General features: G+C 40.6%; 2 protein-coding genes across 2 annotated transcripts in view; one reads left to right on the top strand and one right to left on the bottom strand.

The window, feature by feature from the left end:
- Window positions 1-14,728, top strand: part of SERPINA10 (serpin family A member 10) — a 19,377-nt gene extending 4,649 nt beyond the window's left edge. The window contains exons 2-5 of the mRNA XM_024197129.1: window positions 2,522-3,256; window positions 8,264-8,537; window positions 9,899-10,046; window positions 14,136-14,728. Coding sequence (XP_024052897.1) covers window positions 2,548-3,256; window positions 8,264-8,537; window positions 9,899-10,046; window positions 14,136-14,327 — 1,323 coding nt within the window. The 5' untranslated portion in view covers window positions 2,522-2,547 and the 3' untranslated portion in view covers window positions 14,328-14,728. The remainder of the gene's footprint in view (window positions 1-2,521; window positions 3,257-8,263; window positions 8,538-9,898; window positions 10,047-14,135) is intronic.
- A 3,158-nt stretch (window positions 14,729-17,886) lies between these two features.
- On the bottom strand, window positions 17,887-126,694 carry PPP4R4 (protein phosphatase 4 regulatory subunit 4). Its single transcript, XM_024197128.1, has 25 exons — window positions 126,397-126,694; window positions 125,824-125,897; window positions 90,721-90,823; window positions 78,375-78,522; window positions 77,578-77,651; window positions 75,513-75,619; window positions 71,649-71,756; window positions 66,008-66,129; window positions 50,628-50,750; window positions 49,330-49,499; window positions 47,413-47,532; window positions 45,133-45,210; window positions 43,040-43,123; window positions 42,011-42,193; window positions 39,275-39,380; window positions 38,268-38,415; window positions 35,340-35,484; window positions 32,387-32,428; window positions 32,207-32,281; window positions 28,690-28,765; window positions 28,186-28,266; window positions 27,738-27,831; window positions 25,938-26,008; window positions 23,425-23,575; window positions 17,887-18,567 (listed from the first exon to the last, which is right to left on the bottom strand). The coding sequence occupies exons 1-25, from the start codon at window positions 126,484-126,486 to the stop codon at window positions 18,543-18,545; spliced, it is 2,598 nt and encodes an 865-aa protein (XP_024052896.1). The 5' UTR covers window positions 126,487-126,694; the 3' UTR covers window positions 17,887-18,542.
- Window positions 126,695-131,741: the final 5,047 nt, after the last annotated feature.

Below are 131,741 nucleotides of genomic sequence, written 5' to 3'. Positions count from 1 at the left end.
AGGCCCTGGGTCAGGGCGGGGCAGCCAACAGAGTCAGGTAGCCCAGGGCTCAGGTCCTTGCAGCAGGCTGAGCAATAACAAAGTCAGTGAGCCCAGACCCTTTGGCAGGGAGGAGGAGAGACTGCCACCCGGCGGGAGGGTGGCAGGGGGGAACACAGGCCCACCCACTCCACTGTGTTCCAGCCCGGGGCCCTATCCGCAGCAGACCGTCTGCCACGGCGTCAGTGGGGATCCTGCCCGCAACACACTGACATCGGTTCGGAGTCTGCGATCCCCGGGCCACTTCCCATCTCCTCCTCCTCCATAGGTACCTGCTCCTCGCTGGGCTCGGCAGCGGGGTCCCACACCATGGGCTCCTCGGCTTGTTGAGGGCTGTCTAGGTCAGGCCGCTCCTCCGGTCTCGGGTCAGGGGGACGCTCGGGCCTCTCCTCGGGGTACCGCGCTCGGGGCAGGCTCGGCCAGTCCGCTTCGGGGTACCGCGCTCGGGGCAGGCTCGGCCAGCCTACCTCGGGGTACCGGGCTCTGGGGAGACTCGGGCCGTCCACCTCCGGATACCTGGCTCTGGGGAGGCTTGGTCCGTCCACCTCCGGATACCTGGCTCTGGGGAGGCTTGGTCTGCCCACCTCCGGATACCTGGCTCGGGGCAGGCGCGGTCTAGCAGGAGCCTGAGCAGGAGCGTCTGGTCTCTCCGGCCGCTGGGCTCCAACTGAGTGCTGGGGCTTGGCTTTTATACTTCCTGTCCCGCCCCTTGACTTCCGGGGGGCGGGAACAGGTGCCGGTGGCTCCGCCCACTTCCGGGGGGCGGGAACAGGTGCCGGCGGCTCTGCCCACTTGGGTGCCTGTTCTGGCTCCTCCCCCTCAGGGGCCGTCGGGAGCCAGGCCGAGTCACTACATCCCCCCTTCCCTATTTAATAGGATCTTCAACAAAAGGTACTATGTCTAAGTCATTCTTCTGAGCAGTCCTGTTACTCCAAGGTTCATAATTGTACACTCCTTCATGTTTGTAGGACTAGTTCATCTATTGCTTCTACACAAATCCATGAACATAAGAGCAATCTCGTTCTGCAAAGAGGGAGCTGCTGTTAAAGGTGAACCACATCTGAAGTTCACAAGCAGCCTATTCAAATATTAGACAACAAAGACATCAGGCTACCTCACTCTTGCCAAGAAAGCATTTGAATCCCTGCTGTCCACCAGCACAGGTGCTCAATATTCAGAGTGACTATTCAACAAGGGAGGAGGCATTATTACAGACATCATGAAAATCTGGAGTACCTGTCATTTCCCCTCCTCACTGGGGGGTTTTCTTAGGGCAGAGCCGTCCCACACCACAGTTAGTACTCACAGCTGGAAAGAGTACCCTTACTTATAAAAATAGCAGGCACTGGTTCCATGGTAACAATAAGTCTTCTATTATCCTCCAGATGGATGTAGGGGTGTGTGTCTGGAAGGGTCATTAATATTTAATTCCTTCTTGTGCTATTGCCATCCTGTCTCTAAAACAAAAGATTTCATTTTCACAAGCTTGCAAGGCTGAATTAAAAAGTAAAAGAGGCGATGGGGTGTGATCCTCCTCTGCCTTATACCAGTCGTGCACAATCATCATTCCTTTGGCTTCAGTAGAGTTACTCCTGGTTTACACGGGGGTAAACAATCAGAGGAAAATCAGGCCCAAGACCACTGGCCTTTTCAAAAATTATTATTAATGTTTTGCTTTTCTCCTAACTGAACGTTTCTATGTAATTGGAAAAAACACTGACATGTCATTCAGGCTAATTTTCCCTAGAAAAGAAGGTCTATGTTATTCAGCAAAACCTCTAGTAATTTTTCAAAGGATACTAAAGCAATTTGAAATGTAGAACTTTTGAATTCTCCCAATCACATTTCTTTTAAAGTATGGCCAACTCTCAGAGTTTCTCATTTATGGAACTCAGAACTAGTGGTTACAGTTTGACTCTTTTAGTATACATTGTGCAGAAATTCAACGCTGGTATTTTTATACGTACTGCATATTACACACACTAGCCCTTTAATTGTCAACAAGGTATTTCTCTCTCTACATTTGTATTCATCACATTAAAAATAGGTAGCTCTCATTGACTTCAGGTGGAGATGAATGTGCCTCATCTGAAAATTTGGACCTACTCTTTTAAGACAGGCTTCAATTTAACATAGGAAGATTAGTGAGGGACTTTCATGATGAACTGTTTAACATATGAAGTGAGCCCCTTGCTAAAGGTCATGACATCTCTTTTGCATCCATTTTGAAAGAACGGAGACTTTTTTTTCCATTACTTTCACTTTGACTTTTGATTTGGGCATTGGCCATTCAAACTTTACATTGTTGGTGTGTAACTTGGGAGGAGAGGGGGGATTGGTGAGACTTACATGGTGGAAGGAATTTGAAACCATTTGGCTATATCCATGACCTCTTTATCTGGAACCCAGAAGCATGGTATTTTCAATTAAAAAAAGAAAAATTGTCATTGACTTTATTGTTTCTTTTCATTTTCTTGACTAGAAAGAAGCTCAGTGCTGGACTCCAAAATGAAAGCAGGGATTTGCCTTCTTCTGTTATGTGAAATGTGCATTGAATTAAGCACATCTCTTGGCAAGCCTGGAAATCGAAAGAAAGATAAAGGGAAGAGTTGCTTGCCGAATCATGAGAACCAATGTAGCACTATGGACCAACTTTTGCATAGAAGCACCGCAGAGCCATTTGCAGAGCAAGTCCCTCTAGAGTTCACTCTTTACAACCTCACTGAAAAGAACATGGATTTTGGATTCAATCTCTACAGGAAAATAGCACTGAAGCATGACAATAACGTGCTCTTCTCCCCGCTCTCTGTGTCATTTGTGATGGCTGTCCTCATGCTCGCGGCTGAAGGGGAAACCTACAAGCAAATCGTTCAGGGTACAAACCTCCATCTTTTTCAGGGCAAAGAGAATTTTCATCAGTTGCCAGCTTTGTTTAAACAATTGAAAGATAACATCACAGAGAATGAAGAGCTTGTTCTGCAGAGAGGTAGTTTTTCTTTTATTCAAAACAATTTCAGACTCAAGGAGCCTTTCCTTAATCTATCTAAGCAGTACTTTGATATGGAATTCTTAAGTGTGGATTTTCACAACTCCACCCAAGCAAAAAATGTCATAAATCAGAATATTAACAAGAAGACCAAAGGAAAAATCCCAAAGCTTTTTGAAGAACTTGACCAGCATGCTAAACTGGTTCTCGTGGATTACATTCTCTTTAAAGGTAACTATTGATTTTATACTGTAAGATCATCATTTATAAAAAGACAACAGGCAAGACTCTGTTCTCAGTTACTTTAGTGTAGCTCCAGAAAAACTCCACTGGGATCAATGTTAAGTATCAGGGGGTAGCCGTGTTAGTCTGTATCTACAAAAACAACAAGGAGTCTGGTGGCACCTTAAAGACTAACAGATTTATTTGGGCATAAGCTTTCGTGGGTAAAAACCTCACTTCTTCAGATGCATAGAGTGAAAGTTACAGATGCAGGCATTATATATTGACACATGGAGAGCAGGGAGTTACTTCGCAAGTGGAGAACCAGTGTTGACAGGGCCAATTCAATCAGGGTGGATGTAGTCCACTCCCAATAATAGATGAGGAGGTGTCAATTCCAGGAGAGGAAAAGCTGCTTCTGTAATGAGCCAGCCACTCCCAGTCCCTATTCAAGCCCAGATTAATGGTGTTAAATTTGCAAATGAATTTTGGTTCTGCTGTTTCTCTTTGAAGTCTGTTTCTGAAGTTTTTTTGTTCAATGATAGTGACTTTTAAATCTGTAATAGAATGACCAGGGAGATTGAAGTGTTCACTTACTGGCTTATGTATGTTACCATTCCTGATGTCCGATTTGTGTCCATTTATTCTTTTGCGGAGCGACTGTTCGGTTTGGCCAATCTACATTGCAGAGGGGCATTGCTGGCACATGATGGCATATATAACGTTAGTGGATGTGCAGGTGAATGAGCCCTTGATGGTGTGGCTGATATGGTTGGGTCCTCTGATGGTGTCGCCAGAGTAGATATGGGGACAGAGTAGGCAACGAGGTTTGCTACAGGGATTGGTTCCTGGGTTGGTGTTTCTGTGGTGTGGTGTGTAGTTGCTGGTGAGTATTTGCTTCAGGTTGGGGGGATCAATGTTGCTACTCTAGATTTGCAACTGAGCTCAAAATATGGTGCAGAACGTTTGTGCATCAGGCAAGTCAAGTAAACCTGTCAATGCTACTGAGTTCACTGCAAACTGGATCTGTACATATGTCATATACTCATTATAACTGAGTTAGTAATTCAAATACAATGATTGTGGCTGGGGGCTTCTCCTTTGGGGAAAAGCATTTTCAAAGATACAGTATTTCCCCATTGTCCCCCATTAGATTTCCTTTTTTTAATTAATTTTTTTAAACCGTAAATGATTTTAGTGGTACTGAAAAGGGCCTTGAATGCTGCAGACCTCCATTCTCAGAACAGCTAGAACACAGAGGCAGTGAAAACTTCCCCTCAGTACCATATTAACTTGTCTTAACCCTTCTCTGAAGGGTCCATCTTGAGGGCCGAGAAGGTTGTTCAATCTCCCTGGGCTCCCTGCCAATCAGAGCCATTATTGCGGTGCCCATTGTAATGATAGCTGTAATATGGGCATATGTACTCTAGACACTGGGCTGAGGGCACCAATTCATTTCTCATAGAGTGCATTGGTCAAGGCAACACAGAGTTTCCCCATTTCATACAAGAGTCTCTTTGATCAGGGAAAAGAACCACACCTAACCCATGAGAGGACCGTCCACATATTGATCTGGTGCAACAGAAAGAAGTTATCAGAATCTGGAAGGCCCTTAGCTTGGCAAGAGAGGTGCAATCAAACTAGGAAAAATAAGCACAGCATGCCAAAGTTTATTGGCTAGGGCCATGTAGCAGCCCCAACTAGGCTGTGGAGAAGCAGACTCTGCAGAGACTTCCTATCCCCCCTAACGAGAAGGGAGCAAACTGCCTGTCACACAACAAGGCTCCCTGATTACACAGCAAATTAGCTCTCCCAGGACAGGAGTTCAGCTCTTTTCTTTCAGTTTCACTTAGCCAAAGGAGGCCAGCCTGGGCCCAGAGGCCCTGGCTGGAGTTTCCCCTGGAGCAACCAGTGATTTTTCAATCCACCTTCAGGTCCCTGAAGCCATCCAGTCCTCTTAGGGATGAAACTCCTATGGGAAGCATTATGACGGTGAGGACTCTGCAGGTCATGGGTATGCAGAGCTATCACACGATAAACTTTGGTCACTGTAAAGCTGGGTCAGATCTGGAGCAGTAACCTCAACCTCTCCAGAATTCCAAGGCACACCGAAATATCACCTCTCACGTTAAAATGCCTCAACCTCGCCCAGTAATCCCATTTATAAGGGTGCATTTTATTGTAGTGTTTTCCCCAATAATGCTCCCCCAGGTCCTTTGAATGAGCAGAGAAGGGCAGGGTATACATTAAAAGTTTCCAATTCAAGACATTGTACTACTTGCAAAAACTAAAATAATCCAAGATTGTCCCTGGTGCCCAGAATATGCATGAGAGAAGAGGAAGGACGAGTTTCCAGTTAAATAGCAGAACTAGAAGAAACAAGGGGTTAGATCCTTGGCTAGGTCAAGGAGCACACAGCAATTATCTAATGCATCTCCACCACACAGGGGAATTCTCTGCTGATGGACACCTGGTGTAGAAGTTCCTGTGTCCCTCCCCCTGCAGTCAGTAGTCTCTGAATTCTAGTTGAGAAGGACCAGATTTTTCAAAGGAGGCCCCACGCAGCAAAAATAGTGATAGTCCACTCCCCTCAATCAGAGGGGAAGGGTGGCACAAAAAGTTGGGTCAATTGATCAGGACAAAAGACAAGAGTGCAGGGACAGGAGTAGGGCAAAGGGGGAGCAGAGAACCCCAGACTATGCCCACTGCTCCAAGAAGAGATCAAGGGAAACCACTACCTAGGTGCATGCTCAAGTGAGGGAAGGAAAATGGCCCCACAGTGTGGTTTCCTTCCTCCTTGACATATAAATAGCCAGTTGGGACAATGTCAAGGGGAGGTTTCTGGATTTAGTTGGGCCTTGGATCGGGTGCTGTTTTCAGTGACATAGACAGAGAAAAGGAGGTGTGGCCAGGATAATGTCTCTATGCTGTCCCAATCCGCAGCAGTAGTTTCAGCCACTTTGAGTCCTGAAAAACTATTTAACTCTGACTTGTACCTGGGGATAAGTGCTGTACTTAGTGGTCCCAGGATCATGAGAGTGAATGAAAAGCCTCTGGCTCAGTGTACACTCTCTCTCTCGAGGACAGCATCATACAGAGAGTTCTCTCCTTCTGAAGAAAGAAAACAGATGCAAACTTAAAAGTAAAACAAAACAAAGAGGACCAAGCAGAATGCTCCATGGTGGAAGTTCAGAAATTTCTGCTGTCTGGTATGGGGGCTCATCTCACAATAGCTCAGAGCAAGGCATATTTTCCTTGAGATGGGGGAACAGCTGAGCAGCAGCAGTAAAATAGGCTAAAAGGAGATTCCCCAAGAGTTCAATGTTATTGTACTGACAGCTTAGTAACACTCACTGGGACGTAGTCTGAATCTGGTGTGTAATTCTGTTTCCTTTATTTGAAGAAGAATGTTAGTTAAGATGTAATGAAGCCCACCCAAGACACAGAGATAATAAATGGATTGGCTAGACTTACATGTGAGTAGAGGTACCCTGATAATTTACTAATGAGTGAGATATTAAAAAACCTAGACAAAGTAACCACACTGGAACACTGAGTTTTGGGAAAAGATGGTTAGAAGACAACCTGTTACTAAAAGAAATGCAGTGGCGAGAAAGCCTGAAAAAGTGCTATGATTTACAGCAGACTCCAAAAATGGCAAGGTCCGGCTTTGACTGCTTTCTAGCAGTAGCAAATTCAGGGATGAATGCCCATGAGGGAGAGTTTGTCAGAAGCTCCTGTGAGTTCGTATGGATTTGTTGGCAGAGACCATGTCTAAGAACAGCATGCTGGACAATTTAGGCTTCAGCAGATAGCAACCAGCACCATGAATTAAATTCTTTAAGTGAATTAACCAGTGCAGAGCATGGCACATAGGTATAATATATCTATAAGACAAGTACTGTTTACGGCAGCCTCCGCTTCCACATGGACAACAAGGCTAATCCCAGGTAGAGAATGGTGTAGTAGTCTAGCCTTGAGGTGACAAAAGTATGAACATAAGAATAAAAGAATAAAAGAATGGCCATACCATAAGGTCCAGTTAGCCCGGTATCCTGTCTTCCAAAGTGGCCAATGCCAGGTGCCCCAGGAATGAACAGAACAGGTAATCATCAAGTGATCCATCCCCTGTTGCCCATAATCATGACAAGCTCTGCATTTTGAAAAGAAAAGATTTTGTCAAGTATAAAGGTGAAAGAAGGTGTTTTTGGCCACCACTTCTCATTCGGAAGCTGTGAGTAGAGATGAATCCAAATAAGACTTAGATTGACAGCCTCTAAAAAATAAGCCTGCAGATGCCTTCATCGCTTCTGCCAATTCCCCATCAACAACCAACCATCTTTTATCAACAAGCACCACTTGTGTCTTATTTTGACTGAATCCAACCCAGCTGGATTTCATCCAGATCCCTTTCTCTGCCAGAAATTGAGATAGGAAAGAAATGGAAAGGAAATGGTAGAAAGGAAATGCAGGCCTTAGTATCATCAATATATATGGTGTCCGGCCATAGCACTCACAAGGGAGGCAGCCCACTGTTGATGCTCCATGAATGAGAATGTATGGAGGTATCACTTTAAAAAGAGAGTATTGAATAGGCGTAACGGACTTCTAGTGGAGGTGGCAGAGTCAAGTAGCATTTCTGCAAAAAATGGATGATTATATGGTATTCAGTAAAATAAAGGAATATTCATTAGTTTGGAGCCTGGGGGTAATTGACCACCTGGACAAAGGGACAATGGAGAAAATATATGTTGATCATGTTCCTTCCCCTCCATCCCTCCTGAGCCTAGGTCTGTTTATTTTGTGTGGTTTTGCCCTCCTTTGCTGTAAAAAGTTTTGAAGTATGTAGGCTAAAGATAGCATAGTTGTCATCCAGCCATCCTATGCACAAAGGGCCCAAAATCCTACATGACCGTATAGCAATGGATACAATTGGATAATATTTTAAGAACTTCAGAACTGTTACCATGAAAAAGTATGAGTATGAATAATTATTTTCTTTCTTTCTTTTCTAAGGCAAATGGCTGCACCCATTTAATACAAGGTTCACAGAACTGGAGACTTTCCATATAGACAAGTATAGGAACGTACAGGTGCCCATGATGTTTAAATCAGACAAGGTTGCCTCAACTTCGGATAAGAACTTAAGATGCATTGTGCTAAAACTTCCCTACAGAGGGAGTGCACACATGCTTATTGCCATGCCGGAAAAGGAGGGAGATTACGCTTCACTTGAAGACCACATAACAGCAGAGCTTGTGGAATCGTGGCTTAGAAACATGAAGACCAGGTATAGCTTCACACTGACATCCTGACGATACTAACATATTTCATATTTACTGAGGTAAAAGAAACCCACTTATGTGCTGGTTTCTCTGTGGAGTGGCATCCTCACAGAGGCGAGGTCCTTCCAAATCCCACAAAACAGAACCTTTGTACATAAAAGTGGTGTAGGGCTCTCACTTGAAGCCTTCATTTAAGACTGATACATCTCCTCTATCCCACTAAGAAATGTACGTCTCACAGAGCACAGTCCAGCCTTTCCAAGCCCAAACATCAGGCCCTAACTGTGGTCTTCAGTTTGGCACTTCCAGCCAAAATAGCATGGCTAACCAGTGTGTGCAGCTTACTCATGAAGGGATTTCATATTTGGGCAATGAAGCATAAATACAGATATATTAAATAGGTTGAGCTATAAGAATGTAAAATAAATTAATCTCTTCACATGAAATATGATTCAGTAGGTGACACTCTTTCTCCTGGTTCAGGATTGAGTTAATCAAATGCCTCATCATAGAAGTGGGGATACTGTGCTGCAGGAAACTAGAGGTTCTGACCCCTTGTGGCCCTGACATTTTTCATAAGAGAGAAAGCATTAGCCCTGCTGTCTTTTCCAAGTTGTTATGCAGCAATTTACATTCTGCCTACCTAGATTCCCCTACATTTCAACTATTCTTCACTTCCTGCCCTAAACTGTTGTGTAGCATGTTGTGCACTGCTGAATTCGATCCCAGAGCTGGTTGCATTTCAGTATTGGTTGAAGTGACCATTACATATCGCTTGTCTGCCTCATACAAGTGAGAGACAAGGTGGGTGAGGTAATATCTTTTACTGGACCAACTCCTGTTGGTGAGAGAGACAAGCTTTTGAGAGCTTCACAGAGCTCTTCTTCGGGTATCAAGCACTTGGAGGCAAACATGGGACTCAAACTGAACTTCTCTCCCCCTGAAAAGGTCAGTTTGAGTCCCATGTTTACCTCCAAGAGCTTGAGGCCAAAAGAAGAGCTCCGTGTATCTCGAAAGCTTGTCTCTCCCACCGACAGAAGTCGGTCCGATAAAAGATATTACCTTAACCACCCTGTGTCTCTCGTATCCTGGGAGCAATATGGCTACACCAGCTCTGCATCATACAAGTGAGGAAGTTTCACTACTTTTTATAGGGCACTTTTAGATCCTCTGATGAAAGGTTAATGAAGTGCAAAATATTACTGAATGACCCTTCTAATAATAATTACTAAGTATATTCTAGGATAATGAGACAAGCAAAATTCATGGAGAAAAATCAAGCCTGTGATAAGGACATTTTTCTTGTTCCAAAATTAGGACTTTGTCAGTTTTTTCACTATATTACCAGTATTTATGTTTGTTACAGAAAAATGGACATTTTCTTTCCAAAGTTCAAATTAGACCAGAAATACCAGATGCATGAACTGCTTCCTGCTCTGGGAATTCAAAAGCTGTTCACAATGAACGCAGACCTGAGTCAACTTACAGATCAAAGATTTGTAAAAGTATCAAAGGTAAGACTTATAAGCTGCTTCTTGTTATTTATTTTTTGTATTATATTAGTGCCTAGAGGGCCCAGTCAAGATCAGGACCTGGTTGTGTTCGGTATTGTACAAATACATTGTGAGAAACAGTTCCTGCCTCAAAGAGCTTAAAAAAGATCAGGTGACTTGCTGAAGGTCTCAGAACAGAGCCAGGAATAGAACCCAGGACTCCTTACTCTCAGTCCATTAAGAGCCACATTTTGGCTTCTCTTGCACAAATCTGCAGGGGGAAGCAGTGGGAGAGGGAAGTTTGGAGTACAGCTGGGCATCATCTTTTACATGAAACATTTTTTCAGCAAAATGTACAGATTTGGTGACACTAAAACTTTTCACAAATTTGTGTCAATTCCACCAAATTGTTCTAGTTAAAAAAAATCAGAAAAATATCAGAACAGTTTGCTACATCATTTTCAAAAGGACGTGTTTATGTTTTTCAGTTCAAAACAATTTTTAGTTTCAAAATTTCCTGTAATGGTACTTAAGAATCAGAAACTTTAAAAAATGGTGAAAATTGAAAAAAGGGCTGTTGAGACCCAAAACAAAATTATTTTTGGCTTTGTGCTTCACCAAATTTTCATTCTCAAGTTGATCCAAAATAGGTTTTTTCATTTTTATTTTTTGGAATTGCTAGCAAACTGACAAGTCCATTATTTGCCCAGCTCTAGTTCAGAGACTTTCCCCACCTCTTCTGTACGCCTGTGCAGAGAACCACCACAATCCAGCACCATCCAGCAGTAAGAGACATGCCAAAGAGGACAAAACATGAACATGGCCCTACCCTATTCCATACCAAATGGACCACTGTGGTTTTCATAGATTGCACCCTTTTAAAGAGCTTAGTAGTTGCCTCACCAAATATATAAATGTAAAAGTATTTAAACTATGATAGCTTTGTAAGCTGACCTTAATCAGAAAGGTTATTTCATATCCCAAGAGTAAAAATACAGAAGGTAAAATAGCAGATGGTTAGTTTATGGGCTATTACACCATTTAATGTGTGTAAATCAGGTTGAGAATCTGCAGCATACTCTTCCCCTTGCGCAGATACCAGGAAAAATTGTATAATCCAGAATTAATTAGCTATTAATTTTATTATAAAACTAATTTTAATAGCATCTGTTAACTGATTTTAAAAGCAATTAATACACCAGCTGGCATAGGGCCATTGAAGCATTACTAAATGTTACCATGTGAGAGTTACATTAGTTCAGAAACAGATTTAGGACTTGAACAGAGTCATCAGAGTTTGGCATTGGTGATGTTAACACCTTCAATTGTCTTTATGTCCTAAACCATAAACTAACCATGAAGCTTTCAGACATAGGCTTAAGAACTGAGGAAATAGCTAGATGCATAAATCACTAAATCACTTAGAAAAGTTAGATGCCTGCAAGTCACCAGGGCCTGATGAAATGCATCCTAGAATACTCAAGGAGCTAATAGAGGAGGTATCTGAGCCTCTAGCTATTATCTTTGGAAAATCATGGGAGACGGGAGAGATTCCAGAAGACTGGAAAAGGGCAAATATAGTGCCCATCTATAAAAAGGGAAATAAAAACAACCCAGGAAACTACAGACCAGTTAGTTTAACTTCTGTGCCAGGGAAGATAATGGAGCAAGTAATTAAGGAAATCATCTGCAAACACTTGGAAGGTGGTAAGGTGATAGGGAACAGCCAGCATGGATTTGTAAAGAACAAATCATGTCAAACCAATCTGATAGCTTTCTTCGATAGGATAACGAGTCTTGTGGATAAGGGAGAAGCTGTGGATGTGGTATACCTAGACTTTAGTAAGGCATTTGATACGGTCTCGCATGATATTCTTATCGACAAACTAGGCAAATACAATTTAGATGGGGCTACTATAAGGTGGGTGCATAACTGGCTGGATAACCGTACTCAGAGAGTTGTTATTAATGGTTCCCAATCCTGCTGGAAAGGCATAACGAGTGGGGTTCCGCAGGGGTCTGTTTTGGGACCGGCTCTGTTCAATATCTTCATTAACGACTTAGATATTGGTATAGAAAGTACGATTATTAAGTTTGCGGATGATACCAAACTGGGAGGGATTGCAACTGCTTTGGAGGACAGGGTCATAATTCAAAATGATCTAGACAAATTGGAGAAATGGTCTGAGTTAAACAGGATGAAGTTTAACAAAGACAAATGCAAAGTGCTCCACTTAGGAAGAAAAAATCAGTTTCACACATACAGAATGGGAAGAGACTGTCTAGGAAGGAGTACGGCAGAAAGGGATCTAGGGGTTATAGTGGACCACAAGCTAAATATGAGTCAACAGTGTGATGCTGTTGCAAAAAAAGCAAACGTGATTCTGGGATGTATTAACAGGTGTGTTGTGAGCAAGACACGACAAGTCATTCTTCCGCTCTACTCTGCTCTGGTTAGGCCTCAGCTGGAGTATTGTGTCCAGTTCTGGGCACCGCATTTCAAGAAAGATGTGGAGAAATTGGAAAGGGTCCAGAGAAGAGCAACAAGAATGATTAAAGGTCTTGAGAACATGACCTATGAAGGAAGGCTGAAAGAATTGGGTTTGTTTAGTTTGGAAAAGAGAAGACTGAGAGGGGACATGATAGCAGTTTTCAGGTATCTAAAAGGGTGTCATAAGGAGGAGGGAGAAAACTTGTTCACCTTAGCCTCTGAGGATAGAACAAGAAGCAATGGGCTTAAACTGCAGCAAGGGAGGTCTAGGTTGGACATTAGGAAAAAGTTCCTAACTGTCAGGGTGGTTAAACACTGGAATAAATTGCCTAGGGAGGTTGTGGAATCTCCGTCTCTGGAGATATTTAAGAGTAGGTTAGATAAATGTCTATCAGGGATGGTCTAGACAGTATTTGGTCCTGCCATGCGGGCAGGGGACTGGACTCGATGACCTCTCGAGGTCCCTTCCAGTCCTAGAATCTATGAATCTATGAATCTATGAATCTATACACTACAGAAATAAAGGGGAAAGGGTCAGATCCTGCAACGTATTGAGTGACCTTAATTCCCAGTGAGTTTGGTGGGAGTTGAGGGCTTGCAAACACCTCACAGGATTGTTTTGTATGTCTGTACTCATTAGTTCTGTGCTACTGCTTGCTTCAAGGAAATCTTCTCAAGATTATAAACATATAGCAATAAAACAAGACAGGTGCAATTACACAAAGGGAGATTTAGATTCAATATTAGGAAAAACTTGCTAACTAGAAGGATAGTTAAGGACTGAAACAGCTTAAAAAGGGAAGTTGTGGAATCTCTGTCATTGGCGGTTTTTGAGAACAGGTTAGGCAAATACCTGTCAGGGATGGTCTAGGTATACTTAATTGTGCTTCAGCATGGAGGAATGCATTAAATGACTTCTTGATGACTTTTGATCTCCCTTCGGGTCCTATGTTTATATGATTTTATAAACACTTTCAGAATGCACAATATTTAACCAAGTAAAGCCTTTCAATGTTTGTGACTAACTAAACTTAATCAGAAACAAGCTAATTAAAGAAACAAACAACCGGAACCACTAATAGACATTTGCCTCGGTATTTAATCATGAAACGTAGAATGTAGGGTCAGCAGGAGTAGGAACTGAAGGCTCATTCTATACATTCTGTTAGTTAAATCTGAAGATTGTAAAACAGATTCTGTGGTCTGGCCAACCTGGGCTATGCATGGATTTGGGTTATGGGAAAGAGTGACTAGGAAAAGTGGCTTGAAGATCAAATGTTCAGCCTTCATTTTTTTTTATAAGAAAGTTACCCTGCCAAATTATGCATACAGAAATTGTATAATTGTTTCTAGAAATGGATCCAGGAAGCTTCTTAGGCTCTGATCCTGCAACTGGTAGCGTTCAGATGGACTACGGCAGCTGTGCAGTCACAGTGGAGCCAATGGGGCTCTGTGTGAGTGCAGCCATCAACTGCAAGATCAGAACCTCACTGTGACCCTCAATCCCTGGGCCTGTATGGCAGAGGCCTGCCACATATTAGGTGTTTGGAACTTCGATGTTCTACACATAAGGAGTCTCATTTTTGGTGTTTATAATATTGTTCTCTTTGCGTTATTAGATTATCCAAAGAGCAGTAATTGAAGTGGATGAGAAAGGAACTGAAGCAGCAGCTGTTAGTGGGTCAGAAATTACTGCATACTCAATGCCTCCTATCATTAAAGTGAATCAGCCATTCCTCTTTATGATTTACGAAGAAACTTTCAAAACATTGCTGTTCATGGGCAGAGTGGTTAATCCTACAGAACTGTAAATGAAGACAATAGTTTCTAGTCTATCTCCAGTATATTCCAAGTTTTATTTTTATTTTCTTGAAACTATTACATTGCATTAGTTAGAACTGAAAACTTGCTAGGTATGAAAACAGATTCATTTCACATCTCAAATCATCAGCATGTCCTACTAAATTATTTTTGTTAATGCCCAAGCGGCAAGATTATCTAGTTGAGGCAATAATTGTGACAAAATAGAGACTTGTTCAAAAGCTTCATGTTATTTTATATATTTCCTAAACTACTCCTTCCGACAGCCATCTAACAGTAGGCTTAAGATTACCGATTGTATACTATAAGAATCAGTTCAAATATTTCACTCTGTGAGCTAAACTAGATATTTCTGTATATGTGCAAATTCAATAAAATGTTTGAGTTAAAAGATGCTAATTTCTGTTTAATTTTGTGTTTAATTCCCCATTGTATAACAGAGCCACCATTTTGCACTTTTCACATTCACAGAAAAAATAGTTTCTTACAGAAAAATCATCAAAATGTAAACAAAAAATGTAAAGTGTATTTTAAAAATGCTGACAATATTTACTTATGGTCCAATAGGCTATACTATCAACTCCAAAATAACGTCTTGTAGAGCTACCATCATTAAAAGTCTCAAAAGCACAAACCTGAAAGTCCCAAATTCAACATTTTAATGATAGAATTCAGATATATTTTATTTAGAGATAAGCCTGAACGGAAACCTTGGATCCAAACATCCCAAAACATTTAGAAAGTTCACATCCAAACACTGCAGTTTGGCCTACTTTCTAACAATATTCTCTACTGCAATGAGAAGAATTAAGGGCCTGCTCCCACTGTCATCAGTGGAAATTTTGCCATTTACATCACTGGGAGCAGAGTCAAATTTTAAGCATGGGCTCTATAGGCAACTGTTCTTGAGAATTTTATTTACTTCTGATTGTGGAGAAATAGCAAGCCTATAATTAAGGTCACATCAGGGTTTTCAGTTCAGTGAGCTTATTCAGTTTTATCAAATGCATCTTAGCTTCTCAGGGCACACGTACGTAGTCTAATAAAAGCACATTTAAACTGGCCTTTTTACAAATGATAAAATATTTCCAAAAGATAACTTCAACAACAGCTGGGAAAGCTGACTCTGAGTTTTATTTTGCACCACCAAAACTGAGTCCCTGCTGAAGTACATTGCCATATTGTATCACCTAGATACCATGGTAATGTGCACATTATAAATTGATTAACTAAAAGTTTTCTACATAACTACTAAACAAGGTAGATTGCTGCCTTTAGTAAGAGACAGCAAGCTTCAGTAAGGGAAAATAACTCCATTCACAGACTAGAGGCACTGAAATAGTGAAAGGAAAAAACATTTTAAAATGTGTATTTCTGAGGGCTCAATGCAAAACAAGAAGCCCAGTGATTTCAATGGGACTAGTCAAGGAAGAAAGGACAGCAGTATCTCGCCTTCAACTAGTACATTTTAATTATATTATTACACTCTACTTGTGTGTGTGTAGAGCCACATGTGGCTCTTTAGATTGCTTCATAGAGCTCTCATGAAGTTAACAGATCCAAGTGGAACTCTTCTTCTTCTTCTTCATGTGGTCTTCCGGAGAGCTGCCCGAAATACAGCTGAGGCGTTTCCAAGATTACTCAGCTACTGTGATGATGGGAGCCATAAAAGTACCTACACAGATGTAAACAGACAGATTCATCCACAGACAGGCAGGCAGACACAGACAGGTCGATACACAAGGCCAGGAAGAGGGGATGGTGAAGGGGAGAGACATAGAGGGAAAACACTATCTTCCTGCCAAAGAGCCAGCAATGTCGACGAAAGGAGAGAGGGAAGAACATAGCCAGTAGTCATGGAAAGCCACATAATAATCATGGCTCAACCATCTCCTGCAGGGCCTGCTTTAGGAAGTGCGGGGCCTGATTCGAATACCCGGCGGCGGTCTGGGTCTTCCTGCTGCCGAAATGCCGCCGAAGACCCGGAGTGAGTGAAGGACCCGCCGTCAAAGACCCAGACCGCCGCCAGGTGAGTAAAAATTAAAAAGGCGCCTAAGTTAGGCACTCTTCTTTAGGGCACGGGGCCCTCTTAGGCGCAGGCACAGGGCCCAATTCGGGGGAATCGGCCTAAAGCCGGCCTGATCTCCTGATATTGCTTTGTGAAGTTTGTGTTGTTGTTACCACTACTACAATGTTGATCAGAGTGGAAAACTCAGAACAGACTTTTCAAAAAGAATATGCAATTTACAAGAGTCTAACTCAGGCATCAGAACAAATACTGCAGACTTGAACCAATCAAAGTCAAAGAAATGTAGGGCTGGAATGGACCTCAACAAGTCATCAAGTCCAGCCCTGTGCACTGGGACAGAACCAAGTAAATCTGGACCATCCCTAACATGTGTTTGTCCAACATGTTCTTAAAATCTCCAGTGATGGGGATTCCACAACCTCACTTGGAAACCGATTCCGGTGCCTAACTACCCTTATAGTTAGAAAGTTTTCCTAATCTCTAACTAAATCTCCCTTGCTGCAGATTAAACCCATTGCTTCCTGTCCTACTTCAATGGACATGGAGAACAATTATCACAGTCCTCTTTATAACAGCCCTTAACATATTTGAGTTCACATCAGGTGCCCCCTCAGTCTTCTTTTCTCAAGACTAAATATGTCCACTTTTTTTAACCTTTCCTCACAGGTCAGGTTTTCTAAACCTTTTATTGTTTTTGTTGCTCTCCTCTGGACTCTCTCCAGTTTGTCCACATCTTTCCTAAAGTTTGGTGCCCACAACTGGACACAGGACTCCAGCTGACGCCTCACCATACTTTATGTCCACAGAGTCCAAACAATGCCAGTGAATTTAAAAAAAAAAAAAAAAACGTGACTAGGCTCACCAAAATTCAAATATACTATGAGGAGCTAATAAATCTAGACATTACACGACAACACATTGCAAGCTGCTAATGCACATCTTCACAGTAGAGCAATAAAACTGGCTTCAGTGTCATTTAAAATAAATAACTTCTATCGTTAAATGCTTTTATTTCTCTTCAATTATAAAATAAACATTGCAAAAAATAACTCTTTTTTCCAGAAACATGCAAGTACTGCATTATCCTAAGTTTTATTTTGAGTAAATTAATCATTCATTATTTCACATGGTAAAAACTAACCACACACACATGCATTCACAAATTAGATCATCTTTATCATACACCAATAGATTTAAAAAACAGATATTTTCTGATATCAATATAGTTATGCTGATTGCATTTTGAAATAGAGAAGCTGACAATAGCTTCATACAATATCTCTCAAGTATTGGCATAAATAGAACTTTTTAGATAGAACTGCATGTTTTTCACAGGCAAATTTTGATAGAAACATTAATACAAACAAATGTTGACAAAGCTAAAGCATGATAGCTTGGAATAACAGTTAATTAAAAACTAGATTCATCATTTTAAAATTATTAGGTAAAGAGAAAATACAATCTGAAATACTAAAAATTAAACAATGTATTTATACAACAAAATTGTCCTATGAAACAAAAGAAATAATTCTGATATTGTTTGGAGGTATTTGCTCTTAACATTTTTGGAAAACTTGTAAAGGATTTGTATAAACTTGAGTTAGTACTTGTAGTGATACCACATCCCAATTCACAGCACAATCTTATTTCAGTTTATGCTTCAAAACAGCTTCTTAGTGGTACTTCTGGATTTTCGTTTAAATTGAGTTTGAAGAGTCTTTAAAAGGTGAAATTAATTTCTCAGTTAATCCCATATACAGAACAATTTCAGCTATTTTTTTCTTCCATAACAAATGGATGTTAGGAACTGCTAAAACCCTAAATAAGTACATTTAAATAGGACACTTGCATCCTAAATCCAAGAATCTGAACTACAAAGGCATAATTGAAGAACAAAAACCTTATCTCTTTAGCTGCAGCAGTTAAAGCACATAGCTAAAGTTACATTTCATTAACACTTCACTACAACATTGGAATTCTGCAACCATTACATTATTTATATGGAGTTATTTTACAACTTAGGAATTTGCTTAAAAGATAGGTTTTAACATTGCAAGATGCACTAAGTCTCTCCTGTCCAGTCATCAGATTCCCCAGCTGTAGCTCCAACCTTTGTTATCACAAAATCACTTTGCCTCCAGCAGTCTTTGGTGTGCTTCCTTTTCTGTCAGATGATCTAAGAGTTTGATTTTCTGTTTTTTCTTTATACAAAAGAAGAAACATATGTAAAAATTATTGTTGATATATTCAAGCATTCCGTAATATCTTCATACTAAAGTGCCATTATATGACGCATATCTGATAAGCAGGAGCTACTTGGAAACACACGTTACAAAAAAAAAAGTCAATTCACTCATAATTTAGGATATATTTCATAGTGAGGGGGTACTTTTTAAGTAAGTCTGCTCCAGAACGCTTAAGTTAGGTTGGTAAAATTTGTAACACACCTAGGGAATGATATAGCTAGTGGTTAAAGGTCTCCTGGGTTTTATTTCTGGTTCTGCCACTGATTTCAACATGTGAATTGGGCAAGTCACAACTTATCATTTCCTTTGCTTACCCATCTATAAAATACTACTTGCCAACTTCATAAAAGTGTTGTGAGGCTCAATTCATCAATACATGTAAATCATAGAGACCTTTGGAAGAGCAACACTTAATTTCAGAGCTCTGTGCAAACACTGGTTCTTGGTACCCCATCATATCAAAAGGCATTTCTCTCTATCAAAGATATATTTAGGATATTCTAATATATAGACATCAAAATATTCATTTACCCCATTTTATAAGAGGGGAAACAGGGCCCAAACCAACTCCGATTGCCATTGATTTTAATACTGCCATTAACTATAAATGGGAGTAGGATAACATTGATTAGAAAGTTATGTTACCTGCTCAAGGCCATACAGAAAGTCAGGGTATGTCTACACCCAGCCGCTAGTTCGGCGGCTGGGAATCGAAGTTCTGGGTTCGACTTATCGCGTCTTGTCTGGACGCGATAAGTCGAACCAGGAAGTGCTCGCCGTCAACTGCAGTACTCCAGCTAGACGAAAGGAGTACCGCGGAGTCGACGGGGGAGCCTGCCTGCCGCGTGTGGACCGAGGTAAGTTCGAACTAAGGTACTTCGAACTTCAGCTACGTTATTCACGTAGCTGAAGTTGCGTACCTTAGTTCGATTTGGGGGTTTAGTGTAGACCAAGCCCTAGTGGCAGAAAGAGGGCAGAAGTCAGGAGCTCCTGACTCCCAGCCTTGTGCTCAACCCACTAAACAGGATGATAGATGCTATATCAAGTTATGTATGCAAACCAATATTATTGTGGGTTCATACACCAATATCTATGGCCTGAAAACTGGTTACTGAGATTTTGGTGAAATCCAGGCCCCCTTGACATCAATGAGAGCTTTGCTATTGATTTCAATGGGCAAGGATTTCACCCCTGCTCTTTAGGAGCCTGATTCTAAACCACTGAGTGAAAAATTCTCATTATCTGTATGCACATGTACTACAGTAAAACAGATTTCTTAAATTGTCTCTCTGTCAGGCCAACATTTTTATTGAATCATCTATAGAGCACAGACAGATATTTACTTTCTTTCCTGTATTTGAAGCAGTTACCATGTTATAATAAAGTAAGGAAAATGCTTATGCTAAAAGAAAATTTATAAAATCTTCAAAAATGAGGGAATACACATATGAAAACAATAAAACTAATCATCATAATAGTATACGATTGGATTCTTATACCATTCCTAACATTTATGATTCAAGTCAATATCTATTCTAGGATGACTCATAATCTAATATTGTCTATTCGCTAGTAACAATCAGATCTACACATGCTTTTCTCTGAAAATTGACTTAAGAGAGGTCTCTTGTGGGCTGAAGCATTTAATTGATGTTCTTTGGGATTCTTCCACACTCCAAAATATACTTAAATTCAGAGCCTCATATCTTCAGTGATTAAGACATCATAGATACAAAAGGAGGCATCTTTAGCACAATTCTCAACTCATGTAATTTCTACTGCCTGAAAACTACATAAGGGCCCAATCAAATCACACTATAGTCAATGGGTGTCTTTCTACTAACTACTGTGAGAACTGGATAAGGATTTAATTAGATTAATTTAAGATGTATAAATTATTCCAAGAATGAGATGGATCATTTTTCTCTATGTTCATCTCTGATGTGGGCCCAAGAGGGAACTGAGCTCCAACATAAGTTTATAAACTTTGCTAATGTAAAGATTCCAATGCAAAATTCTGCACCCAAGTACCTCTTGTGGATATTAGAAAGTCCCTTGAAGATTGTGGCTCCATTTACAAATCATAAAAATGATTCACTCATATTTTTGGTCATGCTACCAGTGAACTTCTATTCATTTGCCTCAGAGAGGTTTGTGAAACAATTAAATATAGGTAATTATATAATAATTGATCGAAACAACATGTTAATTTAAAATGAAAAATAAATTAAACAGAAGCATACCCAGTTGTGATTTTTATCTTTAATCTATAGAGACCTTGATCCTTCAGTTACATATATACACAAACATAAAAACAGAGACGTAATTACACACAAAAACTATGCGACCAGAACATTATTAATGTTGCAAAGTCAACCACTCAAAAGTTGGGCATGCTTGTGTATATATATTGAGAGAAAATCTGATTACTTGATCATATACTATTTTTTCCAATGTGTGACCTCATGCCTTCATTACTGCACACTATTCAAACCCTGCTCTGAAGACTGAACTATTAATTTCCTCATGAGATTTGCTATGGCACTCTTCACTATAATATCTGAATGCTTCACAAACATTAACTGATTTATCTTCACAACCCCTCTTTGAGAGGAGAGAGTATTGTTTTCCTCATTTTACAGATGGGGCGCAGAGAGATTAAGGTAAAAAGTATCCACTAATTTTGGATGCCCAAGTTGAGACATCTAGGACCTGATTTTTTCAGAGCACTTACCATTACATAGCACTTTCTATGTTCAAAACATTGATTTCAGTTGCAGCAGTGAGTACACAGCACTTCGTCAAATCAGACCCCAAAGGGTATGTCTACACTGCAATAAGACACCCACAGCTGGCTGTGCTAGCTGACTCGGGCTTGTGGGAGGGGCTGTTTAATTGCAGCATAAACATTCTGGCTCAGGCCTGAGCTCTAGGACCTTCCCATCTCGCAGGGTCCTAGACCCCAGGCATCAGCCTGAGCCCAGATGTCTACACTGCAATTAAACAGCCCCGCAGCTAGAGCCTCGTGAGCCTAAGTCAGCTGGCACAGGCGAGCCGTGGGTTATTAATTACAGTGTAGACATACCAATAGTCTCAAGTCAGGCACCCAGAAAATGAGGAACACGTAATTAGTGTCTATCTGTGAAAAGTGTGGTTGAAGAGACTTGCCTGGCATCACACAGGAACTCTGTGGCAGAGGCGGGGATAGAATACAGTTTTCCAGTGCCTTAACTGTGAGACCCACTCCCTTCTCTTCCTGCAGTCCCCCTGCCTTATTTATAAAACCTTCCAGCTTGTGCAACAAATGACGTTAGGGTCCTATAAACAGCCTCCTTCACTGCACAAACCTGATTTACTCCCAGGGACAAGCAACCTTGATTCTGTCACTTCCTAATCTTTTCAGTCCTTCACCTGCAACCTGAATAATGTTTTGAACATAGTTTTGTTTTTGTAATTTCCTAGGTTTAAAAAAAAAACCCTGAAAAAACAGAAATTTCATCATGTGGCATCATGCTGATACCCATATGGGTCATCAGCAGACTTGCTCTTAGCTCAGGTGACCATACCCAGACCTATCATGGCCCATAGCACCCCAGAACTGCAACTGCAAGGAAATGTTCTGCTCAGTCTTGGGCTAGAGCATGCCAAATGTGGATGGAATCTTTGAGACATTTAGTTGCTTGTGCAAATTATAATTTTTCAAAGGCTTGTAACTTGGCCAAATTTGAGCAGATTTTCACAGGCAAGGAAAAAGGCACATCTCTGACACAAAGACCATGCCCCTTGTCCAATGTCAAGCCCCTGCTCCAACGCATAGGAGCATTAGGGTGTCAAAGAAAAAGGTGGCCAGAATTTTTTAACATGGACAAAACAATATATCTTCCTCTAATCTCTTTCTCTGAAACAGCTGAACTATTCTGGCTGAAATTAAAATCAGCCTGAGGCACACAGCTAGCATGGAAAATTTTAAGCCAAACAATTAGTCTAGCAAAGTTGTAAGAAACTGAAATCAGGGTTTTATAATGCGAAGTGTCAGAAAACCTTAATAATAGGTGTTTCTGCTAGCTCCACCTATAATAAACAAAACACTTCACTGTGAAGCTGATAGGGTGAGTTGCTACACACACAGATCATATTTAAGAAGCTTAACTTAACAGCTAGTATTGTAAACGTTTGGTGTAGCAGTTGGTTGTGTTGGAAGAGGAGGCAGAATAAATGTCAGTTTTTGTTGCGTGCTAATTGTGGTAATGATAGTGTGTGTTCTTGTGGATGGAGGAGTAGAGGGTATATACTATTAGCTGGCCTTCCTTTTCTTTCATTTCTGTGAATTTGTAGAAATATGTCAAATATAGCAATCCAAAAACTGCTTCACAATGAAGGGTTTTTTTGTATGCATACACAAAAGTATGAACCATATAATACCACTTCCAATTAAGAAGATCATTATAATTTCAGGTAACGAAATGACTAGATAAGTCATTTTGTATTTGTAAACTCGAATGAAGACCTCTGAACTAGCAACACATATTTACACATAGCCAATATACAAGGGAATACTGATCAACACACTACTCCCAAAAACAGATAGACACATTGGAAAGACACATTTAAGGAACAGTATGAAAAGACTTGTTCAAAGGGGCAAAATATAGTCTTAAAAATGCTTTTGAGAACCCCAAATCTGGGAATGGAAAATTGCATGCAACAGATATGGACACACACAAAAATAAACCCTGCAATTTTACAGGCTGTTCTGAGTTCCATTTGTAAATAGCTCCCTTAAGGTGCTCATAACTATAATCAATCACTTACAAGCTCATCTTTCGTGAATGACTGTCTTTAGTCCCATTGTTCTTTTGGTCAACTGAGTTAGCTGTATTACGGGAGGAAGTTGCTAGGGGGGCAGTGGAAGAAAAGACAGCATTCCCACTAATATTGGTGGAACGAGTCCGGAATGAATCATCTGAAAGAAAGCAGTAGACAATTATACAGGGAATCAAGTCTGAATGAAACACAGTGACAACACATCTATCAGTAGGCTGAACAGGTGAACAGCATAAAATTGTCCTGTTTACAAAAAAACTTCGCTAATTTAAAGATTTTTACTAAAAAGTTAATTGTGTGACGAAGTACTGAAAAATAGCTGATAATTTATAGACTTTTTGAGAAGGTCTACAGAAAATGAATCAATTTTAATATATGAAATGTCTCAGATATTATATATGTCTTATAGGCAGCTTTTTAAAACTGGGTCTCCCTTTCTACATACAAAATTTGTGAATGCAAATAATTGCAAGCACAATTTATGCCATCTAGAGGTCTAATTTCTATTTTTAAAAACACCAGTCAGGGATGTCCAAATGCATGTCTAAGTGTCTACTACTTAAAAAAAATTGTTTTTGGAAAAATGTGCAACACGGAAAAGCAACTAAAAATGAAAAAAGTATATTAAGAATTGGTCAATGCATAAATATAAACATATTTCTCTATTTACTGAGTACTAGGCTGTCTTTTCCATAGGATCCCATCTCTAAATGCTTGCAAATCACTAATCAACAAACGTATATAAAAAAAATTAAAAATTCTAAAAGTACAGCATTAACGGTTTTGGAGAATGAAATCCTCTTGTTTAGACCATGTTCAGGATATAGAGTAGCAGTGCAAGATCACTGTCTTTGTTTAGTCCAGCCTCGAAAAAGCAACACATCCTCTTATTGTCTTTGCATGCAAAAATCCTAAAGTGGAATCAGAACCTAGGAACACCGCAGAAGAGCATATTTGAAAATGGTTATTAAATGAATTGGTGCTTAACAAAATGATTTTATTAGCATTTTGGACAGGATGGAGTCAAGCTCCTCTAGGGGCATGGAGGAAAAGTCAGAACTTATTACTTCTAATTAAATTTCAAAGGATCTCAGTGAAAATGGGCAACACAGGTGCCTTCTGAGGAACAAGGTGATCAAATCAAGGAAGAGCATTTGGGTCAATATGAACCATCTTTATTTGGTATTTTTAAACTGTCCAATTAAAATGACTATCAGAGGGAAATCAGTCAGATTTATGCCTGTTTGACTAGTAAGGGGTATTGGAGCAGGCTTAGCTATATCTGACATAACATTTGCAACAGGCAATTCTACCTAGACAGAATTCCAGTGCTGCCAACTCTGAGGATTTTATCTCAAGTGTCACCATTTGGATTTTTTAAAAAGCAGCCAACAGCTGGAATCATGTTATTACTTGATAATCTCATATTTGAATTAAAAATTGAAGTTTAGAGCCAATGTGGCTGCAGAGAAAAGCTTGACAACATTAACCTAAAGTTTCCAACACCAGAAGACAAATAAAAAGAACTCTACATTTATCATTTTTAATTCTTATGATTTTTTTTTTATGGTCTGACTCATGATTTTTGAATGCTTGGGGTTGGCAATTCTGGAATTCCTTCTGCAAGAGTTCTGCAAACCTATATTCAGAGAGTAAAATGAAGCAGGTTTAGTATATAGATGTCTCAAATCTTATGTGCCATCGACATTTTTAAACAGTCTAATGTTAACTACACTTAGGTGAACCATTTTTTATTGTATAGCTTTTGTACTGTATAAGCATTTGCCATTGGAAATATCTGTAACTACTATTTTAAAAGATCTTTGGTTTGACCACAATATGACTCAAATTAATGCTTGTCCACTTGTCCATAGCCAGAGTGAAATTTAGACTTAATGTAGTAATGATCTTTAAAGATCATTCCATAGCTGGAAACTAAACAAATGAAACTATGCAATCTAAAATAAAAAAGAGATATTTCAAATAATAGAAAACTAATCTTTCCTGGGATTAACCTTGTTAACCATCATTTCTTGTTTTCCCTAGTCCACCAACTATGCAGCTCTCCATCACTGGCTTGTCTACTTCTCTAACCAGTCACTTTGCGCTTTATCTTATGCTGCCCTTTATGCCTGGAACACACTTCCAGAATTAATTTGTAAAGACCCTATAAAATTTTACTTCAAATTCTTCCGAAGTCTCATTTGGGACTACAACAGAACACCAAACTGATAATGGCTAGGGAGGTGGCCAGTAGGGATTATCAATTTTTTTTTTGACTTGCAACCTGATAGTTATCAGATGGCTAGTTTACGTAACCAGGTGTTGCTATCAATGTTCCACTCCTGCTCTTTTCCTTTTGTCAATTACAGTCCTATTGTTTTAAAGCAGAAAGTCTCTCTTTTAGTAGGTGTTGATACAGTACCTAGTACAATGGAGCCCTGATCTTCTCCAGGGCCTTTAGGAGCTACTTTGATACATATAACAACAACAACACTTACCACTAAATGGTAGCATAGAACCCTTTCCCACTCCTGGTATAGAAGAAGTATATCCTGTTGCAGAACTTTTACTAGAAAAATAATTAGGTGATAAATTACCTATTGCACATTAAACTAAGTAAGTCACAAGCAGTGTTTCTGGGTCTTCAAATGTTTGCCATTTATAAGTCCAGATTTGTATTAAAATGGTATTTTTTCACCCAAATACAAAAAATTCACACCCTTCCCAATTATAAGAAACTGCTGATTTAGGCCATTATTTAACAAGGTACTTAGGCATCAGTGGTGCAAGTAGAAATCATTTCTTGCCAGTATGCTGCACTCATGGGAGGGACACCAAGGGGGGGGGGGCATGTGACCACCTCATGTGCCCCCCCATGTGACTCCTCCCCACCCCCATCCCAGGGCCCCCTTGCTCTCACCGTCCCCTCCTCATGATCCACGTTCATCCCACATTATCTGGGGGGGGGACTCCGTCCTCCTCCCGCTGCACTGGAGACTTTTTCTGTACAGACCCCAGGCAGGAGGACTCAGGAGACGCAGCTGCATGGAAGGGCTGGGGGCAGTACAGCTGCGCTGGAGGAGCTGCCAGCATGGGGCTGCTCGGCAGCCCCACATTCTGCTCCTTTCGCTGCTGTGGTTCTCGGGAAATCAGGGCTCTCCGGAGCCGCAGTGGTGAAAGGCAGAAGAAAATGGGGCCGCCTGGGGCCCCATGCTGACAGCTCCTCCAGCGCGGCTGCTGTACCACCCTGAACACTGCCCTCAGCGGTTTTACGCAGCCATGTCTCCGGAGTCCTCCTGCCTGGGGTCTGTGCAGCAGCCCCGCCAGAGGACAGGGCTGGGGGGCACGGGCAAGGCTGGAGATGGTAAGGCTGTGCCAGAGGAGCTGTCAGTGTGGGGCCGCGCAGTGGCCCCATGTTCTGCTCCTTTCACCACTGCGGTTCCCGGGATAGCCCTGAAGCTCAGTGCTCTCCCGGGAACCGCACCAGCGGCCCCACACCAGCAGCTTCTCTGATGTGGCTACTGTACTGCCCCAGCCCCGCCCCCTCCCCCAGTCCTGTCCTCCGGTGGGGCTGCTGTATAGATCCCAGGCAGGAGGACTCAGGAGACGCAGCTGCATAGAAGGGCTGGGGGTGGGCTACTCCTGTGTGTTTCCGGTATGCCACACCAGCTATAAATATCTTACTGGTATGGTGTACCGGACTGTACTACTGTACTTGCACCACTGTTAGGCACGCACCTAACATTAAGCACATGAGCAGTCCTACTGACTCGTGCTTAAAGTTAGGCATGCACTAAAGAATACTGCTGACCTAGTGCCTTAAGCATTTACTACATCTGTACAGAAGTCTGGCATGTTGTCCATGTAGGGGTATGGCACAATAAAAGGAATAAGGGTGTCTGCATAAGGTGGATAACAATTGCTGCAAAAAGAGTATTCATTGTGCCATTGTCCTGGATGGAAATAGCCAGATGGAAAATATATCCTGAAGTGTTTTGCAAATGAGAGCACAACATAGGAAAAGTGGTGTGATTTGGCCAAAAGCAGGTATGCTATAGGTACAAACCAGTATTAGGTGATAATGGATAATATACCCCATAGGTTATTCAGAGTTCTGAGATGGGACAGGTTATGTCCTGCTTTGCATAACTACAAGATGGTTTAGGGTGTTACACCTTAGAATTCAGGAGTACATTTTGGGGTGTATATTCTCCATGTTTTGGAGAATACATATATATTTCTATAAGGGGTAGCCAGAATTTGACCTTAAGAGTGGAATCCATTCCAAGAAAACATACTTAGAACACTTGTCTATGTTGCCATATTTTGGATGCAGTGCTTGAGTACTGAAAGACTGGCTTCGAACCAACTTAGATTTCTTCCCTTCTTTGCCTGAAACAAATAAGCAGCAAATACATTTAAAGTGCAGAAATTATTGCAATTTGTCTTTTATCAGTAGTAAGAATTTACATTACATTACTTTTTCTCAGTCTAAGCTAATTAAAGGAGCTGGAAGATAATATAGCAATAAATCTCATTTATATCACCCATCATAAACTACTAAACAACAATCAAGAAAATATTTAAGTGTAAAAAGACCACGTGTTCTCTAACTGCAATGCTTTCTTATGTGCACAACAGGTGAAAGGCTGGCCCCAGGGGAATCAATGGTATCTTTGTCTGTTTTCAAACTTACACAGGAGAGATACAAGTATCCTAGAAAATTTTTAAAGAGTTGTTTCTTACTTGTTGATGCACTTGAAGAGCTTCCAGAAACAGAAAGAGATATACTTTTTGACAAAGTTGATGATGTTTTACTGTCTCTACCTAAAACAAAGTTTATCGTAAATACTGCACTCTGATAAATAGCCTTACTTTACATAAAGATGTAAAATATTATATATAACTCTGGTATGATGCTGGGTGAAATAGTAATAATACTATAATAGTATGATAGTGGCACCTTAGAAATAAAAGGCAGACAGACAATTATACTACTACCTTCTTAGCAGAAAACATGGTATTGGACATGTATTTTATTAATGAAAATCAATACTATGCTATGTAACACACCAAAACCATTTTTTATAAATCACCCTTTTTTAAGAAAAGCATGACAAAACAACAAGAGTTCGTTACTAAGTTAAACACCCACCATCATGTTTCCTAAAACAATACTATATTAACTTCATTTACCAAGAATCACCCCTCTAAAATAAAAACAAGAACCCACAAAAACAAAAAACTTACGCTTCTTTTCGAATATTTTATCACTGATACTGGTAGACCTTCCCTCATTCTGCTGCTTCTCTTTTTCTAATTGTTCCTATTATGGAAACAATTTCATAAGAATGAGAATTTACACTCCACACAGGTTGAAGACCTCCTGTAAATGAGCATGCTCCCAACCCACCAACCTACAAATTAATTTCTTCTCTCAATTATTTGAACATAGTCCCCCTCTATCAATAACACTGTCATGTGTTCACTAATGAATATCGGCTGGAACCCAGTAAAAACTCTGAATGATCTAGTGTGCTTTTACTGTAGTAGAGATCATAACAAAAGAGTAGGGTAACACAACGTAAAGTTGACTCAGGAAATTTGATCTTAATGTTTCCCTCCATGAAAAATGGTAATTAATTTATGCTCAGTATGTTGGTTTTGACAATGTATTGTCTTCTTTTAAAAACACATTTCTTGAAACAAAACAAAAACAAACAAAACAAAATAATTCCTCATACATGACTTTGCACAAGCTAAGTGCGACGCTTTAAAGTATACCTGCTTTTGAATTAACCAAGCAGAGGAAGGGCTCTGAAAAATTTCTTAACAGATGAAAATTACTATTTATTCAGATTCTTACAACTCAAAAGCTTCTTGATTTTTATTAAACTATCTCAAAAAGATGCTTGTAGGCCGAGATCAAGCAAGAGAAATGTTAGCCAGAAAGATGAGAAGCTGTAACACAGAAATTGGGTGTTTAAAATGGAAATGCTGTATCTATTGTGCAATGTGGCTACTATGATTCTAGACTACATATGGAATTTAAAGGTCTGGCTAATGAACAGCATGAAGATACAAAATCAACATAGATGGACAATATTTAAATCCAAACTGATATAACCAATGTATTTTTTCAAGCTTTATGCTTTCTCTAAAATTAGCATCTACAGTATTTACTGGAGTTAATAAGCCTCTATTGAAAACAAGGTATTTGAACCAAATATAATAATTTCTCATATTTTACTAAACTCATTTTCACATCTGTACTATTAGCTAGTTTTATAACAGATAGTACACATAATTATAGATCTATGCATGAAATATCATTTCAGTCAAATTATTTCTAGTAACTTCTTCAGTGTGCTTGGTGCTTTCCAAACAGAGTAAGCATGATCCCTCCCCCTCCAAGCTACGTAACATTATCTTTGCTTTCCTGTACCACATCTCATAATACACACACCAACTGAACCTAGAAAGGACTATTTTTTTCTTTGATTTAGAGTTCTAGTTACTATCCACACAAAAAAACTTCATTAAATCATGGTCAAGATTGTTCAAGTGTAGTTCCAATTAACTAAATAATTGAAATCAAGAAAATCACCAATTTATGCACCATTAACAACCAGATTAGTTCATACTGACCAGATGTATTCACACTCCTCATGCAACCACACACCGAACACATCAAGTTCCTCAAAACCATGCTCGAACACACAACTTAATTCCAGCCTCAGTGAGACTGAGACATTTCACCATCATCTCATATTTTTACTATACTAATGTAGAATGTGTTACTTCTAACTAAAATGTTCTGAGGCTGGAGTTAAGCTTGAGCAATTGGATACATGCAATGCCTTTGAGGGGAGTGTGAGGCTCTGGCTTGGGGCCAGTTGGAGGTGCCGGGATATGCCTGCGGTGGGAATATGGGACTGCCGAGGTGTGTTTCAGGTAAGACACTACAGTACTCTGGCAGGGGACAACCAGGAGGTGTGGGAGTCTCAGTGGGGAGAGGTGCATTAGGGACGCGGGTGAGGACATACAAGTGTGGGGTTGTGGCAGTAGAGGGTATGGGGCTCCGACAGAGGTAGGTGTGGTCAGGAGCATGCAGCATAGCTCCACCAGGCCCAGGCCAAGCTAACATGAGCATGCTATAAAGGGGAAGCATGATAGGGAAGCTCGGGGAGTCTGAATTAGTCCCAATCCACAAGCACCTGTGCCCAAGCCAGCTCCTACTTCCCTGTTCCAAATGCAAGAAATCTGGGTAGAGGTGGGCACTGGGACTGAACTGAGTATAGAACTGCAAAGCAGGGGTGGGAAGTCAGCTCAGAAATTAGTCGGATAAGCCCCTTAGGCATTCCTGCCCAGGCACTCATCCAATCTCACCCCTTGACTGAGCTCACAAGACAGCCTTGCTACCTAGATCTGGCTGGAGCTTGAGATCAGCAGAGGAAGTTGAGCAGGGCAGAGAGGCTGCCTAAGGTGTTGGTGAATGGAGCTTGAGCTGGGGATGCCAGTGCCCAGCACAAGAGGCTCAGTGGTGTCTGCAGAGAACAAAGAAGGTCAGGTATGAGGGCTCTGTAGCAGTGTTGGAAGGACAAGGTAGTATTTCCAGGTCAGTGTTGAACCTGTGATGGCTCGTTTGAGAGGAGTCCTGCCACTGTGAACAAGAGGTGGTGTGCTAAAGCAGGCAATCCTCCTCCAAAACCTATCAGGCCCTCAGCTCTCACACACCAGACAGGTCAGGGAGCAACTGGCACCTGCCTACATTGCAATTAAAAACCCATGGCTTACCCAGGCCAGCTAACTCAGGCTTGCAGGGCTCAGGTTAAGGGCCTGTTGAAATTGCAGTGTAGGCTTCCGTGCTTGGGCTGGAGCCAGGGCACTATGACCCTGTGAGGTGGAAGGATCCAAAAGCTTGGGCTGCAGCTTGAGTCCAAACATCTACACTGAAGTGACACAGGCCTGCAGCCTGAGCCCCACGGGTCAGCTGTGGGTTTTTATTTGCAGTATAGGCATACGGAGAGCTGACTGGCTGGAGTGTGAGCATCCAGGGATATGGTAGACTACCCGGGGGAGTGCCAGCTGCAGAGTTCTGCCAGGTTTACAGCTCCAGTGAACCACAGTAGATTCAGAAGCCAGAGCGGCAGGGAAGCAATAGCATTTATCTGCCTTCTTTTCCAACACTGAGTGGCTCCTGAGTGCCTCCTAGCCCCTTGTGCTCCATGCAACCCACACTGAGCCTCCCCCCTGCCGGGCTGCAGCTGTCACTGGCTCCAACCCCTTCTTTCTTATTAAGAAAGCCTACAGCAGATACACAGCCTCCTTTGGCTTTCTTGGCACACAAGAAAAGTTATGACATTAGCTTTTTTGCATACTGAAGCTGAGTGCGAATTTTGAAGTATTTAGATCATTACATTACAAAAGTCTGCCAAAACATGAGGCTCCCTTGGAAAATTTCATAAAGGAGTGTTGTTAAAGTGCTTAACATTTTTTAAGCTACAGGGCTTTCAAGTGTGAAATTTCTCCAAAAATTCAGTCTCCTAACTGACATTGTGTAATATAGGTAATAGAGGGAGGTTTATGTTGTTTTTAGGGATTTAACCCTACTTTACAATTGAAAAGGAAACTATGTAGACCCCAGTGCACCTCCATAATACAGACTTCACTACACCCATACCCTGGAGTCACCTTCCCACAGCATACATTAATATTTAGCTTTAAGTATGAAACTATGGCTGGCATATTATATTAAAAAACATACCATTTCCAACAGGAGCTGTTCTTCTCTTTCTTTCTCTTGATCCAACAAATCATTTTCATAAAACCTTTTCTGAAACTGATTAAAGTTTAAAATAAAACAAAACAGTAATAGAAATAACAATATATCATGCCATACATTTTTAACTCTCACTTGCAAGTGTAAAAGTTGGAAGGCACTTACAGCATCCACAGAGATTTCCATTCTGTCCAATTCTAACACCGTCTATAAAAAAAGAAGTTAAAATAATATTTTTACCCTAAGCTGTCCAATAACTCCAAGAACATGCTAAATTTTAGCTTAAAGGGAAACTTGTCATGGTAGAAAAGTTTAAAATACTGACATTCAATACCTTCATAGAATCATAGAAGATTAGGGTTGGAAGAGACCTCAGGAAGTCATCTAGTCCAACCCTCTGCTCAAAGCAGGACCAACCCCAGTTCAATCATCCCAGCCAGGGCTTTGTCATGCCTGGCCTTAAAAACCTCTAAGGATGGAAATTCCACCACCTCCCTAGGTAACCCATTCCAGTGCTTCACCACCCTCCTAGTGAAATAATTTTTCCTAATATCCAACCTAGACCTCCCCCACTGCAACCTGAAACCATTTCTCCTTGTTCTGTCATCTGCCACCACTGAGAACAACCTAGCTCCATCCTCTTTGGAACCCCCCTTCAGGTAGTTGAAGGCTGCTAACAAATCCCCCCTCACTCTTCTCTTCTGCAGATTAAATAAGACCAGTTCCCTCAGCCTCTCTTCACAAGTCATGTGCACCAGCCCCCTAATAATTTTCGTTGCCCTCCGCTGGACTCTCTCCAATTTGTCTACATCCTTTCTGTAGTGGGGGGACCAAAACTGAATGCAATACTCCAGATGTGGCCTCACCAGTGCCAAATAGAGGGGAATAATCACTTCCCTCGGTCTGCTGGCAATGCTCCTACTAATGCAGCCAATATGTTGTTAGCCTTCTTGGCAACCCTATCCCTACCCTCCAGCATATCTACCTCTCCCCACAGCTTAGTGTCATCTGCGAACTTGCTGAAGGTGCAATCCATCCCACCATCCAGATCATTAATGAAGATGTTGAACAAAACTGGCCCCAGGACAGACCCCTGGGGCACGCCGCTTTATACTTGCTGCCAACTATACATCGAGCCGTTGATCACTACCCAACAATCTAGCCAGCTGTCTATCCACCTTATAGTCATTTCATTCAATGAATACTTTTTTAACTTGCTGGCAAGAATACTATGGGAGACTGTATCAAAAGCTTTGCTAAAGTCAAAGTATATCATGTCCACCACTTTCCCCATATCCACAGAGCCAGTTATCTCATCATAAAAGGCAATCAGGTTGGTCAGGCATGACTTGCCCTTGGTGAATCGATGCTGACTGTTCCTGATCACCTTCCTCTCCTCCAAGTGCTTCAAAATGGATTCCTTGAGGACCTGCTCCATGATTTTTCCAGGGACTGAGGTGAGGCTGACTGGTCTGTAGTTCCCCGGATTCTCCTTCTTCCCTTTTTTAAAGATGGGCACTATATTTGCCTTTTTCCAAACATCCAGGGCCTCCCCAAATCGCCACAAGTTTTCAAAGATAATGGCCAATGGCTCTGCGATCACATCAGCCAACTCCCTCAGCACCCTCAGATGCATTAGACCTGGGCCCACGGACTTGTGCATGTCTAGCTTTTCTAAATAGTCCTTAACCTGTTCTTTCACCACTGAGGGCTGCTCACCTCCTCCCCATACTGTGCTGCCCAGTGCAGCAGTCTGGGAGCTGACCTTGTCTGTGAAGACCGAGGCAAAAAAAGCATTGACTACTTCAGCTTTTTCCACATCATCTGTCACTAGGTTGCCTCGCCCATTCAGTAAGGGTCCCACATTTTCCCTGACCTCCTTCTTGTTGCTAACATACCTTAATAGGGGTCCCATTTGTAAGGATTTTTTTAAAACTGAAGAAACATTATTGTATTGTTGAGAACATAAGAATGACCATACTGGGTCAGACCAATGGTCTGTATCCTATATCCTGTCTTTTGACAGTGTCCTGTGCCAGACACTTCAGAGGAAATGAACAGAACGAGGCAAATATTGAGTGATCCATCCCCTGTCATTCAGTCCCAGCTTCTGGGAGTTACATGTTTAGGGAAACCCAGAGCATGGATTTGTGTGCCTAACCATCTTGACTAATAGCCAAGTTGATGGACCCATAGTTGATGTAAGCATCCTCCATGAGCTTATATAACAACCCATCTGCTGAGAAGTTAATGCTGCAATCAGAAAATACTCATAGAGGTCTGTTTTCTCACCAAATCCCACTCTGATTCACAAAGGAAGGGCTAAATTGTGCCATTTATATATGATCTAAAGTTAGCTACACTGTGCTAAAGTGAGGGCATGAGAGTAATGCAGACACTGTCAATATCTCTTGGGGCTCCCCTGTTAAACTAGGAGTGGGGGAGAGGTAGAGTAATTTGTGATGACCCCCAGCCTTTTATGGGATGTAGCATACTCATTCTGCTGGCTGACGTATATGAGGAGGCAAAGCTATATTTAATCTATACCCCGCCCACACACTCTTAGGGGGAAACAGCTGGCATGCATCCATAAAGACTGCAATCCAGGTAGTCCTAAACTGGCTGCACTGGGAGAAGAGGCCATTTTTACTTCCCACCTCTTTCCTGAGTGGCTGTGTTGGGAATAAGTACAATCTAGCACTAAGAAAATGCATCTTGTCACTAAAGAATAGAAACAATTGCAAAACATTTATACTTCAAGGATTCTTGGTTATTTTTACCAATGTGAACCTTTCTTCCCATACCTGTATTCATACTGCTACCCTTGGAGCAGGCTGAGACAATCACTAAACAAGAAAGCCTGACTCACAGTGTCAAGCAGTTAACTGTATTTTAAGAAACCAAGAAAATATCTCCTTGTCTTAAATTCAGCAGAATATAATATCTTTCAATCTGACATTTTCTCTGATTCCAATTGTTCAAACTGACAAAAAGGATAACAGAGTCCTTGACCTCCTATCCCAACCTCAAGAGCAAAGACTGAAGCCAGGATATCAATAGTCTTAATTTACAGTGACAGCTGCAACATAAAATGTTCCTTGATTAGAAAAATACTTACTCGTTTTACAATAGTCAAGACATCTTTATCTTTTTCCTGACACAGAAGTTTTCTTATACACAACTCTAACTGCTGAAGTAAATGTTTGTCCGTGGGAACCTTCAGGGTAGATTTCACTTTTGGCAACAAATAGCAAAGCTTCATTCTGTAAGAAAAGGAATTCATATTTAACTTCTAATGCAGATAGTGAGCAAATACTTGGTTCCATTGTTTAATAAAAGCAGTAGCCAATTTGACTCCACTTCATATCTGCTTTTATTTTCGAGCCTAACTCTAAACTTGATTTTTATGAAGTCCTTTGACTAGGTAAGAATGAAAAGCAAAGCTGAAGAATGTGAAAAGCAACACTTAAAATGTAAGTTATTTCCAGTCCCAGGGTAAAATTTTCAAAGGCACCTAAGTGACTTCAGAGCCGGAGTCCTATTTTCAAAAAAGGGACTTAGGGACAGATTTTTAAAAGTATTTAGGCACCTAAAGGTCTAGATAGGTGCCTGGTGGGATTCTCAAAAGCATGCAGGTGCTGCACTCCCTTAAGTGTCTGGTTCTTTGGCATCTTGGAGCCTGAGTCTCATTGAAATTCCATGAGATTTAGACTCTTAAGTGCCTAAGTCCCTTTTGAAAATAGGACTTTAGACACTTTTCTAAATGTTACTCTTGGACTCTGGTCTTCCAGGCTACTGCAGGAGAGGAAGTGCTCTATATTGTGACACTGCTAGATGATTTAGTCTAAACAAACTCTCCCTGACCTGAAGATGAATGATCACATGAAAGGGCTACCGGGTGGAGGTAAGGCTGAAGGGGAGGAGACCCTCTAAAGAATTCAGGGTAAATCTGGATGGGATAATGAAATGTGGCTGCACTTCTGACTCCTAGCAGTTTTGCAGGTGCTCACATTGAAATGATAAAGTTGTCACTGCCTGATACAATATCACTGAACATTCAAAATTCTATAAAGTATTTAATAGGCTTTCCAGTACTGTTCTCCATAATGGCTGACTATACTGCATGAAACTGTTAATATCTTTCTAAAATAACTCAATTTTACACAGTAGAAAATGCCTGCAGAGACTCTTTAAAAAAAGAGTTTTATTGTAATGGAATCATATACACAAAGCTGTACCTTGTCAGCTATGAAACTAAATTTTTGAGGCCATTTTCTCAAAACAGCAAATTTAACATTTTTCAGTTTTCTTCAATGATTCTCTGATTTCATAATATAAATTCAGTTTGATTAAAGAAATAAATATAAATACAGGAAGCAAAATGTCCTTATTTTCAAACAGATCTTCAGATATAGAAAACGAATATATTTACAACCCTGAAATCATTTTCTATAATGCCATCAGTACAAAAATAGTATACTATATTATTACAAAATGTGGAATCTGAAACACTGTGTACGTACTGAAATATAAGAGTAGAAATATAAAAAATGCTGTATCGGATCTGGTCAATGGGCAATTGGAATGGCCAGTGCCAGATGTTTGAGAGAAAGTTAAAATAACCCCCAAAAAGAAAATTATGGAATAAGATGTCCACAGAGGAAGTTTTTACTTAACCCCACCAGTTAGTAGCTGATTTATGCCAGGATATATGAGGTTTTAAATCACTGTTTATTTTTAGCATACTGATACAACTGTGGATGCTCTCAATATCCATATTCACTTTTATGAATCCTGCTAAGCTTTTGGCCATGCTGATAACTTGTGACAATGGCTACTGATGCATTCTGTAAAATGCATTTCCTTTTTATCAGTGGTAAATTTGTTGCATTTTAATTCCACTGAATATCCCTTTGTTCTTGTATTAGTGGTAAGAGTAAACAGAAGATCCACTACCTTCACTATACCATTCTCGTGCAAAAACTATATTGAAAGAATATTAAGGTTGCAAAGTGAAATACTCTAAAGTTTGGACATGACAAAGATAAGGCTGTTTGTGCAACCTTAACTGTGCCCTCTTTTGCACATACATTCGGAGTTAGTATTTTTTCAAATGAGTTAGTGTTGTTACATGATCACCATTTCTCAAATATACAATATAATATCAGAATAATACAATTTTTACACAACCCTAGGTACACATGTGTAGAACTTTATACATAATGTAAAAAAAATAATATTCCCAACATTCAAAGAGAAATTATTTCACATTTAATATTTAGGTTTTATTTTTATATTCCAATGGATTACAGAATGTGTCTCTTTTTTTAAAAAAAAAGTTGTATTTGTCATCAATAAATTTTATCTGCCATTCTGCTGACTTAACTTTGTTAAGTCCTTCTGAGGTTCCTCACAGTCTTCTCGTCTTGATTAACGTACATAACTTTGTGACTGACACAAATTTCACTACTGCACTGTTCAGTTCGCTTCCAGATCATTAACAAATGTATTAAACAATAAAGATCCATGCACAGAACCTGCAGGCACCCCACAGTGAATCTTTTATGTTGAAAACTGATAATTTATTCCTATTTTTTTCTGTCCTAGACATTTTCTATTTAAGTCAGTACTTTAGCCTTCATATTGTGCCAACTGAGGGCTGATCAAAAGTTCAATTAATTCAATGGGAGAGACTCCCATTCGTTTTAATGGGTCTTGAATCAGGCATCTAATTTTTTTAATAGACCTATAAAGGTCTTTGTAAAAGTACAAATAAGTGATATCATATGGTCCTCCTCTAACCACTATTATGTTGACATGCTGTAGTAGATTAATAGGCAAGATTTAACTTTATAAAAACCATGCTTTTGTGTCCTATCATACCATGTTCTTCTGGATGTTTTATAATCTTCTAAACTATCATAGAAAATCTTAGCCCTGTTACTCAACTTATTTAAAGAAGCCATTTAATATTATATTAACATACACCATGAAACTAATAGGGTTGTTTTTTTCCATATAAGATTTCATACAATTGGTACAATACCTCACATTTGCTACTGGATCATGGGTAAGCTCAAGCACAGGTAGAAAGAAGTATTTACAGAAGAATGATTTGGAAAACAGTTCCATAATGAATTCACAGGTGTCTAAAAAACGAAGTCTGTTCCAGTAACTTTTTCCTTGGCCCAGCTCTGGAAAATAAAATCCCAAAAAGGTTATCTGTAAAGTTTTCAGAATGAAATAGCTCATGTCTCAAAGATTAGCCTGAGATTGAAAGTGATTTTAAGGATTGTGATGGGGCCAATAAACTTGTCACAAACCCCAGCATGTCAGCCTATCTCAAATTCACTCTCTGGTTGAAATCCTGTCCCCACTGAAGACAGTGCAGTTTTGCCACTGATTTCAATGGGGGCCAGAATTTCATCCTCTGTGTTTGATTAGCCCACTGAAACATCAGAACTACCAAGTGACACAGCTGGTTCATGGAACAGAAACTCGTGCATTTCATACCATATATCAGGTGCATGAATCTAGAGCTGTGTAAACACTAAGGATCATTAATGAGGGCTTTTCACCCTTCTATGCAATTTTTGAGGAACTACAGTACAGATCAGTAGGTCAAACTTGTCAGCTGCTTTTAAATTATTTAAATCCTCTATATATTATTCATTTTTCAGAAAACTTATCATTCAGCACTTTTTAAAATGCAGCCTCTAGTGTTCTATTTTCTAAGAACAACTGTGCTTTGTATAATACAGCACCTTGAGCTAAAAATATTGAATTCCAGCAGTGTGGTTTACAGGATCTTTCAGCAAATTGTAGATTTCCTGCATAGACTCTTCCTGCTGAGTACTTTGCATAGCTGTGGTACATATTCACACGTGTTATCTGATGACACTGTGGGCCAAACTGGTGGTCCCGTATGTCTTCTGAATATTGTTTCTTCATTGATTATATGGTTACAGAGTACAACCCTAAGCACCATCTCCTTTTCGTTTACCAGAATTAATTTGCTTCTCATAAAGTAATCAAGAAAAAATTACTGCTTACGTTCAATCAATTTCTGAATGACTTCATGCCTCTGTTCTTGTTTGCGATTATAGCGTAAATAAACACAGAGAGTTCGAGCAGCTGCTTTTTGGACAGGGAGAACATTCTTAAAAGAAACAGGAAATACAGTTAAAACATCTAAAGGCATGTATAGGTACTTCTGGACACTATCAACTACAACAGAAAAATAGACAACAACTCATCAGGTTCCTTCTGAAAGTGTGATATTTTGGCATGTGGCTTTATTTTCCTTTTTTTCCCCTTGCAATATATTCTACATTATTTTTTCATTCTAAGGTTAACAGATATTACACTTCAAGTTAAAATGCTTTTTAATATCTACTCAGATAAAGTATTTTTACAAATACACTCCATTAATATCTAATTAGACCTCTTCTTTAATTCAAACAATTGTCACTTTCCAGGCTGATAACAGCCAAACAATAATTTATAGGCACAACTGGTTGAAAAAATTTGGTTCCATAAAATTTAGGAACAAATTCAGATGTTTAAAAAGGTCTGAATGTTTAACATTGAACCTGTATTGTGCTCTAGGCGCATGTAGAACATAACTTACTGTATACTGCATTTTAATTTCAGTTTTTGTGGGTCTGCATGGCTCCTGATGTGCGTAGTATTTACAGACCTATAATTTTGACCCATGATTAAGGCTAAGATTTTGTCATGGTTATTTTTAATAAAAGTCACGGACTGGTCACGGGCAATAAACCAAAATTCACGGAAGCCGTGACCTGTCTGTGACTTTTGCTGCTGCAGCTCCATTGTTTCCCCTGCCACAGTGATAGCTGGGAGCTGTGGGGATCCCCTCCACTTGCAGCAGCTGGAAGCTTCAGGGTGGGGGGTCCTCTGCCTAGGGCGGCTAGGAGCTGCAGGGTGACCATATTTCCCAAAGAGAAAATGGGATACCTTCAGCCACTTGCCCGAGGCATCCCCCACCCCCCACACGAGGCTGTCACCCGTTACTGGAACCCTGAGGAGGGCCCCCTCAGGAGTCTGTCACCTGTACTGGAACCTTGCAGGCCACCCCCCCAGTCACCTGTTGCCACTGTCAGCCCGTCACTGGAACCCTGTCAAAACCCCACTGGTTGCCAGCTCCAGAGTGCAGCAGCCCCTGGGACTGAAGCTGAGAATGTCATGGAGATCTCTGGAAGTCAGGGATTCCGTGACTTCCATGACCTCTGTGACATAAACGTAGCCTTATCCATGATCCAACAAAGCACTTAAGCATGTGTTTAATTCTATCCTTATTCAAGTAAAGCACTTAGGCACATGCTTAACTTTAAGACACACAAAAAAGAGTCCTGAAAAGCGATAGCTTTCTGCAGAAAAATTTGATTTTTTTTTTTGTTAAAAAAAATTCTTAAAACCAAAACATTTTCAACCAAAACCCAAAATATCTGGATTCGGATTTGCTACTGCAATACCTCATGGGAGATGTAGTTCAGTTGCCTCATGTCCTCATTCTCCTTTTGGGGCTGAGTTCCCCAGCCGGACTTCATATCCCATGATACAACATGGCTGTGGGACTCCCATAATGTACTGCCTCCTCTCACCCAGAGGGAAGACAATGGTGCATAATAGGATATGTAGTCCGACCAAGGAGCCTGGACAGGAGAGGAGACTGGGAGCATGAAGCAACTGAACTACAGCTCTCATGAAGCAGCACAGTAGCATACCAAATTGAAATATTTTGGTTGTTGGGTGAAAACTAAAAATGTTTTGCTTTTCTGGCATTCATTTTCCGACAACCAATGTTTATGGGTCAGCTTTTTATATAGTTACCAAATATTCACAATGAAGTAGGTCATGGCACTGCAAAAAGTTTACCATTCATATTTTATTCATATGTCCCAGTGTGCGAAAATAATAAAGAGCTCCCACATCCATTTCTTTTTAAAATATATTAGTTTTAACTAAAATCATTTAACTGTCATGCACATTTTGTCTCCTATTATTGCTAGTAAGCAATATGAGGCCTGATTTACCATTGCATTACTCCACAGAAATCACTGGCATATCACTGATCTAAAACTGGAGTAATGCAATGGTGAATTGGGCCCATCAACTTTGACCTTTTTTTATATAGTTTACCCACTTTCTCTACTCTCTTCATCCTTTTTTTGTGTGTGTTTAAGCTCCTTGGTATAGGGACTGCACTTTCTACTGTTTTTGGAAATCACTTAGCACACTACTAGTGCTACCAAAAATAAACAACAACTGCTGCTCTTTTATAGTACTCTTCCTCCTTGAATTTAATTTAACAAAGCCCCAGTCCAGTCTTTCTAAAGCACAATTTACTCCATGGAATTAAATGTCACATAAGAAAGAGTGTAATATAAAGTAAGCTAAGGGATCAAGCAAAAGATTCATTTTTCAGACGAAAAAATTTTGATTTACACAAAAACTTATTGAGAATCAGCAATGGCATTGGAAGGGAAATCCAGAAAAGAATACATGGCAATTTCATGAAATGTTAATTAAGTCCAACTTTTCCTATGAAAGGTGTGTTTTTGTTCTTTGAGCATCTTCTTAGTCTTATGTGATAAAACCAGTGAACAACCTAACTTTGTTCTATAGAAGATAATATAATAAATACTAAGTTTAAATAAAATAAATAGTACATAAAGGTATTATTTATATTGCATTAGTCAGTCTAAAGCATCAGAAACAAATATGAAAACAATAGAAGAGAGATAGAGAGAGCTTGGGGCTCACATTTGTCATAATGATTGTCAACATTCTGTGCAAAAAACGATAATAAATCTGATCACTTGATATGATATGAGGCAGGCATGCATATTTTTGTAGTAACTTCTCATGAGTTCTCCATTTTAAAGAAGTTGCTGCTCTCTGTTCCGCAGTCGTTAGTGCTGGAATCAAGTCAGGGACAGTCAATAACTAAAAATATAAAATAAAAACATTAAAAATTTAAAATCTCAATTTGTTATGACACAGTATTAATTGAAGCCTAAAAATTATGTTAATTTAGAAATCTACAAGACTGATTTGTTTCTATTTTAAGATGATAGCCTGTGTTTTTGCATATGCAAAATCCATTTATCCAGTCATGTTTTTATATGGCCCCCCAGCAATGGACAAACTACATTAATAAATTTGTACTCACAGCATGCCCGTGAGGTAAGGTAGTATCATCCCCATTTTACAGATGGGAAAACTGAGGCATTTGCCCATGATCACAGAGAAAGTATGTAGCAGAGCTGGGAGTAGAACCCAGGTCTCCCAAGTACTTGTTCAGTACCCTAATCACAAGGCCATCATTCCTCCTAAAAGGATTAACTGTCTGAAAGGGCAATTCTACATAAAGTTACCCAGATGTGCATACAAATCACTATTAGACATATGCAACTACAGTACTTTGACTATGAAACCACAAAGATGCAATTGCACAACTTAGATGCAACTTAGCAACTATGTTTGAAAATTTGATCCCTTTTGGAAACTTTGTGGTTATTTATTCAGAAAGAAAGTATGTGTAAACTGAAAATTTTTGCATTGTACAGAAGGGCCTTATATCTATATAATTATCTCTCCCTCTTGATATGTATATAAATAAACAAACAAATACAAATGTCAGTTTGCAGTTTTATCAGCATCAGGATCTGGTCCCATAGTCCTTCTGAAAACAGACTCTCAGTGATTTCAATGAGCATTACATATGTGAAACAACTTCAGTACTAACCTCCTTCATGTTTAGAACTAAACTACAAAACACAGGTTGCTTACCTTGCTTTCTGATCCACTGTTTTCTCCTCCAGTAGTCATAAGTTCAAGAATTTCAGGAAGGTGACTTATCAGTGCATCTAATACCTATTTAAAGAAATGTTGGATTAATCATGTTTGTAAATTTACTTGGCCTGATTCTTCTCTTACACAAGTTTGACACTGGTAAGTCCCTCCTGACTTCAGTGGTATTACTACTCTTTTACACCAACATAAATGAAAGGAGAATCAGGTCCCATTCTTTGTTCTGATGATGTTACTAAGATCATACCCATAATACAGTCAGATCTTTTAAACCAAAGTATTCACAATATAAAATATTAAAATGTAACTATCTTTCTATGTACCTCAGCAGTTTCGTAAGACAGTTTAGTAAGAACTTTATCAGATATGAAAGCAAATAAATATATTTTGGACAATTTTTGCCAGACAAAACTTAAAACTCTTTTTTTATCCAGCTTTAGCAAAACTGCACTTGATAGAGTAAAATATAATACACTGGAAATGCAGAATAACATGCCATTGAAAGCTTGGGGCATTTAAAACTAGACTAGAAATAACACTATTAAACACACTGTAGGGACAACTCCTAAATTGATGACTGATGGTTTTAGATCCTCAATTTTTGAGTGCCCAACTTAAGACATCTTAAAGGGGCCTAATTTTCAGAAGTGCTGAGAACCTGCTTTATGAAAATCAGGCCCTTTTAAGGTGTCTCAAGCTGGGCACCCAAAATCCATATTCATTTTTCAATATCTTGGCCAATGGCCCTATACAAAATAAAGTGGTCCAGATATTGGAATAATTCCACTGAATTCAAAAGGAGTAGTCACATGCTAAAGATGAGAGTTGAAATTCCTTCAATATTTTACTGCATTGGGACTGAATTGCTTTTTTCTTATTTAATCATTTGGCCATTTCAATGGAGAACCAAAAATCTCACAACATCTTTGCAAGATGATTAAGTATTTTACACATGGCAAAACTGAGGCACATGAAATTTAGGTAAGTAGCCCAAGGTTACACAGAGTCTGTGCCAGACCCTGGACAAAAATCTAGGTCTCCTTTCTATAAGTCCTGTCCCTTAATCACAACACTATCATACCTTCCGTTCAGTCAGAGAAAGAAAAATAACCCAAAAACTTGAAACCTCGCCATAATCTATGTATCCTGAAAATTAATCGATTTACATGTAATTTTATAAATTAATCAATCTAGATAAATTACAGGGGCAGTGGAATCTGGGTTGGGGGGGCTAGCGCCCCTGCAACAGAAATATTATTGTGATCTATGTTTCTGACCCTGCATATCCTTCTTAAGCAAGTTGTTTTGTGAGCTCAAGCCAGGCAGGGCTCCAGGAGTGCAGAGGGCAGAGGCAAGAGCGAGACCCAGAGGGGCTCAAGCGGCTGCTGCAGTGCCAAGGATTGGTCTGGGGCGCAGGTAGGAAACCAGGTGATTAGACTGGGATCAGCCACCTCTGGTGCAAGCCATTGGGCCCCCACTTCCCAGCCCGGAGCAGGCTGTTCCACTCCAGCAAAGTCCCCATAGCTCTTCTCACTCCCCAGGGAGCACACTCACCCCACTCCCACTCCTTCCTTGACGGTCTAACTATTCCCCACTCTCCATGCAGAGCATCTATCCTGATACCCCAACTTCGCCCCCCTCCCTATACAGAGTACCCACCTGGACTTCCTCTGACACTCCAACTTCCTCCTGCTCCTTGATTCTCCCCATTCTCCATGCTTAGTATGCTTAGATTTCTGTATGTACCTGTATGTATGTATCCATTCAAAGAGAGCTTCTGCCACCTCTGATAAATTATACCATGTTCAACCAAATTTTGAATATGATAAAAACAGGGGAGGGTTATTGACTTGAAATATCCCCCTATTTTTTCCCCTTTTATTTTCCAACAGTCATCACCTTCAAAGGCACCAAGATAAATCTGAGTCTAAAATGACTCCTTGAATCTTTATAGAATATGTGAACCAAAAGTAAAGCTTTTCACTTCAAACATTCATTATATTGGTTTATTGTATTGTTGGTAAGCATTATTAATGTAACCAACAAATAAAAAAGAGCAAATAATATATTACCTCCAATGAATCATCCTGTAGTAGTGTTACCAGTTCTTTATGTATTACATACACACCCGAATCTAAAAGCTTAGCAACCTAAAAAATGACAGTAAGACAAACAAACAACAACACACTTTAGTTTCATGGAAATACAACAGTTCAAATAGCTGCATTTACTTTTCAGTACGGTTTGACTAGAAATATGAAAGTGGGGATGCTGAACAAATCTCTAACATCCACAAATTGCACTTTAAAATTGCTGAGGTTATGTACTTTCCTGCCATTAGCATATAACATTGCTTTTATAACAGCATGCAAAATGAACACCAGGGCTGTTGCATAACTATTAAACATGCCATTGAGACTGGGTTAACAAGAGCTTCCTTTTCTAATGTTTATATTCCAAAGGTGGTTTTGTTGTTGTTGTTGTTGTTTTTGTTTTTTTTAAAGGTGGCCTGCAAATACTTAGAGAAACATTCCGGGCTTTTAAAACAGCCTGCTGCATGCTCCAGTAACAGAGGTAACAGAGTCAGACAGCGGAATTGAAGAAATAAAGGTTGGTTTGGCATCAGCTATGGGCCTTAAGCCTCCCTAATCTTTGCTATTTGAGGTTCTCACTTCATAAACTCCAAGGCTGCTGGCACTTTTGATTAGCATTCACAAGTCACATTTAAAGTTCTGCAATAAGCCTGATGTCAATGTTAAAACAATCAATAACAACATATGGCAACAAATAAGAGAAAAGTGTCAAGAAATTGGACTTCTCAGCCATGTGGGGTAAATCATAGCTTCCTTTGGAGGTAATACTTGATACTCTTTAATCATTTTCTTTGTTTCACTTAGCTCATGCTAACAATCTTTTTACCCCCAGCTAAGAGGAAGGATATAATTTATTTTAGGAAATGGCTACAGAGCATATTAAATCAAAAATATATCCAACTAGAGGTAAGCATCATAAATTACTGATATCTGTGTGACATTTGGCTGACTAATTACACTGATGACATGATAATAACACATTAACATACCCTAACTGTGCACAGCATTTCAAGTGTAATCTCACGAGTCCTTTTTACAGGGCTAAAATAATCTTTTTATTTATTCAAATATCATTTTAAAGGTGTCTGGGGGTAGACACAAGAAGTACAGGATTTTGCAGAATTATATGCTAGTTATACAATTTCGACTACTAGCTTCAATTATCTCCTTCTACGGCAATGTTGTGTAGAGGTTAAAGCAGGGAGTCAAGACACACTGGTCTTATTTCTAACTCTACTAGAAATTCACCGTAACACCTTCAACAAACTGTTTAATCTCTCAGCCTCATTCTCCGCAGTTTATAAATTGGGGATAATAAGAGTGAGCCCTGAGTTGTTCTGAGGCTTACAGTAAAGCTCTGCAATCCTTGGATGAAAGTCACCATCTGAAGAGTATGGATTATTATTAAATTGAGGAAGGGGATTTTACATTCATTTGTGCAATTCATTCCATTTAAAAATCATTAATACCTACAAAACCACGCCATCTAATATATTTAATAAAACAATACAGTGCAGCTTATACAAAACCAAGCAGTTAATTATAATATACATACTTGTTACATTTCTATAACTTTCTAACTGTTAATATTAAAATTCAGTCAATGTTTTGCTTAGACCTGGTGCTTACAATGTCTTCCACACACTGTCAACTAAGCCCCAAATCCTACAGTCCTAGAGGATTGCAGAATCAGATCAAATGCAGCATATTCCTTTCTCGCTTTCTCTCACTCATGTCTCCCTCACATACCATCCTTCTCACTTTTTTTAAAATCTACTCTCTCCCCACTGGTTTGGGATGTGTGTGTGGGGGGGAGAGGGGAAGGAGAAGAATTCTTTCCCTTAATTCCACTTATTTCTCCCAATTCCTGTCCTCTGGCCCTTTGTCTCCAAAATTTTGGATCATACTGTTTATTTACACTACTTAAATTTCCTGTCCTGGAGTCTTTCCTATCTGCTGTCCTCCTAATCCACCACACCAAAACTTCCCTCACCAAAATCAATGACAACCTCCTTCTAGTTAAATTTCCAGTCCCTTAAAACATATTTAAAAGGTGTGTAGTGGATAATTATATATCAGAAGACTTTCAATAAATTGAAGAATTTTAGCAAATTTTCCAAAGCTTTCTCACTGAGGCACTCCGTAGTTAAAATATAACAAATGTCAATTTAAGCAGACAAGTATCAAAACCACATACAATATTAAAAAGCCCACAAAAAAAAAATCTGAAGTACTAACAAAAAAACTTTCTGGACTTACTTCATATAAGCCAATAGCCATAGTGTATCTGACTGGCACTTCAGGGTCATGACAAAGACAGAAAAATGTAGAGTATAGTTCCAAATGGAAGTTTTTCGGATCCACAAAAACAATCATGGCCTGTGGACAAATAAGATGGCGTCTTTAATCCAAATGTACACATATAGGGCCAAAATGTTTGGGATTCCAGCTACTGGACGGATCACCTCTTCCTCTGTGTGATACCACTGCTGCTGTAATCAGCAGGACATTTGAGCTAATACACACTGATTTAAAAATGGGGGGGCTGCTGATAGGACATTTTCTGTGACTGGTCCTCAACTCTGGAACTCTCTCCTACCCCCATGGTCTGATACAATTTGGATCAGCTAACTTCTGGACATGCTGCAAGGCTTCTTCCGAAGAGATAGATTGAGAAATACAGGATAGTTTGCACAGGAACCTATTATTTCATGATGAGTTAACTAACGGGCAATCTATATTCTGAGCGATTGGGTCAGTTCCAGGAGGACAGGAAAAAGTCTTGGTATTGTGAATATGGATCCTTTAGTTTTACATATTTTAAATTATTCTCTAAACAACTAAAACCTTCAATTGGAGCTTTTAAAAACAAATAAATAAATTACATGTTTAGCCAGCAACAAAGCCAATCTCTGAAATTTTGGCTACCATTGTGTATGCACAAAACATGTATTTGCTCAAGTAAACCAGTAGATATCTAATTATGTACTTTGTGCACATTTTAAGCCAACTTAAAAAAATGTGGCTGATAAGGTTGACTACAAAGAAATGTAGAAATCCTTTAAATATAAAGGATACCTGTAAACATTCAAAATAGAAGGCAGATTAATAGAAACAATAGTTTTAGGCATAAAAGCCTCATTTCTATATATGTGAAAAGACCTTTTATTTAGCAAATACATGAGGGTACATGAGTTAGACGCATATTTAGCTCATTCAGAGCTAAATCCTGTGCCCCTTGGAAAGCCAGTTGTGCAGAATGGGTGGGGAGGTCCCAGCTATGGAGAGCTTACAAAACAGCTGTTCTTTCAATGCCATTGTACAAGAGGCTTTGAGGGAACAGTGTATGTGAGAGATCTTTGATGACAGGAATGTCTTGGTCAAAACTCACCACTGGTTTTCTGTGATTTGGGGATGAAAATAAGTCACAGAATCTATGACTTCCATTGACCCCTGTGATATTTTCAGCCCCAGGGCTGGAGCTCCCAGCCAGCCTCCTGCTCCCCCCTCCCCCTGTAGCTCCCAGTCGTCGTCGTCCCCCACCCCCGGTGACAGGACCCTGCAGCTCCTGGCTGCAGTGGGTGGACCCTGCAGCTCCCAGCCACAGTGGGCAGTGGGGACCCCTCAGAACTCCCAGCCGCAGCAGGGGGTGAGGAGACCCCACAGCAGCTCAGCTCCCATGGGCGACAGGAGACCCCAGAGCTCCCACTCACCGCAGGTGGCAGGGATCCCCCCAGAGCTTCCTGCCACTGCAGGCAGCAGGGGCCCCCCAGAGCTGCTCAGCTGCTGTGTGGGGGGACCCCAGAGCTCCCATTCACTGCAGTGGCAGGGGACCCCAACGCCTAGAAGCGATGGGTGCTGAACTCACCTCTCTCTCTCTTTTGTCAGGGATATTTTTAATGAAAGTCCGCCACAGGTCATGGGCTTCCATGAATTTTTGCTTATTGCCCATGACCTGTCCATGGCTTTTACTAAAAATATCTGTGACAAGAACTTAGCTTTACTCAAAGCCTTCTTGGAGAATCCCTGCACTAAGTCAATTTAATTTTGCTTTGCACAGGAGTTCGGATTTGGTTCACAATATACTATATGGTAACAGATTTTACATCTTACATCTATTCCTGTTTTGTGGCTAATATGCACAATGTAAGTTTTATAAAATAGTAGTTAACTTACTGGAAAGTTGTAAGCACAGTTCTTCCTTACTGATATATACTTCTTTTCTTGCTCTAGGGTTTGAAGTTGTATCTGATTATCATTGTGTCCATTTTCCTGCTGTAAGCCCAGTGTGCAAAGTTTCTTGTAAAATTCCAAAAATCTCAAGTGTTGCTCTGGAGTAAAAATTCCTTTAAAAATACAACACTAATGCTTAAGTTTTTTGTTACAGAATATCAGGGAAAAAGCTAACAATATCCAACAACTTGAGTTTATTTCCAGAGCAATCAAATAAACCATTTCCCCTATTCATTCTCATATAATGACTCCAATAGGAACCATTTCCTTATTGCAAGTGGTAGGGAGAAATAGTGATTACAGAAAAATTAAACCTACCCCTAGAAGAAGGAATCTTCACTTCTGTATTTTAGAAATATATAATTTTTAGAATATTAAGGGTTTCATTTAGGAGGATTGCGAATATATTTTAAAAGTGGTAGGGTCACGTTTATTCCCCTTCTTGCCTCCAAATCCTTGAACACCACCACCATTCTCAGTGAGCTCAGACAAAGCCCTCTGCACAAATTAAGCCTTTGGGACCTTAAGGGTTTAAGTAGCATGGAGGGGTTTATCTGGGCCACCTGTAGTACAGTGAATTTCACCTTACACTTAAAGGATCAATGGGCTGGATTTTGATCTCTATCCAGCCCCTATCCAGTTTATAGGTGTATAGGGACCATAAAGTTAGAGGAGAAATCCCATGATACAGGACCAGTTTAGAGCTAACCTAAGTGGCCCTACACTGCCGTAGCCTCATAGGTCTCAGTGCAGGACACATGCTGGTGGTGCAAGGGGAGCATCTGTACAGCTCACTGCTTTGAGGATTCTGAGCTGCAGATTCAGCCCCGAGAGTAGCCAGGAATCCAAGTGGTGCAAAAGTGGCATAAAGCCTCCTTTGCTCCCATTTCTTCCTGGGCTAACCCTTTGTACTGTGTCTGAGGAGACATAGCACAGCATCTAGCACCTTATTACTAATATCATGCCCTATTTTCAAAGGTTTATAGTTTAACCACAACTAACACACTCACTTCAAGATGAAATCTGCAACAAAACTAGGCATCAAAACAAAACAACGAAAGTAGAGAAAATATTAAAAAGAAAAAAGACAATCCAATCTTTATGTTACAGATGGTTTCAGAGGGTTTTTGTACTCTGAATTATCATTCCACTTGATAAATGTTGGCTATCTGGACATTTTCTAATCTGTATACTTCACAATACATTGAGTCACTCAATTTAAAAGAATCATTAAATCATACCATATAGTCCATTACATAGTTTCCCTAAATGGAAAGACAAAGAAACAAGAATTGATTCATCCACTTTGAAGGATTTTTCACAGAATGATTTCACTAAAGGGAGAACAGTTTGACTTCTGTCATCTGAAAAACAAAACAAATGTGTAAAGTTAGTTGTTCATGTTCAATCACTTGAAGAAGAGCATATGTCCCTTTTATGATAAAAATGTCAAGGTCCTTTAAAGTGCAGCTGGGATTCTTGTTTAGCTGACACCCACATTTTAATTAAGTAAGAGTATGAGTAAAATCTATTTATTTTAATGTAGAAGCTTTTGAGGCCTCTATGGGTCACTCCCCCTTTTCTAGGGAAGGTCCCTCATTTGTACAGGATGGGACAACAAAAGCTCTCCAAGCACAGGCTCTGACCTGCAGTGTGTGGGTAAGTGAAGAAGCACACCCATCTTCGCCTCCACCAACACACCTAGTAGCCAAGAGATAGAGGGAGAAGATATATGGTGAGCAAGAGGATAAAGGGAGAGCTTGTCAAGGTGGGACAGGGCGAGTTCTGCTACCTTGGATCTCAAGGTCAGCTAGAAATGAAGCTTTTCAACCTACTGAGCTCCCTCCTATTCATCTGCAGGGCTGTGCATAACCTCTGACCACTCTTTAACCCCTTTCCAACAGCCAAAGCAGCTGTTGCAGCAATAGTAAGTAAAAAACTTCATCAGAAGTGTGAAATTGATAGTCTCAACAGTTTGAAAATAAATCTACTACTGTATCCAATGGTACAAATCATAGACTCATAGAAGATTAGGGTTGGAAGAGACCTCAGGAGGTCATCTAGTCCAATCCCCTGCTCAAAGCAGGACCAACACCAACTAAATCATCCCAGCCAGAGCTTTGTCAAGCTGGGCCTTGAAAACCTCTAAGGATGGAGATTCCACCACCTCCTTAGGTAACCCGTTCCAACAAATGCTATCTGTTAAACAATCCAATTGCATTCATTGGTATTCTCCCCAAACTATCTGCTTTTCATTATGTAGCTTTCCACATGGTTTATATGTTGATTATTTTGATAATTCGTGATCAACTCCTTGTTAAGTAAATATTTGCTCCTCTCTTATGTACCAGGAAGGTGCAGTAAAGTCAGAAAAACAGGAGTGGGAGTGGGAGCTGTTGTGCAAAATACGGGGCTGCTAATGAAGATAAACAATTGAACAGCTCTGAAGAAAAAAAGAATATTACTATATACAGTACTAACTGGTAAATAATGAACAGTGACTATAACAACTGCTGCATCACACAGACATATTAGGATACTTTTGCATACTCTCTGTGGGCCAGGTTTCTGGCCCACTTTGATCTTTTGTACCTCTCTGATGGTGAAAAAGCAGTGGAGATTATCTGCAAATGTAGAGCCAGTATAGCTGGCTCCTATTGCTTTCCTTAACCCCAGCAATCTTCAGTATAGGGAACATGGCTGAAAACAGTGCACTTCAATTAACCAAGATGCTCCCATGGAGACAATTGTTGCTGGCTAGAATACGTGCAATTCAAGCCTCTCCAGCTTCTGCTGAGGCAAAGCTGGGAAGAGAATGATGGATGCATAACTGGGCCCCCACACTGAGCCAAATGAACTTAACAAAGAATCTGGCTCTACTTTCCTAAAGATACAAGATCACATACCCATACATTGTGAGAAAGAATATTGCATTTAAAATATCATTTCAATATTCTTTTCAACAAGTCTTTTCCTGAAAAGCTGAAACATGAACACTGTGACACTCTGTGCCTCAAAGAGACACTCTGCACCCCATATTCTTCATTGGTGATATAATCATCATATGTTCTGTACAAAGTATGCCTTGTGAGGTATCATTTTAAAAGTCTTAATTTGTTGAACATTAATATCCTGTTAAGTTGTACGTGCTATCATTGTATATGAAGTTTCGCTACGTATGTGCCACTGAAACATGTGAGGTTGGGAACACCCACAAGCAGCCTTTCAGGTACAACCATAAAATGCCAATCAATGTTGATGGCCCATGGAGAAGAATACAAACACTCACAAGGATTACCCCAGGAACTGTGAACAATGGAAATCTCTCAGAGATAGCACTACACAATGGGAACTGTTTGACTCAGATCACAGCAAAAGATCTTTCCAGCAAGATGGAAGAAGCTATAAAAAGGAGAACTGACATGACCGCTGGGCCTCACTGCCCATACAACACAACACCTGGAAATACCTAAGGAACAGAGACTGAACTGGGGGAGAAGGGTCCCAGGCAGGAAAGAAGGAAGCCTGCCTGTGTACGGAAGCTTGGTGGACTATTTGTACTGTCTAACAGGGTGAGACACTGCTTGATTCAAATCCTGTCCAGTTTAGAGAACTCAGATTGTGTTTTTGATTTATTTCTTACGGTAATCTACTTTGATCTGTTTGCTATTGCTTATAAATCACTTAAAATCTATCTTTCTGTAGTTAATAAATCTGTTTTATATTTTACCTAAAACAGTGTGGTTTGCTTGAAGTGCGTAGGGAATCTGCTCAGGAACAGGGGCTGGAGCATTGTCCTCTTCACATCGAGGAAGGGGCAAACTGGGTAATATATTTATACTGGTCAGGCTTTTGACCAGAGCAAGACAGTACAGCTCTGGGGTCCTAGGCTGGGGAGTTGTGAAGAATTGGCTGCAGCCTCTCTATTGTTGTTTCATGCAGCGAATGGCCAAAGCCTTCATGTAGCTGCAGCTGGGTGTTTCCCTGCCTGTGTGAGTGTCTGTGTGAGTAGAAGTCCTGGAGGGGATTGTAGCTTGTCACAGCATCACGGAGTTAGAGGAAGCCAGGCTGGTGAGACAGAGGGCTCAGTACCCCAGTTACAGGTTGCACCACAGGGGGAAACCCATCACAAACACATGCTAAAGAGCCATACAAAACACCTGCATTAATTCTGTAATCAGAAGAAAAAGATTTTCACGGTGCCAAGCACCTACAGATCTAAGTGATGTCAACAGGCGCTGCTGATCCTCAACACTTAAAATCAATGCCAGTGTATACAGTGCTGTGTATCTATATCGTGCTTTATAAAACACAGAACAAGACTGGGTATTGCTTCAATAATTTACTTAGTGTATCTGCCATACATGAGAATAAGATCATATGTCAAAAATTGCTATGCTCATTTTATTACTACAGATATAAATGGTGCATCCCTGGACCAACCTGGCTCCTTCATCCCAGACAGAATTCCACTAGCATAGGTGCTGGAACTAACAGTGCGGGGGGTGCTGCAGCACCCTCTATCTTGAAGTGATTTCCATTAAATACAGGGTTTACAGTTGGTTCAATGGCTCTCAGCACTCCCACTATAAAAATTGTTCCAGCACCCCTGTCCACCAGTCAAGGTCAGATTTCATTTTCATCAGACACTCTGTAGGAGTGCCATTAGCAGAGGCTGCCAAGACAATGGTGCTGACTCAGCATGTCCATCAGCCACTCTGGACACATCCTGCCTGCCAGGCAAGCACTGCCTACTTTTAGAGTGTACTGATTTGTTGCATGGTCCCTGACAGACAGAAGATTGCAAGTATTTGTGCCACTGCAATCCCCCCAGTCTTAATCAGACTTTCTGTCAGCACAGACCCTGGACTGAATCTAATCAATGGTCTCATTTTTTCTCACTGTTACATCAGTGCAAGCTTTAGAATGTACTTTGAGTAATGGAGAGGAAGCAGGGGAGAGAGAAAAAAATAAAATTCTAGAAACAAAATAGAGACTTTGATCCTCTTATTGCAATGGAAGTGTGGTAGTTAATTATCATTGCGGTTTTATTTTATGGGAATCACTTTTCTACAGGCAAGTACAGGCTGTAAGCATTTGAAAAAAAAAAGTGTCTGGTACTCCTGAGGGAGATGAAAGGCAAGATATTCCTAATGCCCCTCTACTCCCACACATACCTCACCCCATACCGACCTCCATTCTACCCCATCCACACACAGACCCCCGAATGTAATAACTCTCCACCGGCCCCCACTTATCCTGACAGCACACACACATCCCAGCAGACCTGACATACATCACTGCAGCCCCGAATACCTCAGCCTCATCAGCCACAACCCCCAACATTCCCCACTCACCCCAACTACATCAGCCCCCCAACATCTCTCACTCACCCCAACTCTTACCCCACCATCCCTCAACATCTCTCACTTGCCCCCAACCTCTCATCCCACAGCCCACCAACAATTCTCATCCCCAATCCTTCACCCACCACCCCAGGGACCTTCTTGGCCACTCACTGACACCCCACCATCCCATTCCTGTCCTGGACTAAGCTGGCTCCTCCTGATCCTGACTGCTCAACTCCACTTCCCACACTCACACAGCCACATGTAACCCACACACGCTGCTCAGGTTTGGTGCAACTGGGCCAAACTTCAGTGAAGGGCATTGTGACACAGACTGGAAAGGGTCACAGAGCTGCTCAAGTTTGGCTGGCTACTCCTCTGTCATGACAGAGGGGAAGCTATGCCATATTTAAGTGAGTGGCATTGCACTACTGCACTGTTAATTTTTTTTGCCCTGTTTGTCGGGATCCCTCCTCAAATGGAGGGTGCACATTGGTTAATCTGGGCCTGGCCACGAATCATCTTGCACAAATTGGGCTTGATAATCTTAAATTTTATACTTCCAGTTAGCCTTTGGCTGAAATTTGTAAGATCTGGAAAGGACCCTGGTCATGGCCAGAATAGAGCCAGAGTGTGGGAGAGCCAGCAAAGTCACTTAGCCAGCATAGCAGTGTTTTTAATTAAATAACAAGCATTCTAGAAAGTAAGTTCCCATAAGTATTATTCACCTAGCTGCTTTAATTACTGTAACTGAACGGGCATTATTGTGCCTTACATTTTACGTTAGGGAGTGCAATAGTTCATGTGGTTTCCAAATAGAGACTAGGATCTGTGGTTTGGCATAATAAAAGTTGTGGTTTTGTGTGAGAGGCAAAGATGGATCATAACTCATCTCTTTGTCCAACTGAAAGGCAACAACAACCCCAAAGGTTTTTGAATCCTATAAAGGAATGGTTACCACTCACCACACAAAAGGCCAGCTTCCTCCAAGACAATACCAACTCACTCCAGAAACTCCACAACATCAACTTCCCCCAGAACACTATTCTTGCCCCCACAGATGTCACGTCCCTATATACCAACATCCCTCACCAAGACAGCATCATTGCTTGCCTCAAATTCCTCCTAGATAATGTGCAATGCTCAGAAATCCAACCTAAACACATTGCCAAACACATCCATTTCATCCTCACACACAACAACCTCACTTTTAACTACAAACACTTGGTCCAAATCATGGGAACAGCCATGGTACTAGGATGGCTCCCCAATATGCCAACCTCTTCATGGGCCATCTCAAGGAAGAATTTCTGGGGAAAAAATGCATCACAAACTTGATGATATACCTGAGATACATCCATGATATTTTAGTCCTCTGGACAGAGGACCTGAACTCCCTCATAGATTTCCACCACAACTTCAATAACCACCACCCATCCATCAAACTCTATCTAGAACACTCCCACACCAGCATCAACTTCCTGGACACCACAATGAGCTTCAACAATAGAATCCCACAGACAACCATAAACAAGAAACTCACAGATCACCACACTTAACATCCGAGATCCAGAAACCACCCCAGACACACCAAGAAATCTGTAATCTACATGCCAAACCTCAGATACCACAGAATTTGCTTCAAAGAGAAAGTCTGGGATACACACCTAAACACACTTAAAATTGCCTTCACTAAACAAGGACACTCCACCAGAGATGTCAGTCAGTGAATGGGCCACCCAAATACCCCAGGAGAACCTGCCTCAATACAGGGGGGGAAAACACTCACCACACACTCCTTGTTGTCTCCCACCACCCCACACTGGAACCCATACATCATCAAACAATAACAGCCCATAATTGATGGGGACCACATCCTGAAAGAAATCTTACCCAAACCCCCTCTTCTGGCCTTCAAACAACCCTTCAACCACACTAAGCTCATCATCAGAAGCAAGCTCTGCACAGACTGGGACAAACCAACTCTAAGCAGCACCAGGCCCTGCCAGAATAGCAGATGTAAAACCTGCAGACATACCTCCTCTACTACAATGATCAATACCCCCCATAACACACCTTTCGAGAACAATGGATCCTATACGTGCTGACCACCATACATGGTGTATCTCTTCCAGTGCATCAAATGTCCTAACAACAACTATGTGGGTGAAATTAGAAAATCACTATGCTCTCGAATGAGCTCACACAGAAAAATGATGAAAGACAAAAAACACCGTATCACTTGTGTGTGATCACTTCACAAAGCGATCACTCTATATCGGACCTCTCAGTTTCCTCAAAGGAAACTTGCACAACCTCAAAAGATGAGCTTAGGAACAAATTCATAACTCTGCTAGACACAAAAAAACATGGATTGAACAGAGACATGGGTTTTATGGCTTATTACAACAATTTGTAACACACCCTACTGCCTGCTACCCCTTAATTGCACACTTCATTTTAAGTCATCTCCTACAGCATATGTGAATCCCTTATGGTTTACAATCTGTTCCAGCTTCTATTTGGCTCAGACATTCTGGTCACCTTCCCAAGACCTGAGGAAGACTCTGCGAAGCTTGAAAGTTTGTCCCTTCCACCAACTGAAGTTAGTCCAATAAAAGTTATTACTTACCTACTTTGTCTCTCTTATGACAGGTCTAGGAAGTCTGGAAGCTTGGGGGCTAGCCATGAATTCAGCAGTGAGATGATGAGGTGGGACTACATCCTTCCTGCTCATCTGGTGTCTCGTCAGGGAGTAGACAGACCTGAGCTAAAGTTGAAGATGCCACATGCGAAGTCTGGCAAGTGACATCATGCAAGTGAACTCTGACATGTGGCCTAACAGTCCACGGCAAGCTTGTACCACTGTGACAGGAATCTGTCTTCTGGAAGATAAGCTCTTGCCAACCAGCAGTCAATTGTGGTTCTAATGAACTCTGTCATCAGCGATGGGATAAGAGAGGATTCTTCATTGTTCACCATGAGACCTACCCAGATGAATAGATAGCATATTCCATGCTTTCCATTATCTCTTTCTGGGATTTGCTTCTGATAAGTCAATTGTGCAAATAATGGAAGACGTGAATGGCCTCCTCAAATGTGCTGCTACCATTGCTAGACATCATGTGAAGACCCTCAGTGCCCTGAAGAGTGTGAATGGCAATACTTTATATTGATAATGGTTGGGCATTACTGTCAATCTCAGGTACTTCCTGTGTGCTGGGTGGATGGCTATGTGGAAGTAGGCATCCTGTAAGTTTATGAAAGCCATGAACCAGTCTTGAACCTGATCAGGTGGAATGACGGAGACAAGCGTTACCATCCTGAATCTGAAACAGCATATATATTTGTTCAGTCTCCTTAGGTTCTGGATAGGACGAAGACCCTCTTTCTTCTCTGGAATAAAGAAATACCAGGAATAGGAGCTTCTCCCTTGAACTCCTATGGTACCTCTTTTATAACTCCGAGATGAAGCAACAAAGGCCACTTTTGTTTGTAGGTCCTCATGAGAAGAGTCCCTGAAGATGGATGGGAAAGGGGGAAGAACGTGACAAACTTGGAAATATCTGTAATTTTTTATGAATATGGTGCATGCCCCTGTATGTTTGTTATGAGTTACTTGCTATGGAGTTAAATAGAAGGGGGCAGTTAAAGGGAGAAATGAAATGAAACGAACAAGAAATGAAACAATAGTAAAGACAGGACACCTGGGGTAAACAACTTCAAAGGAGATAAGATAGCAACGGCTGGGCCATCAATTGGGAAGCAAGTATCTAGCTGGCTCCATCCAGGCTAGAATGGTTTACTTTTCCCAGACCAAAACCTAGTATAAAAGGGGATCCTAAACCTTAAAGGTGCTGGCCTCAAGAGGGAGGCAGAGGGGTGAGTGGGTTATCGGCAGACTGAGATAGACACCCGAACTGAATGAGAGACACAGTGACTGCAGCAAGTGGATTGGCTCTCCTAACCCAGAGATGGGAATATGCTGGACATACCTGAACTACAGGTAGAGAGAAGCAACAGAGAGTCCTGTGGCATCTTTAAGACTAACAGATGTACTGGAGCATAAGCTTTTGTGGGTGAATACCCACTTCGTCAGATGCATGTAATGGAAATTTCCAGAGGCAGGTATAAATATGCAGGCAAGAATCCGTCTGGAGATAACGAGGTTAGTTCAATCAGGGAGGGTGAGGTCCTCTGCTAGCAGTTGAGGTGTGAACACCAAGGGAGGAGAAACTGCTTTTGTAGTTGGCAAGCCATTCACAGTCTTTGTTTAATCCTGATCTGATGGTGTCAAATTTGCAAATGAACTGAAGCTCAGCAGTTTCTCTTTGGAGTCTGGTCCTGAAGTTTTTTTGCTGCAAGATGGCTACCTTTACACCTGCTATTGTGTGGCCAGGGAGGTTGAAGTGTTCTCCTACAGGTTTTTGTATATTGCTATTCCTGATATCTGACTTGTGTCCATTTATCCTTTTATGTAGTGACTGTCCAGTTTGGCCAATGTACATAGCAGAGGGGCATTGCTGGCACATGATGGCATATATAACATTGGTGGACGTGCAGGTGAATGAACCGGTGATGTTGTAGCTGATCTGGTTAGGTCCTGTGATGGTGTTGCTGGTGTAGATATATGTGGGCAGAGTTGGCATCAAGGTTTGTTGCATGGATTGGTTCCTGAGTTAGAGTTGTTATGGTGTGGTGTGTGGTTGCTGGTGAGAATATGCTTAAGGTTGGCGGGTTGTCTGTGGGCGAGGACTGGCCTGCCTCCCAAGGTCTGTGAAAGCGAGGGATCATTGTCCAGGATGGGTTGTAGATCACTGATGATGCGTTGGAGAGGTTTAAGCTGAGGACTGTAGGTGATGGCCAGTGGAGTTCTGTTGGTTTCTTTCTTGGGCTTGTCTTGTAGCAGGAGGCTTCTGGGCACATGTCTGGCTCTGTTGATTTGTTTCCTTATTTCCTTGTGTGGATATCGTAGTTTTGAGAATGCTTGGTGAAGATCTTGTAGGTGTTGGTCTCTATCTGAGGGGTTGGAGCAGATGCGGTTGTACTTCAGCGCTTGGCTGTAGACAATGGATTGTGTGGTGTGTCCGGGGTGGAAGCTGGAGGCATGAAGGTAGGCATAGCGGTCAGTGGGTTTTCGGTATAGGGTGGTGTTAACATGAATGTGGTGTCTAGGAAGTGGACCTCCCGTGTAGATTGGTCCAGGCTGAGGTTGATGATGGGGTGGAAGCTGTTGAAATCGTGGTGGAATTCTTCTAGAGTCTCCTTCCCATGGGTCCAGATGATGAAGATGTCATCAATGTAGCGTAGGTAGAGAAGGGGCATGAGTAGACGAGAGCTGAGGAAGCGTTGTTCCAGGTCAGCCATAAAGATGTTGGCATATTGTGCGGCCATGCGGGTGCCCATGGCGGTGCCACTGGTCTGGAGGTATATATTGTCACCAAATTTGAAATAATTGTGCATGAGGATAAAGTCACAGAGCTCAGCAACAAGTTGTGCTGTATCATCATCACGGATGCTGTTCCTGACAGCTTGTATTCCATCTGTGTGTGGGATGTTTGTGTAGAGAGCCTCCACATCCATGGTGGCTAGGATGGTGTTTTCTGGGAGATCACCAATGCATTGTAGTTTTCTCAGGAAATCAGTGCTGTCATGGAGATAGAGAGGTTAAGCCTAGGTAAGGAAATGTGTGTACAGGACTTTTAAGTTAAACCATTTTCCTAACCTTAGGGATGCCGGATGCTTGTACCCAGGAGGCCTGTCTCCTGGTGACAGCAGTGGTTATTGACCTGGTGGCCATCTCCGTGCATCCGTGAGGAACTTGCAGAATTGTTTTTGCTTCCATCTGGCCTTCCTTTTTAACATTTTTCAATTCTTCCCTACTGTCCTGTCACAGTTTGGTTAAGAAGGTGGTCACTCCCTCCTAGGAAAGAAAATTATATATCATGAACAGAGCCTGACAGTTCATGATATTGAACTGTACTGAGGCAGAGGAATATGCCTAATGCCCAAAGAGATCCAGCTTCTAAGGATCTCTTTCTTTTGGTGCGCCCTTAGTGGTTTTCGATTTTTCTTGTACTTCTGATATCATCAGTGACCTGGACTAGGATGAGCTTATAAATATTTGTAGCCCTTCTGTAATACCTGGTACCTATTTTCTACCCTCTTTGATGAAGGAGGGAAAGGGGCCAGGGTCTGCCAAAGTCTCTTCTCTAGTTTGAGTATACCCTCATTAATGGAGAGAGCAATCCTCGCTGGGATTGGTGAGCTCAGGATATCAAAGAGTGTTGTTTTTTTCTGGATAACCAATGTATCTATGTCTAGGGTCTCTGCAATGAGGGTCAAAAGTTTCTAAACGTCTGAGATTGTCTGGTGCCAATTTGATTCCTTTGGTGTGGAAGGATATTGTTGGGGTCTCTCCCTTGCCATGTCCACCTGCTTACAGAGAGGGACATCTGGCTCCAGCATGGGAGCTATAGCTAATGATGTTTCTCATTCTTTGGCATGATAGGTCAAAGGATGATCTGGTGCAAGAAACATGCAAATGTGGTCCTCAGAATAGCCAAGGCAGCATGTTGTATGGCCAGGTTGAGGTTTGCCAGCCCACTGGTATTCGTGTTTTATTTGCCCTGACTAGGCAGCTGATAGTACTTCTTGTAGGTTCCTCTTCTGATCACAAGGGAGACAGGTCTCTGCTCGAAGGTGGTAAGAACAAATGGGCTTGGAGAAGATGACAAGCAGAATATTTCCTCAACTGGTGGTGTAGTGAAACCTTGGTGCCAGGGTGAAACTGCACTGAAAATGATCTTGCAACTGAGAATATGTCAGGTGGAAATACCACCAGTATGTATCTCAGGATTGCAACAGGTTCAATCTTCAATACCAGTCCTGATGCTTGTAAGGTGGATGATTTGATGTCAACACTGAGGTTGGCACCAAGCCACTACTTCTTTGAGTTGTGCCAGTGGTTGAGCTTGTGTGTCCAGCTCTTGAAGCCATAGAGAGCTTAGACGTTTTGTCTCTGGAAGACTGGTATTTCTGAGCTTCCTTGTGAGATGACCCCAAGGAATGTTCAGAGCTCCATTTCTGCCTGTGCTACATCTGGCCGTGCCTCTTGATGTGTCTTTGGCATTGGTGGTTTGGACACCGGGTCTGTTGGTAACGGGGTTAATGCCAAGAATGCCAGTCCTGAATTCTCACCTCCTTCTTCATTGCCTTTTTCCTGCTGCCAGACTCTGATGTGCGGTGCCTGCTTGAGGAGGCACTAACCAAAATGACTTTTTCAGCTCCAGTTTGGTAGCTGCCACTTCCTACAAGTTGAAAGCAATCCACATAGACTGCACTAATAGATGCAGTTTGAGAGTAGTGTGTCTGAATTTACAGGTTCTGAAGAAAAAGGAGTGGCAAACCAAACATCTGTCCAGGATGTGACTTCCCACCAGGCAGCACAGGCAGTGATTGTGGCCCCGTGTAAGCAGAACCAGAATGTCACATCATGGGAAGCCGGGTGCCTCGAAGTCCACCATGATGATGGTGGTTGGAGCAAAGCGCTTGACCCCAGTGTATGGGGGGCGGGGAGTAGTTCATAGAATCATAGACTTTAAAGTCAGAAGGAACCATTATGATCGTCTAGTCTGACCTCCTGCACAATGCAGGCCACAGAATCTCACCCACCCACTCCTGTATCAAACCCCTAACCTATGTCTGAGCCACTGAAGTCCTCAAATTGTGGTTTAAAGACTTCAAGGTGCAGTGAATCCTCCAGCAAGTGACCCATGTCCCACGCTGCAGAGGAAGGCGAAAACCCCCCAGGGCCTCTGCCAATCTGCCCTGGAGGACCCCAAATATGGCGATCAGCTAAACCCTGAGCATGTGGCCAAGACTCACCAGCCAGACACCCAGGAAAGAATTCACTGTAGTAACTCAGATCCCACCCCATCTAACATCCCATCACAGGCCATTGGGCATATTTACCACTAATAGTCAAAGATCAATTAATTGCCAAAATTAGGCTATCCCATCATACCATCCCTCCATAAACTTATCAAGCTTAGTCTTGAAGCCAGATATGTCTTTTGCCCCCACTGTTCCCCTTGGAAGGCTGTTCCAGAACTTCACTCCTCTGATGGTTAGAAACCTTCATCTAATTTCAAGTCTAAACTTCCTGATGGCCAGTTTATATCCATTATACTGGCACTAGAAAAGGTTCAGAAAAGGGCAACTAAAATGATTAAGGGTTTGGAACGGGTCCCATATGAGGAGAGATTAAAGAGGCTAGGACTCTTCAGCTTGGAAAAGAGGAGACTAAGGGGGGATATGATAGAGGTATATAAAATCATGAGTGATGTGGAGAAAGTGGATAAGGAAAAGTTATTTACTTATTCCCATAATACAAGAACTAGGGGTCATCAAAAGAAATTAATAGGCAGCAGGTTTAAAACAAATAAAAGGAAGTTCTTCTTCACGCAGCGCATAGTCAACTTGTGGAACTCCTTACCTGAGGAGGTTGTGAAGGCTAGGACTATAACAGAGTTTAAAAGAGAACTGGATAAATTCATTGTGGTTAAGTCCATTAATGGCTATTAGCCAAGACGGGTAAGGAATGGTGTCCCTAGCCTCTGTCTGTCAGAGGGTGGAGATGGATGGCAGGAGAGAGATCACTTGATCATTGCCTGTTAGGTTCACTCCCTCTGGGGCACCTGGCATTGGCCACTGTCGGTAGACAGGATACTGGGCTAGATGGACCTTTGGTCTGACCCAGCACGGCCTTTCTTATGTTCTTATGTTCTTGTGTCCACATTGGTACTGAGCTTAAATAATTCCTCTCCCTTCCTGGTATTTATCCCTCTGATATATTTATAGAAAGCAATCATATCTCCCCTCAGCCTTCTGTTGGTTAGGCTAAACAAGCAAAGCTCCTTGAGTCTCCTTTCATAAGACAGGTTTTCCATTCTTCAGATCATCCTAGTAGCCCTTCTCTGTACCTCTTCCGGTTTGAATTCATCCTTCTTAAACATGGGAGACCAGAACTGCACACAGTATTCCAGATGAAGTTTCACCAGTGCCTTGTATAATGGTACTAACACCTCCTTATCTCTACTGGAAATATCTCGCCTGATGCATCCTAAGACCGCATTAGCTTTTTTCATGGCCATATCACATTGGCGGCTCATAGTCATCCTGTGATCAACCAATACTCCGAGGTCCTTCTCCTCCTCTGTTACTTCCAACTGATGCGTCCCCAGCTTATAACAAAAATTCTTGTTATTAATCCCTAAATGCATGACCTTGCACTTTTCACTATTAAATTTCATCCTATTACTATTATTCCAGTTTACAAGGTCATCCAGATCTTCCTGTATGACATCCTGGTCCTTCTCTGTATTGGCAATACCTCCCAGCTTTGTGTCATTCACAAACTTTATTAGCACATTCCCACTTTTTGTGCCAAGGTCAGTAATAAAAAGATTAAATAAGCTTGGTCCCAAAACCGATCCCTGAGGAACTCCACTAGTAACCTCCTTCCAGCCTGACAGTTCACCTTTCAGTATGACCCTTTGTAGTCTCCCCTATAACCAGTTCCTTATCCATCTTTCAATTTTCATATTGATCCCCATATTTTCCAATTTAGCTAATAATTCCCCATGTGGAATCGTATCAAATGCCTTACTGAAATCGAGGTAAATTAGATCCACTTTGTTTCCTTTGTCTAAGAAATCTGTTACCTTCTCAAAGAAGGAAATCAGGTTGGTTTGGCACAATCTACCTTTTGTAAAACCATGTGGTATTTTGTCCCAATTACCATTGACCTCAATGTCCTTAACTACTTTCTCCTTCAAAAATTTTTCCAAGACCTTGCATACTACAGATGTCAAACTAACAGGCCTGTAGTTACCCGGATCACTTTTTTTTCCCTTTCTTAAAAATAAGAACTATGTTAGCAATTCTCCAGTCATACGGTGTTGAACCTTCCTTTTTCTTTTGAAAAGTATAATTTGATTGTATATTTTTGAAAACAGAAAAAAGAATTCTTCAATTAACTGTTTTCTTTTAAACACTAAGGTTAGCAAACACTAAAAGAGTAGCAGATTGTCACTGTTGGGTTCCATCTCGCTGCCACAGGGGATGAAAGGGAACTAAGGAAAGGCTGCACCTGCTCCATTTTTTATGCCCTCCTTCAGAAGCACAAGATGGCACAGGCACAGCCCCAACAGACACTGCTAGTCAAAAGGCTGATCTCATTGCACATGAGGTGCATTCACATCTACAGTAGGATCCACACTGACACATTTGAAGAGGAACACTTGACTGTGATTTGGTACAAAAATCCATCTGTATCAACATTTGATGTGCCACTTTCCCCATGCAGCAAAACCAAATGTCTTGTCTTCACATTCCAGTTCTGCACAACTCTGCCACTGTCTACACATCTCACCTCCTCCCTTTTTTACTCCTTCTGCCTGATTTTCTCTCTAGTTAATATCCCGTTTAAATCTCCCTATTTTCATCTTTTTGCCTTTCCTTACTAGCCTTTATTCCTTGAATTCACTCCTTTACATTGTGTGCCAAATGACTTCCCTGACCTCATTGAAGTTCCTCCTAAAACATACTGTTTCTGGTGAATGAGAGGTCATCAACAACAGAAGTGAGTTTAAGGAAAAAATTAAATAATATGCCTACACCATTTTGAACCCATTATCTGTATTACATACCCAACCTGTATTATCTGATTTAGGGCCAGATACTCATGGTGAGTAGTATCTCATTCCTCAAATGCTTCCAATGGAATTAGTGGGAGCACTCAAAGAGTAAGGTATTAGCCAACATGAGTAAGGATATCAGAATCTGACCCTGGCAACGTAAGCTCCTGGGGCAAAGACTATGTATTTCTCCAGGTTTTGCACAGTGTTGAGTGCACTTATGGAATTAAATTAATAACGATAATTATCCAACATTCCTATCAGCTGAAGATTTTATTTAGCCATTTTATACCCCCCCAACACAGCATTAGATAATAAGGTGCGACAGCAGGCTCATTCCTACTTGAAAGTTAAGGTGCCCAAAATCAACCAGGGCAAGGACCATACAAAAATAAAGGAACAAACTTTTAAATAAAACAAAGTCAGATCCTAATGACATGGACAGAACATGGAAATTTAAGCATAATTTTATCATCATCTACACAATGATAACAATGAAATACAAACAGACAGATTCTATAATCCAGAAAAACTGCTGCAGAATTGGGCTCAGTAGTTCTAAACTGACCTTACCTGCATCAAACATTTCAAGCAGATTAACTAAAGTCTCAAATGCTGCAAGACGCACACTGCTGCCTTCATCTCTCGCTAGTTCTACTAATTCAGGAAGCACTACATTTTTTGTTAGTTCTGTCCTGCAAAGCAAGCAAAATGGTTAGGGAAGACAAATAATGAAACAATGTTTACATAGCATCAAACCCAATCTCACCCAACATAACTTTCTCCTGAAGGCTGTATAGTTACTCTTCAATTTCCTAATTAGGAAAAACTGAAAAAAGGTGCAGGAAAACAAAAATTAAAGTAAAAACAAAACAAAACAACCTCCGGAGATTTTGTAGCCAGCTAAAAAACAGACTAAAGTTTAAAATACAAATCATCCCCTCTCATGACTAAAGAAAATTACTTAGCTTATCTCAAATAACAGATTTTTCCAGATTGCACTTTATGTACAAACAGCAAAGAGTTATGATGATTTAATGTGGGTCACACAGAAGAGTTCTCTGCAAGAGTATTCAGAAACTCTCACTGTTACAAAAGAGCAAGGTCTTAAATGTAAATGACAAAATATTAGCCATGACTACTGAAGATGCATGGGAATAACTTGTCCTCACTACATAAGATGGCACTGGCCAAAGGTAAGCCCTTCTACATGGAAGGCCTGCTGCCATTATCTGGAGGAGTTGTGAGGCTGCCTGACTGGCTGACCCAATATCAGTGTTGGGTTCTTCAAAGCCAGTTCTAGGGAAGTGAGGGAAGGGGATTCTTCTTTCCCAGTTGCTAACAATATCTGTTGAAGGTAGTCTCGGCAACTTGAGTCTCAACATCTGCTACGGATTGGTATATGAAGGGCTGGAATGAGATTTCAATCTTTCATCAATTTGAAGATTGAAGGGGGAGAGACATTTTCATGGCATGGAATTTCATGGAATGAGATCATCTGTACAGAAAGATGAGGTGGTGTGAGCAAAATGGGAGAGAGATCCATTTCCTTGCGCAATGACACTAAAGTGGGGGTAGTCAACATCATTTGGCATGACTGGGAAATTGTTTATGATTATGAAATAATGAGCATCAATAAATGGTAAAGAAAAGGAATGATGTCATGCATGGCTGCAATATTTACATAAATGCAATGATATATCTTGTTAGCAGTGCCTTGATTCCACTACTTCTTAAGCCATCCTCAATACAGATCACTGCTACAACTTACTCTCCGTAAATACACACACTCTTAACTAGATCCTGTGAGATTAAAGATGACAACTGAGGGCATGTCTACACTACATCTTATGTCAGCATCATTTATGTTGCTCAGGGGTGTGAATAAACAACCACCCAGAGTGACATAAGTTACATTGACATAATCAGTGTGGTCAGCGCTGTGTCGGAAGAAGAGCTTCTCCTGCCAACATAGCTATCCTCCAGACATGCCAAACCCGCAAAAAAACAAAAAAAAACAAAAAAAAAACAAAAAAAACAACGCAGAAATTGGGCTTCTTTTTGGCTTAATTGGCTTGAGAGTTGCGTGTTGGCTAGTTTTTTGGCTTGTAGCTTGTTGCAGCTTGTTGCTTCTTTTTTTTTGATCGGCTCCCGGCAAGCAGGGGCAAGGGTAAGCAAGCAGGGGCAAGAAGGGGAGAGTGTGTCAGGGTGCACAGTGGGCCCACCAAGTCCCAGACTGCACGCCGGGGGGATCTAGTCACATAAAGTGTTGGGGTTCTTAGGGATTGGCTTGGTCTGGCCTTGTTTTGAAATGGGATTAGCTTGATTTTTGGCTTATTGTGAAAGTCGGGGTGCTTATTTACTGCGTGAAAGTTGGCAACTGTGCTATCCTTGTTCGCAGGGGCTGGAGCAGTTAAGCGAACAGAAGAGCTCTCTCCCATCGGCTTACAGCCGCTACATTAGAGAGCTTACAGTGTAGTCTTAGTCATGGAGAAAGCAGGAGAGGGGACCAGGCAGAGATACTCTTAGATATAGAGCACAGCTTACGGATACAGATACACAAGCAATAAAGGAGGTGGGGGAAGAGAGAAAGAAACAGCTGTTCACCAGTTGATAATTATTTATGAAATGTTTTTTCTTCTTTATTAAACCGCCTTTGTGGAGATGGTTAGCCACTAGCGACGCTGTTATCTCTCACCAATTGGCTTTGGTGTAGAATCTATCACTTTATGCAAACTTCAGTTTTTCCATTTATAGTGTATTTGTTCCTGCTTGGGCTAAAAATGAGACCACAAGATGATGAAATTTTCTTCATTTCCTTTCTCAGAGTATGATTTTGTAATACAAGAGCAAGCCATTTTTGATACCAAAGAGAACAGCATTTTTCCTTCTTCAGCTTCACTTAACGTACTGGCCTTGAACTTTTTTTGTGGGGGAAGAGAAGGTAAAGGTCCATATTTTCCTTCTCTCCTTTTCATCAGGACCTATTATAGCTAACTTGGATTTAAAAGAAAAGAATGAAAATAAATCTTCTACACTTTTCCATATATCCTCGTACTTCTTTTATGTCACTTTATAGGAGCCACTTTTTGCCTCCACAAAAAAGGCATTAGCAACTTTATTTTTTGCCTCCTCTCTATAGGTTGTCACAGCAAGTGAGAGATTCTGAAAGTGTGATATAGCCACTGTAGTGTCATACATTTTAATAAATAAAACAGATTATTTGATGGACTTTGTTACATGTTGCCGTGTAACCTCCTTTCCACACATACCATAAATCAGAATTAGTTTTACTGATATTAGATTAGATTATTTTATAATCCACCCTCCCACAAAGGAAATAACATTTTACAATAGTGTGTGTCACTTATACATTATTGTCAACACCAAATGCATCATAATGGCATCCTACCTGCTGATGGAGCCAAAGAAATTCAGTGAGAAAATTACTGGAAACAATAGATTGAATCCCAAAGGAAAGAAATATCAACGAACAGGTGGAAGGGTGCATTAAGAAGGAAATAAGTGAACATATGGTCAGGAGTGGGGGGTAAAAATGCAATCCAAATGAGACCCAGGAAGGCAGGGAGAAAGAGAGAAAATGAAATCACAAGCTGATGGGGAACAGGAAGAAAGCTGAAACAGACATTTCCAAAATGTGTTTCTGTGGATTTCCATTTTGGAACCATTAAAGATATACTTAATTTTTGACAAAGATTTAAAACAAATATGACAACTAGAAAAAAGAATCAGTTGTTTATAAATTTGTGATAAAAGCATGTCATTTCCAAAAGATGATGCAGCTACCAATGTGCGGTACCAATCCGTACATTTTCCTTGCAATTTTTACTCTTAATACATATACATATATTGATATATAACATAATCAGAGTGGACTATAATAAAATGATCTTAAAATTTACATTCTGTATTGAGATAAACAAAGTGGGTAAGGTAATAGTTTTTACTGGCCCAACTTCTATTGGTGGAAGAGACAAGGTTCAAGCTTCATAGAGCTCTTCTTCAGGTCTGGAAAAGGTAAGTAGAGTGTCATAGCAAAATACAAGTTGGGATAGATTGTTAAGCATAAAGCATTAATGCTTGTAGCAAGAAACCACTTAAAAATTAAGTGACCAATTAATGCTTAAAAGCTTATCTTTTCCACCAGCAGAAGCTGGTCCAATAAAATATATTAAAACAAAATGTATTTTAATATAAAACATCGTAACTATTTACTTATGCTAAACTGTCTTTTGGGGTGGAGGGAGGTAAGGGGATAATACAGGACCTGATCACTTAAGCAAGTGAGTAATTTGAATAAGTTCAATGTCTTCTAAAGTTACTCATGTGCTTAAATGTTTGCAGGACAAAGCCCTTACACAGCAACTATTCAAAGCACTTCTAGTTAATTTTATTTCCTATCTCAAATAAAAGGTAACAGGCAAATTAATCTGGCAGTCCCTGCACTGCATGGTTTTATTGAAATAGTGTTAATTTAACCATGCTACTAATACTTATCTTTTACTCTAACCGCTTAGTAGTTACACAGCCCAGTTCATCACACCCAACTTCAAAAGGGTTAAAGACACAAAGAAGAATCATTTCCACACATGTTGGTACTCCAAAAAAAAAAAAAAAAAAACCAAACTGCATTTGTACAGTACCTTTCAAAGATAGGCTTTAATTTCATCCCCTCCCTTAGTGCTCTTCATAGATTTTAATGCCAAAAGGGACCATTTATGATCATCTAGTCCTGGGGTGAGCAAACTTTTTGGCCCGAGGGCCACATCTGGGTGAGGAAATTGCATTTAGGTCCATCAATGTATTGCTGGGACAGGGGGTTATGGTGTGGGAGGGGGTGCGGTGTGCAGGAAGGGGCTCAGGGCAAGGGGTTGGGATGCAGGAGGGGATGCAGAGTGCGGGACGGGGCTCAAGGCAGGAGGTTAGGGGGCTCAGGGCAGGGAGTTGGTGTGAGAGGTGCAGGAGGGGTTCAGGGTGTGGGCTCCGGCCTGGCACCACTTATCTCAAGCACCTCCGGGGCGGCAGCAGCGCACAGCGGGGCTAAAAGGGAGGCTCCATACCTGCCCTGGCCTCGCACCGCTCCCGGAAGTGGCCAGCATGTCCAGCAATGGCTCCTGGGGGTGGGATAGGGCAGGCGGCTCCACTGCGCACTGCCCTTCCCTGTGGGTACCATCCCCGAAGCTCCCATTGGCCACAGTACCCCGTTCCTGGCCAATGGGAGCTGTTGGGGGCGGTGCCTGCAGGCAAGGGCAGTGCACAGAGCCCTCTGCCCTCCCCGAGAGGCCGCAGGGATTTGGTGCCAGCTGTGGCCGGGAGCAGCACGGGGCCAGGACAGGCAGGAAGCCTGCCTTAGCCCTGCTGCACCATGGGGCTGGCAATCCTGTGGGGCGGATTGAAAGCGCTGACGGGCCGGATTCGGCCCGTGGGTGTAGTTTGCCCTCCCCTGATCTCATATGATCCCTCTCTGCATAACACAAGCCAGCGAAACTCACCCAGTAACTTGTGCATCAAGCCCATAATGTTATGTACTGTTCATATCTCCTAGACAAGAACAGAGAGGTAGACAGCTACATCTGCGTTTCTGATAGGAATTTCAGAGGGTAAAAAAATTAATCTTTGTGGCCCTGATTCTGTGGCACCTTATATGTTGTATGATCAAGACAAGACACTATAAGTTTTAACTTGTCTATAAGTTCAACAGAGCCTTCTCTAGTGCTATATTTATAACTTTAAAAAAATGAAGAGGCTTTCAAGCTTATATAAACAGCTGCCACAGAATTTACATTTACTATAAGTAATCAAAACATGTTTATCATCTTTTTGCAAAGAGTGGCAGTTAGTTTTAAGAACTAGGACTCCTTCCAGATTGTCTTCCATCTTTGTGTACCTACACATTAAACAACTGATATCAGCTGAATCTTCCCATTGATTTCAAGGGGCTTTGAATCAGACCCTTTTCAGAAAAATGGTTTTTGTTCACATGGTAGTTACAAAAATACATTCCTGAATTACATAAAGCGTAAGTGGGTGAAAGCTGTGGACAATTAATTGAGAGACTGCAATACGCCTTGAATATCAAATAATTTAACATGCAGGGATACACGTTTTAAATTTTGAAGAGTTTTTAGATTACTACTAAATACTTTAGAGTTATATTTTACATTTTGTAGTAAATTTTGCAAGTTATACTCACCCTATTCCTTGAGCTATATGTTCCAGTTGCCGACACATGCAGGATCGAACTTCATATTCTACATCTTGGCAGAGCGATTTTACCAGTGGAAGAATTTCCCTTTTAATGCTAAAAATTTCAACATTTTAAATTAATATGAAGAACTAAGTATTTGTAAACTCTATTTAATGAGCACATCTGATTCTAGATAGTTCACAGTACTCTTAACTTGACCCTTCATACAGCAACATTTATAACCTTTATGAGCAGGTGTTGTAGGGCAGGGTGATAAAGTACAACTGACAATTTTGAAGCTTATAATTATAAATGGTATAGAACTTTACAGCATATTTTTATAACTAAACTAAAATACAAAATGGAATTTTCACAGAAGAGTATTATCCATATTCACCGCAGTTTGTTAGTATTTCATTTGAAGGATTTTCAAACCTTTGAAAATACTGTTTAAGTATAGTGTTACTTTTAATAAAGATACTTAATAATCAACTTCAGTACAATATTTAGACAGCTGCTGTATGAATACATATACATTGTATAAATTGAAATGAAAGTCCTAGTTATTTTTGTCATCATCAGCTGCTTGCAAACATAACAAAATATGAATTTTAATGTAAATGGCTGTTTTTTAAAATTAAAAACTAGGGTGCAATAACTTAAGTCCACTAATCCGGACATTAGACTGATCTGTTCTAGTATCCAGTAAATCAAACAGGACCCTCCAAATCAGTATTTATACACTTTGTTGTTGGCCAGTTCTCTATTACATTCTAACAGATTCTGCTACAGCATTCAGACAGCTCTGTCCTAAAAAAATACAATCCACACAATGTGAATGGACTCAACAGGATAGCATTATCCCAACCGTGGGCACGAAACACAGAAGCTTAGTTTGTAAGATAAACAACTTCTTTTTTTTTTAATTTGTTTTTGCAGATCCATCAATCTAATCTGAAGGGACTATTGAGCAGTTCACCCCACTGTAGAGTGGGAAACCATTTGCCAACCACTTGTCCATAATAAACATGGCCTTTAAGATATTCTAAGACCCTACCAAATGCAAAGTCGAAGGAATGGATTTCCAAAACATCAGAACAACTGGTTTGTGCTGCTATGTCTTCCATCTCTTTCATCCTTAAGGTGAAAGAAGCCCCAGTGAAGTAGGAATAAGTGCACACTGGACCTCTGTTGCAAGACCTGACCTACATAGTCCTGGATGCTCTTTGGCCCTTCTTTGGAGGAGGTTTCAAACAGCAGAACTTATATATTAAAAAATCCTTATTTCAGTCCACATAGAATTTAAGGAATCTTGAAAAACTTCTTAGAATACAGAAGGAAAGGAAATCTCCAGGCTGATATGGAAACCTTGTGCCCACTTTGGGAAGAAAATATTGAAGATGAACTTGTCTTTATGCAAGGTGAGGTCCAAGTCATCCTGTGGTTGCACAGCATCTAACATAACAGGGCATCAATCTTGAGTGGGACCTTGGACACTATCACAATACAGATAATAAAATAAAATAAAATAAAATAAAAAAAGGAGGCCTGCTCAAGGGGTTTCTAGTATCCAAGCTCTTCTAGCCAAGAAAGTATTTCCAAGAAGGGATGTTTGAAATGGAAGAAAATGAAATAGTACAATTCCGTTTAGTCTTCGGAAAGGTTACAATCAAAGTCAGATTCCAGGAGACAATAATAAGTCTAACTCTAGATAGACTCTATTCATGAATATTGTAATCATTATTTAAAACAGCAACATAGATATTCATAGCACTATACAAACACATACATTACAAAAGGCTCCAATCTTGCAAATTGATTATTTGCAGATTGACCCAGCATCCATACCAAGTCAACTGTTATTAATGGTAATAAAAAATTGTGGTCAATCTGGAACCATAGGAGCTTCCCTCCCCTTCACGTAAGGATTCTGATGTCCAATTCTTTCCTTGCAGCTGGAGTTATGAGCTGCTTTACTTGATCTTTCTAAGATTTCAGATTTCCAGGAATCAGATTTAGAAACTCTGTAAGCCATGGTCTGTGCATGCTTACAGTACAACAGAAAGCCCCATTCTGTTCTATGTACAAATGAAGGTTCTTTTGAGGTTGGAAGTCTTCTTTATGGTTGCATCTAGTCTTCCAAATAACTTCATTTAACAGAACGAAATTAGGAACAATTTACAGCAGTTCAGTACACCGCCACATGGCCCACTTGTTTACCTTTCATGGTATGCTAAGTTGTAGCATCTTGGATAGATTAAAAGCAGCCTCACAAAAAAAGGCCAAGGCCAATGCACACACTATTTAGACTTCCTTTTTCATGTTAAAAACAACAGCTTGGTAAAGGTAATCATTCCCATTTCTTTTACCCAGTCCTAACTGGCTCTGGTAAAATAAAAATTTTGACCAGAAATCAGCCAATCATCAAAGTATAAGTAGCCCTCCCAACAACTGCACAATCATCAGGTCATCATAAACTATGCTTAGTGTAGAACCTAAGCAGGAGCTGTACTCTGCAACTATCCGCAAGAAAAGATTCCACCCACATCCCAATGACAGGTACTGCAATGAGGGGTTGCATAGAGTCAGCTATACCACCCTTATGTCATCTAAAGATTCCCCTACAACAGGGAACACTCAGCTGCCCACTTAAGCAAGTTTTACGTGGGAAGAGGTGGAGCAGGGGCAGGGCCTCATGGAAGGGGTGGAGTGGGGGTGGGGCTGCGGGCAGAGGGTGGGGGCTTTTGTACCTTTATATGAAAAGGTGTTAGTGATGCGGCCCTCGGGCCAATGTACTAGTCCTCATGTGGCCCTCGTGGTGATTTGAGTTTGAGATCCCTGCTGTAGAGGGACCTGGGGTCTGAAACTTTGCCCAGAAAGGTAATCTCAAGGGAACCCTTTTTTTAAACTTTGAGACTCTGGGAGTCTGATAAGACCCTGAAAAGGCTCTGAGGACACTAATGTCTCATCTAGACAGTCCTGAGGCACGGTTATTAATGTTGCCTGCACAGAAAAGGTTAGCTGAAAAGGGCTTATTTAATACAGGGCTGATTAAACTGATGGTAGAAGGTAAATAAGGTAGTATGGATGTTGTGGGGCAGATAGTTTCTAGGGCTTTTAGTTCTGTTAGGTATTTCTAGGTTCTGCACTGCTGTCCAAATCACTGACTTTCGGTCTTGGAGGTGGAGGAGATCAGGTCAACAGCAGTTGGCTACTGCTGTGTCCCCCATGCAGTTATGACAAGAAGAAAATCCCAAGCAAAGAATTCAGAAATCTGGCCACACAACTCAAAATTTAGAAACAAGATTTTGCCTTTAAGACAAGAGAGTTTTAAGTTTACCAATTCCTTTACTGGAGATTTTAAAATAGATTTTAATGAAATGCATCAGGAAGGCTCGGAAGAGTCTGACTGCACGTGAGGAGACAGAATTAAACCGGCAGGCTCATCAGGAGTGTGGATGCTCTCCTGTTGTTTTTGATAAGCAGGCATGGTTATGCCTCCAAAAGCTGCAAGCAGGCTGAAAAACCATTGTTTAGATCTGTGGACCTTCCTACACAGAACAATAATCTAGAGAAATGACATGAAAAATGGTGCTCCCAAGGTAACCTCTTGACTGGTCGAAGAATGTACACAGGGAAGTTGAAATCTGATGACAACAGCAATGTTTGAACATGCTGAGTACTGTGACCTACCTAATGAACATCGCTTATAGCTAATTAGTATTATGATGGATGGATCTGTAAGAACAAAAGCATTCAATTTTTGTACAATAGAGAAAATTATGTAAATCTACTTCTTGTAATATTATCCACTGGCAAAGACATTGTGATAAACATTAAATCTGAAACACATACACACAAACTACTCACATATGAGTTTCAAACTTGTTAGCTAATTTTCCCAATATTTTACAGCTAACTAAGCGAGACTGAAGTGTTTGGGAAAGCTGTGCCTTGGAAACAAGTGGGTTCAGGATCTATATGGAAAAAATGGGAGGAAACATTTAACAGTAAAAAATGTATTCCTGTTGTTAAAAAGTCTAGAAGTACATAATACAAATGTCAATTACTTTTCCCACAAAATTAGGTTGTGATCATAATAATGCACACATTAAGACTACTAAGAACCTTGCATTTTAGTGCCAACTATAGTATATAACAAATGTATCTTGGCCCAAGTTCTAGTTTATGATTCACATCACAGTTTATAGCCATTACACCTTTGCAACATTACATCTATCTTCTTGTGTTTTTATTTAGAGAATAAATTCTATAAGCATATTTATAGATATTATTTGGGGAATTTTCACACAAAGGGCCCCCTTCTTGGAAAAACCCAGAAGAGGAGGAGGGAAAGGAAATAGTATGAATCTCTTCTTGCCAATGTTTCTCCAGGGACACCTCCTTTGATGTGAACTCTGGTGGCCATATACCCTCCCAACCTTGAATATCTCTAGGATCCATAGGGAAGGGATTCCATGTGCAGCCATGACCCACTGCTGCTTCTGCTGGAGCTGTGCGACCATTTGCTGGATCTCCTCCACGATCCCAGAGGATCAGCTGTCAAAGGGAGCCAGAGGAAGATAATATGCCTAGTTGTATTATCGCCTGATGAGAAATCGCCATGGAAACCCATGTGCAGAGTAGGGCAGGGTGCTGCAAAGAAGGGTACCTCCCCTGCTCTGCCTCAGCTCTTCATCCAACCTTTCATGCACAACCCCAGCGGAATTGAACACAGGCCAGAAAGGGTAGCAGTGCTGCAGAAGCAGCCCTTCCCATCATCTTACTGTGAAAATGTGAACAGATGAACAAGCTAGAATTAGTACACAGAATGTGTTACCCATCATAACACTTAGTGAGGAAATAAGTCATACAGGTTTTGTAGGTACCATATATTATTATTATTTAATATCTGAACAAGGAGAGCACCCAGAACATGTCAGACACTTTCCAAATATTTAGCAAGACACAGTCTTTTCCCTAAAGTGCTCTGAATTTAAGACAGTCCTCCCAATTTCCATTACAATAAATAAAATGAGACGAATCTAAGTGTCACAATACAAAAATGAAATAATTAAGAAAAGCCTTATATCATGTGGTCTTATCCAACTGCTGTCCTAAAAGTGCCTCAGCAATTGTATTATACACAAGGTACATTGTTATGAGGACATCCTATCATTTTATTGTGTTTTAAGGAAAATGTAGGAAGCAAGTTGACATTTTCCCTAAGTGATCATTTTTTAAATTACATTACAGAAACACATTGGTTCTAGCAAAATTAATTTATTTTGTATTGTTAGCCTTTTACCCTTTAAAAGTTATTTTAAAAGCAACGATGGATTTCATTTACAAGCACATTTTAAAAATGTTTTTATAAAGTACAAATGATCATTAAGGGGCAGGTGACAGAATTTTTCCCTACCCCCAGAGCCATAATGTAGACACAAAATACACAGTGTTTGCAGGCTGACCTCCAAATAAAGACCCCAGGCTTTGACCCACTGAGTGGAACTTAAACCCTCAAGTCTACTAAACCTATAGCATAAAATTAAGTTCACTGCCAATCCAGAAGTTTAAGTTACTAAAACAAAAACTTTTTTGTTAGAACATTCTTCCACTTTTACTATCATCTTCGAAAATGAAAACACAGACCCTCCAAAGCACTTTATTGATGATATCTCATTTAAAAATACTGTAGTCATTGTTTGTTGATGTATACAAAAGCCTTTTAAGATGACCTCCCATCCACCCCCAACACATTCCTTTACTACACTATGTTCTACAATAGCCTGATTTTCACAGGTGTTGACCGCTCATTACTCCTGTTGAAGCAAATAGGAATTGCAATTACTCCAAGCTTTTGAAAATCAGATCATTATTCATAAAAATCTTTAATCTATTCTCCATTAATGTTTCCAGGAAAAAATAACATTACCTCATGTCTGATGGTTTCTTTTGGCAAGACTTCTATTACAGCAAGAAGAGTTTCTAGCCACGCATTACTGACACCTGTTAGACATAAATGGACTATATGTTATATTATAGGTCAGTTGTATGAAACAACTTCTGTTTTGGTGCAGTCAGCTCTTCAATGAACTATACTTCTAAATGACATACAGTAACATTCAAAAATAGTTACACACTTCTATCTGTTTGCATATATTTCATTAGAAAAACAAGTTTTGCCTGCATTTTGGGGAGGGGAGAATTATTCTATTACTTGTTTTGGAACAACTGTTTGAAGATGAGTTTCCGCCGCTTAGAAATAACATGCTATTTTCTTTAATTTACTTATGTAAAACTTTCTATTTTTGCTGCAAGAGTCATTTTTTTATTTTTCCTGTATTAAGAAAATAATTTTCAAGAAGTTAAAAGAAAATCTCAACATTATGAAGAAAATACTGTATCCGTACTTGTGCTTACTCAGGCACAGATTCCAATTAATCCATTGGAAATTTGGACTAAGGACCGCAGGATTTAGTGCACCAAGCAGAAATGTATGTATTTGTTTTATTCAAATTGAAGGAAACTTTCAGCTAAATAAGTCTGCAGGAAGGTCAATATATAGAAAACCTTACATACAGCAAGCCATTCCAAAAAACCACCATCAATTAATAAACTCACAAATTGGTATAGATTGCATGTATTGTTTTAAATAGTACTGTACAGCCACTAAGGAAACATAAATCACAAAGAACCAATCGGTTATCAGCATAGCATCATGATCCTGACCTGCATCCCTGTGTTCCAGATTCTGTAGAATGATGTGTAGGAAGGAGTGGGAATAAGTATGAATGGACACGGACTCCTCTTGCTGAATAGTCAAAAATGCAACAGCAGCTGTTAACTGCATTTCCACCCCTGCAACATGCAGGACTTCCTGTATAATCAGAAAGGGTATTTATTTAAAAGGATGAGCCAGAAATACATTAAAAGAAAATTCCCATGTTTATTCAGATCCTAGGAATCAGTATATAAGAAGTTAGATACAAAACTATCCTTACACAACCACTTCCTCTTAACAGATTAGATACTCTAATCTCTTTTAAACTACATCTTCACAAATTCAGGTGTTTTACAAATCATAATAATATAAAGCTTTCAAGACAAATAAATTAAAGTGGATCATAATGTTTGACATTGATTAGCAAGGAAAAAATGTAGCACACATTACAATTTTACTAAGCTTTTTAGTTGTATGTCTTGTTCAATTATTTCTGTGTTTAGGTGCAGATGCTTTCTTTATGTATAGTAAGAAAATGTCATAACAAACCAGCCAGCATTCATTTCAGTTATTCATGGCTTAGAGAGATAAATATTTTGTACCCCCTGGGAAGTGATACCAAATTGCACAAAGTTATTTAAATTTCCATCACCAACTGATACCGAACATAAATAAAATTTTATAGTTTAGCCTCTAAATAAAAACAGCCAAAGATTAATTATGTTATTTATTTAAACACTTTTCTATTTATGGATACTCAACTTTATCATGAACCAATCTCATTTATTAGAAACTCTTTCAGAGTGCCTATTCCAAAGTCAAATATTAATAATAATGATGATGATTAGGGCCCTACCAAATTCAGAGTCCATTTTGGTCAATTACACGGTCATAGGATTTTAAAAAAATCACACATTTCATGATTTCAGCTATTTAAATCTGAAATTTCATGGTGTTGTAATTGTAGGAGTCCTGACCCAAAAAGGAGTTGTGGGGGGAGTCGCAAGGTTATTGTAAGGGGGATTGCAGTACTGCTACCCTTACTTCTGCACTGCTGCTGGAGGAGGCACTACCTTCAGAGCTGGGCAGCTGGAGAGTGGTGGCTGCTGACTGGGAGCCCAGCTCTGAAAGCAGCGCCACTGCCAGCAGCAGCGCAGAAGTAAGGATGGCACGGTATGGTATTGCCATCTTTACTTCTGCACTCTTGCTGGGGGGGGGAGGAAAGCTGCTTTCAGAGCTGGGAGCCCAGCCAACTGCCACCAGTCTCCGGCTGCCCAGCTCTGAAGGCAGCGCAGAAGTGAGGGTGGCAAGATCATTACACCCCCCAGAATAACATTGTGATCCCCCCCTGCAACTCCCTTTTGGGTCAGGACCCCCAATTTGAGAAACGCTGGTCTCCCCCGTGAAATCTGTATAGTAGAGGGTAAAAGCACACAAAAGACCAGATTTCACGGTCTGTGACGCGTTTTTCATGGCCGTGAATTTGGTAGGGCCCTAATGATGATGATATGGTAGCAAAAATGTGAACAGGTGTTCATTTGTAGACAGCTGTCAGAATGAAAATTAAAGGCCATATCTACCTAGATCTTTCAAAGTTATTTAGACATATCATAACATCTGCTATGTGTAACCTGTATGAGTCACACTACTCACTACCAATATGTACATTTTGCTGGGTATTACTAGAATGACATTTTTAAGTGGTTTTACTGCCTAATTTGCTATTAAAATATTATGCATGTTTTACTTGTGAATCCAACCTTGGTAACACTTAGCTTTCTCTCTAGACTGATCAAGCTCAACCTGCCAGTTGATATTTTTCACAGATGCTTCTTTGGTTCTTTTTTTAACATACATATTGGGAGACAAATTATATTTAACGAAAGATCAAAGAATATTATCTAACTCTTTAGTAAAAACCAAAAACAAGCCTCCAACAGACTTTCTTAAAAAAAAAAAATTATAGGCATAAATGTGACAGACAAAAGATGATCCTGGTTTATGATTTGCTTACAACTGTCATGCGATGATTAGTACATTTATCATTTACGTAATAAGAGGTGAACAAGAAAGAAGTCTCAGTACAGAAATGTCAACCAGTCAGATTGTATGTGCAAGTACCCTTTTTCAGAGTAGCTAAGCTAAAGGAAAACTGTTATTCATCTCAAGAGCTGGCTGTGGGCGTTTATGGCTGTGGATGTTTCTACCAGGATGCCCATTATCCAAGTAAAATTAAGCTGTGCTGGGCAGCTTACCAACTACCAGTATAATAAAATGTTCATATTCCTTAATAAGGATAGGTTGCATTTTTTTTGTCATTAAGGGTCATATACTGCCCTTGTACAACTTCCATCAACACTACTGGGAGTATTGCCAAGGAACAAGGTCAGCATATGGCCTTATAACAGAATGGTATTGGGGGATCAGAATAAGCAAGCACATAAACATCTGGTTCTTGAACTACACCTCTTACAGTCATTCAAAAAAAGAAAAAAAAAAAGAGAGAGGACTTTACCAAACAATTAAGAAAGAGGGCAGAAGAAACAGGACCTAAAGAGCATGAATCAAAACATGAGTTCCAGGATACAGATAGGCTTTAAAGACAGCACAGATAATTCTGGCCCCTTTTAGAGTTATTTATGAAGAAGCTCCCATCTCACCTCCCACCCCTTGTGCTAAGATTTAGGTGAAAGACAAGATTGTTAGTACATTCTAACTACAAAAGGGCTATCTGCAAACAGTGCAATACAGAATGTGGGATTGTTGATTTTATCTATCTGACACACTTTCCAAACTTAATAGGTTTTTAAATTGTGGGCTGAAGTGGCACTTTGGAGACGTACATTTCTGCAATGTTAAGCTGAAGTTAAAAAATCAACATAGATATTGTTGGAATAGAAAGCATCTGATTTCAATTTTAAATATGTTCACTGGATACACAACATAAATAGGGTTACTTACCAACAACTCAAGATTCCAAATGGGTAGCTCCTCCACAGATCCACACTCTCTGGATAATCATGTGTGAGAGCCACATTCTCTGGATGTGCCTCCTCATGGACCTCGGGAGACATTGAAATGTAAATTTCTAGATTGCTTAAACATGTGCCTGAATTGATGTCTGCACTGAGAACTGTAGAGTTTCACCTATTAAAATGTGTCTGGCTCCCATCCCCACTGCAGTTCCATAGACCTTAAGTTGGACATAAAAATGTATGACAAAAGACATCAGGTTTGTGAGTGTAGATCTGTTGAGGAGGATACCCATTTGGAGAATTATGATTATGGGTAAGTAACTTCTTTTTTAGTCATGGGATCTCCTTCACAGATTCCCACTCTCCAGTGGCAAAAAAGCACTAACCAGCAAACTCAGAGGGATTCAGTGCGACGTCAAAAAAACTAGCTGGTTTTGGTGAACTGCCTAATGAAAAAGACTACGGTCTAGCAGTTAAGTTCGGGCAGCTATAGCTCCAAAATGTAGAAAGCACTGCAGATTTCTTCAATTGGAACAGATGAAATTTCATCTCTAGTGAAATGTGATTTATGTCCCTTTGGAATAGATTTTCCTTGAAAGAATGCTGCAGTTTATCAACTTTGTATTTGTGTTAATATGGCATAACCTTTTAATTAGGAAAAGAAAAAGAAAAAGAGAAAGAAAGAAAGAAAGAAAGAAAGAAAGAAAGAAAGAAAGAAAGAAAGAAAGAAAGAAAGAAATTCACAGAAGAATGGTAGAACAAAAGGACTGATTAGATTTGAACCCAAAGTCACTTTACAGTGTAAGCAAGGGTTAAGAGCACCATCACTATCATTTCCTAACCTTGTGGAAACAATAAGAGAAGAATTTGTCAGTAGCAACTGCAGCTTACAAAGTTGACAAGTTGGTGGACAGCAAATTAAAAAAATAGTTTCATAGATCACAAAATAATTTGTTTTGAAAATGGCTTTAGAATGTATTAGATAGCACAGGGAAAGGGCCTGGTGTGTAGGAGCCAGATAATATATAACTGAAGTAAGAAACAAAGACGTTCACAATTTTGAGAAGCCAGAGTATTGTAAGCTTGACAAGATTTGGGCTCTCTTTCCTTAGAAGGATGTAGACACTTATGTTAGGTGACTGACTGCAGCTCTAGATCAAAATTAATTGAATTTTATTCTGACACCGCAACATTTGGAAAAATAGCTCTTAATAAAGAAAATTCAGCTAAATAAAGGCCTTCAAAAAACCTCATTCTGGTGGCACCGAGATCCACCAAACCATGGAGATCAAAAAGGAAAGGAGCTGTCAATGCCAAATACAAAGGAGTCATTAGGTGCACAGAACATACACTGAGGAATATATCTAAGCTGTCTATGAATCTGCATTTCAGTGATTACCAAGGTTCATGAGGAGGTGCATGCAGATATCCAGAGGGTGGGGGATCTACATAGGAGAACCATAACAAGACATCAGTGTTTTTCAACTGTAGAGAATGTACAAAAATTTCATATACATGATTTTATTTTAATTTCTGAACTATGTATATCATAGCTGATTTAACCAATAGAACACAATACTGATGCTCACACTTGACCATACTTTCTCTGAGTTATATTAAAAGGGTCTGATAAATTTAATCTTGTTTATCCCAATATTAAAATCTGTATGGTAAAAGGTGAACGATTTTTGTTTGATGGTTTATTTAGTTGTTGTTTTGTTCTGAATATTTAAAATGACAAATATAGAATTTCAATGGAAAATTTTTCCTACCTGTATAATTTCTGCAATTGCAGAGGCAAGATTACCAGGTTTGATTTACCAATTTCTGCCAACAAGTAGAGATAAAATTCTTAATCCAGACAGTCATAATGTCTTTCAATTACCTTTTCCTCAGTCTATTTTATCCACAGCTTTGACAAAAGGAGCATTTGTTCTTACCTGTGAGTTCTGCGAATACATTCAAACACCAAATGAGGAAGCTGAGTTTACTACCCAATTAGCTCAGGGTGATAAAAAGCTGCAGAAACACATAGCAATTACTATGTCTTTCACTTTACAGTTGTAGATACAAATTTACAAAAGTGGGTGAACATCATTATTCCATCTCACATATGGGAAATAGAGGTGCAGAGAGATTAACAGACAATTCAATTCCCTTTGAAGTGAGACAACTCCCACTATTTTCAATGGGAATTAGATCAAGTGACAGCTATACAAAATTTCCAGTTACTGGTCAGTTCATCAGCAGTAATATTTCTTCAACAGACATAAACAAAAATCAAACATAACAAAAGCCTGTCAATGCTAAAAAATATTTGCAATCAAAACCAATAAGAGCATTTATCAACCCACCCAGCAAAAGTAAGAAAATACAACTATCCCTGTGTTAGGGCTTGTCTAGATGGAGAGTTAGTGCATGGCAAGTTGGGGTGTAAATCTACAGCGCACTAGTGTGCGGCCCACTAACTGGCTGTGTGGACCTTGCTACTGTGCGATAAAAATTTCCTAGTGTGCTTTGACCATCTCTTGTTTCAAACAGCAGTAGGTCAAAGCGCACTAGGGAACTTCCAGCATGCAGCCCATGGTCCACACAGTCACTTAGTGTGTGGCATGCTAATGCACTGTAGATTTACACCCCAGCTTGCCATGCACTAACTCTGACCTCCCACTTGGTAAGGCTACTCCCATCTTTTCATGTACTGTGTATTTATACCTGCTACTGTATTTTCAGCTCCATGCATCCGATGAAGTGGGTTCTAGCCCAAGAAAGCTTATGCCCAAATAAATTTGTTAGTCTCTAAAGTGCCACAAGGACGCCTCGTTGTTTTTTCTCCATCTAGACAAGCTCTTAATGAAAGTAAACAGATAGTAAAGCAACTGTTGGAGGAACTGCTTATACTAATGTCTATAGACATTAACAAAACTCACATGTATTTCACAGAGTTTAATAGGGTTTAAGGCCAGAAGGGACCATGAGATCATCTAGTGTTACCTCCTGTTTATCAAAGGCCATAACATTTCACCCAGTTACCTCTGCATTGAGCCCAATAACTTGTGTTTGACTAAAGCATATGATCCAGAAAGGCATCCAGTCTTGATCTGAAGATGTCAAGGGATTGAGAATTCACCACTTTCTTTAACAGTTTGTTCTAATGGTTAATTACCCTCACTATTAATAATCTGAGCCTAATTTCAAATTTGAATATGTCTGGTTTTGGCTTCCAGTCATTGGTTCTTGTTATGCCTTTCTCTGCTAGATTAAAGAGCCCAGTATTTTCTCCCTGTGAAGGTATTTATACACTGTAACCAAGTCACTTCTTAAATCTCTTTTTGATAAATTGAACAGACTGAGTCCTTTAAGTCTCTCACTGTAAAGGCATTTTCTCCAGCCCTTGAATCATTGTTGCGGCTCTTTTCTGACCCCTCTCCAAATTTTTAAACATACTTCTAAAAAAGCGGACACCAGAACTGTATGCAGTGTTCTATTATCAATCTTACCAAATGCCATATACAGAGGTACAATCACTGCTCCCCTTTATACATCCAAAGATCACATTAGCCATTTTCACCACAGCACTGCATTGGGAGCTCACAATAATTGCTTATCCACTATGACCCCTACATTTATAAGAACAAAATCTCCTTTTTGCTATATATTGCCAGAAAGTAAGTATATAAAAGCAATAGAAGAAGTACCAGCAACCAACAGGCCAGCAACATTTAATGAACTTTGGTAGAAAATGGCCTTTATGGAAGTGAGAATCTCAACTTTCAAGTGTCACACAATTTAAGAAAAAAAATAAATCTAAGTTGCTGATTTTTAGTGCACCTTCATTTCGAGAAGTCTCTCTCTACCAAAGCATATCATAGGATCAAGAACATCTCAGATGTAATTGGATTCAGTATTTTAAGCAGCAAATTCCAGAAATTCTTCAAGTCAGCAAGTTAGTTTAGAAAGGGGCCTGGAATGAGAGACTGGAAGTTTATGTGGCAGTTAAGTGGAAAAACTAGAGTTAAAGTTAACGAATTTTTAATAATTTTGCATCCTCAGGTAACTTTGTTTCTTTTCCCAAAGCTATTTGCATATTTTTATAAAAAGGGTCTATTGAACTGGCCTTAACACCACCGAATCTGATAATGGAATTGACTCAGCTGTTTTTTAAACAATGTGTCAGTTCATTTTATTCCTCAGTTCTGAACACCTCTTGTTCTCTGGCCATTTGTTCAGATCAGAGAATAAGAGAAAAAACAGCTCTTTTATAAAAGCCCAGGAAGACAAGACCAAGTTGACCTATGATGCTCAATATTATAAATGCATCTCTGCAATATGGAACCAAAGGCACTTCTCATGACAAGGGTGTACTGGAGCATGCATTTAAGTATCCTAGAGGATAATACCTGCCAAGTAATCACGTTGCTGGATTGCATATACTACAGAGCAGGAGGCTTGCTGATATATTTGTTCTTGCACTTTTAATCTAACAGCTCGTAATGAACTAGATGGAATATGTGCATCACAGATTCAAAATGAAATAGCTTTAATTTCTAACAAATATTGTATTATCTCTCAAACAGCCTCTTATTTTAGTAGACTGGAAAAAAGAGGGCACACTATGAAGCTATTTCTTCAGGCAATTTGATAAAATATGAGAGAAGTAATTTGTTATGAGTACTGTCTTGCTCCCTGGTCTATGTTTTCCTGGAATACTTTTGTTAACACAGTAAGTATAAAATGGGTGGACTGAAAACCAGATAAAGCTGAAGGGAAGGCCATAAAGATAGTATGTTGGTATAAATAGCTAGTCTCTGCAAAAATAAAATAATGAGAGGAGTGAAATACAAAAAAAAAAATTAGTGTTGAAAAAAAGAAATGAAGGACCATTTTGCTAATATCCAGTTTTCTCTAGAGGGAAAAAATCCTATTTTGAACTGGTCAGATGTTTTAGAATAGAAACCAATTGTAAGAAGGCAGCCCTATTTGGAGCACCCTTCTACAGTAGTCCATGGTATGACACGTGCACCTGCCTCAGTTTCTCCTAGGTCCGGCCATAAAAAGAACACAGTCTTTCCCAGTCTCCACTCAAAATCCCATCTTTGGGCATAATTTACTCAGATACACATACAATAATACATAGAACCCTCACAGTAAAAACCATTCTCCCAATTCCCATAGTAAAACATAGAAATGTACAGTGATTTTCCAAGCTCCTTGCTAGTGAGTTCACAGTACTGTTTCCAGTTTCTTTCTGCCCTTGTTCCAGGGTCCCACACCTCTAGGCCATCATCCTGAGAGTGACCAACCCCATGATTCTTCTGCCTAAATCACAGTCTATCAAATCAGCCTTTTTCCACCTCCCAGTACTGACTATTCAGCTTAGGAAGATACTAAAACTAACCCTCTGCTGGTCTACTAGCCCTCAGCCCTTTTCAGCCTCCCATCACTGTCTCTCTGACTAAGGAAGGTCAGCAGGCTAGCCCCTTTTGCTGACTCCTAGCTCTCAGCCTCCTAGCATTAGCTCTTCTAGCCCAGAACAGTCACCAAACTATCCTCCCTGCTCTCGACCTAGCCAATTCCTCCATCCTCCCAAGAAGGGCCTACAGAGATTTCCACTCTCTACAAACTGTCTCTCCCAAGAAGCTCTCACTTACCCCTTTCCTAGCTTCTCCAGTTTCTGCTCTCAGGCAGTCCTGACTCACCAAGTCTCTCTCTCACTGGGTCTCCCCCCACTGGGTCCAGGTGCCCTCTTTTAAACCCAGTTGGAGTGAGCTGTTGAAGCACAGGTGCACTGGCCCTGCTCCCTCTTAAAGGGTCAGTGTCAACTTGTGACATCAACCCTTTTTAATACATCCTTGTTGTACAGAAAAAATTATCATAAAAATATAAGAAAACCTGTGAGCCTCAGCCATGCAACTCTTCCTATATTACCCACTACCTTACCCCTGTCACTGAGAATATAAGGAAAAATTCAAGAAAGAAAATAGTTTGCAACTGTTACAATCATTTTTTTCACCTCATTTGTAAAGGTTTCTGGGATTGGATTGCTCAGAATGTTCTTAATGGAACATGAAACTTTTCATATTTATTGGAGGTCAGTGATTCAAATACAGCTCAGGTCAGTAATGAGCCAAATTTGTTTCCAACAGTCTGAAATAAGCGATATCAATCCATTTCTTAGAAGACAGTTGACCATATCATGAAGATCACCATCAAAATGACGCATATGTTGGCAGATTCAGCTAAAAACAAAGATTTCAAGGATATGAAGAAACTTCATTTCTACACATGGTCCCCTTCAAACTATGGATGGATGAGTCATATTGTCAAAGAAACTGACAGAAACTTAATTTCTAATCCTCAGGCACTAAAGCACTCCATGGATATAGCACTTCAGTTTCCACGACTTTCAGTCTGGCACCTTACTCAAGCATTAAATTACACACATTGAAAAAGAGCTGTTGCAATGATGTTGAAAATGAAGCTGTCCTCAAAATCACTAGATATGCCACAAATTAGCTCTTCAGAACTAAATTTTCCAGCAGCAGTCTTTAAGTTAGCGTTGCATTTCTTTATGTCCAATACAGACATACCCACCCTACTAATTATAGACCAATTCAGATTGCTTTTTAGTGAGAGGCTGTACAATGGACCTAGACAAAGGTGACCTGTAGTCTAGTTTCTCTCACATTCTGTCAATGTTCTTCACTGCCTTAACCATTAGGTAAACACCGGAAACAGGTAAGGGAAGAATAGATCAACCTCTAGGTTCGTAACTGATCTTAAACATTTTCAAACCATCATGAACTGAAACAACACATTTTGTGATGTGAAAATTCTGGCTGAATCATCAGCTTTTTCCTCTTCTGATACATTCACTTTTCTTAGAGTGGGATCCTTATCTTAACAGACATAGGAGTACAACTTATACTGGGATTTAGTCATAATAGACTCTTAGAAGGAGCTCTGAAATTCCCCTGTTAAAGAACAGATACTAAATACTGTGCATACTAACAGATTATTTAAGTTAAAAAAAATGTACCTGAGGAGAGACTGTTTAGGCCATGTTAAAACAGGTTCAAAACGTACGCAGTTTCAGACTGAGCAAGTTGACACTCCTCCTACCTTTATTTCGATGTAAGCAGAGTCAGAATGAGCTCTACCCTCACATCTGGTGGTGAATTGTGGTGAGTTGTGGAAAAGAACTTCAGGGGCTGATCTTGTTTGCATAGGCACACCCACCCCCCCTAGCATGAGCCCACAGCAGCCCAAATGGTCACTTTGGCTGCTGTGGGATCCCCAGTTTCTCTGTTATTGGGGCAGGAAGAATAAAGTGTTGTTACTCTGATTATCTGAATCAAGGACAGTGGAACTGTTTTATAACAGAGGGACTCACCATTAATTAAGTAGCACTCGCTAGACAAGGGATATGGGTTCCAAAACCCAGTGAATTGAGAGAGGCTGGGGACAGGCATTTGTACCTGATGGTATGGGCCCCTTTTGAGGGCCCGAAACACCAATTGCACCTCCTCCTCCTCTCTCCACTGTGGAATATCAGAGCTAATTTCGATTCCATTAGGAGTCTAGTTACAAGCTGCAAAACCCCACAGAGAGGCAGGGCAGTTGGCCTCGGACTAGGTGCCCCTTAACACCCCCGTGCCCCTTAACACCCCCGTGCCCCCCCAGGCTGGGAGGTAAAACTCTGCAGATAAACTTTTGAACTCTGGCGCTGCCCTGACCAGGGACAGAGGCTTTTGGGCTGTTGGACTTTTGGGTGATTTTTGGGTTGCTGGACTTAAGACCCTGAGGGGAAGAGGACACTGCCAAACTTACTTGGGGGTGGGTCTTTTGCTCATGGTTTGTGTTATGAATCCTGTTTGTGGTGTTTCCCCAACATAATGCCGCATTGTTTCCTTCCTTTATTAAAAGGATTTTGCTACACTCAGACTCCTTGCTTGCAAGAGGGGAAGTATTGCCTCTTAGAGGCATCCGGGGGGTGGTATGTAATTGTCCCAGGTCACTGGGTGGGGGCTCGAGCTGGTTTTGAATTGTGTTATTGAAACGGAACCCCTAGATTCTGAACCCGGCCCTTATTGCTACCAACTCCGTCGGACAGAAGGGTTACATCAGCGAGAGCCTGAGATCTTTGAAAGAGCTGAGTCAGTAATATTGTTATCTATTGCATTCTTTACAGGACTAAAACTATCAGCATTGCTGGTCTTAGGTTGTTGCAAGAACTTATTTATTGCTAGCAATCAGTTCCCTTTGATCTGAGTATTTCCTTTGAGTCTTAGGCAGCAGTAGTCCAATTTAAGTATTACTTATCACAAAGTCTAAATAGCGATGAGCAGCCACTAATTATTGTTGGACTTTAAAAATAAATAAATAAAGCAAATAATGCAAAAAAATGCAGCAACAAAAATAGATGGAAATATGTTTGAAGGAACAGCATTTAAGAGACCAGAGGCTAATCTGAAAGCTCTGACTATTAAAACAGATTTGTTCTTTGCTTTTTGTGAAATTGAATTAAAGTTCTGGCTTACTCTACAACTTCAGCTGAATGACAACACACTGAACCAATGAAACACCAGAAATATCCCATCATTCAAAATAAATTCTTAGGCCCTCTCTTGATGGACAAAAATTATGTGTTGTTTAATAGTGTTAGTTCAACTGAGTTAGTTTAACTCGATTGAAAAGAGCGGCAAAATGCAGGCCAATGCATTTGAAGCTATGGAACCTGGCTGTGTTGTAGCCGTACATGGCTACAAATGTGTTAACCCACATCTTAATGGGGCTTCTCAATCATGTTAAGTTAACTCAATTGAACTAACAAACAACTTTTTTGCCCATTAAGATATACCCATATTGGTTGACTACCATGCACATAGGGAATTCACCAAACAACTAATAATAGCTGATTAAACTTTTGTGGGCATTACATACACCATGGAAAACTAAACACAAAATATATAATTTTGGATGGTAGCATAAAAACCTCAATGCTTTTCTCACAGAAGATGGAATGAGGCTGAGGAAATGATGCCTGCCAATTTGTACCATTAAGATTGATTGGCTAAAAATTTCTCCATAGGCTGGCAGAGAATGGTAAACTTTATAGTACTGAGATTTTTACAGAAGAATGCAGAACATTTTTCTGGAAAAAATATACTAATTGTGATAATTAACAATTAAAATACATGTTCCATGTATACAGTGAATTGGTGTGGAAGATCAATAAGGAACATCCCCTTCTAATTAATATTGATACAACATGATCTTCAAATCATACTTACAAAAGCAGTTGTTTCTCTTGTTGCCTTTATTGCAATATTTTATTAGGAAAAAGGGTATATTCATAACTTCACATTTAGTAACTTACTCTGATTTTTGGCAAAACCCTCCGAAGTGTCTCTGCAGGATTCTGTTGCATCAGGACTGGAAGATTTGCAACCACACTTGTTCCTTGGATGTCTTGACCAGAACTTACAAAAAACACACACATTTTAAGTATTATAGTACAAGCTGTCCTCAGGTCACAGATTTCATAGTGAGGACAATGACTATTCATACAACAACTATTATATATATATGTAACTATAACTATATATATCTCCTGAAGAAGGTTTTTTTTAGTTTTAAGAAGATAGCTGAAGATAAGTCACACAAAAAATGAGCTGGATTAAATAAGCAACCATTTAGCAAATATAATGATCTCAATAAACTTTTTGTTTTGGCTTGAATTTACAGTTTTGTTTCTAAGTGGTACCAAAAGTTCCACAGAGTACTGAAGTTAAGAGTCAAACTATTATTACAGCAGTTAGAGCTGAGAAGATCTTCAAGAGTTCCACTAGAATTTCTAATTTCACCTATCAACATTTAACATTTTTTGAGGAACAAACATAAATTAGTTGCTATATTCAGCTACAGACAACTAACCCAATTTAACTCTATTCTGTTAAATAAATACCACAATGCTTTTAAAAAACAGATATCTACCTGGTAAAAGTTTCTACAATAAACTGGAAACAAATGTAATTATTGTGGTTACATTCAATGGAGTCTAGAATGTCTGCATTGGAACACTGATGTTACAGGAAAGATTTTCTTTTTTCTGTGCATAGAAAACAGTATGGTGCATCAGTAGAAACATTCAAGAAGGTCATCAGAATTACTTTGTTAGTGCCCAGCAACTCGAATACATTTGTGATACTGGCAGACAAATCAACCAGTGTCGGATCTATAACAGCTTAACAAGAGGCATTGCAATTGTAATCAAGACAATCCACTTATGTATGGTTATCAAAGAAATCTTAATTAGGCTAGCAATCCCCAACTCATTCACTTTGTATTGATAAGGATCAAAAAATACTTGCTAAGTGTATTTGTCTGTGGTTTACCTATGTCCTGTTAGAAGAAACCAAATTAGCTTGTAGATGCTAATTCTTTTTCAAGTCTTGTAATACTATTATTACTATACTCTCTAGATCAAGAGGGATATTAACATTTAAGTGAAGCTTTGGAAGTAATAATGTTATTGTTCTCATGTCTCTTTGAAACTTATGATTGTGAAACATCTGTAAACTATTTTAGTAGTTTATGGCTCTTGCAAAGGGCATTATCTTTGAATGGCCCATTGAATAAAGATCACAGATATCAGCATATGCTTTTCTTCCCAGTCCACATGGTGAAGTTGCCTGTCAGCATGCTTCAGCTTCAGCTATAAAAAAAAAAGGAACCTGGGGCCTCATCCTGCATCTCTAGTCTGCTGAACTTTGAACAGGGAAAGTTTAAGCTTTGGTCTGAGATCTTCCAAATATTTATTTTGAATACCCTGGAAAATAGTATGGAAAGACTTTAATACACTTTACATATAAGCTGCTTTTCAATTTTGACCTGTTGGAATAATTTCAAAGAAACTTTTGCAAGCCAACATATATAACATCACTGCTATATGAACACTGAAAATCACTTGTATGTATATGATTTCTTAGCCATTAATAACTCTCTTCTTTTCCTTTATTAATAATTTTTAGTTAGTTTACTAAGGATTGGCTGACAGTGTGATATTTGGGTAAGATTTTAAATTCATATTGACCTGAGGGTAAGTGTCCAATACTTTGGGATAGGTATAAATTTAAGTATGGTGAACAGAGTTTTCAGAAACCCCACACTATATTAGACTTGGTTGTCTAGATGGGAGCCAAGGGCTGGAATGCCTGAAGGGGACTGTGTTTGGCTTCTTGTTAACCAGTATGGTACTCCAGATTTGTTACTGGCTTGGTGTATCTAATTATAGAATAAACCACCAGTTGGGGGGATTGCCTGCCCTATTCCTTGTAGTCTTCCCTGAGTGTGGCATTCTCAGTGTGGCTCATGCAGTCACCCAGACACATTTGGTGTAGTCTGGTTAGGACACATATTAACACAGATTAATTGGGTTTGGATCAGAACCCTCATACTAATCAAAATTTAATTTTGATATTGAGAGTTTTAAGGGTTAAAGACAGGGGTCGGCAACCTTTCAGAAGTGGTGTGCCGAGTCTTCATTTATTCCCTCTAATTTAAGGTTTCGCGTGCCAGTAATACATTTTAACATTTTTAGAAGGTCTCTTTCTATAAGTCTATAATAAATAACTAAACTATTATTGTATGTAAAGTAAATAAGGTTTTTAAAATGTTTAAGAAGCTTCATTTAAAATGAAATTAAAATGCAGAGCCCCCCGGACCGCTGGCCAGGACCAGGGCAGTGTGAGTGCCACTGAAAATCAGTTCGCGTGCCGCCTTCGGCAAGAGTGCCATAGGTTGCCTACCCCTGGTTAAAGATTAGTTACAATGAGTGAGCCATGAACATATGAGGATCTTGATAGAAAAGCCCTTGAAGATTTGTGCTCACAAAGGGGTTTATCCTTTAAGAAGAAAGCCCCAGATCAAGAACTGAAAAATTTGCTCAGGGACAGTGACCAGAAAGCAGGGCCTCAGTCTTCACCTGCCCCAGATGCAGCTACAGCAGAAGCAGTCAGAATGCAAACAGTGAAAGACAAGCAGCATCTTGAGCATGAAAAAGAAATGACAGAACTTCAATTAAGGGAGAAGCAAAAGATTGCGGAGATGGAAAAGGAGGAGCATAGGAGGTGCATGTAACAGCGGGATGCACTACTGAGGAAAAGGCTCATTGCAGGCAAATGGATGCACCAGAGGTAATTCTGGATTTAAGTAAAACTCAGAAGAAATTTATTGTCACTCAACAGAGTGATATTTCATTAAAGCAGGCCAGGGCTAAGGCGCAGAATAATGCCCCCAACTGGGGAAGGACAGGGAAGATCTTTTGTGAAAGAGGGAATATTATTTAGTAGGGCTGTCAAGCGATAAAAAAAATTAATCGTGATTAATCACGCAATTAATCACACTGTTAAACAATAGAATACCATTTATTTAAATATTTTTGATGTTTTCTACATTTTGAAATATATTGATTTATATTACAACGCAGAATACAAAGTGTACAGTGCTCACTTTACATTCTTACAGAGGCCCCCCGGGTTACGCAAACCTGACTTACACAAATCCGCACTTACAGAAAAAGTTCCATAAGCTAGAAATAAGAGAGTTTTTTGGTTTTGTTTTTTTTTGTTTTTTTGCGTAATGGTTGGGTATACATTTCCGGCTTACGCAAAATTCGAGTTCCAGAATGGAACGCTTGCGTAAGTCGGGAAGCGTCTGTATTTTTGATTAAATATTTGCACTGTAAAAATGATAAAAAGAAATAGTATTTTTCAATTCACCTAATACAAGTACTGTAGTGCAATCTCTTTATCATGAAAGATAAACTTACAAATGTAGAATTATGTACAAAAATAACTGCCTTCAAAAATAAAACAATGTAAAATTTTAGAGCCTGCAAAGTCCACTCAGTCCTACTTCTTGTTCAGCCAATTGCTCAGACAAACAAGTTTGTTTACATTTCAGGAGATAATGCTGCCCGCTTCTTGTTTACAACATCAGCTGAAAGTGAGAACAGGCATTCTCATGACACTGTTGTAGCTGGCTTCACAAGATATTTACGTGCCAGATGCGCTAAAAATTCATATGTCCCTTCATGCTTCAACCACCATTCCAGAGGACATGTGTCCATGCTGATGATGGGTTCTGCTTGATAACGATGCAAAGCAGTGCAGATTGACGCATGTTCATTTTCATTATCTGAGTCAGATGCCACCAGCAGAAGGTTGTTTTTCTTTTTTGGTGGTTTGGGTTCTGTAGTTTTCACATCGGAGTGTTGCTCTTTTAAGACTTCTGAAAGCATGCTTCACACCTCGTTCCTCTCAGATTTTTGGAAGGCACTTCAGATTCTTAAATCTTGGGTCGAGTGCTGCTGCTATCTTTAGAAATCTCACATTGGTACCTTCTTTGCGGTTTGTCCAATCTGTAGCGAAAGTGTTCTTAAAATGAACAACATGTGCTGGGTCATCATCCGAGACTGTTATAACATGAAATATATGGAAGAATGATGGTAAAACAGAGCAGGGAACATACAATTCTCCCTCAAGGAGTCCAGTCACAAATTTAATTAACGCATTATTTTTTTAAACGAGCGTTATCAGCATGGAAGCATGTACTCTGGAATGGTGGCCACAGCATGAAGGGGTATACGAATATTTAGCATATCTGACATGTAAATACCTTGCACTGGTGGCTACAAATGTGCCATGCAAATGCCTGTTCTCACTTTCTGGTGACATTGTAAATAAGAAGAGGGCAGCATTATCTCCTGTAAATGTAAACAAATTTGTTTGTCTTAGCGATTGGCTGAACAAGAAGTAGGACTGAGTGGACTTGTAGGCTTCAGATTGTTTTGTTTTTGAGTGCAGTTATGTAACAAAAAAAATCTACATTTGTAAGTTGCACTTTCATGAAAAAGAGATTGCACTACAGCACTTGTATGAGGTGAACTGAAAAATACTATTTCTTTTGTTTATCATTTTTACAGTGCAAATATTTTGATTTCAATTACAACACAGAATACAATATATATGAAAATGTAGAAAAAAAGTCAAAATATTTAATACATTTCAGTTGCAATTAAAACTGTGATTAATTTTTTTATTCGCAATTAATTTTTTTGAGTTAATTGTGATTAATCAACAGCCCTATTATTTAGGGAAAAAGAGGCTTCCTGATTAAGTGTGTCAGCAAATAGTTATACCCTAAGGATATAGGAGAGATCTGCTCCAGTTAGCCCATGACGGGCCATTTTGGAGGTCAAAGAACATGTGACAGGTTGAAGCAAAACTCCTATTGGCCACTTATGTATGACTCAGTGATGGCCTACTGTAGGAGCTGTGACTTGTGTCAGAAGCGCAAAGGATTTAAGGGACCTAGAAAAGTATCCTTGCAGCCTTTACCCATTAAAGGGGAGGCATTTGCCAGAGTGTCTGCAGATATTCTTGGACCTCTCACTAAACCTCCCAGGAATGCAAAGAAATATATTCTTGTGGTAGTAGATTTTGCTACTAGGTACCCTAAGGCGTAGCATTGTCTAACTTTGAAGCTGAGACCATGACCACAGCTTTGTTCACTATCTTTAGCAAAGTAGGTTTTCTCAAAGAAATTTTAACAGACTATGGTACTAATTTTTTATCTATAGTTTGAGACGTTATGGGAGTTGTGTGGGGTAAAGCATTTGAAAGCTTCACTATACCGCCCTGAAACTAGTGGACTTGTAGAAAGGTTCAACGGAACTCTAAAAGCCTTGCTTGGAATGCATGTTTCCAGGCATGAGGGCAACTGGGATGGGTTGCTCCCATATTTATTGTTCACGTATAGTGTCCCCCAAGAATCCACAGGGTTTGCTCCTTTTGATCTCTTGTATGGGAGGCAGGTCAGGGGATGCTTAGATTTGATCTGTGACTCTTGGGAGGGTAATACTGAGGAAACAGAAAAGTCTATGGGAGATTACAGCCCTACATTTTCTATGATTTTATGATTTGTTGGGGATGGAGATACATATAGATCCAAAATTATTAAATAAAGTTGAGTTATGGCTGCAACAGTAACAATCTATAGGTGACCTTTTCTGTTAAAGATGATTATTTCATATTCTAACAAATTGCTTAAATTTCTTCTTCTGATTGGCAGAGACAGCAAGACCTGAAGCAATGATCACAGGGTTGAGGTCCAGCACATCCTAAATTCTAATCCCATCCCTAAAAAATACTTGCTGTGCGGTCTTAAATCCAGATCAATAAACTGAACGGTCATTGCTTTAAAGTCTCCACTTCACTTTCCCCATCAGTAAAATGGGAACAATAATACTTATCTATTTACCTCAGAAGACTGTGGTGTGAATTAATATGTACTGCACTTTGAATTTGTAAAACATTAAACAATTGCTTTTATTATTGCAGAGCAGCATAAAGCTTGACTTGACTTGACTGCAGAAAAACCTGAGAGTCTCTGGATTAAGTTTAGAAGTGTGAGCAATAAGGGTGATGTCGTGGTGGAAGTCTGCTATAGACCACCAGACCAGGGGGTAGAACTTACTAGATCACAGGCCCTGGTTCTCATGGGAGACTTTAATCACCCTGAAATCTGCTGGGAGAGCAATACTGCGGTGCACAGACAATCAAGGAAGTTTTTGGAAAGTGTAGGGGACAATTTCCTGGTGCAAGTGCTGGAGGAACCAACTAGGGGCAGAACTCTTCTTGACCTGCTGCTCACAAACAGGGAAGAATTAGTAGGGGAAGCAAAAGTGGATAGGAACCTGGGAGGCAGTGACCATGAGATGGTCGAGTTCAGGATCCTGACACAAGGAAGAAAGAAAAGCAGCAGAACACGGACCCTGGACTTCAGAAAAGCAGACTTTGACTCCCTCAGGGAACTGATGGGCAGGATTCCCTGGGAGAATAACATGAGGGGGAAAGGAGTCCTGGAGAGCTGTCTGTGTTTTAAAGAATCCTTATTGAGATTGCAGGAACTAACCATCCCAATGTGTAGAAAGAATAGTAAATATGGCAGGAGACCAGCTTGGCTTAACAGTGAAATCCTTGCTGATCTTAAACACAAAAAAGAAGCTTACAAGAAGTGGAAGATTGGACAAATGACCAGGGAGGAGTATAAAAATATTGCTCAGGCATGCAGGAGTGAAATCAGGAAGGCCAAATCACACTTGGAGTTGCAGCTAGCAAGAGATGTTAAGAGTAACAAGAAGGGTTTCTTCAGGTATGTTAGTAACAAGAAGAAGGTCAAGGAAAGTGTGGGCCCCTTACTGAATGAGGGAGGCAACCTAGTGACAGAGGATGTGGATAAAGCTCATGTACTCAATGCTTTTTTTGCCTCTGTCTTCATGAACAAGGTCAGCTCCCAGACTACTGCACTGAGCAGCACAGCATGGGGAGGAGGTGACCAGCCCTCTGTGGAGAAAGAAGTCGTTCAGGACTATTTAGAAAAGCTGGACGAGCACAAGTCCATGGGGCCGGATGCGCTGCATCCGAGGGTGCTAAAGGAGTTGGCGGATGTGATTGCAGAGCCATTGGCCATTAACTTTGAAAATTCATGGCGATCGGGGGAGGTCCTGGATGACTGGAAAAAGGCTAATGTAGTGCCCATCTTTAAAAAAGGGAAGGAGGATGATCTGGGGAACTACAGGCCAGTCAGCTTCACCTCCGTCCCTGGAAAAATCATGAAGCAGGTCTTCAAGGAATCAATTCTGAACCACTTAGAGGAGAGGAAAGTGATCAGGAACAGTCAGCATGGATTCACCAAGGGCAAGTCATGCCTGACTAACCTAATTGCCTTCTATGACAAGATACTGACTCTGTGGATGAGGGGAAAGCAGTGGATGTGTTATTCCTTGACTTTAGCAAAGCTTTTGATACCGTCTCCCACAGTATTCTTGCTGGCAAGTTAAAGAAGTATGGCCTGGATGAATGGCCTATAAGGTGGATAGAAAGCTGGCTAGATCGTCTGGCTCAACGGGTAGTGATCAGTGGCTTCATGTCTAGTTGGCAGCCGGTATCAAGCGGAGTGCCCTAAGGGTCGGTCCTGGGGCCGGTTTTGTTCAATATCTTCATTAATGATCTGGAGGATGGCGTGGACTGCACTCTCAGCAAGTTTGCAGATGACACTCAACTGAGAGGAGTGGTAGATATGCTGGAGGGTAGGGATAGGATACAGAGGGACCTAGACAAATTAGAGGATTGGGCCAAAAGAAATCTGATGAGGTTCAACAAGGACAAGTGCAGAGTCCTGCACTTAGGACGGAAGAATCCCATTCACTGCTACAGACTAGGGACCGAATGGCTAGACAGCAGCTCTGCAGAAACGGACCTAGGGGTTACCATGGACAAGAAGCTGGATATGAGTCAACAGCGTACCTTTGTTGCCAAGAAGGCTAACGGCATTTTGGGCTGTATAAGTAGGGGCATTGCCAGCAGATCACGGGATGTGTTAATTCCCCTCTATTCGACATTGGTGAGGCCTCATCTGGAGTACTGTGTCCAGTTTTGGGCCCCTCACTACAAGAAGGATGTGGAAAAATTGGAAAGAGTCCAGCGGAGGGCAACAAAAATGATTAGGCGGCTGGAGCACATGACTTATGAGGAGAGGCTGAGGGAACTGGGATTGTTTAGTCTGCAGAAGAGAAGAATGAGGGGGGATTTGATAGCTGCTTTCAACTACCTGAAAGGGGGTTCCAAAGAGGATGGATCTAGACTGTTCTTAGCGGTAGCAGATGACAGAACAAGGAGTAATGGTCTGAAGTTGCAGTGGGGGAGTGTAGTGAGTCGGTGTGGCTCCCCGCCACCCCGGAAGGGGAAGAGCCCATCCGGAGGCCGGAGTGGGCGGAGCTAGGGAGTTCTGAGCCCGCCCCTCAGAGGGTCAGGCGACGACCCGGAAGTATAAAACCGGGCCCTCAGAACTCAGTCTGGCCCCAGCAGCCAGAGAGACCAGACGTCGCCAGCCTAGCTCGGGGCTGGGAAACCTCCGCGGCCCGGAGTGACCGCCAGGAGCCGCCGGGCCTGCCCTGCACCCGCTACCCCGAGGAGCCGCCGGGCCTGCCCTGCGCCTGCTACCCCGAGGAACCGCCGAGCCTGCCCTGCGCCCGCTACCCAGAGGAACCACCGAGCCTGCCTGGCACCTACTACCCAGAGGAGCCGCCGGGCCTGCCCTGCGCCTCCTATCCAGAGGAGCTCCCGGACTTGCCAAACGATCCCTGGCCGGATGAACCCATGGTCCAGGATCCCCCCGAGGCCGACGCCAACACCCAGGTAGGCCCAGAGGGGGAGTCTGGAAGTAGCCCGGGGGCAGCCGACCCCAGTCTGGCTGCAGCACTGCCAGAGCCGATGTCTGTGTGTTGCGGCCAGGATCCCCACTGACGAAGCAGCGGGTCTTCTGCCGCTGCCAGGGCCCCGGGCTGGGACGCAGTGGAGTGGGAGGGCCTGCGTCCCCCCTGCCACCCAACCTGTGGGTGGCAGTCTCCCCCTCTCCCAAGCCTGTCGAGGCTCAGGCCTATTACTGTGGCTCAGCCCTGCCTGAGGGCCTGAGCTCTGCCTCAGCATTTGTGGCCCGGCCCTGACCTAAGGCCTGGGCTTAAATACTTTATGTACTGTTGCTCGACCCTGACTAAGGGTCTGAGCCCTGACACAACCTTGGTGCCTGCCCTGAGCCAGGGTGGGCTTCCTGTATCTTTCAGGATTGCAAGGGCTGCCGGGCGAGACCCTGCAGCCGGACAAAGCACCCAAGCCCCAACGGGCAGTGAGTCGGTGTGGCTCCCCGCCGCCCCGGAACGGGTCGAGCCCCGGCAAACTCCTGTACAGGGAGGTTTAGGTTGGATATTAGGAAAAACATTTTCACTAGGAGAGTGGTGAAGCACTGGAATGGTTTACCTAGGGAGGTGGTGGAATCCCTTCTTTAGAGGTTTTTAAGGTCAGGCTTGACAAAGCCCTGGCTGGGATGATTTAGTTGGGGATTGGTCCTGCTTTGAGCAGGGGGTTGGACTAGATGATCTCCTGAGGTCCCTTCCATCCCTGATATTCTATGATTCTATGACTCCATCATGTCACTTTCCTCTCACAGCAGCAGGTTTAAGAATGTTAATTGTAATTTAAAACTTTATTTTACAATATTCAGTTGTATATATTTTTTCATCTTCTGATCTTTCAGAATACCACATTGAAATACATACAAAGGACACTGAAATTCCACAACATGAGTATATACTAGAATATTAACTAAATGTTATCAAATTAAAGGTTGTTATTCTGAAGATTAATTGTCAGACAGTTTTAGTGATATCTAGAAACTGTTTTGGAGCCAAATTAGTCTAAACGCTAATAGAAATAGTTTGACAAATAAGATATAGAAAAATAACATTCATGATAAAGATTTTGCATGTTGGCTATCCAACTCTTCTCCTTTTCTCATTCCCTCTTTCTTTCTACCTTATCTCAAGAATGTAGACTGTAATTTTACCAAGAATGCAACTATAGTTTACAATAACATCCAACTTGAGAAGTGCATCAACATTTTGGGTTTTTTTTAAATACATCTATTAAAATAACTAGGCTACTTCCCTAACTGAAATTAGGATGGCATTCTTAAAAATATTACGACCCACTTGTATGGCTAATTATCATATCACTTTTAAATACGTAATGCTCCAGAAGAAGGCAGGAGGTCTCATTAAGTGTCTTATCTGCACTAGTGTTCCCTGGTTTAAGAATGTTGTCCACAAACACAGTTATGTTAGCCCGTTTCAACAGCTCATAGCTATATCCAAATCTTTTTTTTAAAACCATTCAAAATTAGGGTGAACTAGATTAGAGAACAGAAAATTTAAAAAGACAATTTAAGTACAATTTTACAAAGTTTCCAGAACATGTTTTTAAACCTCTATTTAAAACTGAATGAAAGGATGTTATTAACTCAGTTACCATGAATGAGTTTACATTAAATGATTAGTTATTTTGTGATGGACGTGGTTTGTTGCTTTGTTTTTCTTTTAAATCAAACATCAATATTTCATTATTTTATTTCAAGCAATAACACTAATGTGTCTAATGTTCATTATGTGCGTGTTAGTGATTTGTTTAATACTTCTTTGAAGGCTCACATGCTAATCACATTACTTGCACAATTCCAACAAAATCTTAGAGAAACAAAAGCATTACCTGGCTGAAGGACAGTGATTTGCTTTCTGAAATTCAGCAAAATGGAATTTAACGGTACATCTTAATCAACAGATACTATGACAAAATACAATCAGCTTTGTGAATAAGAAACTTAAAGAAAAGGAGTGCCTTCCCCTTTAAATGAGAACTACTCACAGTGAGTGGCTCACTGCCAATTCAGAATTTGGAGCTGGAGGCATTTCAACACCTCCACACAGCCTGTAATTTTCCAACTGTGGAAGATTTTTCTTATATTACTACTGAAGCAGTAGCATTGTGGATTCTTTTCTTTAGCTATTCAGGTCTCCAGAATTAAAGTGAATTATCTCTAAATGTTCAGATTAAGACCGTTTTAATACTGTATGATGTACCAGTATAAATGCTACGTAGTTATTTCCTTCAGAGGTCACAGTAAATGCAATGTTATAGAGAAACTGTTCCTTTATTAATAGTACTAACTGCAGGAAAGCTCTGTCAGAGCCCTATACTTTAAGGCAATTTAGATCACCCTTTTTTGTGAGCAAACTTCATGCAGACAATATCATTTATGTACAAACATTCAGAACTAAATCTTTGGGTATTTTTCCCATCTTTCTTCAGTTTGTAACCATGGACATATTCACAACATTGTGGGTCCAATTTTCAAAAAAACTCTCTAAAATTGCATCTTCAAAATATAATGTTGGGAACATTAATAAAAAAATCCTGCATGCAGATTGTGCAGACAGAAAATATGGCCAAATTTAAACTTGGCACAACTGTACAGCCTTATGTGTATATAACATAATGTGACTGTGTGAATAATATTATTATTATTAGTCTGAGTTTGGAATGACATCACAAGTAAAGATAAAAATCTTTATATCACATCATCTGTTTTGTTTCACCATGTATTTTAGAGAAACAAAATTATAGAAAATGTTTAGAACTTGAAACTATTGTATTGTTACTACTTGGGACATGTGCAGAAGAACTTTGAATCCAATCCTGCAAGCCCACCTCACATGGAACTCCAGTTGAAGTCAACAGGGAGAACTTAAGAGATAGGGCTCTTTTTTTACTGAAAAGGTTGAGAAAGTTCCTGACATTGAACAGCAAGTAATATGAAATTTTTAAAGAAGCAGCTTAAAGAAAATAAACATCTAGAAGAGTCACATTATCGAAGGCCAGATCTGTAACCCTTACTAATGCTGAACAGTATTTAATCACACACAAGAACATCCTATTGATATGAGTAAGGGTTTCAGAATCTGGCCCTAAATAAGAAAGAAAATAAGAAAAGCAAAATTACATAGGAAGCTCATTAATAATTGTGGATTACCACTGTATACTGCAGATGACCAGTACATCCTTCACCATGTCCTGTACTAATTGCTAAGAAATTGAATCCAGAATATCTAATGTTCATATACTTATAGTTCACAAAAATCAAAACAAAATCAAGATTTAACTCACACTTCTCCTGTAATTCCCCCAAATGTGAATGTTAATAATAAAAAAAAGGTAATCACCCATCACCAAATACATTGCTTTTTAAAAAGTAAGACAACCTCTTGTGGGTCTCCATGTATTTTCTGTATTATCTATTTGAGGCCAGATGCTACAAACACTTTCTACTGGACATAAAAAATAACTGCTTTTAACTTGAGTAGTCCCATTGAAATCATAGTCTGCACTCAGAACTAAGTGTTTCCAGGTTTGGACCTTTACTATGGAAGCTCCTCAGGGCACAAAATATGTTTTCTTTGTGGTCTTGAATCGTGTTGAATACACTGTTGGTGTTTAACAAAAAACAAACAGCAAACCTGGGCATAACTTAAAGGAAATAAAGTCCTTAGAGAAATTAAATGCACCTGTTATCTAGAAAATGAACATCAGAACTATTAAATATTTGTATCTACTAATACAGTACTACTAAACATCAACCCCTGTTGACATTTAGTGTGCATATTGTATTAATCTTTTGAAATTTGGGCCAGATCCAACAAATCTTTCCTATGGGGAGTAGTCCTCTCTCATATGAGAGAAGGTTTGCAGCAATCAGTCATATATTAACTGTATTGTTAATCTTTTAAAATATTCTTAAAGTGCATTCAGAAATTTTTTTTTTTAAATGAAGAGTCTGATAGTCCCTGGCCCTCATTCAGGTACATGTGTCTCTGGAAGGAAGAGAGGGTACAAAATCTTCTCTCTCTTGGGCATCATGCAAAGGCCAAGAACTGCTACCCATATGCTCCCCAAGAGGTGCATATTACCCTAAAGCAGAAAGATAGATAAAGTGAGGGCAGGTCCATGGCCCTACCTCCCTTCTGCACTGGCCTGAAGAGTGTGGTGCATTCTGCTTTATGCTGCATACCAGAGAATGATGAGGCACAATGTCTCCCCAAGCTCATACTTAGCCAGTGCAACTGCATACTGCCCCTTACTTAGGACTGTGGCTAAATGCTGCAACCTAGCTCAAAAGATTCGTCAGCTGGTTACGGATGAATTACTTTGTGCTCTACGTCTATTATTATTTCTTAAATTTAGTAACCCTTATAAACCCACAGGCTCTAACGAATGCGTGTGTAGCCTGTAATAGTGATTCAGTGCCTTGGATGAGAGAATATCATGTTTGGAAGACTCTGAAGCCATGTGTTGTGTATTTTGTGTCCTGGTTATTTAATTTGCACTTCTGCAAAAGAAGCGTTGAATGTGAAGGAATCTTATACTGGCAAATCAACCAATTATGACAGCATAGTGCAATTTGCAAGCATGCCTACTGACTGACAGTTCTACTCAATTTGTGAAAATAGTGTCAAACTCTAAACACTCACACCTTTTGTCTCTAAAACACCAGTTCAAATCCAAGCAGGGGTACACAGTGTCGTCTAGAGCCTGCCAGGGTGACCAGAAATCCTGGTCCAGTCTTTTTGTGGAAAGAAGAGGGTAAAGATGTAAAGATCAGACACACCTACAGCTCATGAGCTCTCCAGGGAACAAGCCTGAACAATATTAAAAGAGAAATAGGAAGACAGCTGGGGGCTATTTGTGTAAATCAAGCCCAGAGACTTGGAAGATCCTGGATATAGATGTGGCTAGACAGCCAGACCAGTATGAGGAGGAGGAAAATCATCCTTGGAGGGATGTCTTTTGGAATGACTGTGACCTGGCCTCCCTCTGAACTTTAAGGAAAGGGAGCTTTATTGTGTATTTTATTTACTCTGTACCAAGAGGGAAAAAACCCTAAGGAACTGTGTCTTTACTCCTGTGCTGAAGAAACTTAGGGACAGGGTTGGCTATACGGGAAAGAGAGATGACAGAAGTAGGCTTGAGGAAGGTGGTAGAAAGAGTATGGGGCATGATCCAGGCCTGCCTTGTTTGTTTAGGGCCCAAGACTATAGTTCTCAATATGAGGAGGGCATGAGCTCCGCTTTGACTCCTCGCCTGTAAAGGAAGACATTGTTAAGCAGCACAAAGTAATCAAAAGTTGTATTTTTTTCTGATGGCTGCTCAGTGGCATATGGGAAATGAGTTTGGTGGTCTCAGTCAAATTCCTGGTAGACAAGCGTCCACTAAAAGAAGAGAGAAAGTAAACAAAAAAAAAAACATACATCATCACAACTGGCAATCCTTAACAGAATGGGCATGGAGAATGAACTTCAATTATTCTTGTACACTGAAAGGTGGCCAACCCAGTTCAAGGGTGAGGACATGGGTGGAACACTGTGTCTGTTTTGTGTAGACATGTAGGACATTAAGTCTCTACGGCTGTTGATCTGTCACCATTCAAGTGCTAACATTTACATATAAAATTATTTTAAAGAATTGTAAGAGTAACAAATAACACTAAAATAGTAGAATGAGATTTTCCAAAGTGTTTCATGTTGGCCTAAATCTGCTCCCATGGAAATCAATGGTAAAACACCATTGACTTCGATGGGAGCAAAATTAGGCCAACATGGTGTGCTGTTGAAAATCCCTCTCCTAGTCTTTATGAAATTTATATCTTGTTGGATACTGAAAGCTAGTGTGCCTCAGGGTTAGTGCCTCAATGCATTCAAGGGGTGCTGTATGTACAGCTTTCGTTATGACTGTGTATCCTGCTACATGATCCTTTCGACATAATTTCTACTCTGTTCCAGGTGTTAGGATTTAAGGGCCTAATCCTGCAAGTTGCCGAACCCCTTTGACTTCTGTTTTTATATAAATGGGAAATTGAGAGGGCTCAGTACCTTGCAGGATTCAGCCCTTATAGGGATTAATGAACATCAACTCCCTTTCCAAGTTTTCAATTCTCCTCCTGTAAAGTGCACTGGTTGCCAAGGCAAACAACAAAAGCAGATAAATATCACTGTCAATAATAGCAACCCCATGGTCAACAAAGCTTCCCCATGCAGTACAAAGATTAGTTACTAGTTATGTAAAATTAATCTATGATTCTATGTAGTCTTCATTTACTTTTAATTTTAAGATTTTGATATAACATTTACAATGATTTAAAAATCATTACACTTCTGTCTAATTTTTAAACTTATTATTATTACAAGTAACATCTAACATTACTTAACTAGTAGAAGGGTTTTTTGTACTTTTGACATTGTTTATTTTAATATAGCAATAGAGGAAAGAAAAACTTTTTAAAAAGTAGGAAAATATGCTTGTCATCAGCCTGCAGATATATTGACAGATGTGGTGCTTTAGACTATTTTTAACAAAAGACTAGATTTCTAGTGTTCCTTTAACATAAGAAAATGATATTTTCTGTAGAAGAGACATCTGTTCCTTCCACCACTGCAACGCATATCTGCTATGCAACAGTTCTTTCTTTCATGTCAGGAAACGTTAACTATGCTCACATTTTAACTATAGCGCTATAAATAGAAGTTATTATGTAACAACAACAGAAATAAAAGTATCTAATAATTTACTTAGCTGACATTGTAATAACTATATGAAAACTGGACCCAATCCCATAGAAGGAACTATCATTCTGATACAATCAATTCACCTTAAGACCACAAGTTGGGCAAAGAATGAGAAGAAGCAGAACTACAAATTGAATTGCTAAAATAAACACACCTATTACCAGGGAGACTCTACAGACAATACAGTTCTTGAAAGAAACTAGTAAGTGGGTTATGCCCTACCATGTCACAAGCTGTACCGTGATACTAAATAGACATCTGGGGATAGAAGAAAAACAACCCCAACAAAAAGGGAATTTACTAAGAATTTTTGATAGATTTTGAAACGGAGGCTATACATGAGATTTGGGAGCAAATTATTAAAAAGACAGATGTCAGTATAGCTATTAAATTGCAGAATTTTCTGATGGTAAATGATAGTAAAGAAATAGAAGAGACTCTGTCCTCATATAAAATTGGTATCCAATTTAAGAGATATTATACTGCTGTATTATATGTATGGGCCCCTGAGATCCAGCTTCCCTGGCATTAGGAGTGTGCTCATAAGACAGAGGGCAGAGTCAGATCACCTTGGCACTGCAGCAATTCCTAGCTTCCAGAACTAGAACTTTGGGGCCATAAACAGCCAAATATAATTTAAAGCACCCTTAAAGCTGCTTTAAATTACTCCAGGAGCCAAGGGCCCATTTCTGCATATACTTACACACACTTACCTTTATGCATGCAAGTAGTCCCATTAACTTGGAATTACCAAATGCACAATGTTAAGAACACACAAATATTTCCAGGGTTGGGGCCCAAACATGTCTCTAGCTAGCCCCAGGATTGTTATGTTACTAAAATGGTGTAAAGCCACCTTGTCTCCCATAACAAGCTCAACTGGACAAAAGAATCTGGACTTGTATTTTTAAGCTTCTAAGAGGGTGTTGCAAATAAGAGACAACAAAAAATCTGAAACTATAAAATATAGTTGAGCTCTATTATAAGAAACACAGATGTACCAATTATGATAGCCATGTTTGCCTTTTTACATTTGAATTTGCAACCCTTTTTCCATAGAATATCTGGTTTTCCAAAAACACTTTCCCTTCCTGCTCTTCTACTTCTTCCACTAAATGTGCCTCTGGGTTGTTTTACAGTGAATCTCGATAAAATCTACATAGACTTTAAACTATGAAAAAATAAATGAGTCAACTAACTTTCAGTGCCTTGCTTAATTTAACTTGTGTTACTAAATACACCTCTACCCCAATATAACACTGTCCTCGGGAGCCAAAAAAATCTTATCGTGTTATAGGTGAAACCGCGTTATATCGAACTTGCTTTGATCCGCCGAAGTGCGCAGCCCCGCCCCCCCGGAGCGCTGCTTTACATCCGAATTATATCCGAATTTGTGTTATATTGGATCGCGTTATATTGGGGTAGAGGTGTATGAACAATCCAATGGAGTTTAAATATGATTAGAAAAACAATACTTAACTGGATAATATTGTAGCTATGTATTCATAGTAACCATGTTTACCAAGATCAGTTTGCTCGATTGAACTTTCTTATTTTGTTTTCTTATTGAAAAATTGCCAAAAGGAATTATAATTCAGACAAGTGACCATTTTGTGACTCTGCCAAAGCAAATGTACTACAGTAACCTCATTCTTCTAAGAGTCATCAATTTCTTTAACTAACTTTAAACATTAATTACTATGGGGTAACATTTCAAAAACTTGTATTTTAGAAAAACCTTCAGGAACATAAATGTGAATGTGTTTAAAAGGACACACATGACAAGTCGCAATGCCACTCACTCAAATTTGGCCTGGCTGCCCCTCTCTCAGCATATCTGATTGGCTCTGCAACCCTGTGAGCCTGCTTGCTCCCCTCACCTGTACAGTCCTTCCAGCACCCCTGGGAACCAAGCACCCCCAGCCACTGGGGAGAAGCGGCGTGGGGGCATCAGGAACCTCAGTCCCCAGGATGGTAGGAGGATTGGATCTGCGATTTGGGTGCTTCCTGGGGAAGAGGAGATGCCAGAGGATGAGGTCTGGGACTCCAAGAGCCATCTGTCCCTTGGTGAGGATAGTGCTCTTCAGACTGAACACTTCTCTGGGTAAGAGCTTGGGGTTGGGTGTGGGGCAGGGAGACCATGGAGCTAGTTGCAGGGGGAAGAGAGCTCAGAACGGGGTGCAAGACTATGTGGGGGGGGGGGAAAGAAGACTGTGAGGCTGGGTGTGGGACACCAGAAAAACACGTGTAGAGCTGGGTGCAGAGGGGAGAGTGCAGGGCTGGGCACAGAGGCAACAGTGGAGGAAATGCAGGCCTGGGAGCAGGGGGAGAGAGCTTGAGGCTTGGTTCAGGCCCAGGGAGGAAGAGCTCTGGGACCGCTCCTTAGGAAAATTCTGGTTGCATCCCTGCTCGTACACAAATACTAGCAGCAGTGAATATATTCTGCACACTTAAATTTCCTCTTGCAGAATGAGTTACATAAAGCATCTGTTTTCACTTGTTGTCCAAATGGTTATACCAATAAGTTTATCCACAGAGGTGGCTCCATTTCGGTCATGAATGAAACAAAATCTCTATAGCTCGCTAAATATATTTTAGGGTCCATTTCAATTCAAGGCACTGCACAAATGTGAGCCATTATACATACTGGACCAACTGGCTTCCACTGTTACTTGTCTTTCCAAAGATTTCACTGGCCTGATGAACAACCCAGTGCATATAGAAGATATCTCCAAAACATATGACAGTAACCTCAAGGGCAACAGCCAGAGCTTGATACTGACACTATTTTTTGGGACTTAAAAAGTATGAATGAGTTTTGAAAGATGCTTTGAAATTTTACAGTTTAAGATAGAGATCATATTTTTTTAAATCCAGAATAGGTTGTGGTGGCTGACGCAGTGCACAACAACATGAGGAGTATTGTATCCAAATGTCGCCTGCACATGCTTGAACATCCTGTTTTCACTGCTGCAGAAGAGAGGGAGAAAGGGGAAGAAAAAGTGAGAGTGAATGGTAAAGAGGCAGCAATAATGGATATTGTGTATGGAATGAATGAAGAGAGACAGCAGGTCAATGAGTGAATGAAGAGGTAGGTTAAATGAAAGGGGGGCTAAAGTAAGGAGGGGAAGAGAATGGAAGAGGTAGAGACTGCACTCAGAGGTTTAAAAACTTGAGCTCGGACAGCCATTTTCCCCCTCCACACAGGAGAAAAATAAATATTAGAGGGAACACTGATCTCAATCTAAATTCCAAAATTGTGGGTGCAAAAACTTGGGTATTGAAAACAGAGCCTTGCCATTTTAAAGTCTGTTTTTTAAACTCTGGCCCTAGAAATGGTGGAGTGAAACTACCTTTATTCAAACCAAAAGAGGGCTGGATAGGACTTTCAAGGGTTTTGAACCCAGAAACAGTTCCTGCGGATTACAGGTGCAATGTGTTGTCTCTATAGTGATCCCAAAACCAAAAAGGGGCTCAGATTTTTGAAAAATGGTGAACTTGTACCTTGCATAAACTACTTGCTAAGCAGAATGTAAGTAATAAGACTCTCTCATCCTCTAATTGTTATTCAAATAGTTTCAATAGTCTTAGCTACCCAGGTCAGGTTCAAGCAGTGAGAAATAGCAGATACACTGTATCAAACAGCTGATTGCAATTATGTTCCCTCATCTGTCAGAAACACACACAGATCAAGGACAGCTTTTCCTCAGCAAAGTGTGAATCATTTACAATTACTTCCATTTCCTGCTGCAGCTGATTCATGGTCAGCTCAAAAAGAAAGAGTGGGGTGCCTGATACATATCCAGTCTGGAAGTCAGATGGTGCAACAGCCTGATCTGAAGCCCATTGAAGTTAACAAGAGTCCTCCCATTGACTTCACTGGACTTGGGATCAGGCCGCAAAGCAGGTAACAGAATGAACATGACAGATAGAAATTCAGTGGAACAAGCAAATATACTTTAATTTCCCATCTCTCCCTTGAGGAACTTCACCTAAAAGAATATGAAATAGAAATGTATATAACTTTTCTGCCATTAAGCCCATCCACAATGGTGATGAACACAATGCTGGAATCTCTCCAGCACCAACCAAGTTTAAACAATCCTGATCTCAGGCCCTGGTCTTGATTGTGATCCACATGTCAACTACACTGATCTTAAATGGTCTTTTGTGAAACTATTTTCCTCTCACATACCATTATTTTAAATTATTCCTAACAGTATGATTATCCCAAAAGGAGTGTGACATTTTGCAGTGGAAAGAATAAATAAAGCATAGACAGTAATCTCACCCACATATACTAAAATTAGATGGACATCTTCTTTAAAACGAATGCATCTTTCCTTTGGATGCATGATGATTAAGTTCAGTGGACCAGATCCTCTGCTGGGTGCAACTCCATTGATTTCAATGGAATTATGCCAGTTTAAAACACCTGAAGATCTGGCCCACATATTCAGTGTGCTAATATCAACATCTGTCTAAAGGGGGGAAAATAGCACTGAAAAAAGGAAAGAATCCAGTAAAACAGCCACTGAGACAGCACAATGATACATATTCAGGACTGAGAAACGCTGTAATGCAGAATACTTGTATTGGGATCTGACTTGGCATCCTTGCTGGTGGACTTTCTGAGGCAAGATTTAACTTAGAAGTGACATACTGTACTTAGTGGTCTAGTCTTACTTCAATGCATAGAGAGCTCCAGGTGTGCACTGAAGAGACCTTCATTTATTTATAGAATATTTATTTGTGCTGTTACAGCCATGAGACTTGACAGAAAGGGTTCTCCACACTGTCCTATAACCAGCATTTTGCTTTGAACAGCATCAGCTTAACCAAACTCACTAGCAGAGGGAAGTGCTCAGGTGACAGAGAGAAAGGAAAAACAACAATTAAGCAGTAGTCAGTGAAGGAACAGAGTTCAGGAAAAGAACATTAATATTCTCTGTAGAGCCTGAGTAATAGGATAACAATGGATTCTTTGCATTTACAAAATATCATTCATCAAAGATCTGAAAGAATTTTAATAATATGAAGAAAACCTCCCAATACCATTAAAAGGAAGATCATCATCCCCATTTTACAGACAGGTAAATCAAGGCAAAGAGAACTTTTGTAATTTACCCAAGATCAGAGAGAGATACAGTGAAAGAGCAAAGAATAAAATCCAGGAATCCTAATTACCACTCTCTTGCCCTAACAACTAACTACTCTTAGAAAACCTCATTTCAAATGGCTGAAATATTAAGAGATAAAAGTGCAAGGACCATATTATGTCTGCCCATAGCAATGTGTCCCATGCTTAAATCCACTGGATAATCCATTATGAAATCATGTTAAAAATGTTGTTTTCTTGTAGAATACTATAAACATGTGAGGTCTAAAAACTTGCTGTGCACCTTTAAAAAGCAGTTACAGTTAGGTTTTTAATCTGGAGATAAAGATAATGTGAGATGCATACCATATAGTTACTCATTAAAGTGCATACTAAAGACAGAGTAGATTAAAACCCCTATTTAAATTGTCATCTTCCTTTTCTCTGTTATGTATTTATTTAGCACAGACTGTGCTTGATCTAGTCCAAAAAAAAAATCTCAACCAAAACCACAAAAAACAGACATCCCTGCCTTGAAGATTTTATAATCTAAATAACTCTTCCAGCTCCTGATATGGTAGGGAGCTGCATTCCCTAATCCAAAATGAGCTATTTAATAAAGTTACAGAAAAGGTATTACTATTTATGATTATTAATAGAAAAATTCACATATTTCCCATATCGTGGCACTTCTGCCTCTCTTGGAGGGATGGATGTTTGCTTTAGTTAGCTGAAGACACACCAGGAGATATGTTTTTTTTTTTCATAAACCAGATTCCTAGAACTCTTTCTATGTAAATCCTCAAGATTTAAATATTTGAAGTATTTTTTATATTTTTTTCCTATCTTGACAAGGTGGGTTTTTAAGATGCACCTACAGAGTTCTCTTTTTTTTCCTGAAAAAGAATCTGAGCTGGAGTTATTTCTCACCAAGTTAAATCCACAAAAGAAAACTTTCCAATATCCCAGAGCTATTGTTGGTAAAGGTGTATCATCTATGGCTACTTGAAGATTTTCCTTTGGGAAAAAACATGGCTGTTTCTCAGTAAATATTCAGGTGACATATAGAATGATTAGATCTAAAGCCACTAGCCAGAGTGGTTATAAGTCACCTGTTTTCTGAACTTGTCCTGTCCCAAGGAGACACAACAAGTATTACATTACCATTGGTCCAAGCACACCCAGGCCAGACAACTGTGGTCAACTAACACTAACTGTCTCTCTTTCCAACATGAAAGGAACAAAACAGTAATTTGAACTTGCACTAGAAGTGAGTACTCACTACATTTGCAGCTGCTATAGTTTCCCCCACAAAAAATAAATAAATTAGTGCATCTCTAGTAAAAAAAAAAAAAAATACCCAAAAACCTTTATGACATGCTTCTGAGTAAAGAGGAACTGGGAAATAGTCTGGGAAGCATATCCATTCTGAGATGGGTGGCTTGCCTCCAAAAGTCAAAGAGAAACAGGCTTCACTGAAAGAAAACTGGCTACAGAGACCAATTTCCAAAACGAGAACAAGTGGTCTACCTAAACTAGCAGATCCATGAGAGTGAGGCAGAGAAGAAGACAGAAGACAGAAGGATGGATAAATAACTCCTCTCCTTCCCTGTCCCCATCCCTCCCAAAAAAAACAATCAGCTGGGAAAGGAGAGAATGAGATTACAGCCCTCTGAGGGTGCAGTCAATGCTCCCTAGTTTTTGCAAGTTATTTAGATTCCATAGTGATGGGCACCTAAGAATACATAACTCAAAGAAAAGAAAGTGAAAGAAAAGGTCTGCACAAGTGCAAACACTTTCCTAGCTAAACTAAGAACAAAACTGGAAGTTTCGTTACAAGATATCTAGTAATAGTCTTTATCCTCTGGACCCAGACCTCCTCTAAGTAGGTACAACTCCATTCATGTGAATTAGTTTGCATCAGGCTTGAATCTGATGTTCCATGCCCTCTAGCTAGAAAGAAGAGTGAAAAGTTAGAGATGAACAAAGAGCATTATACAATATTACTTTTTAATTTTAGTATTAAATCCACACTGTACCATGTTCCTATGATCACTCACAGTGTGGCTTTCACAGATTCTAAGGTGAGAAGGGACCATTGTGATCATCAACCTCCTGTAGAGCACAGATCATATAACTTCCCCAAAATAATTCCTAGAGTATACCTTTTAGAAAAATATCCAATCTTGATTTAAAAACTGTCAGTAATGGAGAACCCATCATGATCTTTGTTAAATTGTTCCAATGGTTGATTACTCTCACCGTTAAAAACATACACCTTATTTCCAGTCTGAATTTTATCTAGCTACAACTTCCAGCCATTGCATTGTTATACCTCTGTTTGCTAGACTGAAGAGCCCATTATCAAATATATGTTTCCCACGTAGGTACTTATAGATTGTGATCAAGTTACCCCTTAATCTTCTCTTTGTGAAGCTAAACAGATTGAGGTCCTTGAGTCTATCACCATAAGGCATATTTTCCAATCCTTTTGCAGTGATGTAATGACTAAGAAACAGTATTCATTGTCAAGTATCAGAGGGGTAGCCATGTTAGTCTGTATCCACAAAAACAACAAGGAGTCTGGTGGCACCTTAAAGACTAACAGATTTATTTGGGCATAAGCTTTTGTGGGTAAAAAACCACTTCTTCAGATACATGGAGTGATAATTACAGATACAAGCATAAATATACTGGTGCATGAAGAGAAGGGAGTTACCTTACAAGTGGAGAACCAGTGATGACAAGGCCAATTCAATCAGGGTGGATGTGGTCCAATCCCAATAATTGATGAGGAGGTGTCAATACCAAGAGAGGGAAAATTGCTTTTGTAGTGAGCCAGCCACTCCCAGTTCCTATTCAAGCCCAAATTAATGGTGTTTAAGTTTGCAAATGAATTGTAGCTCTGCAGTTTCTCTTTAAAATCTGTTTATGACTTTTTTTGTTGCAGGATGGCTATTTTTAAATCTGTCATTGAATGTCCAGTGAGATTAAAGTGTTCTCCTACTGGCTTCTGTATGTTACCATTCCTGATGTCTGATTTGTGTCCATTTATTCTTTTATGTAGAGACTGTCCGGTTTCGCCAATGTACATGGCAGAGGGGCATTGCTGGCACATGATGTGTCACAGATGTTATATGCATTGTTTTTACTTATCTGTGTCCTGTCATAATGTAATAACAAATATTTACATTATAAATACCCCTGTAACTAAATACCATCAGACATCAAAGAAGCCTTGTGGAATGTTAATGAAGGACTTTTTTCTGATAAAGTGCTAATTCCAAAGCAAATGGCCATCACTCACAAAGTGCACTCCTCGCTCACCATTATCAAAGGAAAAGCCCATGTGGCTAGAGAAAGATTGTCAGCTTGTTTTCTGTGAGAAGAAGCTATAAGAAGGGATTCAAAGAAAGATCCTTTATCTCTGAACTGTTTGGACTCTTACAGGGAAGTGTACCAGATGCAAAGCGGAGATCCCCAGAGACAATCTGGGTACCCTGTAAAGACTTTGGGGAAGCTGGCCGTTTATTACAACTCTGCCATCATTTGGAATTACAAACTGTGATTCACCTGTACATATATTTTACCTGCTTTAACCTCTCAATCGCTCTCATTTCCTTCTCTTAGCTAATAAATCTTTAGTTGGTTTACTAGTGTTGTCTGGTGTAAGATCTGGAGTACCAATTGATATGGGGTAAGTGACTGGTCTCTCGGGACTGGGAGAAACATGATGTGGTGTAATTTTTGGCTTAAGTTGTTTTATCACAAAGTCCAGTTTCTCTGGATGGCAAGATAGGATGGATAGTCTAAGGGGACTGTCTGTGACTCCATGGTAAGAATGGTATAGTGATCCAGGAGTTCATATTTGGTACTGGCTTGGTGAAATCTAATGATAGAACACATCACCAGTTTGGGGTATGTGCTCTGTTTCTGAAAGTCTGCCCTGAAGTAGGAACTCACAGTTGTGAGCCACTCCAATCAGTGTAACAATATTAACTGTTGTTAATCACCAAATGTTTAGACCTGTATGTGAGGACAGCACAGAGGGGCTAAACATGAAAGGACAGGGACTAAACACTAGTAAACAGAGAATAGTGAGATTTACTTTTATTTAAGATTCCTTCATTAATTGGCCTTTCTTAAGACAGTTCTTTAAATAGCTTCTTCTAAAGTAAATGATTGAATTTTTTTTTCTATTTCATACAATTTAGTTAAGATTGCTTACCTTGCCCACCCATAAACTCTCTGGTTATTAATAATTAACCAACATGATCTACATGTCCTTAAACAATTATTTTGCTTACCCATAAATAGCCTTATTATCTATGAAATACTAAGACTGGACTCTCAATAATTTTGGGAAATAAGACCTTGGTTTCGATTTACCAAGAAAGAAGTGCCCCACCAAAAGCAGGCCCACTCTCAAAGGTGTAATCCACGTGAAAAGCTCTCCTCAGAGAAGCACAGAAAAGAGATTGTAACTGAAGTAACTAGTCATTTGTGTTCTGTTATTTATGTTGTTTAATGTTTATTTTTCTTTCTTTAATATAATATTAATAAAATAGCCAAAACGGTGATTATTTTATTTGCTTTCAATCACAGTATCCCCTAAACACTGAGGATGGGGTGGAGATTAAAGATTATCTAGGCATGGCCCAACACCTAAGCAAATACTTTCCCTCAGTTTTTAATGAGGCTAATGAAGAGCTTGGGGTAGTGGCAGGGTGGCTAATGGTAACAAGGATATGGAGATAAAAATTACCACATCCGAGATGAAAGTCAAACTCAAACAGTTTAATGGGACTAAATCAGGGGGCCTGGATAATCTCCATCCAAGAATATTAAAGGAACTGGCACATGAAATTGGAAGCCCAATAGCAAGGATTTTTAAGGAATCTATAAACTCGGGGGTTGTACCCTATGACTGAAGAATTGCCAATATAGTTCCTATGCTTAAGAAAGGGAAACAAAGTGATCCAGGAAACTACAGGCCTGTTAGTTTGACCTCTGTTGTATGAAAGGTCTTGGAACAAATTTTGAAAGAGAAAGTAGTGAACAGTAATCGAGATAAAGTACAACATGGTTTTACAAAAGGTAGATCACACCAGACCAACCTGATTTCCTTCTTTGAGACGATAACTGATTTTTTAGACAAAGGAAATGCAGTAGATCTAATCTACCTGGATTTCAGTAAGGTATTTGATACAGTTCCACATGGGAAATTATTAAAATTGGAAAAGATGGGGATTAATATGAGAATTGAAAGGTAGATAAGGAATTAGTTAAAGGGGAGACTACAATGGGTCATACTGAAAGGTAAACTGTCAGGTTGGAGAGAGGTTACTATTGGAATTCCTCAAGAACCATTCTTGGGACCAATCTGATTTAACATTGTCATTAATAACCTTGGCACAAAAAGTGTGAGTGTGCTAATAAAATTTGTGGATGACACAAAGTTGAGAGGTATAGCCAATAAGGAGGAGAACCAGAATATCATACAAGAAGAACTGGATGACCTTGTAAACTGGAGTAATAGAAATGGGATGAAATTTAATAGTACGAAGTGCAAGGTCATGCATTTAGGAACTTATCAGTTGGAAGCAACAGGAGAGGAGAAAGACCTGGGTGTATTGGTTGATCACAGGATGACTATGATCCGTCAATGTGATCCATGAAAAAGCCTAATGCTGTCCTAGGATGCATCAGGCAAGGTATTTCAGTAGACAGGGAAGTGCTAGTAACCTTATACAAGGCACTAGTGAGACCTTATCTGGAATACCGTGTACAATTCTGGTCTCCCATGTTTAAGAAAGATTAATTCAAAGTGGAAAAGGTGCGGAAAAGGGCTACTAGGATGATCCAAGGAATGAAAAACTAACTTATGAGAGGAGACTCAAAGAACTTGGCTTGTTTAGCCTAACCAAAAGAAGGATGAGGTGAAATATGATTGCTCTCTATAAATACATAAGAGGGATAAATACCACGGAAGGAGTGTGAGACACTACACCCCATATTCTTCATAGAGATATGGTTATGATATGATTATGGCATAACTAAGATGTATTTTATGCAAGATGGGTCATATGAGATATCATTGGAAAGGATATAATTTACTGAATATGATTAACCTATTTGTATGCATGTATTATTTTTGTACCTCAAGTTAGGAATACTGTCTATGCATCTATTACAAATGTGTTTACACCTAGGGAACGCGCACTAGACAGAATGAAATTAGTCTGGATAGCCGGTTGGTGTAGTAAGATGAGACCCTGAAACATAACCTCTTGTGTCAGAGGCCCAGTCTGGCAGAGGCAGGCCCCACTCACAGAAGTTGGCAAGAAGAGGACTGCTAGAAGCAGGTGCATCTTAAAGACAGGGTCAAAAGGACAGCATGATGGATAGATCTGTTTGAAACAACATGATCAAAGGAGGAGACAGCCCCCAATGAGTCAAGAGGCTGTACTTCAATACGTCAGTAGGGATGAGTAATCTGTCCTGTAACTGTATAAAAGTAGGTCCCAGAGTGCGCATCTTTGTCTGGCCTAGGGAGCAGTGGAAAGTCCTGCCACTGACTGAGCCGGTCCATTGCCAGGGGGCACAAATTCGTAGTATGTCTTGTAGAGTCTACGGGAAACTATTACTGTGCTTCGTTTGACAATAAACCTGGCTCGGGTTCCTTCGTACCTTACTAGAGTCTGTGGTCTTTGGGGGTTCTCTCGGGGTTTGCTATGTCAGCTATCTGCGCAGAGCCGGGGCAGCACACAGAGGGAACACGCACGCAGCCGACTGTTATCATCATTGAACGAGAGCAGAGCACCACACCAGTAGCTACTGACAACAGTTGGGAAGGGCCATTAGGGAAAACAATAGGTCATTGAAGATGCTAATCTCCCACCAGGAAGTCTTCCTGGGGACGCTACAAACAGCCTCTGAGTTATGGCTGCAGGGACATGTGACCAAGTCACCTGGTACTGGACTCCATGATAATATTAGTATTTTTCCACTGACTGGGGATGGAAATCACACTGGGAGACAAAGGATTCCTGCCATATGTAAAAACTATTTAAGGCAGGGGATTGACATCATCGTGGTTCATTCTTCATTGACTCACCACCCAAGAAAGAGGACTGAGGGAAACACCTGAGAAGAAAAAGACTGGACTAGGGGAAAACTGCTGAGCCCAAGCAAGAGAGTTGTCTCGCCTGTGAAAGGAATATCTGGAGTTTTAAGCTGCAAGCCAGTGCAGCTCGGCTTCAAGGATCTCTGCAATCTACCTAAAACAACAGTTAGGGTGAGAATTTGCTACTTATAACCTGTTTCTTTAGTATACTAAGCTTAGATTGCATGTTTGTTTTATTTGCTAGGTAATCTGCTTTGATCTGTTTGCTGTCCCTTACAATCACTTAAAAACTCTCTCTTGTAGTTAATAAACTTGTTTTGTTTTTTCTAAAACCAATGTGTGTGGAAATCATAAATTGGGGCAGAAAGCTGTGTATATCCCTCTCCACATTGAGGGAAGGGAGCGAATTTCATGAGCTTATGCTGTACAGTTCTCTGTGTAATGCAAGACAGTACAACTTTGGGTTTACCCTCTAGAGGGGTGTGTGCACTTGAGTACTAGGCAATTCCTTAGCTGAGTTGTCCCATGCAGAGCTGATCTTGGCATCTGTGTGTATAGCTGTAGCTGGATGTGTCCCTACCTGTATGTGTGCTGGTAAAGTGCAGTCTGAAGCCTGGAAAAGGCCTTGACAAGCTGCATAGCAGTGCAGTGTAAAGGGAACCCAGGCTGGTGGGTCAGGCGGGCTCAGTGGTACCCCAGTTCCAAGTGGCACCCTGGGGGGGGGGGAGAAACCCATCACAGAGAGGAGTTATTTAAGTTAAGCACTAATGTATAAATAAGATGGCTATAAACTGGCCATCAACAACTTCAGGCTTGAAATTAAGGGAAAGTTTCTAACTATCAGAGGAGTGAAGTTCTGGAACAGCCTTCCAAGAGAAGCTGTGGGGGCAAAAAACCTAACTAGCTTCAAGACTGAGCTTGATTAGTTTATGGAGGGAATGGTATGAAGGGACTGCCTACGACGGCACGTGGCCCATCAGCATCTGCCAGTAGCAAAAATCCCCAGTGGCTGGAGACGGGACACTAGATGGGGAGGCTCTGAGTTACTACAGAAAATTCTTTGCCAGTTATCTGCCTGGTGGGTCATGCCCACATGCTCAGGGTCTAACTGATTCCCATATTTGGGATCGGGAAGGAATTGCCCCCGGATCAGATTGGCAGAGACCCTAGAGGGTTTTCACCTTCCTTTGCAGCATGGGGCACAGGTCACTTGCAGGTTTAAACTAGTGTAAATGGTGAATTCTCTGTAACTTGAAGTCTCTATTTTGAGGACTTCAGTAACTCAGCCAGACGTTAGGAGTCTATTTCAGGAGTGGGTGAGTGAGGTTCTGTGGCCAGCAATGTGCAAGAGGTCAGACTAGATGATCATGATGGCTCCTTCTGACCTTAAAGTCTATGAGTCTAAGATATGTAAAAGACCCCCTGTGATTAGAAGAATGGGAGTAACATCCCTAAATTGTCAGTAAGAGAGACAATTAGGCTAGGTCTACACTAAGGGGGAGGGGGGTGTCGACCTAAGATATGCAACTTCAGCTACGTGAATAGCGTAGCTGAAGTTGCGTATTTTAGGTCGACTTACCTGGCTGTGAGGACGGCGGCAAGTCAACCGCTGCCACTCCCCCGTTGACTCCGCTTCCGCCTCTCGCTGCGGTGGAGTTCTGGAGTCGACGGCAGAGCGATCAGGGATCGATTTTATCGCGTCTACACTAGATGCGATAAATCGATCCCCGATAGATTGATCGCTACCCGCCGATCCAGCGGGTAGTGAAGACGTGCCCTTACTAAGAGCTGGCCTATCATTTCTTGTTTCTCTAGACTAAATATTTTTAGTATTTGGGGAGGAGATAAAATTACTTGACATTCAACACAATTTAAATTACTCTTTGTACCCCACAGCTAGCATTCAATGGCAAATAAAGGTGTGTTCTTAAAATGATCTTCTTATGGAAGATACAGCAGAGTTAGTTACAGCGAGAGCAGTGATTTCATAAACTCTGGTGGACATGACAGCCATGAGAAAGCAAGTTTTAATAAATTGAGACATTTGACTCAGTAGTCCCATCTTTCCAAAGACTGGTAAGGCTAAGTACTGAAGAACATAGGCTAGGTCTCAGACTGGCAAGTTCTATCCAAAGGCTGATATGGAAAAGCGAGTATGTTTTGAAAGAGCTCTGAAATCTAAATTTAGAATACCACTAAAATGTTAACTTTGGGAAATAACATCGCAGAGTTTTACACATTTCTAGTGATCTTATCACAGTGGTATCTAGATGCCAAGTTCTTTTTCTACCTTCCATTCAATATGGTATTTGTACAAGTCTTCCTCTGAGGGAATAACCATATCTTTGGCTAAAGATGTCACTGCAGCATTAATTTTTTTATTAGAAGCTCTTTTATCTCTCAAGCCTGGAAAGCTTCTCTCTCTCAAGGGGGATAGTGGCGTACAGAACAGCTGCTGCCCCATCTTCCCCACTCCATCTCACCAGTTCCTGATTGTACAGAAGGCCATCCAATGTCTGTGAGAGCAGGGAGAGTCTGCAACAGTTTTACCTCTTCCCTATCCTCAGGGTTAAAAGGCTTCTCAGGAGCACGGTGCTACCCTCCACTCTGTATAGCTGAGTCACTCTCAACTACCTTTCAAAGTTCAGATATGACAAATATTTAATTACCTTTGACTTTTTACAGACTCGTTTGTTGCATTTAAAATATTTTAAAGTAGTCAATATAAGCAAAGATAATATTTTCACAGGACTGAATTTAAAAAAAGCTACTTAGCACTAACTCAGAAAAAAGTTCTCTTTTTGGATTTTTTGCTTCACTAACTTCTTATCAGTGAATTTATTTGCATAACAGAAACAATGTCAGACAACTAATTTATGCAAATAAATGGATCAATAACTCAACTTCAATATAATTTAAATTGCAGTTTACAAAATAAGAACAAAAAGCTGTTAGGCTACAATCACAAGCATGCCTAAGAACATAAAGGAAGAGTGAAGAGAAAGAAAGTCTTGTTTGTAATGTTAATATTTGCAGCTTAATGATGCAGATAAAAGAATATTTTGCTACACTGCTGAATCCAACAATTGGATATTTCAAAATCCTGTGTAGGCACCATGGCCACAAAATGTGAAGTCCTATGTTTTGAAGCAGTTTTACCAGTTCTCATAACCTCAAATACTGCAAGACTTGCAATGAAATTATCTTAAAATCTTCAGCTACTGGAGCTGTACACTTAAATGAAAATCTCAGCTCTCATCTACAACAAAAAGTAAAGTGCTAGCCCTCACAGTTGCAGAGGAGCCCTAAAAGCTGAAAAGTCAGAAGGCAAAGAAAAAACCCAAGATTTATTATTAGTAAAATCTCATGATTTTTGAATTGCTTGATGTTAGCAACAATGTAAATTTATAAAAGTTCACTAAAATTTGCAAATACACCAGTTGATCTAAGATGTCTGTGATAAGGTAGTGTTTCTGCAGCAGTTATTGTGCTTATATAAACATGCTAAGGTTCTAAGAGTTGCATTCTTTCATATCTATAGCAGGTTTTACTTAGTCTACAATAATCTTCTGTGTTAAATGCTTTGCTAAAATATAGTGATTTTTTTAAAACTGTGAGACAAGATGCCTCCTACTACAAAGCATGTTCCCAAAAGGGTGAATAATTGAACCTTCTAACTTGATAACATATTATTCCTCTGTCGTTTTCAATACAACAGAAATGGCAAGTCCTGGAAGCTTTCAAAAATAAGCAAGCATAAAGAAACAAACCAGAGTAGCTGAATATAATACTCTACATGCAGTAAAGTAAGACCACTAGGGAAATTTATCACAGAAGGCTTCAGAAAATAATCACAGAACAGTGTGCATGCCAGTGATAGATACTATCCCAATACCAAATCAATATATCTTTGCAACAAACAATATGTACCTTTTAACAGTCATAATCCATCACTGCATATCATGCTGACCAATACAGTCTCATTGTTTAGCTGGGCTCTCTTGTCTGTCTATGTCCATCTGTTGTCTCTTGTATCAATCTTAGATTGTAAGCTCCTTAGGGCAGGGACAGTCTAGCTGGGAGCTCAAGGGCCGTGCAAGACGGTCCCATGGGCCGGATGTGGCCGGCGGGCAGTAGTTTGCCCATGGCTGCACTAGACCGTGCTGCCTTTCAATTATTGCTCTAAAAATACAAGTAACACCAGTTATTCAAACCCAGTTCTCCAAAACACTGATTATCTGAAATTATAAAACATCCCCTTAACACCAGAATTTCATTCTTCAAAATTTGACTGTTCTCAAGTCACTTGGGTAAGGGAGGATTTACCTGCAACCTTTGTAGAAACAATGTAGACAAGACAATCAAAGTTACAAAAAAAAAAAAACCAGTATTGTTGAGTCAACAAAACAAAAATCTGTTCACAGGCAGTGATCAAACTATAATTAAAATAAAACAACATCCTCATGAAAGTAATACCTCACCAAAAGCAGATCAGTGTTATTTGAATTGCAGTAGCACCTAGAGGCTCCAATCAAGGATTGGGGCTCCAGTATATTATGCACTATACACACACACACACAATCAGTGCTTAAAGCAACCTGAAAAAAAGTGTGTGGAGTGTCTCATTACCCACACATCTACCCATGCTCCCTGCCTAGCAATTGCAGCCCAAAAATCAATCCTGCCCTTTACAGTCCACCATCAGTTCTGCACTTCAAACCCATATTAATGTTACTCCTATCAGTTCTGCCTAAAATATGAAGAGAGCAAGTATAACAAGACCTGAAAAAAGGCACTGACTGATGAGACTGATAAGAAAGCTGAGGAATTAAGACATCATCATAGAGTATGGGGGGAAATTCAATAGCAGAAAATAAAGTAATTCATGCATCAAAAATCTCAGACAACTAAAATGTTACTACTGTTCTCCACAAGAAAGGTGACAACATCTAACTGCAGACTAGTGATTCAGTAGCAAATGACTTGAGAAAAATAACTGAGCACAACAAAACTTACATTAGCATGTAGGAAATAATATAAAAAAATATTGTTTGTTTTGTTTTAAGAGACTAATGTATGTTGTAATGTGAGGATTCAGACAGGACTCTCGCTTTCAGGTGCTTTTTATTATTATCAAATATTTATATTATTGTAGCCATCTAAATGCCTCAGGCAGGATTGGAGCCCTATTGTGCTAGGTGTTGTACAAACAAGAACTACTCACTTTAGTAAAGTTAAGCATCCATGTATGTGTTTGCTGGATCAGGGCCCTAAGAAGATAAGTTGACAATAGGAAAGATAGAGCAAGAGGGATACAATCATAATATAAAATATACTTTTACATATATACACACATAAAAATGGAATTTCTTAAATTATTATAAACAGACAAAGCATCAACTATCTCCATCTAGAACTCAACCCAGTCCTCACTAAATTGATTAATTTTTCATAGGTATCAGTGCCTATGCGCAAGGACCAGCACAGAAGAAGGTACACAGACCTTGGGGTGAGAAGCTGACATCACTGGCAAAGAGGAATAGGTGGGGACGGGGGGAAGAGACAATGTGATATAATAGATAAGAATATTGGAGACAAAAATACATCATTGTGTGATATAGAGAGGATGCCACTTCTGCTACAGGCTGGGTGCCATTCCAGCTCTTTTTCCCCACACTTATAGCCCACCCAGCATGAGAGGGGAAATTTCCTCCATAGTATCAAATTACAAAAGCTTCCACTGGATAAACATATATACCCCGGACAGTTTTATTACAATGAGAAACCATTTCATAAAAAAGCTTATCAAGTATAGATAAAAGTTACTTTCAACAATATAAGGACTACAATTAGATAGACATACAAACATCTTTTCAAGGCAAAAAAGTATGTCCCTGGAACAGCTGTGCAGGTCACAGAGAAAGGAGAAAAGAAAGTCAAGAAGAGTCCAAGGCCAGGTTGAAAAGCAGCTAGTAAAATGAAAGATATGAAAATGAGCCTTTTTCTTACCCTTTAGCCAGACAGTGTTCCAATAATGACATATTGTTGGAAACATGATCTTTAATCGTGAAAGGAAGAAAAAATTTTGCCATCATGCAGAAAAGAAACTACTGATTGTTATGAGATAATGACCTAAAACACTGTATAACTACAAACTAGAGCTCTGATCCCTATTCTCTTGTACTTCCATTGGAATCAATAGGACAACTCACATAATTGCATTAGTAAACGTTGCAAGATCAGACCTTTAATAATTAGAACATTCAAAATTTAAAAAATAAGCCATAGCTAAAATTTATTACCAAAAGTACAGCAGATGGCCAAAAATGCAGGCCTAACAATACTGCCAAGCAGACCAGACCAAAAAAAAAAAAAAATTAGGGAACTGAAAAACATACTGAAAATTTTGAAGACAAGCATGGATTCAGAGAGCACTAAAGACAGCGGATAGATAAATTGGGAGAAAGCTAGCAGCTGGCTCTCCAATTACTGAGTATTGTATAAAAATATGTATTCAAATCAAAATCCTTCAGAACACTTATCCCCTCAAAGTTGACATCTGCAGTAGAGTCAAAAGAGATCTGGGTTTGAAACAATTATAATTTAAAACAATTAAGCAACAGTAACTAGACACTTTAGGGAACTGGAAGAGGAGGGTAAAATGAGAAACAAAAGCATAGTTAAATATTAAAATAATCTGTTACACAGTATTTTCTTAGGACTGTGAGACTGATCTCTCAAACAGTACCCCTCTTTATACTGCCAAGAAGCATGCAATAAACTCAAACAGCTCTGTTCCATGTCTGCATAATCATTGCTCTTGCTATAGAGTGAATATGAAGTTAGTCACTGATGGCTCTCTTTAATACCAACACTCAGAAAAAAAATATATGAAGTACAACTCATTAATGGAGAGGGCCATCTCAGGAATTTACTCAGCAAATAAACACTTGTAGGTCTATAGGGGTATACTATCCAATGCCAGTTTGTGTAAGTTTAACAAAATGATAGGGTAACACACCTATTTTATCTTGCCTCTATTTGTAATCATCCAAACAGTAAGAAGAATAAAACCAAGAAACATTAGAGACAGAAAACACAAGGTAACAGAAATAGGGGACTAAAATAAAAACTGGATGTTGTCAATATGGACAGCAACATTTCACAACAATATTTTAGGTCATACCTGAGTAGATATACAGCCCTTTCAATATCATTGAGTTCTTCATCAACTGTCAATCTCTCTATTTCTTCTGGTGTCTATCAAGTATGAAATACAAAATATGATTTTAAAATACCTTACTATTTCCCTGTTTTAGTTGTCTTATAACAACCCTTTCTCCCAACCTCCAGAGATAATTACATGGTTAATAGGAATTTAACCCTTACAATCTCAAATAAGGCTTAAAATACAGTCAGATAAATCTTTAGCCAGAAATATGTTAGTGACTCTAATAAGATTCTGTTCTAACAGTTATTCTTATAATATATATTTCATGCATATTTATAATTAACATAGACATATGAAAGTTACTGTAAACATCAACTACCTTTTCTCTATTTTTTCTTCCTTACGTTTTTGTTTATACCTAGAAACATTAAGGCTTTACTAAACAGAATTCAAGGATGTTAATTTCACCACAACTGAAAATAATTTTTAAAAATAAGGTGCTGCCTGAGCAGCCAGCTATGCACAAATACAAGCCTGAAATAATTCCAGATGGATTTTAAAGCATCATTCTGGTTTTAAAGTATATACCTTTAAACTCCTGCGCACCGGCCTTTCTATAATAGTAAGTTCCTGCAGGTCTTCTATGTACCCAAATAAATTGTTCTGACTAAAATCCATTTTGGAGGAGATGATTAAAGGATGCACGTAATAACTACAGCCCTTGGCAAACCATGATCCATCCAAGCCTCACATTGCATTCAGTAGGAGAGGAGTCCACGCAACACCCCCTTCCACCGATGCACTTGAGTGTCGAGCAATGACTGCCTCTTCCTCATAGGAAGCTGCTGAGCCCACACCACCCAGGAGGGGCCTCAGCAAACACAATGCGGCACCAGCACAACCTACTGCTGCTTCTCTGTGAGCATCACTCCACTCTCAACACAACCTCCTGGAAGGAAACTTTCTCCAGCTGCTTTACTTCCCTTAGTCCCTCCAGCGTCTGCAGGGAGCGGCAGGCACCAGCATATTCCCACCCTTTGCTCCGCGTGCCCTGCTGTAGGTTGAAGGGGGGCGGTTGCTTCGACTTTCTCCTCCACGCAGAAGTGATGCTCTTGTCTTCAGGCTGGGGGGAGGCGGAGGAGGAGGCAAGCTATGCCGGGGGCGGCGGCCCCTCTCCTCCGGTAGGCAGCAGCCCGTGGGTGTCGCCCCCTCAAGGGATCGGGTTGAAGGGCGCAGTTGTTTGTGGAGCCTCCACGTAAAGGGGGCAGATGGGGGCAAGTCCCCGAAACGGGGCAGGTTGGGGGGCAGTTGGTCCTTCTGCCGCAGGCCCCCCAAGAGCGGTGGATGGGGAGCAGTTCCTCCAAGAGGAGGTGTTGGCGGGCGCGATTAGGCCCCGCTCCCCTTGCGCATCCCCGGAGCCCCGGGTCGTTATCCGCCAGGGTAGGTCATCAGTGAGGGGGATGCGGTGCCATCGCCCCGGGACGGCCCTCGGGCAGGACAGTGGCTTTCCAGGCGCCGGGCTGCGCTCCCTTCTCCGGCGAGGCCCCCGCGAAGCGCAGAGCCGCCGCTCAACGACCGAGAGCAGGGCAGGAGCCGCCCCCAGCACCGCGGAGCTGGTCGCCGGGGCAACGCGCCGCTACAGCAGCCTTCGCGGAGCAAAAGAGTTGCCCGAGCACGGCAATATCCAAACGCGCTGGGGGATACGGGGAGGGGCGCCGGCGGCACCACCCCGCCGCAGGTCACCCCGGAATGCCAGGGCTCGATCTCCAGGAGAGAGGCGACCCCCGCCGGCCAGGAGCGGGGCTCCCGCTTGTCTCACACAGCCCCGTGTCAAGGCTCTCCTCACACCCGATGGCAGGGCTCTCGTCTATCTCACACCCACCCCCAGCCCTGTGTCAGGGCTCGCCTCCATATCACCCACACCCGATGACGGGGCTCTCCTCTAGCGCACACCCACACACACCTGTGTCTGGGTTCTTCTCCCTCACGCACCCCAGTGTCAGAGCTCTCTCCGCCATCTCACATTCACACACGCACCGTGTCGGGGCTCTTTCCTCGTTCGGTCTCATCCTCCTTCCCCCCACACATTGTCTAAGTCCCCCTCCCCGCCAAGAAAAATGTCAGGGCTCTTTCCTCCTCCCTCCCCCACCTCTCTCTCTCTCACACACACACACACACACACAGTGTCAAGGCTCTCACCTCCATCACACACCTCACAACCACACACAAATAACGTCAGAGCTCTCCACCATCACACACCCCTATTTCACGGCTCTCCTCCATGTCACACCCCCCTCATATCCAGTGTCAAAGCTCTCTCCTCCATCTCTCTTTCACATACACACACACAGTGTGAGAGCTCTCTCTTCCATCACACACACACACCCCAGTGTGGGGGCTCTCTTCCCACACACACACACAACACACCAGGGCTCTCTCCTCCAACACATGCACACACATAGAGCATGAGGGCTGTCGTATATTATATTATATATTATAGATCACTCCACCACCAGCAATAGGACTCATGTCCCCAATGGCACAGCTCTGACCCATCATACCCTTCTTCCCCCCAATGTCAGTACTCCTCCATCACACATCTAGTGTCCCATGCTCTGGGTGTCCCTAAATCTTGGACTGCCAGAAGCTAGGGCAGGACCATAGGGACTGGGTCACTCAATAAATTTCCCTGTTCTGTTCATTCCCTCTGAAACATCTAGCACCAGTCACTGTTGGAAGGCAGGATACTGAGCTAGCTAGGCCATTGGTCTGACCCAGTATGGCCATTCTTATTTTCAACGTCAGAGTGTTCCTCACAAGTAGGGCTCTGTGTCTGTCACAGAGGTCATGAAAATCACAGAATCCATCACTTCCACGACCTCCGTGACTTCTGCAGGGTGTGTGGCTGACTCTGGGGCCAGCTGCTCAGGTGGCCCCTGGGACAGTCACACCAGCCACTCCTGGAGTGGCCCAGTGGACAGCCACACCAGCTGCTGCTCTGATGACCCCCTTCAGTGGTCTCTGGCTGGCCAGCCAGAGCAGCCACTGTCTGCTGGCCCGGGCAGCGGTCCCCAGCCAGCTGGCCCGCTGACTGGAGTAGCTGCGGTCTACTGGCCCGGGCAGCTGGTGCCACTGGCCCCGGATGCTCCCCCCCCAGCAGCACCCCTCACAGACATCCCCCAGCAGTGGCCCAGTGCCGTCCCCCCACCCCCCGCAATTTTAATCACCGGTATTTTTAATATAAGACATGGACAGGTCACAGGCCGTGAACTTTTGTTTATTGCCCATGACCTGTCCATGACTTTTACTAAAAATACCCGACTAAGTCATAGCCTTATTCATAAGCCCTCTTCCTCCTATGTCAGGGCTGTTCTTCCATCTCACACCGGAGTGTCCCAATAAAAAGCCCAATGTCTGGTCTATTTCAAAATAGACCTTTATGAGTGAGATCAGATTTTCAGAAATGTTTGTGAAAGCGTGTCATGAAATATGCAGCAAATTCCTTTTATGCTAGAAGCTTTTAAAAGCTCCCTTAAAATTAATCTCCATTCAAGGAATTTATCTTCAGATAAACGGGACTTGGCACCAGGTCTGCAATGGAGAATGGAAGGGATCTCCAGTAATAATACCTTGTACTATTCAGCTCCTTATTTAATTTTTTCCCTTGGCTCTGGTTAGATACTGTTCATACTTAATCATACAATAATAAGGCAGAGTTTATTATTGTACTGCTTGATTTTTATAAGTACTCTCAACTTACAGTAAAATTTATCATTCTGCCTGACAGATACATATTTGGGTGGAGAGAAAGAATATTCAATATTATTTTGAAATAATAGCATCCTGTTTTTAGATATGGCTGATGGGCAAATTGCCAAACTGTCAGGGCTCTCTCCTCCATCACACTCACAGAAGATTGGAAGTGAGAAGAGAAGACAAAAAGACTTGCAGCAAGAAAAAAAAAAGAGAGGTGGGAAGGCTTGAGAATCACTAGTTGATTTAATTGGGACTCTCTACTAAAAAGAGCAGATAGACCTGTCACCAGAGCTGAGTTGAAGAACAGAAGGGTGTGTTGTCTGCCGGTATCTAAGATACAGGATGGGGACCTGATGCTGAAGAAGATCCTAATGGGAGCAGAAAAGAACCACGGTTTGTGCTTCACATGGAAACAAATGATACTGCTACATTCTCACTGGGATGCATCAAGGAAGACTACATCAGGCTGGAGAAGATGCTTAAAGTAACAGAGGCCCAGGTGAACATCAGTGGGATTCTACCTATCACTAGAGAAGGAGAGCAAAGGCAAGACAAGATTATGATGATCAACAGATGGCTCAGGCAATGGTGCTATAAGGAGGGCTTTGGGATGCTCGATCATAGGGAGGCATTCATGATAGAAGTCTGTTCTCATGGGATGGACTCCACCTGAATTGAGTAGAAAGGATAATAGATGTCTGGGATGCAGGTTGGCATAACTTAATACAAGAGCTTTAAACTAGGAATCTGGGGGCGGGGATGATGACTGGGAGATGCTCTTGTAATCTCCATGCCTGACTCTAATATTGAGCAGAAGGAAAAGCAAATCAGAGTATACAGAAGTGGAGAAAGGAACTACAGAAGGTAGCAGAATGGACTATAGGAGGAAAGATAGTACCAATGACAGAAACAGTCAGGTAGGCAATACTGGCAGTAAAATAACTGTCCTAATCAGGCCAGGAATCTGGGTGAGGCCAAGCAGAACCAACAAAGATGTTTGTATACCACTACAAGGAGCCTGGGCCACAAAATGGAGGAACTAGAACTTGTAGTGCAGGAAATGAAATCAGATATTATAGCAGGGGTCGGCAACGTTCGGCACGCGGCTCGCCAGAGTAAGCACCCTGGCGGGCCGGGCCAGTTTTATTTATCTGCTGATGCGGCAGGTTCAGCCGATCGCGGCCCCCACTGGCCACGGTTCGCCGTCCCAGGCCAATGGGGGCGGGGAGAAGCGGCGCGGGCGAGCGATGTGCTGGCCGCAGCTTCTCGCCGCCCCCATTGGCCCGGGACGGCGAACCGCGGCCAGTGGAGGCCGCGATCGGCCGAACCTGCCGTGTCAGCAGGTAAATAAAACTGGCCCGGCCCGCCAGGGTGCTTACCCTGGTGAGCCGCGTGCCGAACGTTGCCGACCCCTGTATTATAGGGATAATGGAAATATGGTGGAATAGTAGTCATGACTAGCATACAGGTATTCCAGGTCAGTCTGCAAAATATCTTTGATGCCTGTACACAAATGCAAGGAGTATGGGGAACAAGCAGGATGAACTGAAAGTCATGGTATATGAAGAAAATTATGACTTAATTGGCATCATAGAGACTTGGTGGCACAACTTCCATAATTGGAGTATAGCACTGAGGGATCTAGCTTGTTCCGAAAGGATTGGTGTGGGAAAAGAGGAGGTGTGTGCTGACGTCAAGAATGTATACACTTGCTCCGCGGTCCAAGGGGAAGTGAGCAACAGACCTACTAAGAGTCTCTGGGTGAGGATAACAAGGGAAAAGAATAGTAACAACATTATGGTGGGGGTCTATTATAGCCATTCTACAAGCAGGTAACAAGATTAGCTAACACACATGAGCTAATATGAATTACTCCCAAGGGAATTCTGCATCAAAAAAATAAAAATTCTGCACACAATATTTTAAAATTCTGCAAAATTCTCCAAATTTTATTGGTCAATAAATAAATGTGGAGGCTCCAGCATGACACTGGGGAGCACAGGACACTGGCTGCACAAAGGTGAGAGATCACCCTGCAGCCCTCCCACCAGGACACAGACTCAGAGGTGAGGCTGCACCCGACACTAACACAGCACAAAGGCCAGGCCTGCCCCAGAAACACCCTGGGGCCCTGCCCCTCTGCGACAGGTGCACCAGGTGTGGACAGGCAAGTTCAG

This window comes from Terrapene carolina, unplaced genomic scaffold, assembly GCF_002925995.2.
Source record: "Terrapene carolina triunguis isolate 2854851 unplaced genomic scaffold, T_m_triunguis-2.0 Scaffold96, whole genome shotgun sequence".
Taxonomy (NCBI): domain Eukaryota; kingdom Metazoa; phylum Chordata; order Testudines; family Emydidae; genus Terrapene; species Terrapene triunguis.
The sequence above is the reverse complement of the archived record's forward strand: the minus strand, read 5'-3'. Positions and strand labels throughout refer to the sequence as shown.

Bases quoted from the DNA above. Each gene is read 5' to 3' on its own strand.
- PPP4R4 (XM_024197128.1), bottom strand. From the start codon at position 126,486: ATGGATTTTAGTCAGAACAATTTATTTGGGTACATAGAAGACCTGCAG. The intron at 77,652-78,374 runs GTCAGGATCATG...TATGTCTAACAG, and splicing joins TCTGGAACACAGGGATGCAG to GTGTCAGTAATGCGTGGCTA. The intron at 39,381-42,010 runs GTGAGCCCCAAG...GTTTCTTTTAAG, and splicing joins TGACAATCATTATGACAAAT to AATGTTCTCCCTGTCCAAAA.